The sequence below is a fragment of the Manacus candei genome, unplaced genomic scaffold (genome assembly GCF_025592945.1).
Source record: "Manacus candei isolate 608988 ecotype Guabito, Panama unplaced genomic scaffold, ASM2559294v1 h1tg000019l, whole genome shotgun sequence".
In the NCBI taxonomy this organism is placed as follows: domain Eukaryota; kingdom Metazoa; phylum Chordata; class Aves; order Passeriformes; family Pipridae; genus Manacus; species Manacus candei.
In genome coordinates, this window is record NW_026138067.1 from 2,503,013 (window position 1) to 2,647,191 (window position 144,179).

A 144,179-nucleotide genomic window follows, 5' to 3' on the forward strand; every position below is an offset into this window, starting at 1 on the left:
ATGCTATTCATCACAGAACGCAGTGGCAACCTAGGTGGGATTAACAGGGAGCTTCTTGGTCCACAGGATGAATGTGGCAGGAGCAAGGGACCAACAGTGCCACACAAGGTCCCTTCTGCTCCTCTGTCCTGTATGCTGTCAGCCCAGGGATTGACGTGACTCCTTGGCTGTAGAAAAATCTGTGACCTGTTCTCTTGGTTTTGCTGTACTTGTGTAAACCGTGAGGAAAAAGAAAATGGTGTCTGTCTGCTGCTTCCTGTGTGAAGTCATGGGATGGCTGAGGCTGGCAGGACCTCTGGAGGTCATCTGGTCCAATCCCCTGCTCAAGCAGGGCCACCTGGAGCTGGTTGCCCAGGAATATGTCCAGTTGGCTTTTTAATATCCCCAAGGATGGAGACTACATGGTCTTTCTGGGCATCCTATTCCAATGCTTGGTTGCCCCCACAGTGAGTAAGTGTTTCCTGATATCGAGAGGGAACCTCCTGTGTTTCAGTGTGTGCCCATTGCCTCTGGTCCTGTCACTGGGCACCACTGGAAAGAGCCTGGCTCCCTTCTCTTTGTACCCTCCCTCAGGTATGTACACACAGTGATGAGGTGCCCCTTGAGCCTACACTTCTCCAGTCTGGATGTTTCCAGCTCTCTCAGCCTTTATTTGTAGGAGAGATGCTCCAGACCCTTAATGATCCTTGTGGCCCTTCACTGGATTCTCTTCAGTATGTTCATGTCTCTTTTGTACTGGGGAGCCCAGAACTGGACTCAGTATTGGATCCAGTTGTGGCCTCACTTGTGCCAAGCAGAGGGCCTCACTCCTCTTGCTGGCAATTTTTTCCCTCATGCAGCTGAAGGTGGCTTGCTGCCTTTGCTGCAAGGGCATATTTCTCCTCATGTAAGTTGGGTCATAAAGTGCCGGGCACATCTATACTTTTGATAACTTGATTCTTTAGTTCAGTTTTGTTGGTCCACTCTGTGTCCCCCCTTCCTCCTCTCCTCCCCTCCCCAGTTAAATTTTTATGGGTTTTGAAAGAGGAAGGAAGAGATTTTAAAAGTTGCTGGTATTTTATTTGTACTCAGGTTTTTCATACAAGGATGTTTCCCTAGTGTTGTCATCCCTTTGCTCTGCCATGCATTCCCACCCATACCGTGTTTCTTTCTAGGTGGGGGAACTATTATCCAACCTCTTAAATACTTCTCTAGCAGGAGTGCTGACACTGTTTTGATTTGGCCTTGCCAGCACAGTGCGATGATTTGATTTGCTCCAGTGAGTTCACATGCCAGACATCTTGGTGTAGCCTGCTGCGTTTGGGATGGTTGTGTCCCAGATGACGTGTGGCCCCTGGCGCATCTTGCCCCAGCTGTGGGTCCACCTGTGACTAAAATAGCACATCTGTGGGTGTTGGTCTCATGACAGCCAATGGAAGTGGGAAGAGGATTTCCCTCACCTCAATGTGTTTGTCCTTACTGCCCAAAGCAACCTAGTGCAGACAGAGTTGCCATAGCTGCCACATTTTCAACCATCCAGAAGCTGGGGAGAGGACGTGGTGCTCAGAGCGTGAAACCACCAAGCAGACTGGGATGGATGTTTGCCTTGGCATTAAACACTCATCTCTGCCCTGGAGAAGAAGCGTCTCCCAGTGCAGGCATCACCCAGCTTGTGGGCAGGGAGGCTGGGAGCAGGGAGTGCTGCTTCTCCCGTGGGGCTGTAATGCCTCTGTGAGGCAACATCCTGGCTGCTACAGAAATGGCCCTGCAACCTTGCTGAGATAAGGGTTTCCTTGTTGCTGTACTTTGTAAGAATGCCTAGACCTGCTTTCTCTTAACAAGTTTGGAATAAAAAAGGGCAGATAAAGGAGAAAAGTGAGATGAGTCACAGAGAAAGAACTGGTTCAGGGCAATGCAAGAGAAGCCCAGGGCAGAGTTTGGTGTGCTGTTTTCCTCCCGGCTCTCCTTCCCTGCCGTGTGCAGTTTCTTCCTCTCTTGGCAATCAAGCCTGACCTCCGATTTCTCACAGAAGCAGCACCTTCAGCTATCTCGGGGGAGGGAGGACAGTGCTGGGGATCTGGGTGGAAATCCACCCCACCTGTATCATGCTTAGCACTGGAAGCAACCTCAGCACTGCTGTGGTTCCAGGAAGGTTGTACCAGGCTCCTCCTTGCCTCAATCCTCCACTGTACCTGGTGCATGACGCATAGCGCCTGGTGCTATCTGGACGTTAAGAGCCGCATTTTGTGGTTATTTGGATGTGGGGAGAGGGTAGTGTGTGTAGAATTTAAAGGGAATGCCTGTTAGTGGCCAAGCAACCAGGGCTGTCTTTATGCATGGAGAAGTCAATGCAGAATTACAGGCATGTTTTGCATGTAATGGCATGGCAGGAGCTGAACCAAAGTTAAATAATGAAGTAATGCTGCAGATGGGATTTTCCTCTTGTAATTTGCGTGACTGCTTGTGCTGGGAGTTGCAGAGGCCTGGAGGGGGAAAGAGAGGGTTTCCCAGGCTGTGCCTGCCCTTGCTGCACTGGCTGCTAGCGGCTGCCAGGGCTTTTTTAGCAGGTGGATGTAAGGGTGCAGCTTATGCTCTGCAAAGCTCTAGATGTTCTAAATCCCCGCTGCGTCAGAGCCCGCCTGTCCCCAGACGGCATCTGCCCAGCTCAGCCGCCTGCCCGGCAGTGCCGTGTCGTGGGGTCGAGCACAGGCCATTCCCAGCAGCGTGGCTGGGATTCAGTGGAGCCTAGTTCACAGTCCATCGTGCGATGCAACCTTCAAGGGACCTATTCAGTGCCTTCAGAAAGCCTCTCCGAAATCTTTAAGTCCCTCGCTCTGCTTGGATTCCTCATCTATCAAAGATGCCATTGATCTCCCTTTCCCTTTGCACGTGCTGTGATCCCCTGCGCCTTGGCTTGGCGCTGTCAGTAACTGGAGCTGTGCTTAATAGATTTCCAATGCAGCTTGTCTTAAGAGCATGGTGGGCTGCAGGAGCTGCTCTGGTCAGCCCCTGTAAGTGGGGAGCTCTCTGGTGGCTGAGCTAGGGCTGTTTTCTGCCCTCTCTCTGTGCCGAGGTGAGGGCTGTGCAATGCTGCTGCTTCGATGTGCTCCACTGATACCAAGGCATGAAACTCCTTGTAACTGTGAAGGAGGGCAGCTCTTCAACCTGGGGAGCAACACAGGTAAGGGAACACTTGCATCTGGTGTGAAAATGGAGGCTCCTTCCCAAGGGGTTCATGGAGGAGCACCTGTGAAAGAACATTGGCTGCCCTTTCCCTTCTCCCTAGCATGCAGCAGTGGAAAGCAGGAAAGGTATGGAGTGGGACAGGAAAGGCAGCCAGTTTCTGCTGTTTGCCTGTAAACTGAAGGTAAAGAGGAAAACTTCAGGTTTTAGGTGCTGCCAGTTGATTTGCAACACAATTGTTACTGCAAGTAACAATGAAAACCCTTTTAGGGAGCCCTTATCCATGTGGGTCCAACAGTAAGATAGCAGTGCAACTAGTGTGAATACAGATGCACAATTCACTTGAAAGTTTAGCAATCTTTTCCAACCTTAATGATTCTATGAAATTTTATGATATGAGCTCCTGCCTGATAAAACATTTGGGGTGAGTGATGGTCGCTTGATACTTGTCCCATGTGGAAGTTTTTCGGTGACCTGGTGTTACCAGAGGAGATGCCAAGCTGCTGGTGAGACCCAGCTGTGGGCTGTGTTACTCCACTCGAGTACAGTCACCACACTCACTCACACTCGGTGGGCAGCCAAACCTGCACTTAAGCAGCATGTGGTTAATTTTTGTTTTTTTTCTCTCTCTCAAGTTTGAACTCTTCACAGATGAGAAGCTTTAAGACTTTGTTCCTGTTTTGGATTTGCTACTTGTGACAAAGCACTGCTCCAAATAGAGCAGCACTGCTTAGCACCAAACATCTGCCATTCGTGGATCTGGGTTGCTCACTCTTACAAATAGAAGTTTCCTCATCTGGGGAAAGGTAAAGTAACCTTCCAGCACTCCCAAAGCACTTTGCAGAGTGTGCTAGGTATCATTTTGCTCAGGGTGGGGACACCAGTGAAGTTATGATTTCTTTGCTGTTCTGCATGCAGATGTTTTACACCAGGGACTGTGTCCCTCCTTAGGTGAAATGACTCCAGCAGTTGGGGAAGGAGAGTTTACCCCTTCTTACCAAAAGCCACTGCCTTAGCCCAGCAGAAGGGGCTTCCAACAAACCCTAGTGGTTTGCAGAAACAGGTAGACATTGGCTTCTGGCTGGTCTTCCCAGGGACACAGGAGATGGAACCCACCTCCTCTCCTTGTCAGAGACAGCTTGGGCAGCCCATGCTGGCACACCAGTGCACCAATGTGGAGAACAGAGCATGTGCAGAAGAGAAGCCAGACTTTAACAGGCATCTGGCTCTTTCCCATCACATTACCATGATATGCAGTGTAGCAGCTGCCTCGCCTAGTCTTTTGCCAGGTACAAACCTGGGAGCTGCTTATTTATCTGATGATCTGAAGGAAGTGCTAAGTGAGCAATCTTTTCTGCTGCAGGCTGCATGTGTGGATTTTTGCTTTTAAAAGGGAAAGAAGAAAGATTTAAAGATAATTTGATCTGCAATCTAGCTCAGAGTTGGTTGAATATTTACTTTGTTGTATATGCAGTTAGTTATTGAAAGCCTTATCATGGAAGGAAATCAGAGAGAAGGCTCATGATTCAAATACTCAGAGGGCACCTAGACATTGAGAACATCTTGGGGAGACCATACTGCATGCAGAGAAACCTGCTCATTGCCATAACCTCACTTACATTGTCCTTTCTGTAGCACAGAGGCCCTGTTTATCAACCTGTTCTGCCATAAGGTTGATAGCAAGGTCTTTATTTGCTGTTTCTGTCTTCACAAGACTTCTGCAGGCTTCAAGGCTTTTACTTTACTTTTTTTTTTCTTATCAAATTATGTTAAAATATGGTGAGCAGATTCAAAAGCTGTTTAGGTACGTGCATGTGTGGTGTAAGAGAGAAGGGTTGCTTTGCTCAGAAGACCCGATTAGAGCCATACTTCTGAATGTTGCAACACAAACTGGATGAGAAACCAAGAATGAGAAGAGCCCTTGGAGAAGGAAAGAGTTTGGCTGGAGACCATGCAGGGAGGGAGCCCCAGCAGTACCATGCATTTATTTCTGGGTACCAATACAGTGCTGTTTTCCTGATGCAGAGCAAGGCTGGGTGCCTGTCTGCAGGCTGGCAGGATGATGCTGTATCATTACCCAGTGTGAGGCCAGTGTGCTACTTTAGTGACTCCTCCCAAAAAGCAGTTGGAAACAAGTGATGTTGCCTTCCCAACTAGATTCTGCCCCTCTCACATTTTGCTGTCATTTCTTTTGGGTTGGCAACACGACACAGCTTTCCCCTTCAGCAGAGAAGTCAGGAGGGTTAAGCTGATCCTGCAGCCCACAGCAGAGGAACCTGTTTGCTGGCTGTTAGCATGGCAGCCAGCTGCAGAGGGCCATGAAAACAGTACTGCTGGCTCTTGATGTATTAGGTGTTTTTCTAAAGCTCCACCTCCCTGGGGTAACATGAAGTACATCAAAATGTCAGGTTTCATTATGCAGTAAGTAGTTTGGGAGGTAAAGTGAAACAGAACCCTAAAGGCTCCCAGTGTGAAGGAGAAATAAAAAGCCCGAGCGTATTATATGTAAATTCTTGCTTTTTAAGCATGGAATTCTGACCACTCAGATGTGACTCCTTGTACCCTACATCACCCCAGTGGGAACTCCCTTGTCTAAGGTAAGACATGTATTTTAGCTCTTCGTCATGTATGATTTTGGAGTGTGTGCCAGTGTCTGTCCAGCCTTGGGCCAGGAGCTGCTGCTTGCAACCAGCCCTTTGCTGGTTGAGGTGATGGGGAGTGGAGGTAGCTGGGGATGTGGCTGCTGTGGGCATGGAGTTACTGATTGGCACAGCCCAGCCCAAGGGGAAGGAAGGTGTTGGAGAAGGGAGCAAGCACTGCCTGCCCCTTGGAGAGGCACAGGATTGCCTTCCTACCCTTGCCTGTGGGATAAAGTGCTGATGAGTCATATGGCCAAGCAAGTTATCTGCTGTGATTACTTGGCTCACAGAAGAGGTTGCAGGGGGAGGTGTCTCCAGAGTTAACAGCAGAAAATCAGGATAACGTGGTAGAAAATGCTTCAAGCTTTTGGTTTCTGTAGCCTTTCAGACTATAAAATGTCCCTTTCACCCCTCAGCATAGTGCCAGCCCTGGTCTTGTGTTGCCAACAGAGAAAACAGGGGTTTAGATGAGACCTGCATCTGGGAAATTGGGGAGATGCCCAAGTATAATGAATGTGAAATTAGCTGCATCTTAGAGAAAGAATCTGAGTCTGCATTAATATGTGATAAACCACCCCCACCCACTTTAAAACTACCAGTTGTGTTTGTGATTTGCTTTTGAGTTTTTTTAAAACATGAAGACATGGTTGCTGCTGGTGTAGCAAAGTATATAGGGAATCAAAATGCAGTTTCTAACATCTAGGCCTGACTTAGCCTCCTTCTTAGGGGACTGATCACTGATGAAAGGCAAGCTGGTACATGGCTAAATGCCAAATAGCCTTGCATCACCCCTCAGTGTCTACAGCCTGCTTTGCACTGCTGCTTGCCCAGGTTGAGTAGGGAGATACCAAGCAAAATAACTGCTTAAGGCCATGGAGCAACTGTCCTTTTACGAGGCAAAGCTAGATGTGTGTTGTCATGCCCCAGCAATCCCTTACCTGGTTGGAATCTTCCTAAAGGAGTATTGAGTGAGTAAAATCAGCCCAGATCCAAAAATCACCTTCTTTCATGACGCATCTTCTGAAATGCTGGAGAGCAAAGCACTGCTGCAAATATCAGCTCCTCAGGGACAATCCCCACATGCTGCCCGTGCGTGGTGGTGGCTCCTCATCAGACTGCACATGGGGAGAGTTGGGCTCACTGCTGTGGCCATGCAGCTGTGAGGCGTTTTTTAACTTGGAGTCAACACCCACAAGATTTGCCATCACTACACAGGTGGTACATCATCATCAGTGAGCAAAAGCACATGGACCAGGACTTGCTTCTCACTTAGACAGCCAGAAGCCCTTGACACTGATGAGAAAGACTGTCTGTGCGTGGAAGGAGAGCCAGACCTGAGGCTCTGAGCCAAACCTGAGGACCCTGTGATGCCTCCTGCTCCTGGCTGGACTGGTTTGCCCCCATCCTGGCAGCTTGATGTCACGGGATGAAGCACAGTTGGCTGCTGCAAGTGGAAGAGTAGGACAGGGATGCTCCAGCACCTAGCGGGGTAGGGGCAGTGCTGCCATGCAGTGACACTACTAGCAACTCCAGGATATTGCTGGCTTGGGGGCCACCATGGATCAGGTCTTGATATGGCCTTGACCAGGACACCCAAACCCAATTCTCTTTCCTTCCCTTTTAGCTGTGAGCTATTACTATGTGATGGGTTTAACAGAAGCTTAGCATCTTTAGCCATAAGGAGGCACTTGGCAAACCCTCCTGCATCTTCTAGGGGTATGTGCCCTCTGTCCTTGCCCTCACTGGGATAAACACTTTCAGCTTACAGGGGCTCACTGACAAATGAATTCCCTCCCTGTTCCTGTCATCAATTCCCACTCGGTCACTAGATGAGTGCAGTCCCTTACAGCATTTGGATGTGCTGGCAAGAGTGGGATGGAAATCTCAGCCCTGGCTTCCATTCCCAGCCTTGCTATTTCTCTGGCTAACAAGATGAGCCCCCTCATCTGACATTCCAGTGTGAGTCAGCAGAGCTCACACAGCCTTCAAAAGCCAGCTTTTAACTTAATCCCTGACTTGCTGAGGTGGGGAAAGTGCAGAGCTCAACTGTCAGTGTTCCCTGACCCCAGGGATCCTGCTAACCTGTTGCAGCCCTTTTTCCTCAGCTTCCCATTTTGGAATCAGCTCCTGGGCGTGGGTTGGAGTCCACAGTGCTGCCGGGCCAGTCCCTGCTGCAAGTCCATCCTCACTGGGAACCCCAGGAGCATCAGGCACCTGCATAACTTGAAACAGCTGTAAGCATGATGCATAAGCAAGATCATGGTATAATTTGGTTTCCTTAGCCTCCACTGCATTTTAAGGCAAGGCCTATGAACTCACCCCTAGGCTCCAGGTGTGTGTAATGCACCTGAGCTGCGCGGCGTCCAGTAGATGTTTGCTCCATCCGGTTTCCCCTTGGTGAAACAAAAGGACTGTTTGTGGTTAGAGCTGAGTCATAATCAACCTGGCCTATTTGTAAAGTATCATGTCTCTAACCAGAAGCACGTGCCAAGAGAAGCAGATGCTCATGGCTGCTGTGCTGGGAAGGTGGGTGGAGCTCCAGGACACCTGGTAGGGCAGCAGTAAACCACCATTTATTAGCTGCTAGGAAAACAGGTTCTCCCATCTGAATCCTGGCCAAATTACAAGCAGCATGATGAATTAGTACCAGTTAATATACTCATCATAACTACTTCAAGAAAAATTATTAGGGATCACTAATGCACTATTCATTTAAATATTATTAATTTATTTCAACTTGCTGCAAGTGGGCAGACGGGGAGGGATGCAGGGAGTAAACAGTGATCAGTACTAATTGGCACGGTGCACACTTCATGGAGCTCACATTCAGATGAACCTACAAATGCAAGGGATACTGCTGGATGTCAGGGAAGATCCTGTGGTGTCAGCATGAAGGAAGTGGTAATTTTAAATATCATGGCCATCAAGCCAGGCATGTGTGACACGGGAACTGGCTGAGAGCTTGAGCTGTCCAGGCAGTTTTGTGGTGCCACAGGGCCAGCCCACGTCACTCTTCTCTATGCACTTTGGGGTGAGGAGCTGCATGACACCAGTGCCAGCTCCCTGTCCCCATCCCATCCCCTCAGGGCAGAGGGATGGTGCTGAGCCCCAGGTGGGCACTGCCTGGATGCACTGCTGTGAGCCATGGGCAGGAGAACCAGGCTAGGGTGCATTTTGACCCCCCGAGCTTGAAATACCCATGCAGCTGTGCAGCAAGTGCATATCTCCCATGTTTAGTCTTTCAAAGCACTTACAGAAAAAAAGATTATTAAACTCATGGCAGGGGGAGCAGTGTCTGGCTGCAGCCTCCTGGCCCTCACTGGCATCTCCTGCCCCCTCCCAAATGAGTTTTTCTAGTGAGGGAAAGAAGGTCCCCCATCTTGGTCTGTATGGGTGCTTGGGCCTCTCTGGGCCAAACTCACTTTGGACATATGTGAGAGGCTCATCTGATTTTACAGTTGTCTCCAAACACACAGAATTTCCTCCCCAGTTGTGCTGATTTCAGCTGAGGTAGAGTTAATTTTCTTCCCAAGGGCTAGTATAGACCTGTCTTTTGGATGCCTGTGTTGCCCCCTCCAAGTCATAATAGCACAAGAAAAATCAAGTCTGCTGATCTTTAAGGGCAGCCCACCCATGGCAGCTGTGTTCTACACATGCTTTGCAGAACTTCCTGGCAGGCCAGAGTGGCTCTTTTAATATTTACACTGGTGATGCCCCACACTAGTAAAGGCACGAGATTTAGCAAAGCTTTGAGGCAGGGCAGGGCATGGGTTGAGTGGCTCACTGATGGGGATGAAGGGAAGGTCCTGTAAGGTCAGAGGAATGTTCCTTGTTCACCATGTCTACTTACCCAAAAAAACAGAATCTAAATACAGCACCTCATGTTCTGCTTGCACAGACCAGTGAACACCACCCCGTGGTACCTGTGATGCATGCAAGCCACTGTGGAAACTGGGACTGTAAGATATTTTAGAAGGGCTAGAGGCTGAAGCCACAGAAATTCTGCTTTTTAAAAGTCTTCCTGAGAAGGGAAGAAAACCAAAGAAATGCTGTTTTTTTTCTTTTGCTACAGCCACTTCCCTGATGAATAAAAGCAGTGCTTGTGTCTCTGTGCAGAGCAGTCAAAACATCAAAGACCAGCACAGTCAGGCTAAACCTGCTTCAAAACCACTCTAAAGCACGTAGATTTGGTTGAAGATTGGGTCCTTCTTCTGCAGTGTGCACAGGGGGAAGCTGCCAAGCCGGAGGCATCCGCAGAGGCACAGGAGTGACATCTGGAAACCTGGGACATGCAAATAGGCTGGGAATGTGGCAATGTTTGCTCAGGTGTTCTGTGCTAAACTTGCTGTTCTGAAAGAGGCACTGATGAGCATCTCTGGCAGAATTGGAGCCTAATCCAGCTCAGCAGGTGATTTTCCCCAATTTCATGGCACCTCATCTGGGGTTGATTTTGGTCTGGCAGGCAGGCAGTGTCCACCAGAGAAGGGCACTTCAGGCTCCACAGTGCCATTTTACACCCACCTGCCTGGTCATGAATACTCTGTGGGACTAGAGGGTGTGTTTCAGCAGGCTGATGTTTCAGAAAAGAGCTTAGGTTTTGAATAAATGAAAAAAAAAAAAGGAAAGAAAACAGTGTTGTACAGGCAAGTATTTGGCAGTGCTGTGGCATTCCTGTCAGAAGAAAAATGAGATGAAGGATAGTAAAAAGCTCAAAGCCTGCTCCTACAAATGGACAGTCCTGCCCAGGATGAGAGGAGGGAACTGTTGGCCAAGGGCTGAGGGACCTCATTGTGGTGAGGAGTACTGTGGAACAGCCAGCCCGAGCCCTCACAGAGTCCTTCAGCATTTCACACACCTTTCCCAAGATGCCACTGTGGGCATGAAGCACCTCCTCCTCTGGCCCATGCTGTTGGCATGGTGGTCCTCTCCAAGGGCACTAATGTCACCCTTTGCTGTGCTGCATCTGTCACTGTCCTTTGTGGTTTCCTTTGCACAAATATCTCTCCATCCCTCCCTGTGTTTCCTCTGAAAAGATGAATGGGTCCTGCACTTCCCAAACCCACTTCAGCTTTTCTGCTATGTGCTGCCTCCTCAAGCTTCTTCATCATTTATATTCAATCTCCTGTCACCTACACAGCTGCTAGTCATGCCCTGCCCTCCTCAGCGTCACCTTTCCTCATTGCAGCATCTCTTGTTTTCCCTCACCAAGTGCCTGAGGTTGAAACGGGAGTGGCAGTGACAGCACAGTCCTGATAGATTATTTCTGTGTCAAATAAGCAATTTCTCACCTGCCTTAATGCCCATCTGCTCTGATAGCAAGAGAAAAGTTTGTGAGCTTCAGGCTCCTTCACTGACCAGGGGAAATATCTGCAGGTTGACATCTGCTATTGTATAAAGATGATCCTCTTCCATTTTAAGTGCACGATGCTTTAAATGAATGTAAAAGAACTGCAGGAATAGGTGAGCTCCTTGCTCCAGAGTCTATATTTTATGAAATATCTCAACACTGTTTTGAACATATACATATACAGCATCCCAAAGTTTCTCTAACTTGATAGATTTTTCTCTCTATATTTCCCATATTCCTTAGCTACATTTAAGCACATCAATTGGTTCAGCTACAACTGATGCATCTAGGAGTCATGGTTGTTAAACATGTTGTACTTGATTCTTTATGCTACTTTATTACTTCTGCAAAAACAGTTCCTAAAAAAAAAGCCAAACTGAAAAAGTGGTGAGTGTACAGTGAGTGAATGGACATTTCAGTGGGCAGAAGTTATCTATAATTACAGAAGTTATCTACAAGTAATCTATTTATTTTTAAAGGTTTAAGAGTTCAAGGCAAACAGCTCTGTTGGGAATGGTTCTGCCAGTCTGGAAAATGATCAGATACTGTGATTACTATAATTTGAAAATAGGATTTAAAGAATGAAAAGGGGTGAAACCTCCATGAGCCTTTCTCTGTCCCACCTTGTGTCACTACCCCAGAATTTTTCTCAGAGGGGATCTAAGTGTACACTTTCATACAGTAATAATTCTATAAAATAATCAATGCATTTTAGCATGGCTGCAGACTTAAAACCCTTCAGCCTTAATGTTTTGTATTTTAGGTGTGACTGAACTGGAAACAACACAGGCAAAACCTCTCCTGAAGAGCCAACTCAGTTCAACTCACCACCTGCCAGCAAAGCTGAGGGCTCTCTGTAATGGCAAACCACTGCTGTGTGGGGACATCCCTGCACTCCTACATGTAAAACCACATCTGTTGACAGGGGACAGTGGGAAGGGCAGTGCCATGGAGTGCCTTGTGTGTACAGGGGGTTGGTGACCCAGGTTTGCAACTGGACAGCGATACTCTGGAAATCACAGCAGACCTGAGCACTGGGCTTGGCAGAGGTGAGGTGATGAGAGGCTGTGATTTTTTTATTTTTGAAGTACCCAGCAGGGGGAAAATAAGTGACAGAGTGGGATTCCACTTTGCAGCTACACCACTGAGTACCCTGCTGTAGCATTTGTGCTCCATGCTGTAAAATGTAGACAGACAGATCACTCCTGAGGCATCATTATCTGAGGAAGCAGTGGATTTCATCCCCAGGCTTTGGCCATATACACATTTGGCTAACCAAAAAAGCCATTTTTTTTTTATCTTTTAAAATTTGTCGTTTGCCCAGATACTTTCCAGTGCTTACCCAAGAGGAATTCAAACCTGCTGCCAAACTGCTTTTCTCAGCTGCTTTTTGTGACCTGTATGAAGGTGGTGGAAGCACACGCTGAAAACCACTGGAGCAAACAATGGTGGGGGCAGGTGTGAAGACACCTGGTTAAAATGCAAGTGGGAGTATGTGCACAGCGTTTTGCAAAGGCTTCAGTTAGTTTGTTTCTGCTGAATTAGTGCAATCCTACATTTAGATTAGCTTGTGAGGTATGACTCTTAAACTAGTTTTCTCAAAGTCTGGCTGACTGTTCCTAGTTTTGGCTTTATAACTATAACAGACAGAACTAAAAGGAATGATGCAAAATTATCCTAGCTGGTTTGATGTAACCACCAAGGTCAAAACCAAGCAAAGGCACTGTCACTTCTTCATCAGCACACGTTAAACTGGTCTTAGCAGGGAGCTGTTTCAGAGTCAGCTTGCCTTGCCTAGTTATAGCATGTTTTAGTGCTCAGGTGCTAAAGCTCAGTTTAGGGGAACACAACAGCCAAACATCTTCATGGTGGCAAGGAAGTGGCAAGGAAGACTTTTGCTGGTGTCATCATCATCATCATGGCTAGGCTTTCAAACGAAGATTTGGGAAGGTCTCTACCCACGTTTGTTACAGGTGCACTGGTGGCTAAAAAGGCCAATACGAGATAGGCATGACCAGTTGCAAAAGGCACAGCAGAAAGACTCCTTAGGTGGTATATTCTGCAAGACACGATTCTTTCTGCGTTGCCTTTTCTCCTCAAGAGTGATCCTGCGTGCGTTCTCAAAGGAAGCAGCAGTGTTATAGATGGAGGCCAGAGTAGACCAGTTATGTTGATCAATATGGCCAAGGCTGAGATGTTGTTTCAGGGAGTCCTTGTATCTTCTCTTCGGGGCTCCTCTCATGTGGCAGCCGGTGGCAAGTTCACCATAAAGCAGGATCTTAGGGAGGCGGTGGTCCTTCATCCTGGAGACGTGCCCTGCCCAGTGCAGCTGTGTTCTGAGTCAGCTTGCCTTGCCTAGTTATAGCATGTTTTAGTGCTCAGGTGCTAAAGCTCAGTTTAGGGGAACACAACAGCCAAACATCTTCATGGTGGCAAGGAAGACTTTTGCTGGTGTGCAATTATCTGTTAACACCGTTTGACTCAGATCATATTCTGTTGCAATGCTGGGAGCTGGTTTTGAGAGAAGAAGCCCCCAGAAGTGAGCAGTGGTGATGGTTGAGGGGATATGTGTGTGCTCATCCCATCAAGATGTTTTAAGCATGAAAGTCACTGCAACAAAACCATGGAGCTGCTTTAACATCAGCAGTAGGGGAGAGCTGGCAGTGCAGTAAGGAAAAAGAGTGAGCTAACACTTGGGAGCCTCAAAAGCCTCATCTAGTGGGCAAGACCTTTGACTGCCCTTCTTAACTCCAGATATAATGCACTTACATAGGGACCAGGCTAATACTAGCCCAATGGGCTTCCCCTGCAGTAAGCCTATCTAGTGTGTTATCATAGAGATGAAAGGTTTAAGATTGTCCTGTGTGCCACATATAAGGTAGGTCTGCAAGGGCACAGTGTGTTACAGGCCCTATGCAGGCAACAGCATCTTAAAACCCATTCCAAAGTTGCAGTGCACATGGAGAGGTTTGTTCCTTCAAGGTATCTTGCAAACTGGAGCAAAGCTGGTGGATTTAACTCAAGAAAATGGCATTTATCTATGTGCTGTTGCCTAAACTCAGATTTTAGATTCCCAAGAATATTCTGGAATAATTCAATCGAAGGGCTCAGGATTTAAAGCAGAGCCTCCTGTTGGTGTGTGTGGCCTTGCTTCTGCTCTCACAGGAAGGAATGCCTCCAGTGGGAAGGACCAGCTGTGGCAGGCATTGCCCTGGTTTACACGGCCTGACCCCAGCTGAAGATCAGGCTCTATGTGACTTTGGAGCACATCACGTTTTTTCCATGGCACGGCAGCAACTGCTGTATGCTGTACTCTGAAGAGCGAGTTGAGAGGATTACTGACGAGCAGCACTGTGATGCAGAGGGATTTAGGTTTGTAACTACCTACGCAGCTGCACAGTAGACACAATAAACTGGTTTTGCATCAGTCCCTAATACTTCATCCATCTGCCTTCTGTGTTTTGTGTTCTGTGGAGAGTCATTGCAACCTGAGGGGTGAGCAGGGCCAGACTGGAGCTGTGCCCTCCAAGCACTGGGTGCAGATGTGGAGTGTGGATGCTGGACCCCTCCTCGAATCCCTTCCTCCCCAGCTGCAGTTACCTGAGAGCCAGTCTTGTCCTGCAGAGACCAGAAATCCCTTTTAAGAAAACTGTTGTACTCCTCAGTGGGAGTTTCCATATTTAAATGACCATCTTGTAGTTTTTCTAATCCTTCTATCAAGGCTTCAGCAGTGACCAGGAGTGTCGCTTGATCCCTGCCCAGTCGCCCAGTCCTTTCATCCTTTAATTCAGCTTAATGCTCCAAAGAAGTACTGTACTTATCCCTATTACACAACCACAGTTAGGAGGCATTTTGGGGCTGGCATACCTTATTTTAGCATCAACTCCTCTCAGAACTATTAAGTTCCTGATGCTGTTTGCATCACGTTGATTTATTTTATGAATCAAAGGAAGATAATTTCTCGAGGCTGTAAGATGTAAAAATCTCTAGGTCAGGACCACATTTTATTTACACTGATTTAAGGCTTTGGTTGTAGCTTATTCTCACTCTTACATTCTTTATTTTTTTTTTTTTTTACTTTTCTCATTAAGAGATGTGATTTTTAATTTTCTTTTTTTAACAGCTAGCAGTTTATGGAGACATTTTAAAAGGCAAGCAATGCCTGTGAATACTCACTGTCTGAACTCCACAAACTTCTGAAAAAGGGAAGCCTGCCTCCTCTCTTTCATCTTCCCCTGTTCTCTGGCTGCTGACATCTGCCTTCCCGAGGCACAGCACACTTGTGCCTTGACAGACTCCTTTTTCTTACATGGTAGAGCCCCAAAACCCTGCTACCAGTGTGGGATTTAGAGGAGGAGGAGGAGGTGTGGAAGGGCCTTCATCTCACAGGCAGCATCCTCCATCTCCTTCCCCCGTCAAACCCACTGCTACTCTTTTGGCAGCAACCACTGGAGCTCCTGTTGGGAGCCCCTTTCTTTGCATTTAAGGTGCTTGAAAGAAAAATGAAGTTCGTAGTTGGCAGGATGGGTTAGTGCCATATGATAGAATTTCCTAGAGTATAATTAGCAGAGTGAGGGCAGCAACTCACGTTTGTACACAAGTATGTTAGTGGTCTATAGTTTACATACTGGTGCTGAATCAGAATATATCAGAGTGAAAAGGTTTTCCTGAAAGCATCTTTGCATTTCAGGAAGAATTTGCCTCTGTATTTTGAAAAACACAGCTGCTGCTGCCCCACTTGTGGCCTTTATCTCAGACTTTTCTTTCAATCTGCAAACTTGCACTTTTTTTTCTCCCAGCAGTACAGTCTCCAGCACAGAAAATTTAAGGCTGCTGACAACAGAATTGCTCTTCTTAGTTACCCTTCTTAGGCCTCTTAGATGTGGCCTGTGACCTCCTGGGGCCCAAGGCTACATTAAGACCCACACCACTAGACTGCACACCCCAGAGAAGAGCTCTTTCTCCATCAAAAGTATGGAAGGTTGGTTGTCAAAAACAACAGTTGAATTGGCTAGACTCTGAGAAACTAAATTTACTTCCTCAAAGTTTGCATTGCAAGCATGCCCTGAGCTTTTCCCAGGCCACCCAGACAGAGATAAGATTTTTTCTGAAGGATGAATAAGCATAGTTTGAAGTCTGTAAAGAAAACAACAGCCAACAGGAAAGAAAAGAAGTGTGGGAAGCAATGTTTTATTTTTAAATGGTTGAAGTGTGAATGTGCTTAGTTGAAGTACAACTGTCAAAAATACCACCAAGTGCCTAAACCTCACTGTTGTTAGCTTATTGCAATTCTCCTGTGTTCTCTCACGTAATTCTGTTCTTGGCTAAAATACAGCCATTAACCCACCAGGCTGCAGGGAGAGAGAGGTGTTCCTTCTGTTCCTCCTGGGACACACTGGACAGCTGGCATGGAAACATGTGATCTCTCTTTCTTTGATGTGTACTCTATCCAGCTCCCCTGCAGACTGAAGGGAGATTTCTGGTGGCAACCTACACCTGGTTTTAGCCTAAGCTTCTCATAGGGGTAGTCCTGTCTCAGGGCAGAAGGCACTACCTGCTACTCAGAGATGCCTTCCAGTCCTGTGTTAGTGTCGCTCATTTGAGCTTGGCTGTAGAAAGACAGGAAAATATTTCATTTCAGACAAGTTAATGAACTCCCATTTTCAGCCCTTAGTCCTTTAAATAGAAGAACAGGAAATATGAGTAACTTGCAACATCTGACAGAAAAGGAAAGTAGCTGCTTCATTCTTTTATGGCCTGTTACCCTATTGAACAATGACGTGAGAATGTACTGGGACAAACCTGATGAGGTGCTCTCTGCCACGAGGTGCCTATTAGGCTGTTTGTTTTCCCCCTATTTAAAGGTGTCATTTTCCCTACTATGGATCCTGAAAATACCCAAGGTAACCACATGCCCAGCACTGGCTGAGAACCCAGAGTAGCGAATTGTTATTGCAAGGTCTGCCAAACAATTTCACATCTGGAAATTATCCACTTTACAAACATATTCTTTATAAAGAAGTAACGTCCTCCAGGTTTTAGGAGGGATTTCCAATACACAATGGGGGAAAAACTCTTTTGCAAAAACAGAGCGATTAAGAATTTTAGCTTACCCCAGCAACCCTGGAGTGGAGCACCTGGCTGGATACTCTGGGTGCCAAGAGTGCAGACAGCTGTGTCCCTGTGTCCTCCTGTTCCCAGGAGATTGGTGATGTGCGGTACCCACATTCAGGTAGCACAACAGATGGGTTCCAATATCTTTTTGGCTTGAATTGTTTTAGCAATTCATACCCACAATGTTCCCTGTGACCCAGGACAGGTATGTTTTATTGCTATTCAGGACATGGGTGGACCCTTTTATACCACTCTCCTTTTTCATAGTTCAGTTGTTTCCAGCCTTCCTCACTGGAATTGAACTAAATATAAAAGGGAAAGGGAAAGGAAAAGGGAAAAGGAAGGGGAAAGAGAAATGGAAAAGAAAAGGGAAAAGGAAAGGGAAGGGAAGGTTTGGGAAGGGAAGGTAAGGAAAAAGGGAAAGGGAAAGGGAAAGGGAAAGGGAAAGGGAAAGGGAAAGGGAAAGTGAAAGGGAAAGGGAAAGGGAAAGGGAAAGGGAAAGGGAAAGGGAAAGGAAAGGGAAAGGGAAAGGAAGGGAAAGGAAAGGAAAGAGGAAAGGAAAAGGAAAAGGAAAAGGAAAAGGAAAAGGAAAAGGAAAAGGAAAAGGAAAAGGAAAAGGAAAAGGAAAAGGAAAAGGAAAAGAAAAGGAAAAGGAAAAGGAAAAGGAAAAGAAAAGGAAAAGGAAAAGGAAAAGGAAAAGGAAAAGGAAAAGGAAAAGGAAAAGGAAAAGGAAAAGATGTGTTTCAGACATATGTGGGAAGATGGAAGTAAAAGACTGCTTTAAAGTGCTTCCAGGTCTCAATCTTAGCTTGAATAAAGTTTTGATAAAATCTAAAATAATTTCTCAGTATTCTTTGGGCAAGCTATGAGAAATAAGAGTCATTATTCATAGAAAAATCAATGTGGAGGATCGAACAATTGTGTGTCAGCTCTTCACTTCAGCCACAGAGGAGCATGTATTGATGAAATGGTGCCTTGCTGTGCTGTAGGCTCAGGGCAGATGGATTTCCCAAGATATACACAGAAATCAAAAGAAAACTTGGCATCATATGTTAATGAGCAACCAATTACACTGCAAATAATGTGTTGAAGCCACTTATCTGCCACTTGTAAACATGACAGCTCACTGATCCAAAGCACATAAAACAATGCTGCAGCAGCTTTTATCTCTGAAGAGCTGGAACCAGAGCCATGCCGGCAGTGATATAAAACCTGTAATCTAAAATTTAAACCAGATATTGCTGTGCATATTAGGATTCAGGAAAGGCTTATATTTCTTTATGGATAGTAAGACTAATAATAACTCTTACTATGACAAAGTTTTTATTTTTGAAAGACACACCCTCTCCTACTTCAGCATGCAGATTAGTCTCTTCCTGCAAGTGACAATAATCCAGACTGAATGAGACCATAATACACAATGTTAAGCATTATTTTGGATAACTGGCCCTGGGATATAATCTCTTCCTAAACCAATGTGCACGTGTAAGATTGTCCTCTGATTACACTGATGAGAATGGTCTTCCCAGGAAAGGCCAGGCAGCTATCACAGGCTGCTGTAGCAGTTTATGCAGTTTTTCTTATCAGCATCCTGAGCAGCCCGTTCTGCCTAGATAAGGAGTTTGATGCTAAATTCAACCTTCCTGTCTCTGGTAGCTGCTTCCCCCTTCCTGTGAATGCTGTTTACATTGGGGCAGTCAGGACATGGCTTCTGAGCACACTCAGATTGCTGACTATTCCAAAGCTCCTGGCTGAAGGATTTATGCTCACTATCACATCTATTGCAGTGTCTTAGAGCAAGGCCATATTGCTTGCCATCAAATGGGGATTGAAAAATCCTATGGATACTTTACAAATATCCTATCACCATTCAAGAGTGAACATTTTTTTCCCCTCTGTAGACAATCACATTTTTTAAATAGAGGAATTTAAGGCATTAAGGAGCTAGAATATTATGTGCTGGTTTGACTGGTATGAAAATGTCTCCCTTCTCTCTGCCTCCCAGTTCTTTATCAAAAAGTTCTGAGGCTGCAAGGGTTTCAGTTTCACTAAACTCTCATAAAAAACTTCAAGATCTTTTGCTTATATTTGAATAGTTATAAACCACTGTCTAAGAGGGCTTTACAAGCCCTGAATATATTAGTTCTTATATCTAAATATAATATCTGCGTTAGCTCTTGTCTCTAATACCTATTTCCAGGAAACAGGTTTCAAAATACTGCAGGAAACCCTTAAGCAGGGGATGGGAGGACGGATTCACACCTGACTTCTGGGCCAGTCTAGGAATCATAAAAGATTCCTAGAAAGGACACCTGCCATGTGAATTTTTGTCCTTGCTTTTGGCAAATGGTGGGCATTTGAACTTCTCCCTGCAGCATGCTATTTTTTCACTAAGGTGTATCTTTACTTTGAAGCAAACAAAAAGCAATGGCTTACTTCTTGCCTGAAAACATGTTTTCACAAAACTTTCCTATATGAAGCCTTTCACAGATGTACTACTCAGCCTTACTTGATCCTATATGCTTGAGTAAGCTTTTAGTGCAATTGTTTCTCCTATTAAAAAGAAAGTAAGTAAGTAAAGAATGAAGATCACTCACCGATGGTGTAACTAGGCAAAATTTAGATGATATTCCCTATTTTACCGGTAAAATAAGCAAACTCTAGTTTCATGGTTTAGATATGTTTGTGCTTCTAGTTAAAAGCCCCTCATCACTTCTGCAGAAACAGACACAACTTCACCGGTTAGTGGAAATAACATTTACTTCCATCCATTATAAATCTGCTTTGTACATAAAAACCTTCTGGATTCCCAAAGAACCAGAAAAGAGTTTAGAGAGTGAAACTTCACCCAAACCTCAGCTGTGGCTCATGGCCATGAACTGCAGTACGCAGGTGTTAGGACAATTCTCACGCCATGTCACAGATTGCTCTGCACCATCTCTGGTCTACATCACTTTCCTATATAGACAGGATTTTTTTTTTTTTATTTCTAAATCTTAGACTTTTACTGCTTCCTTTTTAAGAGTTAATCATCTTGGGTGATGTGCTAATAAATTTTGCATTCAACATTAGAAGATCCTAACATACACAACCTCTACTTGCCAAAATTATTAAACACATACATTTTCAGGGAAAATTAATTTGGGCAGGGTGAGGCAATTTAGTTTTTCTACTGATATTATCAGAGGATAAACATAGATAGATATACCTACATACACACAACACAGAGTTTTTTATGCTTCTTTAGCTGACAGCTAAAGAAGTTAATCCACTCCAGTATTGGTCAGGGACCACTTGAGGACCATTTCGATGATGTCGTACAAAACTCAAGTGGAGTTGCTACAGACTGGCTACCCCACTTATAATCACACTAGTAGGAGACAAACGCAAGAAGCCTCGGTTCGTTGAATGTAAACCTTCATCAGTGTAGAAAAGCACTCGGCGGTGTTGCTCTGCCCTCTGCAGACTGGACTGTATAATCACATATTACCCTCGACTAGGTACTTAAAAAGCACATCTCACTCAACAGAAAAAAGTTGCCAGTGTGAATGAAACATTCATAAGTGCTACCTTCTACTTGTGCACTGTGACAATGCAAGCTGTAAATAAGTCAGGCATACTCCTGAAGCAGTGGGTGCTTTCTGTGTGTGCTCATGCAGTCCACACTGCCCATTAAGTCAGGGAAGTAATTATTGCCTGAATAGCACCAATGCCTTGAGTCCAAATTCAGGATGAGGTACAGGAAATATTTATGTCTGTCACTAATAACTGCCAGGCAAACACGTATACATGCATTTCTTGATGGTGGAGAAACAAGTTCCAACTCCCATACGCAGAGCAACTCCTCCCAGGTACTAAGAACAGTTTTCTACAGCAAGATCCAGGGCACAGCAAATGCTGTCATTCCTTGACTGATCTCCCTCTTTCCTGTGAGCAGTATGATGCTAGTGATAACCCACTCTGACTGACACACCAAGGTACCAGCACCCCACTCTGCAAGATATGCCACCTTCGACAGCAGCTGGCTCCACCTTTTATCCTAGGTAAACATCTGAGAAATGTGGCAAATGCATCCATCTTTATGACCTCTCTATAATTTAATGTACTCTCCTCATTATCTCCAGATAATGAGGATATTACGGCCAGTTATCTGGTAAAGAATGTTAAAGCTTATTCAATTCTCTGCTATTTGCTGCATCCCCACTGATGTGAGAAAACACACACAACAGGACTTTACTGTTTCTTATGAGCTGGACAATGTTTTTGTACTAAGGGCATATCATAACCCTTCTGACAGAAAATATGGTCCTACATAATTTTGATAAGGCTTCTCTTGGATAAGAACAACACAGTAACATTTACACAAAACACAATTCAGATTTGTTCCAACTTTTCATTTTATTAAGTGCTGACATTTGAAAAGTAGTTCTCTCAAAGCACAGATGTCAAACCCCAGGCATTGGATGCGGCCCTCATAAATGAGCAGCACCTGATGTTCCTTACTCCGCCTCCCACCTGTCTGTGCTTATCGGGTGTCACACAACAGACAAAACTGGTCAGGTCTTGTGCAAAAAGAGCCTGGCAGGAAGAAAAATTTGCCTACACAGTTCCCAACATAGTCCCTCTCCTATTGTGTGACTACCACATGTGCTGGTTACATGACCCAAAGACTCACATGTCAGGAAACAAGAGAAGTGGTAGTCTTTCAGCAAGTGGCAGCATTTGCAGAATACCTTCAGTACAAAACTGAAATAGGTGTTTGAGAAAAAAAAAATCTTTATTCAACACAATACAGTGCAGAGCTTGCAATATGTAATGCTATTATGCTTCTGTAAGTTAAATAAAATGGCAGGTCAAGACCCTCAATAATGACTCTTCTGAGCTATATTTAGCATCTGGCTTGGACACCCTCCATGTTTTGCAGGTAAGACAAGTGAAATGTAGTCAGAACAGCACATTAAAATTTGATGAAGAAAAGCTATAAAATGTACTATGTATATCTGAACGGCATTCCTATCCAGAAATACTGCAGGAACACAGATTTAGAAAAGTTGGTATGAGATTAAACCACTGACTACATTTCCATGTGAATGCTTTTGTATGGATTATCATTTTGTCATCCTTCATGGCTTCTGTTTTGTTGAGATGGAGGGATCTGCTGCAGACTAATGCTGCAGACTAGAAAATTTTCATGCATATCACCCAAGCAAAATAAAAGCCTCAAATTTTCACCTTGTCCATTTCAGAAATGGAAATGTTATTTTTAATTCCAAAGCAAAAAACTGGAGGAAAACAATGGTCACATTTATACTTAGCAAAACTGTGCTCTGGTACTTCCGTTTGACAACAGCTGAATGGCATTCTTAAACAGAATTCTTTCCATATTCTGAAACAGAATTCTCTACATAATCCCTGTTATCTCAGATAACTGACATGGAAATATCACTTAGGGTCCAGGCTACATCTTAAAAACCTTGTGCAATCTGACAATACCTTCATGAAATGAACAAAAGCTCTAATTTTACCTTTTTCCCCTCACTTTCTTTTCATTTGAGGACTTTGAAGTGGTTTGTAACTGAGGAAAACAAAGGAAAGGAAATCAAATCTTAATACTGCTCCTCTTTCCAACACAATAATTATATTGAATGACACAGTAACTATTCCCAAATCTAAAAATATGGTAAATTCTGTAATGAAACCCAATACAATATGCACTATTTATGCACCTGTTTACAACTTCCCTTGGTCAAAGAGATGTCATATCCCACCATTCTACCAAGGCCAGAAACAAGTAACTATACTTGCATCAGTAAACCTGATTATTCTGGGGGAATGCTCAGGGTACAGGAGACATGCTCCTTTTTCAAGTCACGTAAGACTTGGTCTCATGACTGAGATGGGTATTAGGATTTTCCCTGTTTCTTACTCACAGTGCTGGTCCTCTGTAGCTTCTAAAACAAGCACTCAAGGAAGGGGAAGGGAAGCAGGATGCAGAGTACATCATGCCTCTGGTCACTGTCAAGATCTGCTCTTTCAGAGGGCAACGGATTCAAGAGATCACCTCCATAAGAAAGACCATGCGATTGTTTTGGAAAAGCTCAGAAACAGAACAAATGTACAGTTAGAACCATGAGCAGAACTTCGTAGAAAAGGAAATTGCTCTGTATAGCTAGAATTGCTCAAAGTAAATAATCTCAAATTTATTTGTATAGATACACATATTGCATAGCAAAAATATTGACAGACTTCCCATTTTGAGACACTTTTAAATGTAGTAAATGACAGGACTGGTAGTCCTTTCCTTCCTATCTCCTTGCATAAAACTCAAGTCTACCTCCTGTGTTATTTATACATAAAGAAAAGAAAGAGCTCATAAACTATAGTGACAGTGACTGTAAGCAAAACAATTCACCAAGTGACAATGTTACCGGTGGAAGGAAGTGTGTTGAAACAGGACAGTTACACTTTCTCAATACAAAGTATTTTAAGGAGAAGTTGAAGGGAAAGCTACATGAAACTGAAATAAAATCTAAATTCCAACATCAGTGGGGATATATATTTTCTCACTCTTAAAAGCCTGAGCCTTTTTCCCTTGAAAATGTTGACAGAATACTCTTCAGAATATCTTTAAAATTGCACAGAATTTAATAATTACATAATAACTTGTTCACCTCTTGCAGTGAAGGCTGAGGAAAATTTCATTGTGGTAAAAGTGCTTAGTCAGAGGAAAGTGCTCTGAAGAAAGCAGTAGGAACTGGAAGAAAATTTTCAGCACCTGCAGTTTTTGGTTACTGGTGGGTAAAAGAAAGTAAAGTTCTGGGGGTTGCTGAAACCTTTGAGGTGAGAGCTGATCCCACAGTAATTTTTTAAGAGAGCAACCAACCACTTGCTCATTACCAGCAACGAGCAAAGCAGAAGAGTGGGATTAATTTCTGTGTTGAAATTCATATGCTTGTGTGTCATGGCTGTGTCCCAGCTCACCATTTTGAATCCAAGATTCTGCAGACATGGGAAATAAGGCTCTCTGCTAGATATGAGGAACAGTATCAAAGTGTTTTGCCCATGCCCAGGTCTGTTATTTCCTCTTCTCCTTTAACACTACTCAGCATGAGCTTTTTAACCTCATTTAGCTTCCAGAAAGCCTCATGTCATGTCATGTCAAACCACCACACCTCAAAATTTATTACAAGAATAATTCAACTCTCCACATTGCTTGCAAGACAGTTAAATTGAAAAAACAGGTTTTCAGGTTGAATTCTGGGTATTATAATCTATTTCTAGATATAAGTATTCAGGTTTCCACCTGTTCTCAGAAAACTGGGAAACAAATTGAGTTTATGACCTGTGTCCACACAAGCAGGTATCACACACAAGAAGACTTCATTCTCCATGTTTACCACAAACCCACCGAAGCTGCTGCTCTGTCTGGAGGTCAGTTAATTCATCAATGGATCTCCAGCTGCACTGACAAGCATATGCTCGTGCTCCTTTCTTCTTTATCATCTTTGCTCTTAGTTTACTGAGCTCAGGCATGTTATTCCTGCAAACAAGTGAATTCAGTTTAGGATCACGCTTTTTTTTTTTTTTTTTTTTTTTTTTTTCAGAAAAAAGATTCATGAGGCTATTTCAAATCAGAAGAGCTTTTAAGGGCACTTCTGAGTACCACAGTCATGAATAAATTTAGGGATATATTTAAATTCTCTTTTTAACACAATCCTTTCCCGAGATCATTCTCGGTCCATAGTTGCTGTGTTCTCAGATCAACTAGAGATTGATGTTTTTGTAAGCAATGTTCTCTGTTGGGTTTAGAGACCTTGTGTCAGCCTCCAGAGAAAGAGCTGGGAAGAAGACCAGGTAGAATTAATTCTCATGTGAGGAAATTATCCAAAAATTTATTTATTTTATCAAACTTACTGTAAAAATCACTATGGAGAATGGGAACAACTATAAACTTTTCATCAGGAACTGTTACTCGGGATGATTGTTAAAGTGACTGAAATGAAATGGTCATAAGAGGGAAGAATGTACATGAAACCACAAGTAATTCCAGTGCAAGCATCAACAACAACAAATGAAAAATCAGCATGGCTATGACAAAAACAAGTTGTTTCCAAAAAAACAAGTCAAAATGTAACATTTTAGCTATCTCTACCCTCAAGACCTCCTCCTCAATTACTGGACACTGAATTGCTCAAAACCAACGTGAAATAGCCCAGCTAAATAAAGAAAACCCAAAACAAGTTGGAAAAGGGAAGAATTTTTAGAAAAAGAACCCAGACAATTATTGATGGAAGGTAAATATTTAATCTTAAAGTTTGCTTCCTAAAATTCATGTTTGTCAAAAAAAATAGCTACAGATCTTGCTAAAGATTACAGATGATGTTACATGTATTTGACATTAACGCCTCCTTTTTTTGTTGTTTTTGTTTGATTTAATAATTTTAAGATCAGAGAAGCAGAATAATTTAGACTTTGGGAAAATAAAAGAATCGTACTTTTGTTTATCCTTTCCTGCTACCAAACTCATCTTAGGAGATTAGTGCAGCACTATCTTTTTAATGCTGCTTAAGTAATGGGAAAAATACGGGCATTCAAAGAGAAATACAAATTTTGAGACTGGGTGGAAAATACAGGAATAACCAAAGATATAATACTGGGAAAATAATGGAAAAGGAGCTGATATCTCCATTATTGTTCTACTCCATCTGTCATACCCCTTGCTGTCCAAGCACATACTCTGAACTCACTCACCTGTTCCATCAGTTAATAGGCACATGCAGAGAGTGTACTAAAATAAATAGGAATCCAAATTTTATGTCTGTATTAGGAGCATGCCAACTACACTACCCTTCACAAAGTGTTGGCATTGGATGTAGTTTTAGACAAACTGAAAATAAGAACTCCTTAATTTTAAGTCTTCAAAAATATTTAAAGAATTAAAATCAAAGACATCACAATGTCAGAAGAAAACAAAAATACCACCCCTCCATTTAATCAAACCTTGCTTCAAGAAAGAAATCTGTTGAGAAATAAAGCTATTTGATTTTCACCAAACATAACAGCATAATACTTGATACTGGAAAAAAGAAAATATGACTTGAAACAATCACAGTCTGTATGACTGAAGGTGTAGTGAGAAGCACATGCTGAACAGTCTACATTTATTTTGTAGGCACCCTGCAATGGCATAGCAGAGGGCAACCCATCACCATGGATTATCTGCTTATTTCAGCAATAAAGTTGCCTTTGTCCATGAAACTTAAATTCTTTTTAAAAGCAGAGAGGGAGTGATGGAAGAAGAAATGGAAATGGATAAAAACAGATTATTGCTTCCCTCTCCCCACAGACTTTTCCACCTGATCTCAAACAGGTCACACACATGTTCCTTTTTAGGTAACACAGCAGGGCTCAGGACTTTTCATCCTTCCTGTTCTTATTATGCCCCAAAGCACAGTAACACAATACTACCAAACCCATCTCAGACATACCTGAAAAAAAGATAATCACAGGACTGATCCCAGATGTAGTCATTGAAAAGTGATACACGGAAGTCACAAGCAGTACAACGTAGTTGATCACATGTTCTGGTCAGAAAAGAACAAAAAGGTCCAAGAGGTTATTACAATCAGAGAAGTACCAAGATCATAATTGTTTTAAAGTGCAGCGCTCAGTGAGAAATACTAGAAGCAACATTACCTGATCTTAATGTTTGTACATCTCTGGCACGTTCACTGTGGTATGTGATTTAACTGTACGATCAGGTATTAATTTTACAGGTTCCTAACCTCACTGAACACAAAAAATAAACTCATATTCTCTTGATATATTCTTTGGTCTTCCTCACTGGTAGAGCACCAGCATCCAAATATGCATCAAGTACATAATTACTTACTACAAAAAATCCCACAAGGAAATGCAATAATGTTCTATAGGATGTTGTGGATAAATCTTCTCCTACTAAATTCAGCTGCAGTTGCAAAGCACTCTGGCTATTTTCAGTTCAGGCTCTGGGATGATTTAAACCAGCCCACTGATTTAAGTCACATACTTGGCATCACCAGAAAGATGAAGAGAGGCAGGGAAAAATAACAATGCAGCAGCAACTTCCTTAACTACTTGTTACTGATTTTGGGAGTTTCGTATCTCATTTGCACACATTTTTCAACACTTCAAACAAACAAAAGATCTAGTGATCGACAACAGAGGACTGGAAGGGACCAGCTGACTTTAACTGCAGTTACAGGCAGCCCCTTCTTTAGATGACTATAAGGCCATGCTGTCCAGTTCAAATGCAGAACTCTGTACGACCATAGAAACACAGCCATGAATAAAAACAACGATAAAGGAAGTAGCACTTTTTTTTTTTCAGGTTTCCTACCTTTTTGAAATATTTGTTCCTATGCCAGATGGTGAAGCGCTTCCACCCAGGTACACTGGACAGCATCTACATGGATTGATTAAAAAATACTAACTTATGGCAAAACAGGTTAGAGAAGGTAGTACAATGCTTCTCCTAGCTTAAAAGCATGGTATTTATACAATAATATTTATTAAATACAGGCAAAGAATCCCAATGCTTGCAAACTACAGAATTTTAAAATTTCCATTACCAAGGTGTTCAAAGAAAAACTCTGCCAAATCACTATACCAAATATATATGGGTCTATATATTGCAGCATTTGATAAATGTGTATGTCCATAAGGCAAAGGGAGAAGTTGTTAAAAAACTTAAATAATTAATAAATTTATGATAAATAATTTTGATCACATGAAAACACATGAGCAATGCTTCAAAATTATCTCTTTATCTTTGTTTTTCTTTAAAAAGAATGTTTCTGTACTCAATGTCTTTCTTAGTTAATGTCAACACAGATTAAACAGCAGCAATATTATTAAACTGACAAGAAGTTATAATCAAGCTATGTCCAACAAGCTAAAACATTTTTCACTTACTTTTTCCCACGTGCCTGTATAACAGCACTATTTCTTTCAGGTGTGAGACTTGTGAAGTTAGACTTCAATTTCTGTTTAAAAAGGAATCAAAGAATAAAATGTGGCACTAGAACAAGGTAACAATATTCTGTTTTATTTAATAAGCAGGAGCCAGAAAATCTCAGCCATAGAAGAAGAAGATTAAGGATTTGGGAATTTTCTTGGTCAGACTTGTAAGGCCCTTTGAGACAAAAGATGCTGAAGTAACAGATAAGTGAGAACAAGGCTTCTCTTCCTGTACTGAATTTTCAGCTCTGCCTGAAGGAATTCAACGCCACATGATCACTTTGACTTTACAATCAAGACTTAGTATTTCATGTCCTCCTTTTAATAATTTTGCTTTTAAAAACAGTTTTAATTTAGGAGCCCTCTCCGTCAGTGTTTTTCAGCTTTTGTTTCATTAAAACACATCAAGAACTTATATTATTCAAAAAGATAAAGTGTCTTCGAAAAGTTTCTTATTTGCTGCACACAAAACAGTTTATTTGAATTGCAGAATATTAGAATTCTAGATCCAAAATGGGAATTCTAGGGATATAAAATGATAAAATTATACAAATTTACTGACATAATTCTCTCTCCCTCAGATATATGTATTGTGGTATACAAGTGGTTTTTGTTGGCTCAGATTTAGCCACTCTGTAAAAAATCAAGTAAAAACAAACCAAAAACAATAGCCCTAATGAAAATATGAGAATCTGCACAAGGGGTTATGAAGTATAAATACTGCTGATACTGAAATGAATATCTGTTTTCTATGTCTTCTATCATTCTGAGTATCTTAACAATGTAAATTTGTGGCTTCATCTCCATCTCCTGCTGTGAAAGAAGACAAGTCATTTGCAAAGGATACAAAATGGGGAGCAGTCCTTGCTGTGTCAGATGACTGTGCTGCCATTAAGACGGACCTCAAATGACTGCAGAAATGGGCTGAGAGGAATCTCTTCAAGTTCATCTAAGGGGAACTGCAAACTCCTGCCCCTGGGGAGGAATAACCCTTATGCACCAGAACACAGTGAGGGCCGAGCAGCCAGAAAGCAGCTTTGCAGAGAAGGCTGTGGGAGATTCAGTTGATAACAGGTCGACCGTGAGCCAGCAGTGTGCCCTTGCAGCACAGAAGGCCAACAGCACCCTGGGCTACATTAGGAGGGATGTTGCTAATACATCCAGGGAGATGATCCTTCCTCTCTACTCAGCACTGGTGAGACAAAATCACAGAATCATTTCAGCTGGAAGGGACCTTCCTCTGCTCCAAGGAGGGTCAGCTTCAGCAGCTTGCCAAGGACTGTGTCCAGCTGCGTTTTGAAGATCTCCACAGACTGAGACTCCATAACCTCTCTGTGAAGATTGTCCCCCCATGTTTGACCACACTAGCAGTAAAAAAAGTGTTTTCTTGTGCACAGGTGGAATTTCATGTGTTTCAGTGTGTGCCCATTGCCTGTTGTCCTGTCACTGGGCACTACAGAGAAGAGTCTGTCCCCTTCTTTACTACACCTATCAGGTATTTACACACACTGATAAGATTGCCCTGGAGCCCTCTCTTCTCCAGACTGAACAGTCCCAGCTTTCTCAGCCTCTCCTCATGTGAGAGATACTCCATGGGCCTTTGCTGGAGGTTCTCCAGTAGCTCCATCTTTCTCTTGTATTTGAGAGACCAGAACTGGACACAGTACTCCAGATACGACCTCATAAACATGTATGGAGCACTATGTCGAGAACAAAGGAGACGCGAACATAATGGAGTGGGCCCAGGAAAGGACCATGGAGGTGATTAAGGATCTAGACTATCTGACATATAGGTAGAGGATAAGAGAGCTCGAATTATTTAGCCTGGAGAAGATAATGGTCAAGAGAACCTTATCGAGGTATAAAAATAAGGAAGACGTAGCCAAACTCTTCTCAGTGGGGCTGACTGACAGGAGAGGCAATGGGCGCAAATTGAAGTACAAGAATTTACAGTTAAACACATGAAAAAACTTCTTGTGAGGGTGGTCAAACACTGGAAACAGGTTACTTAGAGAGGCTGCAGTCTCTATCCTTGGAGATATTCGAAAGCCATTTGGACACAGACCTGGGCAAGTGGCTCTAAGCAGCTCTGCTTAAGCAGGTGGTTGGACCAGATGTTCTCCACAGGTCCCTCTTCCAACTGCAAACCTTCTGTGATTCTGTGATATTTGACATTATGCTCTATCTTGAACTAGCATTTCCTTTAATTGCCTGTTACTGCCTAGGTAAGAATATCTCTTTATATCCCTCCTGTTCCTCACTAAAGGATTGTTGCATTTTCCTTTCTGCTTTATTTTCCAAATTTATTCTACAGTTTGTTTTAGTTAATTTTTTGCTTAAAAATTTTAGCTTATGGTGCTTTCCTTTCCTTTCTGTTGTTGTACCTGATCCATTCTGCATGTCTCCAAACTCTACTCACCAGAGGTGTTTTGGTAAAGCTGCTGTCCTTACAGATTTCATCAATAATGTCATCTAGATCTTCTTTGCTGCTGCCAGCACTCATTACCAATTTAGCTGATCTGAGAAACAAACAAATCAACCTTAATTTTTGCAGCAAAATGAACTACAGCAGTTCTAAGAATTACAAGTTAAAAACAGTTACAGCCTTTTTCCTGTAATATTTTTGTAGCATCTAAGGTAGGCCATCCAAGTCATGACTGAACAGATGTAAACTGCAGAGTGACACCTTTCAGTCCGTGTTGAATTGTCCCATCATAGGTTTTATTTTTGCTTCTTCTTTTACTTCCAACCACTTTCAACCCTATGGTAAAACTATGCTGCACTTACTGGGCAATATATTGGACAGCCCTGATTTTTCACGTTAACCTTCAGCAGCAGTAACATGAAAATGTCAAAGGGAGTTGTCTCCTCATGCTACACAACTGGAATTCCTGCCAAACTGGATGCATTTAGAAAGGTCACCTGCACTTTGCTTTCACTCAAGTGACACTCAAGTCTGCTGTTTTCTAGCTCTTTGTCAAAGAAAGAGAGGCCTGCATCAACAAATCAAGAAAAAATTAGTCCTGAGAAAGAAGAAAACTGTCCAATTTTTTAAAAGTTTGTAATTAGATTGACTAAAATTGAGTGCTCATCTAATCATTATGCAAATAACAGGGAAGTCCAGTAATGTGGCCAAATGCAGTGGACTTTCTGCACTTGCATTATTCATTGGGCTCTTCAAGATCCTGGCCTGGGTCTCTGAAATGTCTGTTGGGCAAGTGCTCAGCAGCCCACCTGTGGAGAAATCTGGGCAAGCCCCTCTGGTCCACAGACCTTCCAAAGGGAGTCTGAGATGTCTGTGAGGGTGGGGATGTAAACCTGAGTGTCAGGATGGAAACCCAAGGGTGGGTAAAGATGCCTGTGAGGGCCCGGATAGAAACCTGAGGGCAAGAAAAGACAGCTGTGAGGGCCTGGATGGAAGCCTGAGGGCAGGCAGTGGCAGGAGTGTGGCAGACTGAATGCTTGGCAGTACTGTCAGCAATGACCTTGTCAGGACCAAACCTGATGGTATTTGTAACATCACATTGAAAATTGTGGAATTTGAGGCAGACACCTGAAAGTGTAGAGTCTAAGTTAAGTGCTTATTGTAGCAGATACAGTTAATAAATATCAACAGAAGACAGAGACATGAGGGAATGGTCTGAAGCTGTGTCAGGGGAGGTTTAGGTTGGATATTAGGAAAAGGTTCTTCACCCAGAGGGTGGTTGGGAACTGGAACTGGCTCCCAAGGGAGGCAGTCACAGCACCAATCCTGCCAGAGCTCAAGAATTCTTGAACAACGCTCTAAGGCACATGGTGTAATTCCTGGGGTGTCCTGCACAGCGCCAGGAGTCGGGCTCTGGTGATCCTTGTGGGCCCCTTCCAACTCAGAATATTTTGAGATTCTGTGAAATGACTGAAGTATCAAGAGAATAAAATTTTTGATAATACTATTACTAAAGCTCTTCCTGTGCTAAATTGCGAGATTTATAGATATTTGATATGTAACATGAGGTGAGTTATAGAGCCAAGTAATCCCCAACCCTGACTTAGAAGCAAATTAGTGCAGCTTTTAACGCCATATTTAATCCGATGTTGTGGTGCTTCAAAGAGACAAAGACTGTCTGAAGTAACTCAACTCGCTGGCGCACGCCTTAGATGATTAAAAAGCAACGGCTACAGGGGACACTCGCTGACCGCCGGCCAACGTTTCGGCTCCTGACCCCGCGTGTTCTGGGTTCCTGAGGGGTCTGGCCGGACGGGGCGGGGCGGAGACTGGCTGCGCGCCACCCAGGCGGCCCCTCGCTCGGCCGGGAGGTGCGTGAGGGCGGTGGGACCGCGGCGGGGCGGCTGACCTGTCCTCCTTGGCCGCCGCAAGCTTCTCCTCGCCGCCGCCGTGCCGGCGGGACAGCCGCCTCTCCACCTCATCCAGCAGCCGGTCCAAGTCGTCCGCCATCTTGCCGCCCCCGCGGTTGCCAAGGCGTCCCCGCACCGCCCCGAGCCGGCAAGGGCGGGGCCTCCGCGCCCGGACGGTGCGGGTGCGGCTGTGGGGCTGCTGTGGAGCTCGGCCGTGGCGGGGCTCCCGCCCGGTCACTCCCACGATTTGGCAGTGAACAATGGGAGAAGAAAAGAAAAAGGCAAGCCACTCGACTCCGGCCGTAGTCGGCAGGATTCGAACCTGCGCGGGGAGACCCCAATGGATTTCTAGTCCATCGCCTTAACCACTCGGCCACGACTACGCATGCTGAAAGGAGCTTCCCCACCCTCCCATGAATACTCGCCTGAGGAGGCCCATGGGTTGGTATTTAGGGCACGTCTCTGCACGGGCGCGCGGTGAAAGGCATAGAATGGAGTTTATGCCTAACGCATCTGTCATACAGTTCACTGCGCTGCGTGTTGGTCTGTTCACAGCACAACGCAGCGGTTACGCTTTGCCAAGTCCCGCGGGAGAAGCCTGGTTCCCCCCCCCTCCTCCGTAGATTAGAAATACTTGTGGAGAGAGCGGCCCCAGACCCCTTAAAACCAGGTACGTTGCCCCGCTGAGAACCCCCATAACTCCCTGGGAAGTCGGGGCAGGCATTTTTGAGGAAAGTCCCATATAGCTGGTTCTCGCCTAGCACTGTGTTAATAAATGCATAGGTGTCAGTCACTGGTCTTCAAGGCGAGCTCTGGCCTCTTCCCTGGTCAGAGACACACCGGAGGTCAAATCTCCCGAGGTGGGCACACGGCCCATGATGTCAGTGAATGTTGTATATTATTATATTTAATTTGAAACCCAAGGAAGTGGTTTAGAGAGAGAGGTCCTGTGAAGCTAAACAGAACATTGCCATCTCCTCAGGTCAGCTGAGACAGAATGCTCAGTGATCGCACCCCCCCATTGCAAAGATGGCTCAAAATTTGTCAGCCTGTGATGAAGTGGGGTCTGCAGTCCTTGAGAGCTCCAAGCAAAGCCTCTCGGTTACAAGGTGTTTCACAATTCCTCTGGTATTTCAAGTAATGAGTTGTGAGCCCTCTCTGAATTCCCTTGTACTTAAGCTTGTATTTCATCGTTCCATTTTCCTCCCCACATATCTCAGGTCTGTTAATACCCCAGCCCGTATCGTGGCAGTGCTGCTGGGGGAGATGTGCTGGGTTGAACAGTTGTGAGCCTTCCCTGAGCTGATGTGATGGAAGAAACTAAATAGTGTTGATGCTGCTCCAGCTCTTTTAAGTGGTCCCTTGATCAGGACTCTGTGTCGTGTAGGTAAATTCAATCCAGAAGAAGTGGATTTTTGGGTGGAATTTTTACATTCATCTCTTGCAGCTGTGGAGAGTTTAAACTAATCACAATTCTCCCCGGTATGCTATCATCTTTTTAATTTGAAAAAGGATCAGGAGCCCACGGGCTTGGAAAATCTTGAAGAAACTCATGTCCTGAAATACATCATCACATGTGGAAAAGACCAGTTGCTTCATCATCTTAAAGAAGCTTAAGAATGCCGAAATCCAGTATCATTCTGGCATTCTTTCAAATGGCCTTAGAAATCTGAGTACATTCTCTTTTGACTGCAAAGCAGCTTTTTTCCCTTTCCATCAATCCTGTGGCTGTCAGTGTGTCTGTTGCAAGGTGCCAAAAATGTATGGAGTGTCTATGGCATAACAATGCCAAAGTCAGGGGTGCCTCAAGGCCTTGTCCCATGAACTAGTTGCAGCATTTGCTCAGTTGGAAAGCACTTGAAACCGAAAAGAAGAAAAAAAAGAGCACAGATCTTTAAAAATCCTTAAACTGAAAAGATTGGGTTTGTGCAGATTGCTGCCTGCTGTTTAGGTCCTTGTTGTTCAAAACTTCTGAAAGGTCTGATGCAATCAAAGAGACTTACTGGGTCAAATTGATTCCAGACTAGTCCCTGGAATCATACTGAGGTGAATCTGACATACTGGGCCTTCAGCTAAGCTGTGGCCAGGAGAAAGGAGTTAATGTTCTGCCCTGAATTTTGTCCTCTCTTAGGAAATGATTGAATTGGCTTGTGCAGATCCTGTCTCCCACTGACTGCTTGGGGCTTATATTGGTGCAAATGTAAAGGTCACTGATTGCTGAGGGCTGGAAAAGTGCAGAGAGACTATTTTTTTCTGAGGATATCTTTTTTTTTTTAATATGTACTATCTCAATATGTCCTTAGGAGGAGAGGACAGAAAGCTGAAAGGCTGTCCTAGGTGGAAGCCATCATATTCTCTCATCCTCAAGCTACTGCAAACTTTCTCAGCAGTGCTGATAAAACTGGATTTTGCCACAGCAGTGATGAGGACAAAAAAACTTCCTAGGGCAGGATGTTAATTTGCTGCTTCTGTTTTCTCTGGGAACCAAAGAGAACCTTAATTGAGGTTGACCAGAGCTTTTCTCAGCCCTCTTCTCTGAATGATGAACTCTCCAAAGCTCAGGCAATGATAGGGCTCAGCAGAGCCAGGGAATACCAAAGCTCTCATTTCCAAGTGCTACCCATTGCCAACCAGAAGGGAAATGATTGCAGGGAGGCACTCTTCTTTTGACAGGACAACAGCATGTTGCAGTCCTTTCTGCCTTCCCATCTCTTGCCCCAGAAGATGTCACACAGTGACTGCCTCTCACCAAGGTTTTCTGCTGTCTCCAGCAAATGTAGAACAGTTCAACTCCTTGCTCCCAGTCACATGATATTGCTCTAATCCCATTCCTGGTCACACTCCAGTATAATATAATTTTGAGTGACACCACACTTATTTCCTAGTAGTGGTACAATGCATCAACATGAGCAAATTGAGGCCAAATGGAGATTCTTGGCCATAATTTTAATCACTAGCAAGCATTTCTATGAATGAAATTATTCTGTGTAAAGATACCAGATTAGGAGACAACTTCTTGAAAGACTGCTTGGCATCAAAACTAGCAGTGTGTGCAAGATTCCTCATATAACACTAGTTTGTGATGTTGAGAGATAGCGTCAGATCAGAGGACAGTTTAAGCTGGAGGCTAATTTAGTCTTGGACTTCACTGCCGATCCTTCCATCAAGGGTGCCAGCTTAGAGGGTGGATTTTCAGTTTCATTTTTCTGGCCTCATCCATGAGGGGCATGAGGACCAGAGCAACATTCAGTTACTTCCAGCCTTTCCTCAAATTAATAATTTCAAGGTTATGGCATGTGAGCACCTACCACCTGTTGTCTGGGCTACGCAGTTCTATTGCAAAGGAATATATTCCTGAGAAGAGTAGGTAAGTGTCCAGAGGGACAATCTGAGCCTTTGCTGTGAGAAGTAAACATACTTTTGAATGTTTGTAGACATACTTGCTCATTTTCAAATGAGTGTGACATTGTGGTGCTTACCAAGGGAAGCAGAAGGTTTTCAGGACAGTATACAAAGCAAAAAAGTACTTGACTGGGGGCCTTTTAATGAACCTGGCATAGTCCTCAAAGCTGCTTATAGCTGTGACATTTCCATCTCCATGAGGGCATAACAAACATTGGAAAGTTGTTTCTGGAAAAAAACTGTCAGCTTGTAAGGCGGTGTACCAAGGAGATCACACTTCCAAATCAATGATAATTATGTGTAACTTAGAATAAAAATGGTGTTGCCAGGCGCTGCACAGCTTTACTGCACCTGCATTCTCTGGCACTGAGGGTGTCAGTCCCTGTAAAATTGGGCAGAAGGAGGCACACGGTGATAAAGCAGATCAGGGCAGAGGAAATAGCACAAGGTAAAAATGTTTCCATTTAAAACATAGAAAAAATAATTAGTAGTAAATATAAAATAATTAGTAGTAAATATAAAACAATTGGCCTGCCAGGAAGGATGTAGGCTGTCAGAACATGAGTAGGAAGGAGGAAGTGTCCAGCAGGGAGGACTGGGGGCTATTGTGGAAAAATCCTTCCTACTTGCTGTCTGTTGCACAGCTGTGGTGAGAGACAAACACCATGTAAAACCATCCTAGCTGAGGGAGCTGAAACCAAAGCAGCAAGTGTTCCATCACCCTTGCCAAGGCTGGAAAATATTTTTCAAGGATGATTCTCCAGAAAACTTGTGTGCTGGGAATAACTAGCCCATAAGACACAGGGTCATGGCGCGAGTATGCATGTGGGGGTGAAAACTGCTGTTTGTGAACTCCATGCTAATATCCCTCTCCTTGGCAGGGCTGATTCAGATTTTTCTTCCTCAGGCCCCAAAATGCTGCATCTCAGAGGGAGACAGAAGTGGCTGCTAGTGGGGTTGGTGTTCTCACACATCAGGTTCTAGATAAACTCCTTTGTTTTGCTGCATAGCGTTTGCCTGCCTTCCTCTTCTGAATACGAGAATCCCATTCAGTGAAAATATATGTTAGGTAGAATCACACCTGTGTAACATGAATGCTATTTGCATGTATGATTTTACAGTCTTTTACAGTTAAAAAGACTTAGAAGAATAGCAAGATGAACAATATCTTTTGCAGCTGAAAGCTTCTTTATAAAACGTGTCTGTAGAAGCTCAGACGCTAAAAAGAGATCTTCATGTCTATAAGTCAGTAATAAGGTTTTCGTTTGGACTTGAAATAAACAGGTTTTTTTCCACTGTAGTGAATAATAGTGCAGTTTTCAAAAGGAGGAATGATTAAGCACAAAGTGAAAATTAAAAGCTAGAACCCCATTGATTTCAGCAGGGTCAGGATTTCTTATAGAAGGTAAAAATCCAGTCCGTCTCATTGCAAGTATCTGTTTTCTTGCTGGAGGACGGGAACTGGTAGCTCTCCTTCCTGCTCCTGTCTCCCAGCAGAGGGCATTGCAGGGTGACATTACTGTTTTCAGGGATCTGGCAGAAAGTAAACTGAACTTCAAGGCGTTGTTTGGCTCCTCTAAAATTTATTTTCATGACCTCCACTGAGAGAGTAGACTGTCAGTCGTTTAAAATCAGAAGATGCTGCTAGAAAACTCTGTAGCTGGAAGATAAAAGGAATTTTTCCTTGCACTCTGAAAAACCCTGATGCCTGAAAGAGAAAACAAATACCAGAAAGCATTTGTTCTTCAGAGTCTCTATCACATTTTATTTCCCTATTTTAAATGACACTGTAGGCTGAATCACAAAGGCTTGTTTCAGGCTGATATCCTCTTGAACTTCTGTGAAAAATAATAAAATGTTTCCTATAAAAATGAAATGCAAAATTAAAAATGATGTGAGCAATAAGAAGAAGAGAGAAACATCATCAATATTTGCAGTAGATGTGAATAAAAAGCAAAATTTCAAAAAGTGTATATAAGAGAGGGGATTTTTCAAAAGATTGGGGTGTGCTGTGTGTCAAACCAAGAAGCCACGGGGTACCTGGGTACCTGTGGTCAGTGCATAGCCTTCAGTGCAGGTTTCTGTCTTTGCTGCCATCTCTGCCCCGAGCCCTGCAGTCCCCCACATTACACATCAGGAGCACATTCAGGGGACAGACAGGGGGTGCCTATCATGCAGACAGGTCTTCTGATGCTGTCCCCACATCATGGCTGGTCCTGTCCCATAACAGCAGTGCCAATCCACTTTCTGGAGGCAGAGGATTTAATGTATGTGATCAGGCTGATTCCGTAACACAGGCGTCCTGTTAGGTCTCTGTCTGCAGGCAGCATTTAGCTTACTGTGTCACCACACAGCAAACTGAGCGGGCACATGCCTTGGCAGAGGACAGTGAGGGATTGAGGGGAGGAGAGGCTGACAGGTGTCTGGAACAACAGTATGTTCTCTTGTTTCACATTGGTGCTTTGGCAGGTCAGAAGGGGATTCGGTGTGTTTGGAAGTCAGTACTGTCATTACAGCTTTACAGGTGGATAAACTTAAGCACCCAGCTGGTTGTATCCTGCCTGGGCTCATCAAGTGAAATCAGGACAAAAGTACTAAGAGCACTCCCATCTTTCCTGTTGATAAAGTCTCAGCTTAGGATGTTGTACTCTCACTGAGCTGTACTATATTTATGTGCTGCAGTGAGAAACACTTGCAAACTTAAAGAAGTGCAAGTGGGCAGGAGTTAAAAAGCAAATTCTCCCACCTTGATTCTTGATAGCATTGTCACTCAGGTTAGTTTACAGTGTTAAAACCAAAGGGACTTGAACAGAGCAAAGGTCCTGAATTTGAATTTCAATGAATGATATTGAGGGAGTGGTTGGGGTATTTTATAAATACCCTAAAAATGCCTAGTAAGCATTCAGTTCTGGAGGACTTGAAAGGACTGTAACCTTTCCTACATTTTAACAACACGTTTCTCCATAAAACTAACTTAAGAGAAATTCCCTGAATTCCCACACTGAACACTTAGCAGTCTTTTCAAACTTATGGTATAGCAGTAAATATAGCTTATAACCATAAAATTAAGGTTATGTGGACTTGTAACTTTTTATTTTATGCTAGCTCTGTGGGCCACTAGCAATTTCTACAGAGGTTACTGTCCTGAAGTCTGTAGCGAATTACATGAGTAAAGTAAGAAGAAACAAAACTCAAACCAGAAATCAACCCTCACTCTTTAAACAGACACGTTGTGTGTTTAAGGGGAGAAGGGCAAACAAAAGGAGGGGGAATCCACCATGAAATGGACAACTTCTCATACTCTACAATTTCAATTTCTTCTAAGATAGGTCTATACAGGGAACGTGCTAGCTTACATAGCTGTCGCTGCACTCCCAGGGTGTTAAATGGCTACAGAACAACTCAAGAAAATGTGATAGATCTCATACATAACAAGTAGCATTTGCTTAGAATGCTACCGATGAGATTTTGGTAACCTGTGTCAGGTGAAGCTCAAATGTTGTGCAAACTTTAAATGATTTTTACCGCGGTGTGCTAAAAAAAATTGTTTCCATTTAGCTGCATCCTTGTAATTTGTATTATGATAGAGCCCCTGGTTTCTACAGAAAATGGGCTCTACTTTTATTATGTGGTTTTACAGTGCCTAGAAAACCTTTGGTTTCCAGTAATCTAACTGTAAACTAAAATCTAATGAAGATAGTTTGCTTTTTTTTCCAGTAGGGACTGTAGATTGACTATAAAGTCAAGGTATCTCAGATTTTGAGTTCCTGAACAGAAACTCTTTAAAGTCCTCTGCTTTTAAGAAAATATGTGATCAGAATTTTGTGGAAATCAGCTCTCTCTAGGGTAAATTTTTTACCTCCCACTACTTCTTTTGTCTTGAAAACTTTGAAGGCCAAGAGCCACCTAATGAACAGCCTTGTTTATCATGAAAGCTCAGTTTACTGTAAATCTGTGATTACAAGCATTTGGATAGCATGGAAATTGGATGCATCTTTACTGACTCAGGCCCTTAGCTAAAAGAAATACAGCCACAGCAGGAGGGTGCTAAGGAAAGGAGCAATTAATTTAGTTTTCCAATAGCATTGCAACAACATGGGCGTCATAATTTAAAAGCCTTTGGAACAATCTCCTTAATTTCCTCCTATCCCACTCCCTCAATTTTTTGTCTTGGTCTGGCTTTTGTTCACTTTGTGGAGCCTGCCAGACCAACCCGAGCTTGCCTGAACCCAACCAGTTGGTCCCTGACGTAATCCTGAAAGGTGACCTGTAAGGCCAGCCTCAAGAATTGCCAGGCGGAAAAGGAGCCACTTGGTTTTAAAGTGCTGGCTCTGTTTTGCAAAGAGCTGGTAAAGTATGTTTTTCTTTTTACTTTTATAGCTTGTTCCAAAGTCCATGGAGGATACACAGCTGGCTGGCAATACCTCAGCTAATTCCATGGCTGCAGAGTCTTAAAAGCCTTTGGTGGTGATGCTCAGAAGCAATGCACAGGAGTAGTGTGCACTATGTAATATGTATGCTGCCTACAGAACTTCTTGCTCTCCATAAATGCACAACATTAGTGAGGTGTTTCATTAATCTGAGACGGAAGTAAAGCAGATGTTTCTCTAGATAGCAAGTTCTAAGTGCTCTTGATCTATGTCAATTCTGCTTTTACCTCACTGCTTCTTGCTCTCTGTGTCTAATGCCACTGAAAGTGAATGACACCTTCCAAACCTGTTTTACATTTTGAAAATTGCTTGTGTCTGGGAGAGAGCAAGACGTTATTTTGAAACTCTTTAAATGAATATTCAGGTTCCAAAGGAATTAATATTTTTCTCTTGTTTGGTTGTTTATTGATGACGATTCTGTTTTCTGTAAAGTATCTGTTTTTATGGGCTTCCATTTTTCTTCCTGACTTCTGTGGCTTTGCAAGTAGTCTGAAAAAGTCTACAAGGCAAAAAGAACACAGATTAACTGAAATTTCATCTAAATCATAACTCAGAAAAGGAGCAGGAAGAAAAATAAACAGTAATATGGAACTAATCTCATCTCTCCCTTCTGATTAAGGAGAATTGCAAACATAATACATGTCTCTGTAGTAGCAATCCCAATGATAATTCTATGAAACATGGCAACTAGACAGGTCTCCCAAACACTTGCTGGTAGCTAGGATGAGGTAGTATGTATTTTCCTGTTGTTGGGTAAAGTTACCCACCCAGTCTTTACACAATGGCTGCCTGTGAGCACTGACATGAATTATCTTACTGGGAGCATTACATAGCTCATCACCTTCGTTTAACTAAATGTCAGCATTTCTTAATAACATAAACAAATCAAGATGTCTGCAGCTGAGGGTCACGCTCCAGTTAGATTTATGTCTCCAAATGGGAAAGATCTTCTAGATGTTCTTAGAGCCCAGCTCTCAGGGCAACATCACTAAATCCTGAAAGGAATGCAGCAGAGCCTTCTTTCTTTCACAGGCTGTGATTGTATCTTCTTTTATGACCCCTATTCCCAAAACTTAGAGATTAATGCCCTTTCTGAAGGTGTGAAAAATCCAGGTTCAGTTCCATCCCCCGCTCAAAAAAAATAAAATAAAAAATCCAGAACTATTTTCCCCACCCATTTCAGGAAAAGGATTTAGTCTCTCTTGTTTGGAGACATGGTCTAAGTTCCTTCTGTAGTGCAGAAAAGAAACCAAGACTCAATGGGTACCATTTAATGCTTTTTAGTTGTTACAGTAATGGAATTATCCTTGATGTGCTCATAGGGACTTCTCCAGTGCATCTCTAGAATATTTAGAGTGATTTTGTTCTTTCACATTGAAGAATTAATGGATAGGAAAACATCTCTGTAGGCCTTGGAGCACAGATGGGAACATGAGTCCCACTTTTTTCAGGTGAGTGTCCCAGCAGGACATGCAGCCATGTTTGCTTGATTTTCATCTGAGAGTCTGGAGAGGTGTCTTGTGGTTAGGGCAGGAATCTTGAACCTTTCAGGCAGAGGAAAGAACTGCTGAAGTGCTCTATCCAGTAGGCTTCTGCATAAAACAGATGGTAGGATCACTGTACACCAGCTTTTCAACATCATAATGATCTGTAGCTAATTCCTGAAAGAAGGGCTTCAGGAGTGACTCTGGAGCTGTTGACCACCAGCAGAAGTGTGCTCTGCAGAACAAGGAAAGGAGCTTCAGCTGTGGGGTGAAAGGAGGCTGCTGACACCCTACTGCTGCCTGTGTTTCATGTTAGCTAGCTCTAGAAGGTCAGTGATCTTTCATTTGGTGTTTTGGCAAAAGGACGAGGGGCAGAGAAGAGGGAGGAGAAGCTGCTGTACTTGCAGGCAAGGACATGGAAGGAACAAGGGTGGCTGAGGTGGGCAGATATCTTGTTAAGGGAAACACTTTCACTAAGAAGTGGGGAAGGAGTGAGGCTTGACTAGTGCTCAGTGACTCTACCACGGGTTATATTTATCCAAAAACGAAGGAGGAAGGTGAGAGGGGAGTTTCCTCCAGTAGAAAACCTGAAATTATTTACTTTTTGTTGGAGACCAATGTGTGAGCAGTTGTCTATGCCTGCCACCCAAGCACCAAGCTGATTATGACTATGAAGACAGGTTATTAATGTAGTTTCAAATTTGCTTCTATTATTTATTTTTATGAATGTCCATGCTATATCCGTAGACTAGCTGATACTAGCCAATGAAAGCTGAACTGCAAAAGAAAAGTTTACCTACCTATGAATGTAAAATGTTGTTTTATAAAATCAGACATTTTACAATAATTATGATGAAATGTGATTGGTTTCCAGACAAAAAGAATTACAGTATTTGCAAAACTGTACCTGCAACAAGGCTGTATTTTCAGTATAGTTGTGATGAAAAATGTGAATAATGCATTATTAAAGGTTTTTTTGGTTTGGTTTAGTTTGATTTGTGGTTTTTTGGAGAGTGTTTTTATTTGTTTGGTTGGTTGATTTGGTTTTGGTTTTTTTTTTAAATCATGAGCTTTCCATTATTTGTTACAATTCCTTTAGGACAACACTGAAGTCTTGAGTGTTAAATGTGTTCATATGCTCTGGAGTACCTGCATGCAGTTTACATTCATTTTATGGAAAAGAAGATAAGTGTTTGAGAAGACTGGACTCTACAGCCACTGGAAATGGGAGGGAGAGAAATTTTTACAGCTAGATGTCACAGTTAAATCTTAATCACAATCACACTGGTATGAATCCAGAGTAACTCTACAGGGAGTGTAATAGGGTCCTGACCACATTGCTGTTGAATTAAACACAGCTTGTCCCTAGCATAATGCAAGCCACCCTTTGGTGGAAATATTCTTTGGTGGATGTATGCAGGTCCAGACAAATTCACAGACAGGATACCAGTTGTCTTTTATAGTACTATTTTCTGGTGCCCTGCTGGAGTTCCTGGTAACTAGAAAGTCTTATGCAAAGCCATAGTACAGCTCTAGAAAACATAGATCTAAGAGAAAAATGTCACTAATGAAAATATTACAGAAATGTGATACTAAGATTAACAAATGTCATTAGTCAGGTTGCCAGCTCTGTCTAAATAGTGCTGTAATAATCCTCAGAAAAAAATTAATAGAGTATTTCTGAAGACATTGCAGGAACTAGTCAATATAACATTTCATAGGTTATGTTTTCTCCTTTGTGTGCATATAGTCAGGGAAGAATATACCACATAGGAAAATTAGTGTGCCTAACACATTTCACATCACGGCTATCCCTGGCATGCTTTCCATAGTTAGTTTAAAATTGTGTTCCATGGACTTACAGTACTTTCTTTGATTTGCTGCCAATATTTACTTAAGCAAATTGAAGAGCTCATACTATACTAGGGTAGAAAGAGTGATAAATTGCAAAAATGCGGTAAATGTTAAATAAAGCTTCCTTTTTTTTCAGCAGAAATCTGAAGAAATTGCTCTCATGGCTGATAACTTTAACAGATTGAAAGGAAAGCACATGATCACATAACACAGTAAGTGAAAGCTTCTGATAGAGGAGACAGGTTCAAATATTTACTGCATCTGAAGGGATTTTGAAGAAGTATTTTACTGGGTTCATTGAATCACAGTTCATTAGTGTTCAAAACAAAAGCTTTGATTCATAGAAAATGTTGACCAAAAATTGTGTTCAAATGTGAGAACCGAGAGGCTAAAATCTCCCTACAAAAAAGTGCCTGCAGCTCTAGGAATCTGGCCCATTGTAGTTCTTTTAGCCTATTTTCTTGTTGACAAATTTGTGTTGCTTTTTTTTGTTTCTACATGTGTAGAAGTAATCATTGCATAAACTGTATTTTCAGAACCATAAGGCCCATAATACAGACTAGAACTGAATCCTGAACTGGTACATTCTAATTTTGCTGCACCTAAAAACTAGGTTTCGATAAAAATTTTGCAGTTTATTGGAATCTATTTAAAGGAAAAATGAGATGCAAAATCAGTTATTATAGGCTGGATGTATTATTTTATGAAGAATAAAAATCAAAATAATTTTAAATAGATTTATCGAGATGTATTCTCTCTGTGGATTTATACTTACAGAAACATACTGTGTATTTCTGCAGTTCAACTGGATAATCTGAACATATGTATGCTACTTAGATCACATTGAAGTCAGGTGAATATTGTACAAAAATATTTAGAAATGCTCATTTCAACAAAAGAAGGAGCTTAGCGAGGTACAGAACAAATGAAGTCTGGTATTCCATTGCCTTGTTACTTCTAGGTGGAATCCTGGGTATTTGACTGAAGCTGTCAGTTCAGTTAGATGGTATTCTCAGACCTTTTAATGATTTCCATTAATATGGAGATACCTGATTACTTTTACTGAAAGGCTGTTAATGGAAAATAGGCCTCCTCACAGATACTTATTATATATTTGTATAAAATTTTGCAAGAAATATGTATTGTGAACAGACCACAGTAGGAAAAGAGGGCAATATGCAATCTCTTTGATTTTGCTCCTCTCCATAAACTTTCCAGTGATGTAAGGATCAGTTAATATTGTCACCATGTGGGGTAGGTAAAACCAAATACAGCCCTTGAATAGTAAATAGCACATAACAAATAGCAAAAGAAAGAACTGAAGTGAATAATTTGAGAACAATCTAAACAGCTGAAATATGTTCACTGACACAGTTATTTGAACAATTGTGAATAACAACCAGATGAATTAAAGTCGAAGTTTCTCCATAATAATTCAGAAAGAGAACAAAAGGCTTAATCCACTAAATAAAACATTTGCCATGAAAAGCTTACCCAGCTCTAGTTCATATATTGTAAAAGGATGTCAGCTTAAGAGATGCTTTATTACCAAACTCAGATAAGGATACAGGGAAATGCTGCCTGAGGACTTCATTAAAGGAGCTATGGACTAGGAGATCTAAGAGTGGTCAATAGGTGAAACGAAGGTATTTTCATAATTTTATGACTTTAGAGCAATAAGAAGAGGATGTAACCAGTGGAACTCGGGGGAGGAGGTATTCGGAGAAAAGTCAACATAAGACAGAGTGCAAAAGATAAAACATCTTTTGGCAAGCTTATTTTGACTTTTTAAACTGGGAGAGTGAACTACTATGGACGTTCCCTCCCTTCTACCATTATGCAATGACTTCCACCTTATTTTCTCTTGGTAGCCCTCTGTGTCAGTGGACACAGATCAGCTCTGGGTATAAATTGGCTCTGACACATTGTGAGATCTCACCTGATTCAGGTCTGTGAGCTTCCTCAAAGCAAACCCCTGCTTTTGCAATGTTCTGGGCTATTCCTCCTGCTGTAGACAAATATATGTGGCTTTACTGTGATAACTTCTTCAAGGTTATGTTGACCTTAACTAGTGAGTCAAGTGGATAATATCCTTGTGGGGAAGGAGGACTATCTGAGACTGGATAATGTAAATCCTCTCTCCGGTTCCCTGGGAGACCACAAAGAAGAATGCTCTCACACACAAAAAAGTAAGAATGTGTGTTTGGAAGGAGTGTTCATCACCAGTTTGTTAATTTCTGATGGAAGACTTGCAGGGCATTGAAGTCAATGTAGCTTGCATCCAAGTCCAAGTCAATGAATTACTGTGCATTCTCTGCTAAGCAGGACTAAATGCTTTTCAGTTCTTTCACGTGCAGCAGTTTTATGGATCTCAAGATACAACTGGGAAGGGATCATTGGTTTGTCCCGAAAATTGCAGTCCTTTGAAAAGCAAGGTTTATTAATTTGTAGTCATATACATATCATACACCTTTGCAAATCTTAGACATCTTCTGTGGAGCAGTCTGCGGACATTGCAAAAAGTCCCATGTGCTTAGGGAGGTTACTAATCACACCTACAGGAAGGCAGTTGCTCACTTGTAACAGCTGGCAGAAGTCACTCTTGAGAGAGGTACCTCTTGTGAATGGGAGCCCTCATAAGAAGAAGAAGGGTCTCCACTAAACAAGAATCTTTGAGGATTTATTTTATAAATTTCTCCCCAGTTCTCTTTCACTTTCTTGGTATTTCAGGGGCTCCTGAGTTTCCTTCAGTGCTGGGTGGTGAGTTTAACACACAGGGTTTCATGCATAGCAGGATACTTGAAGGACCGTAGTTAGTGGAGAAAGTTTTTTTGTTAAAGAGAGATTTATATCTTTATTTTCACTTGATTTTTGTGACTAACTTGAGCATTGACTTCTCCAGTTCCTCTTTATACTGTCCAAATTATCCATGCTTACTTATTGTACTTCTGCAACTTCCACACTGCTTTCGGCCTTTGAAGGCTGAAAAGGACGTCCATGAGCACAGGTTCATAGTATGATGTGTTCTCTCTGGTTTCAGATTCCAGATTACCATTCCTCCCTGACCCTACATCCAAGACACTCACAGAAACTGCCTTAATGGTTCTGAGGACCAGAAAAATTTGGGGAGGAGACAGGTTGGTCACATGAAAAAAAAAAACCTAAAACATGCTGAAACCCAAAACAGTCCTCCCAAAAATCCAAAGCAAAGCACAAATTCAATTACACTGTAACTGCTCTGTGACCTTTCACAGGTGGGAGTTGAGGAATTAAGGAAACCTTAGAAAACTGAGGTCATGTCTGCTCAGCCTAGACATTAAAGATCCCATGGTGCTTTACATACTAGGGGAGGATTTACCTTCATGTCCTGACTAAAATGTAGCCTTTTCACCAGAGCAAAGGAGCATCCATACTCTGATTAGAGTCTCTTCTCCATCCTGTAAGTGTCTGCATTTTGATGATGCAGCTTGTGCTTTTGTGTAAACACAAGAGTATACAGAAGGACTTGGGTATTGAGGGGGGCTTTGCACACAAAAGCAAGATTCCCAGGGTTGTACAGAGTGTGAAATAGCTTATGGCAATGCCTTGGGAAGGCATGTTCCCTTGGGAATTGCAGTATTTTAGGATCCTTTTTTAGATAATTTTCATTATTTATTATTAATTTACAGGGATGGCCAGCAGTGCAAGCAACAACATGTTACAGCTGTTGGGCTTGATTGAGCAAACACTCATTTTACACATGGGGACAGTTCTTTTGACTTCATCAGAACTGTTAGCAGTACTGGTGATATTTACCAAAGTTAAATTCAAGTTGGGAAAATAATTTAGGTGAGAAAAATAAATTGCAAGTATACAGTTAAACTTGGGAGAATATTTGCAGAGCGTAGCTTTGATTTATCATTAGTGTTTGCCAAGTTCTGTGCTAATGGGTCAGAATTTTTCTCCTATTTCCTAATTTAAAAAAATCCCAACACAATTTTATTTCATATTTTAAAGCACTTTGACTCTAGGGATCAAAATAGCTTGGACTTCTACATAAGGTTATACCAGGGAATAATTTGTGTTGCACTGTAGCATAGACTTTGAATCGTTGCTGCTTTAATACAAAAATAAAAACCATTCACTTAATGTGTAATTAATAGTTTGGCATTTCCCTAAGGCTTTACCCAGGACCCTTTCTGTTTCTGTTTTGTATTACTGAACTCCCTTGCTAAATATTTCCAGATCATATAGATTTAGATAAGACATGTTCCAGAACTTATAACATTTTTTATTTTGACTTTTACAGTATTTATTAGTGTAATGAAAATAATACTTTGACAAGTCCCCAAATAAATGGTAGTATTCACCCCTGGATAGCTAAGTGAAATGTTCAGTGCCTGCAGTCCACGGCTTATTTAACTGCGCTTGCATTGGAGACCTAAAAAGTATGACAAAAATTTTAGTGCAGATCCATTAAAAGCTTGTGACCCTCTCCTTTGACCAAGATGCTGGTCCTGTAGTTTGAGGAAGACTGGAGGACATTGACAGACTGAGAAATGCTGCTGAAATCCATGGAGCTCTCCTGGGGGTACAAGGAGACTACAGGATTGAGACCTGACCTGGTAATGTGATCCTTATAAGTGCCTTTGTGGCATTCTCCAGGACTACTCTTACCTGCTTTTATGCATAATAAAAAGGTGTATGAAGAACAATTTGGTGAAATAGCTGAAATGGAATGGCTGGGAAAATATCAGAAATTCACAGATATCAAAAAATCAATTATGATAAATTGGTATGAACTTCTGCATTATTGGAGATAAAGAATTTTACCCACATTCACCAATAGGTATAATGATATTGAAGCCACTTTTATACATAATACTATATAATTGAAAACTACTTCTGACAAGCATAGAAAGGCCCATTTCTGTGTAGCAAATTGTGTGCTTAAGGCCTGTAAAACCTAAAGGTAACATTTGTCATCTTTGTTAAGCTTTTAACACACTTTTGAGACTATTTAAAAATGAAGGAGCCTTTGGAATCCAGGCTGGAGCTTGGGTTGTGTGTGCATACAAATAGAAGGGCTTTGTAGAGCTCTTTGGCCAAAATGAGCAAATTTTTTCCTTTAGGGGGCAGAACTCAACTTATGGCTCCTTGACTGTATCTTTTCCTGGTGAATGAGTCAAGTGGTCTTCACCTCCACACCATTTTGTCACCCACACAGACTTACAAGTTAATTTTTAATAAGAGAAACACCAATTCAAAACCAAGGCTTGATGAGTCTTTGTTAGAGAATATTCAAAAATGAGGTTTCAACATTTCCCAAAACAAGTATTGCTTTTGCTAAATGAAAGCTTCAACATAAAAAAGAATTCTTCATTTTTTAATCCCAGCCAAAAAAAACCTTTCCCAATTAAAACTCCAAAGTTAATGCTCTTTCCAAAGTTCAGTTGTTCGGTACCTTTATTGCTTGTCTAAAAATTGTCTGAGCTGCACCAGGTTTGCTACATGATGCCTTCACCTCAGCAAGGCTGAGAGGCACAAGGGTGTTTTCCTGACAAAACTACTTGAAATATTTTAAGTAACTTAAAAGTATTTTTCTCCTCTTGGTCCTTTCAGAATAGACCATGTTGAATGTACATTCAAATTTTCATATGTTTAGAGCATACCTACTTTTTTATTAACACATCCACAGATTTGGTTGTGATTTGTTTAATGTGAAACTTCATAATTAGAAGAAATCCCTTCCTGCCAATCTTTTCCCAATATATGCTTCAGTGTGTCCAGAAAGAGTATGTATCTGACTGCACAAACACATGGAGAAATTTGAGATTAATTTGATATTCATTCTGCACACACCTTATGTTTTTTTTTCCCCCCAATATATGGAAGAGCAATCAGTTCCTTGTTTGGTATCACTGGTGCCATCTGGGAATGATCATAGCATCTATGATTGGAAATCCCATGTTTTTACTCTTTCCTAAACAAGTGTGAAACTTCATGTGCTGGTCCACACATTACCTCAACCCTTTGCAAATAAATTATTTTTTATAACATCTCCAGAGAGCTCTGCCTCTTTGCAAAAGCCACGCACCTTGCAAACTAATTGGATCTGAATGTAATGAATCTGAAAAGAAATTAGCTAACTTTCAAGTACTGTTCACTAGTGTGTATGCAAAGCACATCAAATTTTTCATCTCTTTCTTTCCTCTGGTTATTTTTTCACCACAGCTACCATTATGTGATGGATCAGTGGTGACACATGAAATACATTTCTTGATGATTAAGAAGCTACGTAGTAGTAGGTCATACTTATATATTTATGTGTATGAAAAATATCAATATTTTTAATTGCTGAATGTCTCCTTTGGAACTAAAAGATTAAATCTCTCTGATTTAGTGTGATTAAAATAATAAATGTAAAATTAAAGTATGATTAAAAACTTGATGCATAGCCCACCAGTAGAGTTAATGCATTACCAAGTCTCCTCCCAAACACAGTTTCAACATTCCTGTTGACATGTAAACTGCTATTAGCATCTCTGTGCAAGTTATACTTCCCTTGTTTTGTTCTTGTATCTGAATTCCTCTGTGATTTATGGGGGGAATTTGGGAGTCTCCTGTGGGTAAGTGCAACAGTAAAATGACTGGCAAGGAGGTAGAAAGGTAAAAGAAGGGCAAACTAAGAGCAGGAAGAGAGGACTGGAAGGGAAAAAATAGCAGGTATTGAATCCCTATTGAGCAGGTAAGGGAAATTACTTTCCAAGCAATCAAGCTACCATTCTATGTTATTTTCCAAAACTCTTATTTTAACTACTGTTACCTCTAGCCTGTCGAAATGGATGAGATAAATCCCATGACTTCAGTGAGAACATGATGAATTGGGCCCTAAGTACAGCTGGAAATCCCACTTGTTGCATGTTTTGAAGGTTACATATTCAGTTTACACTGGCCATGTGTACAAAGTTGAAGTACACTATTTTATATTTAAAAAGTAGAGAAAAATTATCAAAAAAAATCAATGCAATTATGTGGTAGTTTAGTCCAGGCCTTCCTTGGTGACCAGTTTGTAACCAAGGAAGTGCCCAGATTTACCCAGTATTCCCTATGATTTTTATGTAAGCCAGGCTATAAGAAGAAAGGAAGAAAGGTTTTTGCCCTCTTTCCTTACGGCGGCTTTGGAGCTGTGGGTTTCCTCGCTGTTGAGTCTGCCGTGTTGGGGAGCGAGGCCTGGTTGGGCCTTGCCGACCTTGGGAGATGGAGGTCGCCAGCGATCGTTCCAGAGCGACTCTCCGTTGTCCCAAGGAGAGTAGTAAGATATTCTTTTGCTAATTCTTTTAGTTGCTAGATCTTGGACTATTGATCGTGTATATTTTATTTTGGTTTTGTTCCTTTTTTCCCTTCCCTCTTCCCTTTCCCTTTTCCTTTTGAAATTGTATATATATAACAGTAATATAAGTGTAAATATATTTATATATATTGCTTTAGCTGTCTCTCTCTTGTTTTAGTTGTCTTGGTTTTTTTTTCTCTTCTCCCTTGGTTTTGGGGGGGGGACTTCTTGTGGTGAGGTTTGGAGACTTGGCAGGGAGCCAGCTTCAGACCATATCAAATTGATAGTTTTAAATTTTCAAGACCCTTATCTGAGTTTCTAGGTCATACATATACTTGTATCTGAACTAGGGCCTATGGTATGCTGCAGCTTCTGCTTCCCTAAAGTATTATGACTTCAGGATAAGCAGCAATTGAATGTGTGGGAAACTTGCCCCAGCTGGGCTGGTGGCAAGTGGGTTCTGCTTGTTTAGGTTTATCTATGTAGAAACCTCCAGATGCAGCATGCTGTTGATAGAAGAAGGACTGGGAAATTTTTCATAACTTGCCAGAGTTACACTGAAAGAAGGTCTTGATTGTTTGTTTTGGTGAAGAGGAGGAAGATCATAGACAACCAAAACAAATGGCTTCTTATCCATAAAGCAAGTAGCTCATTCAGCTGAGCTCTTTGAATAGAACAAAGAGAAAGGCAGGATGGAACAACAAGTCCACATTTACTTAGATGTGGTAACAACACAACTTGAGGTAACCATTGTCTAAGGCTAATGGAGGAATACGATCCAGGGTTAATCCAATTGCAGATTGTGGGGTCTAGAGTCCTGTCTTCAACAGCCTTTTCACAAGTGTTGTCCTAAGTCCATTAACTCTTTCCTTTGGAGAATGGCTGAGGGTAGGGGAGCATAAAGCCGTTTTAGGAGTCGAGAAATCAGAATCCTTTTTGTTTTGAATCATAGAATCATTTAGGTTGCAAAGACCTCTGAGGTCATCGAGTCAAACCATTAACCCAGCACTGATTGCTGTGTTCACCACTAAACCATGTGCCCAAGCATTTCTGCCTCTTGCATTTATTCATATTGCAGGTGTATTCAAGGGAATGGCAATACTTTATGGTACACACTAAAGATGCATTGAAAAGGGTCTTTTTAAAGAGGGTGTCCATGCAGTGTTCAAACAACAGCCAATTAGACATGCTCTACAGAACTAATTCAGCAGAGAGGTTAAAACATATCTGGAGGCATCCATAACTTAAGAACATGTGTAGTATAATACAGATGAGCGAGTAGTCAGCATATTTGCCTCCTTTCCAGGTTCTCCAGGCTTGCTTTAGGTATGCTGGCACTGCTAGGTTTTTTTGGCAAACCATCACTTTTGCAAGTGGGCTTGAGAGAGAAAACACTTGAACAACCACATGCATGGTTTACTGTCATGATCTTTTTCCTGAAATCATAAAGCTTGACTGAAATCTCCAAGTGAAAAAAAAAGGAAGTCTGAACATGGAAAAAGTCAGCAATGTGTCACAGAATCACGTGAGAGGCTTTAGGGGAGAAAACAGAGCCTTTGCTGAGTGGTTAACCACCGTTTCCCGAGCAAAAATACAATGGCTTCTATGCTGATCACAATTATACTGTTATAAATCTACTGATTTCTTCTGTGTTAACCTTGGATTTACAGCACTGTAACCAGCCTTACAGTCTTTTTAGATCTGCTGCTGCCAAGGAATTGTATTTTCTTACCAAGGAATTGTATTTTCTCACTCAGGAGACTTCTCTCTATGTTGTCACATAACATGATCTATCTTTAGAAGATAATAAACCATGTTCAATTCCTGCTTCTTTTAATGAATATTCTGTACTTAGTCAGGGTTAGGAACAAAAATTTAGTTCTAACTGCGTCTGATTGTGATCTGATTTGCAACCTTCTGTTTTGATTTTGAAGTTTTGATTTGACAGAGAAACCTGCTGGCTTCAGTGTGAGGCTGATTTGTATCAAAGCTCAGTCATAAAGTGTCCCACCTCCCATACCACAGCAGGATTTCATGATAGCCACATATGTCTAGTTTCTTCTTAAAGATCTGCACTGTCTTCCCCAATAGGTTGAAGCTCTGGTCCACTGCTCACTCTGACGTCACAGACTGATAATTCTTTCCCTCTTTCCCTTCATTGTTCTGAAATCTTCTTTACTGCAAATTAATTTTTCATTCTTTCTTCTGTGTTGTGGCCACAGAGAATAGTTCATCATCTCTGTCTCCAATAGGCTTTTTCATACTGGAAGACTGTTATCATGTGCCCCTTCAGTCTCCTCTTTTCTAGACTAAACAAACCCAGTTCCTTCAGCTTTTTCCGCATAGGTCATGTTTTCTAAACCTCTTAACATTCTTAGTTGGTTTTCCCCCCCCCCCCCCTTTTTTTTTTCTGTGTAGAAGAGTAGACAGTTGTTCTGGGAAAGTGATTTCCCAATCATTTGGCCGTAGTGGGTTCTTGCTGGAGAGAGTGTTACCCACCTTTGAGTTAATGGCAGCCTGAAGGTCTCATGTTATCTATTGTCAATCTCTGTGATCACTGTGTGGTGTGGAAAATGAAAGTAGAATGGTGAGGAAGTATTAGCGAGTAGGGGTAATGTGTGCTAATGTGTGCCAAGTTGTGCAGATTTAGCATACAGATGGCTGATTGAGAAGTCACACATTTCATAATTTCCAAGAAGCCATCTCCAGGAAAATTTCCCTTAAGAGAGAAGTTAGGGGGTACTCTTCTTGGAAGATTCTGCAGGGTGGATGGGATGGAGTCATGGAGCATTGGCACTGATGATTTGAACTAAGAATTGATGTTTGCATTGCTAGAGGGAAAGCTTTCTCTATAGTGGAGCAGAAATGTAGTTTCTCCTTCTGACTTTTCTCCCTCATACCTCATGACAGTGGTAATTTTGGAGGAAGAACTGGTCAGGCTTCACTCAAGAATTCAGAGTTAACTTGATTATTTTCTAACCTAGGAGTTCTATGTTCTGATTTTTTTACCTGAAGCTTGAACTACTCTTTCCTCTGTTACTCATTTTAATTAAGTGCACTGTAAAATGCAAGGATGATAAAAAGCCGCTTGAAGTTCAGGATTTATTTTGTTATAAACCATAAGATCCCAGCCCTAGATCCCTTAGCCTCATGACTAGTCAAAATAATGTGTGAGGTTATATTAGATATTTCACATTTCCTTTCCATGGGGTGGAAGACCAAAAATTGTCTTCAAATATCTCCAAATCCATTATCATGTTTATTCAGCATCATCATCACTTATTGCCCTTAATTTGATACATCAAATTTGCCATAATTTCTGAGTCTGGCACTGCTTAGTAACTGCAGGCTATTGATTCTGGCCTGCAGTATGTCTGTGACAATCATGCAGCAATTACTCTAATGAATAACATTTGCCACAGTCTTAAATGCTGGTGGGAAATACAAATCCTAATGGATTCATCCTGCAAACTGAGAGTTGTCTCTTAATTAGTCCAACTAATTTCTGCTGAGTTTAAGCCCTGCTTACACTGGCCTTGACAACTTCATCTCTGCTAGAGGACAAAAATAAGCCTACTTCCAGCTGAGATGGCTTATGAAATGTTTTCACAAACCTGTGTGGATAGCACCAAACTGTTTCAGAATCTCATTTACAAAGTGCACTCTCCTTCAGGAACTGGAGACCCCATTCAAAAAAGGCTGAAAGAGCCACTTGTGTCATAGTTTACACTGTCAGAGCACAAAGCAAACACTGGCCAGTGGGATGCAGCTACAAACCAGTCAAAGCTTGTCGGATGCTGTGTTAGCTGGGAATAAGGAAAGCAGAAGCACTGCCTCTGCCCTTCCTGTGAGCCCCAGTGGAAGGATTTGCCAAGAGGAGAGGGCTGTGGGGCCAACCAGGAGGAGCTGTGAAGGAGCCAGTAGAGAGGCACAATCATTTTTGCAAAAGGTAGTCTAGTAATGGACGTCCTTGACCTTGATGGTATGATGCATCTCATTGCCTTCCGTATACTAATGCAGGAGGGAATTTACTCGAGGCTCTGGAGATATTCCAGAAAGCCACCAAAGAGAAGACCTTGTGAAACCTTCTTCAATCCAGTACCTCCTGGACACATCCGCAGATTGACTGCCTGGGTCTCCACCAATGTGGAATTGTTGTTGATCCATTTTGCAGCCTGGAAGAAAGTCACAGGATTTCTGGAACAGGTTATACCTTCAGAGTAATTTTGTATCTTCTTTTTTCTGTGTTTGAATGACAAATACAGTCATACCCATGTACTATTATTGACAGGGCTTCCTGCAAAGATCCTTCTAACCTTCTGCCATTACGTGATTATTTTAATCAACTTCCTGGACATTCAGAGGGTGTTTACTTTCCCATTTTATATTTTTGCAGAGTGGAGATACTTGTCCTTGGACTGCAGTCTGATACATGTAATTAAATAACACAGTTCACGTTTACATACAAGAGTGACGAATTCAGGAGCTGCTAGCTGAAATACCATGTCCTTAATTTCATTACATTAAAGTGCAACTTGATAAAAAATACTCATTTTTCCATCACTGGTAGGATTAGAACTTTCCTGGTGCCTAGTTTGGCAACAGGAAGAATGGCTTTATGAGTGGATGTGTAAAATAAAAACCGGTTGCTGACAATAGGAAGGCAGTTCAGCTTTCTGCCATGAAGAATGGCTTACAGAATCAAGAAAAATGTGAAGCCTATGTTCTGTGTTTTTTACTGACCACTGGTGCAGGATGCTATGGTCTATCAGTTGTTAGCACAGACCTTCAACAAATCACATAACTCTTTCAACCTTTCTACTTTAACTGTGCAAATGAAAAAGTAACTGTAAATCTTGTTGACAATTACTTCTATATCTATTGGCAAGCAGTCAACTTTGGCCTGAACAACATGGGAACAATATGGGCTGCACAGCCAATGCCCATTAATTGTCTCTTTATTTTCTCCTGCAACGTGTAGAACACATTTCTCCCAGGTGATCTGCTTCTTTAAACATTAGCAGAAGCTTGTCTGGCACAGAATGCCAATAATTTATGAGTCAGATTCTGCTTTTCAGAAATATTTACAGTGTGCTCTGATGTAGAGCACGTTAGATACTCTTAAGTACAGATGAAAATGTAGGAAGTGATTTTTTTTTTGTTACCTTCAAGAAGCAATTAAAAATTACTCTCATTTTTCTATGAACTGTTTCATCAGCTGACACAGACCCAAAGCCTGCTTTTTTTCCTCAGTCCACATATGTATGCTCATTAGTGAATGGCACAAGGATACAGTAGAAGCAGCATCCAGATACTTTCCTCTCTCTGTGGCACAGCACTGCTCTCTGGATTGCCTTGCCATCCTGACTCCTTGATGTACTGCTGTCCTGATTAATCACTGTTATTTTAGTTTCTGTAACTTCTCCAAGACCTCTCCCCCGTTTCTGGAAAGGGCACTGTGACAGTAGGCAATAATAACTACTTGGCTGCAATGGATACTTTTCTAGTGGGAACAGTTGACCTTCGACTTTCTACTTCTGAACTAGTCTGTCAGTGCTGAATGCTTTATAACAGTTATTTAATGAGCAATCTCTTCTCAGCTCTCCCAAAGACTTAATAGCAGAAGCTGTAGCGAGATCTCCTATCATCATCTTTTTTTTATTCCAGAGGCACAGCTGAACATGCACCAGCGTTTTATGTGGTGTTGTTACAGGTAAATCCAAGTAACACACAAAAGCAAATGAGGAGGAACAAATACAGCCTGAGTTCTACCTCTTTAACACTTTTCATTCAATTTTATTGTACAGTTTAGTCACTGGATACCCAATGAGGCTTGGAAAATGTTAGGCTATTCTAGTTAAATATTAAATAAAGGTTCAAACTATCATTTAGGCATGAAGTAGAGTTGAATCAAGTATCGTTTAAAATTTTAAGGATCACCTGCAATCTCAGGCTCTTGGGTCTGGGGTTTGGAATCAGACTTGACTGTTGTCTTTCAGCAGAGTAACAAGAAACAAATCTCATTTTACTATGGGGGGAAGAAACTCTATTTGAGGTGCCTGCAGTGTATAATTTCCCTTGGCAAGGAATCTTCTCTTCATCAGCAATGCCCTTCCTAGCCCTTTAGCTGTGTTCTTTACTCATCACTAGCACAGGTTGCAATGGTCTATCAGTTTCTGCTACTTTGTTAGCAGGTCTGTCTTTTCTAGAAGACTCAGGAATGTTTTCACTCTTCCGCTCTGTGTAGCTGCTTGATTTTTGAAAGGAAGGCATGGTAATCTTCCTACGGATCATCACAGAGACTCAAGCAAGAGAAAAGGAGATTTCAAGGAAAATGGATGGCCAACCTTTACCTAGCTCTACTTTCATGCTAGTATGGCAGTAACTGTCACTCTTGTATTCCTGGTGTTTGTGGTGGAAGGGAGTGTTGTCCACAAAGCAAATTAAAAACTCCCTGTCCTGGAGCATGCTGTCTCTCTGCTTTGCATCCCATTAAGAAAAGGCAGGGAGAAACTTGTCCATGGTCACAATCAAAAATTTCAGTATGAAACTATTCTGCTCAAATTGGCACCTAAAAAAGATGGCTTTTCCAAAAGTGCTGAATTTTTACAGCTCCACAAACTCTCTTGGAGAATTCTTTGTGCTGAGAATCCTAGGGTGTCAAAACTGAAAGATGGGAAGTCTGAGTGAAGCTCTGAATGCCTGTTTACTCCTGACATTCACGTCTATAATAGAGTTTATTTCTGGTGGTGGTGGGTATTAACCCCATTCCCATCTCCAAAACAGATAAATACATTGTGAAATCAAATTTTCAGTGCTGACATTGGCTTAGAGGAAGATCAGAGCCAGTAAAAACAGTTATTGCAGCCTTCAGATGAAATATCTGATATGCAGTAGCTTTCCCAGATGTACAGGCACAAGGAGGATGGCTGGGTTCACATATTTTCTCACACATATCTGCTAATGGACAAGTCCCATGTCCCACTGTAAATGTAAATATCCAGTAATGTTATATAAAGTTATGGCTTTCCCTAGAGAATTTTTGCTTCATAAATTTTTGGCAGCTCAGGATGAATGCAATCTTGCTCCTCCTATGTGTTAAGTGGAAACAGGGCCTATTGCTGTCAGACTGCTACACTGAAGCCTTGAGCAATAAGGGATATCTTATTAATGGGCACAGAAATGCACTTGCCATGTATTCTGAGACTTAGAATTTAAAATGTGTCTGAGTATCACCTTTGAATAAGGTACTTCCTCCTGCCTGATTGCATAACACAAGACAGGGTTATTGCTTCACCAGAAAACATGAGAGTAGTTGCTGCGGTGGTGGCCTGTGAGGTTTGCATATCACAGGCTTGTTTTGGCCTTAGGTGTCTCATTTAAGTGATGTGTGTGATACTTTTTCCCGTGATCTGAAATGTAATGAACGTCTCTTATTGTCTCTAATCTGGCTGGGGTTTGCCACAGAGGACATTTATTTGTCACTGGACATAAAAGCATCAAAGGATCTTGTGTTGATGATATATTTAGTCTTTTTATGTTGTTAGAAGTCTTCTCATTTAAACCTCTGGGCACTTATCTTTTGTTAAATTACTTTCCTAAACAAATATTTCATATGAGCTTTATGTGATTTTAGACAATATTTTATGTGGCTCTATCTTAAAGGCTGACTAATGAATCCTTTGTTGCCTGTGTTGAGACATCTGTTGTCTGAAAGATGACATTCTCAAATTGCGTAAGGACCCCTGGATGTGTAAGTCTCATTGCCTAGGCTGGAGTTGGCACCTGTCTTTTGGACATCTTGGTACCCTTTCCAGTGGGGACATCCAAGTCTGGAATCTTTCCAAATGGGAAAACCCATCACGAGTTAGATCAGCAACTGAGATCCATGGAGCTAGCATGGAGGAACTGGATGTGGTTACTAGGCTGATTCCAGGTATAGGATCTTCAGAAACCTGGATGAGCTATCTACATGTGAGTGTCTGTTGGCAGTAGGATTTTGTCCAGAAGTTTGAACTTCCCTCATCCAGATTCAGCATGCTCTGAACTGACTCTGTGATGTTTGCTCAGCAGAACAGAGAGGGGTTGGAGTGTCAATGGGCAGAGTGATCCTTCTGTGCCTCTATCAAGTATATCTGACAGGGATTGTTGCCACTAATAAAAATACCCTGTAGAGATGACAAACACCACACGTGCACTTCACAGGTTAAAAGTATGTGTCTGTAATAGTGTCATTCTGTGGTGCTTATAAACATTCTGGAGAACCTGGCTAAAATTTATGATACGTGAAACACAGTGTTAAGGCATCATTGAGCCACCACTGTTTTAAAAATCTGGCATCCCCTTTAGTTGTGAGACTAAACTGTTTTAAATGTATTTACACCCCATCGTGTTCTTTAGGGACCTGTTTTCTCTAAACTAATAAGGCATTGGTGCAACAGTTCTGCTGTTATTCCTGGCAAAGACTGTTCTGACTCAGAGGCATACTTCACTATTTTTATTTTTTCTTCAGTAGCCCAGTGCAAATAATAAACAGGAGGAAATACATAATTTTTTTAAAATATGGGAGACAAGCTGCAGGACTGTGAAAGGTTAAACAAAGCAGTTACAAGTTGAAATCCATCCCATTGCACTTGTTCCCAGGATTTTTCATGTCTTACTCTTCTCACCTATTTCAAAATTGCACATATATTTTTTTGAAGTCCAGATTGATGCATCAGCAACCACCGAGCACATAAGCCCGGAAAAGAGAAATAATTAGATTGATATTCCTCATTGTGTCCAAAGGGCTCATATCTCATTCCTCCTCCCTTGGTTAACAGTGTGCCACACAATGGATCTTTTGCTTAACATTTGAGATATTAGAAGATACTCTCTGCTGCTGAGGCATACAGGACATTCTAAGTAAGTGATAAGCTTAAGGTCAACTTTTACAAGTAAAAAGCCAAAGGCTTCAATGGGTTTTCTATGTGATGAGTGAAGGTTCTGTAAAGGGATGGGGTACTGTATACATCCACATACAAAACTACATCCAATTTGCAAACTAATGGATATCAGTTTATGCAAAAAAAGTGTACTATAGAAATCAAAACCTTTTCTTACATAATGGTTTAAATATGCACTTCGATTATTCACATCTTTGCAGTAGGACCCACAAATATGTAAACCTGTTTTATCTGTGAGGGAAAAATGGTTATTATTGGAGTGATTCCAATTGATTGCTAGAATATTGAGTATTTTTCATTAGCTTATTTATCTGAAAAATGTAAAAATAAGTGTCTGTGATTAATCTCAAGGTAAAAACTTCTTCTCAATTACATGTGAAAACATGTTGCTCTGGCTGTGGACATGGGAGGACAGGCACACTGTCCTCCTTGGGCTTCTAAAGGAAGCTGTCTAGGTAAGGGTCTGCAGTTTCTCTGTGGTCACAGAGGACAGAGAGGTGAGGGCAATAAGGGGCTCTGAAGATGGGTTCCCGTTCCCTGTTTCTTTGTAAGACTTTTTTTGTTTCTTTGTGTGCTGGTTTAAAGGTAAACCGGCAGGAGAAATGAACCCAACTCAAAAGAGATTATAAATTAGAATAACAATTTAATAAAAATAATACAATAAATACAATTACACAGACAAACAATTGGTTTTAACCCACAAACCCCAAATGTATAACCCAGCACCCTGGGGCATGAACAGAGTGGTGTTCATTGGGCCCCCCTCCCCATGCTGAGCCCCACGTGGTCCCCCTGAGTCCAAAAAGTAAAAGGAGAGGGAAAACCTGTTTGTGAGAGTGCTGGTTGCAGTCTGGTCGAGGGTGGTGATTGCAGTCTGGTTGGGAGTGCTGGTGCAGTCTGGTTGAGAGTGGTAGTCGCAGTCCAGTCCAAGTTCTGATCCTTCTCTGGATCCCATGAGTGGTACTGAAGTCCCAAGACCCCAAGATTATATATCCTCAGGTTCAGGCAGGAATGCCCAGTACCTCCCTCAGGGCGGGGAGTTCCACAGTGGGTGTGAGGACAGAAGCACCCTCCTATCTCACAGGCCTCTGAACATCCAGATTATAGCCTGAGGGGTCAGGTATGCTCTGGGCAGCTGCTGTAAATGGTCTGTTGTTAACAGCTTCTGGGAAATGGCATGGAAGGGTATAGAATACACAGCTCTGGGTTACATCCACACAGTGATGAGCTGGTCCCAGCTGTTCTAACCAGGACACTTTGTAACTGACTGGCTGCAGGGCACCTGGGCTGATCACCTGGGGTGAGGAGGTGAATACTCATGCTGACTGCCAAGGTTGTTGACCTGTTTGACATTTGTGAAAATCACAGTAGGTAGGAAGAATGTTGTGGTTTAACCCCAGCCATCAACCTAGCCCCAAACAGCTGCTAACTCACTTTCACCACTTCCCATGGGCAGGCAGTTGTCTTCATCCATCTCCAGGAGAGCAGGGTCCCATCACTTGTAATAGTTACCTGGGAAGACAAATGCCATTGCTCCAAATGTCGCCCCTTCCTCCTTCTTAACCCCACTTCATATACTGATCATGAGACCATATAGTCTGGAATATCTCTTTGGTCATTGAGGTCAGCTGTCTCAGCTGTGTCTCCTCCCAATTTCCCTTGCACCCCCAGTCTGGTGAATCTCCACCAGTGTGGCAGTATGAAAAGCAGAAAAGGCCTTGACGCTGTGCAAGCATTGCTCAGCAGTAACAAAATCATCCCAGATTTATCAGCACTGTTTTCAGCACAAATCCAAAATATAGCCCTATACGAGCCACCATGAAGAAAATTTACTCTACCCCAGCCAAAACCACCACAGACATAATTTCCCCAAAGCCAAAAAACAAATGTGCCAAAGCTGAAACTAGAAGCTGAGTGTCTTGATTTGCTTGTCGTGTACTTTAACTAAAAGGCCACCCTTCTTCCTTTAGAGAACAAGTCATTATTGAACACAGGAGAGATAATGCAGAGACATAGTGATGAAACTAAAGTTATAAACCAGGACTTGATTATTTTCGCTTTTCCCTCATTCATCCCAGTTTTAATCTACAGTCCTTTATATGTAATCCCTCATAAATGTAGAGCAACCAAATCAGACAGAGGTGGAGGTTTCAAGCATGGGATGTCCCTGTAAGTTTCACAAGCAGAGGTGACCAAGAGGAAGAAATCCACGAGGCCAAATTGTCAATGGATGTACTTTCTACATGAATACTTTTTTCTCTGGCCTTTCTTTTGCTCACCGTGTCACTAAACTGGTTGCTGTTACATGAGGGTATGCTGATACTTCTATGTTAATAGCTTCTCATTTACATTTAACTTAAGGAATCCACCTTAGAGATGAGACAAACATTAAGGCAAATGCTAAAAGTTCTAAATAATTAAATTAAAAAATAACTGATGATGCTAGAGGTTCAAAAGTATTAATCAGTATGTGTAGAAGTGGATTAGGTGATTACATTTTGAATTGTATGATTTATATATTGTTTCTCTAAAATGCGAATCTTGCAGTAAATTAGTGGAAGTCTGTTCACACTGAGAATAACCATTGCACCTTGAATATTGTGTGCGGTTTTGGTCACTGCAATATAGGAAAGATATTAAGCTGTTAGAAAGCATCCAAAGGAGGACAACAGAGATGGTGAAGGGCCTTGAGGGGAAGCCGTATGAGGAGCAGCTGAGGTCACTTGGTCTGTTCAGCCCAGAGAAAAGAAAACTGAGAGGAGACCTCATTGCAGTTACAACTTCCTTGGGAGGGGAGGGGAAAGAGGGTCAGGCACTGATCGCTTCTCCCTGTGGTGACCAGTGACAGGACTGAAGGAAATGGCCTGAAGTTCTGTCAGGAGGTTTAGGTTGAATATCAGACAAAGGTTCTTCACCCAGAGAGAGGCTGGGCACTGGAACAGGCCCTCCAGGGAAGTGGCCACAGCACCAAGGCTGACAGAGTTCAAGAAGCGCATGGATGATACTCTTGGGCACATGGTGTGACTCTTGGGGATAGTCCTGTGCAGGGATAAGAGTTGAACTTGATGACCCTTGTGGAACCCTTCCAACTCAGAGTATTCTGGGATTCTGTGAATGCACTGTGATTCTGTGATTCTGAATTGCACTTGAAAGAGTACTACGATAACTTAGTTGAATTAAAGCACATTAGTGCTTTAACAGCACAAGAGTGCTGTTAAAAAAAAGAGTTCAATTTTCTGATATGTGTCACTAGATCTTCTAATCCAGCCTGGTAGCCCAAGTTTAAATTTTCCATGTGAACCTTTTCTTTCTTAAATCTTAGAAGGTGATGAGGTCTTACGCTTGTAGAGCAGTTCAGACTTTCCATTTCTTTATTATGTGCTTATGATGTAAAGCGCTTTTATGTACAAAATAAATAATGGCTTTTAGATATGAGCAGTCAGATTTGTAAATTTAACTATTACTATATATTTATAACTGCAACCAGATGATTTGATAATGCCCATGTCTGTCTACTCTCACAGAACGCGTGAATGTTTTCGTTTCATTTTATGATGTTGTATTGCACGAAAGCGTGTAAGCACTTGAAAATATTCTCACAGATGTATAGGCATGGTGTAGGCCATGCTCAGTCCTTAGAGTAAGGGACAGACTCTTGACTTGAGCATACTTCTGGCAAAATTTATTGCTGATTAGGAACAGATATGAGTTTTTACACTAAACATGCTCAACATGTCAGGTAGTGCATTGGCCTCCAACCACAGGCATCTATCCTGGCAGCCAGGCACCAAGATGCCCAGCATGGTGCTTTAGGACGGCCCTGAGCTCCTGCAGCCTGGCAGAGGTCAGGCAGGGGCTGCAGGTGAGAATGTGGGTGGGTAGAAGAAGTGGCAAAAGTCACAGCAAGCTCCATTCCCACCACTGCTGCCTCATCTTTGGTGCACACTGCCTCTGGTAAGCACAGTATAGGATTTCCCTCTTCTCTTTGGTTCGGGCTCAGTCTGCACAAGGAAAAAGGGAAGAGAGCTTCCTCTTGGGTCTTTTTCCTGAGTGGAGCCAGAGGAAATCCAAGATTTGGTCAGTTTTGGACATAGCTTCCATCTCAGTGTTCTAATAGCTTTGCTTGTGGTGGGAAAACACCATGGAGAGCTGCATCTTCTGGAAAGCATGTACTTGTGCACATATGCACACACACACTCCCCGGGTGCCCTTCTTGCAGCCAAGTATTTCATTGCAGACACCAGGGTGAGATGAGGATGGGGCAGGAGGGGAGAACAGAACCACCATTTTAGCCTGCAGCCTCCAGGACAGAAACAGTAAATGCCTGCTAAAGCAGGCAAATATACCAGCAGAGTGAATGAGATGATTTTGGAGTTATTCAGGAAAAAAACATGTATTTCCTAGACTTAGCCAGGCCTTACCCCAACTTGTCACTCACTGTGATCCTACATACCCCTTGATGTGCTTGTTTTTGTTTTTTAACCGTCATCCATTCTGACTGACAGAAGCATGGACAGAAAACAGGAGTCTGGTTTCTTGTACCCCTTCCTGCAACCTCAGCCTCATTCTGCTCAGTGTGAAGTGTGGTAACCAGCACAGTGGGACTACCATGAGTAGGGGATTAAGGGTGTCTGGCTGTACTGTGGGACTAAAAGCCACCTTGCAGGGACACTGAGGTGGGGCTGCACCAAGGGGCAGAGAGCACCAAGATTTACTCCCCTTCGTAGACCCTCATAATTTTTTTTCTTTAGCATTGCAGAAAAGCGATTCAATAAATCACCAAAAAGTGCCTCATATGCTCACAAGGAAAAACCATTACCTGCAGGTTTTGTGCATGCATACAGCATCATATCTACATTACAAATGTCACAAACATATCTTAAAGTCAGTCTCTTTCATTTTTTCCAGATGGCAAAAAACCAGCTTTCTATAGCTGTTCCTTAAAACATATTTTTACTTAAATAATGGTGTTCTGCTGAACAATGGTACTCATAAACAAGTAATAATGCTTGAGACTCACTTGGCACTGTTTTAACTGACTACCCAAGACACAGAGAAGTGATGAATTTTGCTTACAAGCTCTGACTTTCTTTGCTTTTTGGTGTAATTGATGCTCACAAAAATTGTGTAGCACAGGTTATCAGATGGGGCAGCATTTTTTCCTCCCCGAGTAAAGGCTTTGAATTTAATTTGGTTACATTTTTAAATAAAGTAGCACTGAGCTGGAGAATCAGAATTCTGAACATCAAAACTCCTGAGACATTTTATTTTGATAATTTCAACACTTTATAAAATGCTCTTGAAAATGTTGAAAAATGGTCTCTGAATGCAAATTTTCCTATATAATACTTCACTTCTGGTAAATTAGAATTTTCTGAGAAAAAAAATACTGTCATTAGATGTTTCAACTCCACTTGATATGAGAAGGGTCTTTTAAACCTTTGAAAATACTGTGTATTTCTTTGCAAAAATTCTGGGATTTAATCAGGGAATTTATGAGGAATAACAGTCAGATGAAAGTAAAGAGATGCAAGTAAAGAGAATCATAGGCCTGTCTTTAACAGTTTGGGAATGTCCATCTTTGTATTTTTGAAGGAAATAAGTCCCCAAAACTTTCACCTCCGGCCTCCATCTTCCGTCCTTCCATCTTCCAGGTCCCTGAAATAATGGCTATAGAAATCATGGCTATAGAAATCGTTACTATGTGAGTAGTAAGATAATAAAACAACCCCTTGTGAAAAAGAAACAAAATAATGTTTTAAAAATTTCCTTCTAGGCCCGTCTTCCTGTACTGGGACAAATAATTTTTATTATTTTTTCTTCTTTGTGTTCCATTTGCTTGTCTGTACAATGGAGTGTGTGATCCTGGCACTTGTGTGAAATGGTTTAGCATCTCCTCGTGTAACTTCAACATTTCTTGCACAAAAAATGTGCCAGATCCTCAACGTGTGCAACACAGAGCAGGTCAGACAACAAGGCTGGGTTTTGCATGGAAATAGCCATTTGCTGAAATCCAGATTTCTGACCAGATGCTCAAACTATTTTCAACCAGAATGAAATTTCTGGTTAAAAGCAGCAAGAAAGAAGACACCCTCACTCACCTGCTGTGGAGATTTTTATTACAGAGACAAAAACACAGCAGAAAATTTGGAGGAAATGAAACATGGCACAGCATTTGCAGAAAATAAGGCACCTGTAGGAAGCCTCCTTCCCAGGAATCTCTGCTGAAAAGTAATTTTGCTTAAGAAGATAAATTCTACTGTTATTTCAAACCATAGTATAACCTCCCATCAGAAAAGACTAAAAATGCCACATATGCTCATTCTTTCCTCAGTAATAGCATGTTATGCCCAAGAAACATAAGCCAGTTGAAAGTGGCTCAGAGATGGGGATACAGTGTAGCATTGCCATGAAGAAAGTGAAGGGCACATTTGGCACTAATTTTCCCTGTTTTCAACCCCAACCCCCCAGGATTTGCCACAACAACCCTACACCATATGTTCACGGAGCACTACAGCTATCTGCAGCATGCTAAGAAAACAAACACATACCAAGACATGTATGTCATGTGGACTTGTATTAATTTTACAACGTTTTGAAGGAAAAACGTGCAGGACACCGCTATTCCTTCCTCCCCTTTCTAAACTTTATTGGTCAACTGGGAGGTTGTCCCTGTGCTGTATTTTTCTGGGACCTGTTCATCTCCTTCCTGCAGCTGGGTGGGGGATGTTGGAAGAGGGCACTGCACCCAAGGGATGAGTTTTGAATCAGCCTGAGACATCTGTGCTCCTGGTGCTTGTTCTTGCAGCTCTTCCTCCTCTACAGGTTTCCTCTGCAAAACCTATAGTCACAGTCATTTTTATAGACAATGCAAAGTCTAATTTGGGTTTTTGATACAGCATGAATTTAGTCTATTCACTACACCCACAAGAAGATGCTCCAGGTCTTTACTGCAGCACTTTTGTTTGCAGTACACACTCAAACTTGACTTTCTGGAAAGGGTTCTCCAGTTGTTGACAACCTGCTCAAAAATACTGCCACACTCCCAAGATCAGTGACATTGTATTTTTTAAGTAATTATCTCTTTGTTTACCTAAATCTAGGTCACATGAGGTTTCATTTGCATATTTTCAAGACAGTTGTGGTGGTCATCTGAAAAAAGACCTGGTGAGTTGGTATAATGTTCTCTGGAGTGAAGGAAAGCTGTGTTGTGCAAATTGATTAAGAAAATTCAACTTCAGCAATGCAATTTGTTAATTTATTTTCAGATGATTGTTGGCAGAACTGTACTAATGCAGTAGATATTTTAAAAATTCACTTCTATTACAGTTTTGTTGGGTGCAATTCTATCTTAGGTAAGGCCTTAAGACCAGAGGGAACTTCTGTGATCAGGCATATGCAGAAGACATAGGATACTTGTTTTTAAGCCCAGAGTCAGGTTTTCTTGTGCACTGCTGCATTTGCAGCCCCAAGCAATTCCCATTAGCTTTAGCAAAGCTAAAGGGTTGAGTGCCACAGTTAGGCCACATTAATCTCACCTTTTCCCATGTGGGCTTTAAAAAATGGAAATGAAAACAGTTGAGAGAAAATACTGACCTTCTGGGAAAAGGACAGGTTCTGCCTGTTGGTCCCAGAGGGAATATATAACACCAGGATTAGAGTTACTAAGGAGTGGCTTAATGAAGCTGTCTGGCTCTAAGCTGGTCATGGTTGTACATATGGGAATAGTATCTGCATGCCAATAGAACACAGCAGGCAGTGGTCTTTACCTTAAGAACCAATCAAATAAAATTAAAATGGTGTCTTCATACATTAAAACCATTTTTTTTTACTTAAAGACAGATTTATTGGTCTTATATATAGATGCAGGGAATAATAAATAGCTTAAGTCCATTAGAAGGTGAATCAGATAGATGTTGCTTGCTCATCTCCTGATCCAGCATCCTGCCTGTAACTGACCTGTAAGAAAAGGATGTCTCTGCAAAGCATTTGACTGTAAGCTTCATTGGCTGAGAGGCTTTGGGTAGTCTTGCTCAGGTACACCACTGCATATATCCTGGCATTTAAACAGTGCCATTCCTGGGCCTGCAGCCTCGGATAATGCAGCAGCTCTTCTGGACCCAGTCACATCAGACAATCACTTTCTCAAACTGAATCAGCTTAATTTTAAAGCAGTTTGTACTCTCTAGAAGTGCATGCCAGAATCTCACTACCATCTGACACTTAAAGCCTTTTAATTACCTTTATCCCTACATTCATGGCTAATTTTATATAAATTCATTCTTGCGTTAGTGTTATCTTTTAATCATCTTAACTGTGCCACAGCATTTACTGTCTCTAAATATAAAGCCATATTGATATATCTTTTATCTGCCTTCCCCTTGCTTCCCCCCCCTTTTTTTTTTCTCTCTATCAAACCCTTGGACCTCTGCCTTCCTTTGGCGTGCACTGGCCTTGTCTGTGCCTGATTGCTGGCTGTATCCAAGGAAATGGTGCTGCCCTGCAAAAGTGCTCAGTTGTTTGACAGTGATCACCTACAGCATTGTGTGCATCCATGCACACTTTTAACCCTTCACCGAGACAGCTCTTAGACTTGGTCAGGAGTGCTGTTCCAGTTGGTCCACCAGGCTACGTATCAAAACCTAGGTGTGCTTAAATTACAAGTATAGCTACAGTCCCATAATACCTTCCTGCCCTACCTGCACTGGTATTTCTCAGGTATACATTACCTGCAATGGGTAGAGGTGAGCTCTGCACCTCTGTGGTGGGAGTTACTGCCACAGCAGTGCTACAGATTTTGGGAATGGCAACATTTGCTGGATGGAAAGGGAAAGAGAAGGAGGGAAATGGGGAGTCTGAAAGAGGAATAAATTAGTACAGGTTGTTATAAATTATCAACTATACAGAGGAAAAAGAAAGGTTGTATTCAACAAATGTATAATTTTTTTTGAAACCCCCATCTATTTACATTCCATTTTTTTCGTAGCTAAATCCTAAATCCTGAGGTTTGCTGTTACCTGGGCTGGCATATGTGTTGCTATCCTCAAAAGCTAGCCAAAACTATAGTCTGCAGTTTATCTATCTGGCAAACCCTTCAAATGTCTGTTGATAGCAGAGAGAGTTTGTGTCCGGCCTCTCTGCTCTCGCAGTGAGCCAAATGGTACAGTGAGGAAATGCCACAACACAGCAAAAAGCTATTTGGACAGAAAGGAGAACACAGGACTTTCTGCATCTGTTTTGGTAACATATTCTCAGTTAAGATTTATTATAGAATATGCCTACTAATTTTCTCGGACAAAATCAGAGTAGTTGTTCCTGTAATAACCATTTCATTTTATTGTATAGTTAAGAACAAACAAGCAAACAAACAAAAAAAGATTTTATGATTCATGAAAAGTACAGATTGACAATGCTGGAGATGGAAATCTGATGTTCAAGGGACAGAAAAATTACCTCAGTGCTAATATGGCTCAGATTTACTACAGAAAGCCATCTACAGAAGTAAAATGACAGTTGAATCCCTCAATTTCATTGTTATATTTTTTTTTCTGAGGTTTTTCTCACCACCCAGATCTGTTAACTTGCAAAACAGTGGCATTAACATTTCTTGACTGTCTCATTAACACTATACTCAGATATGTACCTCCTGGAAAACACCCAAGCAATCCCAGTTTGTCTAGCATCACTGCATACTGCCTTCTTACCTGTGGCCAAAGGATGTGTGAAAGTCCCTGGATCTCCACAGAAGGTACCTTCAAGTGGGGGTGAATTCCCACATAAGAAGAGTAGCAGAGGATTGTTTGGAGAAGATGTATCTGGGTTTGGAGACTGTTCAATAATAATTATTTAAATACAAAAAATATTGCAGATTCTAAGGCCATTTGTTAATTTTTGAGAAGTCCCAAATTAAAAAAGAAAAAAAACCCTTATACAACTACTAAAATCAATTTCTTGTAATCCAAACAGTGACAAATTTACCCCTTAGTGAATCAAACCAAAGTTTGAAATGATCTCAAATGTCTGCTTTTTATATGTACAGGTTGCTTGCTTGCAAAAAGCCAACAAGGCTTGGTTTTTTTCAAAATTATGCCTTTCACAGAATCATGGAATTGTTAGGGTAGGAAGAGTCCAACCCCCCTGCCAAGGCGGGGCCCCTTAGAGCAGGTTACACAGGAATGTGTCCAGGTGGGTTTTGAATGTCTGCAGAGAGGGAGACTCCATGACACCCCTGGGCAGCCTGTCCCAGTGCTCTTGCCACCCTCAACATAAAAAAGTTCTTCCTCATGCTGAGGTGGAACTTCTTGTGTTTTAGTTTATGGCCATTGCTCCTCATCCTGTTGCTGGGCACTACCAAAAAGAGTCTGGCACCATCCTCTTGGCACCTGCCTTTGAGATACTTTTATGTACTGATGAGATCCCCTCTGTCTTCTCTTCTCTAGACTAAACAGGTCCAGCTCCTGCAGTCTCTCCTCACAAGAGAGATGCTCCAGACCCTTCATCATCTTTGTGGTGCTCTGCTGGACCCTTTCCAGTAGCTCTTTGTCTTTCTTGAACTGAGGAGCTCAGAACTAGACAAAGTACTCCAGATGTGACCTCACTAGGGCCAAGCAGAGGGGCAGGATCACCTCCCTCAACCTGCTGGCCGCACTCTTCCCATGCACCCCAGGATACCATGGACCGTCCTGGCCGCAGGGGCACTGCCAGCTCATGGTCAACCTGTCATCCACCAAGACTCCCAGGTCGTTCTCTGCAGAGCTGCTCTCTCATAGGTCAGCCTGTACTGGTACATGTCTCTATGTTCATGTGTTCACATAGCCTAGTACACCTGAATAGAGGAGACTTAAAGCTCTGGACAATCCATCCACCCACAGTTACTGAGTAGCAGCTCAATAGTCTATGTTCTGTACTACAGAGTATTGAGAAATTACAGTCACTCTGCTGTCTAAAGGTCCCCGAGACTTGCCTTCACTGTAATGACTCTGCTTACAGGTCAAGCATTTGTGTGCTTGGAAATACTCCACAACTCCCCTCTTTGGTCCTTGGTCTACCTCTCCCCCAAACCTATTCTCTTCTCCTGACGTCTTCCCTTACATGGAGAAAAGTGTTATGGAAGATCTAAAGGACTTTTAGTCACTGCCCCAAGCCGTCATCAATGTCTGACAGTCCTTTGGTCACAGATAGCATCATCTCTTCCCTCCCCCATTCATTCCTCTCAGGCTGTTTGATCCTGTTGTGGTTCAGAGGAGCCATCCCAGCAAACCAGGGATCTCTAACATCCTGGCTTCTGCTCCAGCCATCCCAATTTGTTATACTCAGTGAAAGCTGACTACAGTTAAGCAGAGGGGGCATGTTTTTATCTCTTTGATAAATAAAAGTCGAGACCATTTACATGAATAAAAGTAAGTCCCTTGAGGTTTTTAAACCTTCCAAACATAGCCCTCAAAATTCAGCCAAAGTGAATGCAGCCACAATTTCCGTGGAAAGCACCATCAGATGGAGGAGGCTATGCCAGCCAGCACATATACAATGGCTGTTCAGTCCCCTCCACTCTGCTCACCTTGGCAGATTTTGTAGGGAGATGGGGGGAAGGTAGTGGTTGACTCTGACATGATGTCTGCTCAGGAGAAGATCACCAAAGCTTTCAAAAAGTGTCTTACAAAATCTCTCACAGGAGGCTATTAAAGAAACTAAGCAGTCACAGAACAAGAAGAAAAGTAGTGTCAACAATTAGAAATGGACCAACAGAGAAAAGCATAAGAAAAAGGAAAAATGACTGGGCTTAGACAGGTTGAAAGAGAAACAGGTACAACCCATGCTGTAGAATATCATTACTGAGGATCCTGCAGAAAGAGGTGAACAGTGAGGCGAGCTCTTGGATGTGAGCACGGACCACCAGGTGCCATGCATGGCAACTCTTGGGAAGGGTACATGAACCACTTACAGGAGCTATGGTGCATTTAAAATGAACTTTGATAATTAATAAATGAGATCCCAGCAGAAATGTCTATGAAGTCCTTTAGTAAACTAGCAGTGTCCAAAACTAACCAAGCAAAAAATCCTACTGTTGCAAAAGCAAATACTTTGATACCATGGCAATGATTGGCAGAAATAAGGAAAGGAAAACATATCTTCATCTGGTATGAAATGATGCATCTCAGCTGGAATTGGTGAGCAGTGCTCTCTTAGATAACCAGCAAGGATCTGACCTTGTTTATTGACATAAATACTGAAAATGGAGAGCAGGAAGAATAAGGACATAAGCCAATGGCTAAAAAGAAGGTGGCATCTTAGAAAGAGATCATTCCATAATTTGATTACCACTGGCATTTTCAGGGATTTCCTTTGAAACGTCTTGGCAAAATATTAGACTAAGCAGGTTGTGGCTTGATGGAGTGTAACAATTCTTAAACCAATGGAAGGTCTTCAGTAAAGACTGACATGGTACAGACTATTGTTAAAGCTAGAACATACAGCATGAATAAATAAATGTTTTTAAAAGGAAAACAAATTCCCCCCCCCAAGCTGTCAGGTATCCACTCCTTTCAGGTTAGTAAGATATAGCTGAAAGATCAGGTTAATAGAAAGGAAAGCTCTACAATTTTTCCAGATTTTTCTCCTGTACGTGCGTATGTTTCTATATGATCGTGCACACATGATCATACTCAATAACTCTTTGCAAAGACTAATGTGACAGACTCAGCATCTATGCATTTCCCAAATTATGACATCTGAAAAAAAACCCAAAAAAGAGGTTGGTTGAGTCCCTCTGTCCATCCCTGGCATCAGGCTTGTACAAAGCTGTGTTTCACACAGCTCAGACCATACAGAAGCATCATTTAAGCCAGTCATGAGTAGGATGAAGTGTGGGGGACACAGAGGGAATGTTTTACAGAAATAAGGGCTTCAGGGGAAGGACTAGAAATGGAAAAACAGCCATGATGGACTGCATTTCTCTAGCTGTCAGGTGCAGCTTGGAAGTCAACCAGGGTGTCTAGAAAAAGCAGTTTTTTCATATTCTGGTGACTAAGTTCTTATTTTTTTTTCCCCCTCTGATGTTTTTAAAGTCTTTTACACTTCACTTATACAAAAAAAGATAGAGTTATGTGAAAAACGCTTTTTTTTTAATACGCAAAGTTTTGTGTCCTACTAACCAGGGCAAATGTAGAAGTGGTATGAGCACCAAGGGAGTTGCATATGCAGAGAAAATAAAAAGCTGACCAGAGTACCTCTGGAAATCCATTTGTTTTTCAAATTCTGGTTTCTAAGATTATGACTGTTATTATTTTCTGTTATTACAGGCCCTAGGCAACAGTGGAATAGTGCTGGGCATGGGACTAGCAATGGCAATTTCATGAACAGACTAAATAGGCGAGGCGGGCGAATAGGAAAAAGGTTGCAACATGCAAGGCAGAGATGGGCAATGCTGAGAGCTGAACACACCTCTTGGATCCCACGGCGTTAACCACAACCTCAGCTTCTCTTACGTGCATCTCGCACATCTAAATGTATCACCAGACCCATCACAAACCCACACCCAGGTTGCAGCTACCCACAGACCTAAGGCACCAGCTATTTTCTGCTGCCAGGAACGAGATGTCTGGCACAGTGCCCTACTGGGCACCAGACCCTTGTCTAGGTGACTGCACTGTTTTCCCTCCTTGTCCACCCTTCTTCTATCTGGAAGTTGGTTTTCACTTTATTACTGATAAACCCACTCACGAGTCCCTTGCTCTAGCAACTCCTGGGTTGCTGTACCTGTTGGAGTACATTCTCAGAATGTCCCTGCACTCTCAGCCAGGAATATAAAGATTGGAGCCACCTCAACATCTTTCTAGCTTCTTCTCATCAGCACTGAGAGTTCAGATCTCCAGAGACCTCTTGGAGTTTGTTATATATTGTCTTTCTCACCAAGCTGTTGTGAAAATACTCAGTACTTTGTGTACTTTGATAATTTTCTCTCATTTTATTTTTTTTCTTTACAAAAACTTTTGTTTTTTCCCAGTGTGGCTTTCTAGGAATGGATGACCTGTAGGGTGCCAGCTTTCTGTGTGACCTTGTCGTTTATGGAATGAGGTGGTTAGGGTTCAATAACCTAGCTCAGAAAAAAGTGCTTCTTCATCAGAAGCAATGTTGTGATTTTCAGGTTTTCTGTACAACCTCTGTTCTGAGAGGGCTCTCTAGTGAGAAGTTAACTGACCATCGTAACGGGATCCAAAGATGGAGGCAGTCTAATAGTGCCCACATCAGCCTAAAGCTTGCCAAGAACACATGAGGAGAGGACAATCAACACAGCAAAGGGTTCCAGCACTTCTCTTTGGGCTCTTGGTGCTTTTTGGCACCACAAGTCAGGCAACAGTGCTCCCTCCTTTTCATGGAAGAAAAGCTGATTCCTATTGCAAGGAATTCCTCTTATTGCAGTGTTCAGCAGTTTGATCATCACTTATGAGGTTGCTAAAAACTTTAGAACAAAAAGACAAACTGATTCTGTGAAAAATAATTGAAATCTCATCTCTTTCCAAATGATTTTTAACTTCCAATCTATGCAAATGATCGTTGGGATTTTGTAGGATGCTGAGCTGGTTTGAATTCATGCATACATTTAGTACTGAAGAGGCTGAAGTAAAATAAGAAGGTACTACACTAGGCAGGAGGACCAAGAGTTTGTCTCTGGCAGGATACAAAATGAGAATCATGGGGAACCAAGTGAAAAGAACCAGGAAGATTTTTTTCTACTTCTAATTTGATTACTGCAAGTAAACTGTTTAAAAATTTTAACTTCTTAACACATTAGTGGGTATGTTTTAATTTTTACTCCTCCCATTTGACAATTACCTGAATGAGATCTTGGAATAATAGAATTGGGTTAGAAGGTACTATAAAGATCATGTAGTTCCACCCCCCTGCCACAAGCAAGGATACCTTCCATGAGACCAGGTTGCTCAAAATCCCATCCAACCTGGCTTTAAACACTTCCAGGTGTGGGTTTTAAGCATCTGCATAGGCAGTGTGTAGCTTACGTTGTACCTGCCCTACCATATAGAAATTAATGAAGTTGTTACACAGTATGCAGCTTGGTATGATTGTAGAATACCTGTAACAAGGGCTCTTCAAACCCTCTCTTCCTAGGGAACAGTCTGCAAACACCTTTTGAAAGTCTCTTTGTAATGTTTGCTTTGTCCATTGGACTGCAGGTAATGATCTTGGATGATCTTTGTACACGACACTTTTCTTCCTCAAAAGATGTCAGATGCTAATAAGAGGGAATTTAACCTGTTGGCTGATATGAATTCTTTCTGTTTTCTTTCCTGGTGAAAATATAAATAATCATATATTTATGTAGACATACATATGTATATGTATATATACACCAATACAAATACATGAAATATACAAATTTCTATTTATTGCATGAAATGACAGAGGTAGTGCAGTGACAATTAAACAATACTTGATCTTACAGGATTGTGGAGTTAATAGTGTTGTTTTCCCCACTGCTCAGGTAGGGGAACAGACTGAAAAGACAGATAAACAGCTACTGCCTTGTCATGGGACTGGCAAGTAACACAAGCTTTCAAAGGAGCTTGTACTTGAGAATCCAGTCCTGGACATCAGCACAGATTGGATAAACACTTTTTTGTACCTATAACCCATAGAAATCATCATGATCCATGTGGGCATGCTTTCCAATAGACTCACCTGGATAAGAAGTTGATAAATAGTTTGTATAATATGTTTGCCCTGTAGAGATGGTTTACTCTGGAATCTACAGAAGTGTGGCAGTGGATCTGGCTCAACGCTTGGAAATGTTAAGCCATCTTGGTGTCAGAAAACCACATTGTTTTTATTGAGTCAGACACGCTAAGCAAAGCTCTTTACATTGCTTTCCTGCAGCTGCAGTCAGCCTGTATGCTTGTGCCATGAGTGCACTGTCGTCATCCATCAGCGTAGGTGGCAAAGAATAGGAGCAGGCCAGACAAGCAGCCGGCTTCCACATCCCTTCTGGGTCTGTCTCATATATAAAAATATACAATATTATTGGCCATTGGACAATTCAGATCTGTGCTCAATGGACCTTTTCATTGTTCACAGTGTAGTCAGAGGGCTGTGGTCTGTGTGCAGCAGGAGTCCACAAGAGACTGCTCACTCTTTTCTCCTTTGAAAATTCTTGACCAAATACAGTGCCTTTCTCCATGCTGTCCTAATGAAGTTGAACATATCCTGTTCTGGTCCATCATCGAAGACATCAATAAGTTGTAGATAATCCAGGATCCAACAGCCCAAGTCCTGGGCTATCCATGATCTTCATAATTTCTAACACATTTGCAGCACCAATCTAGCAAAACTTTGGGATTCCTCAGAGTAATATTTTTTATAATTTTACAACAGTGATAGGGATAAGATTTGCACACCATCATTTATTTCTAAAGAACAAAAAGGTTTTGTAAAGACCATGTCAAATTTCATTCAAATGGAACAAATAACTTGCCCAATAAAAGCCAATTCTCTGCACAGAAAGTGGTATTCATCCAAGTTTGTTTCAGTCCTGTTGTGTTGATGCAGTAGATAAGTCTTTTTTACATACTTCAGAAGTCTTTTAGAGTACAGTAACATCATCCAGATGGCAATGGACAGCAGGCTAGTTACTGAAAGTCATGGACATATTTTTCAGAAAGTTTTATGTGGTGGCTGATATGAATGCTTTAGAGGTCTCTGCTGCCTGCCAGCAGTGTTACATTGTGAGACACGCTCTGTACAGAAAAACTATAAAACATCTTTGTCCATCGGAATAAATACTTGTTCAATGGTCACAGAGTTACTGGGTATGTCTGTCACCATGTCTTCCTCTGGCGTCCTTAAGGTCATGCAGTATGAAAACAGTATGAAAATGCATGAAAAGATTTGATCCTATGATTATTTGTGAAATCCATTTCTAAACTGAATCTAGTTATTTTAGTACCACTGCTCAAGGCTCATTTTCTTAAGCTGTTGCACTAACAAGAGTTTCTGATCACATGGCAACATAATTTCTGTCATCCTTCTGTCATACTGAGTCAAATAGTTATTCTCTGCACAAGGTCTTTTTTTTAGGAAAGTGTTACTGATGTGCTGGTTTCTTATGGGAGTGTTACAATACACTTTGATGGCACTGAATTTGTGTCTCTTTCAATTATTTACATGTTTTAATACCTGAAGCTGGTCTTTGCATTGGATAGTGTATCAGCATATGGAGTATAAATTTTGTCAGGTATAAAATCTAAATAAAAATTTCAAATTTATTCATAAGTAGACAAGCACAGGAACTTGGTTCTACAGGCAGCTCAGGAATGTGGTTCTCTATGTGGCTCCAGACATTGCAAATAAAATGACTGGGACAGAATAAACACTGTAGATAGTGGTCCAGCTTCTTTTCTGTAGCCTATGACTGCCCTCCTGATGTAAGAGAAGCATCAACAATGCTGTGATGCCACACATCATGCGTTAGCCACTGCATCTACACTTATTCACAACACATCCCCTTGGCTCAGTAACTTTTGATACCTGTTGTGGAGGTAAAGACGTCTGCTGAAATTTAGCCATATGCCTCTCTCTTCCGTAATGGTTTGCACTGAGCTTTCTTCACTGGAGCAGCCAGGTCATTTGCACTGTGCCATGTGGATTTGTGAGGGCTGCATTTTTTCCCTTGTTAGCTAGTAATTCACAGATCTTATGGATGTATGTTAGTGTTACAGTAATTATCCATTAATCCTTATTACACACAATAGAATTGCTGACTTACTGTACTCTGGGTTGTCATTTACATGCTTATTATGCCCAACTTAGTCTCATCAGTGATGGTTAAAAGCTCCTGCCAGATTAGGATCAAGTGGGAATACACTCAAATCCTTCCCATTTGCATGCACTGACTGACATGTAATGATCTTCTATTTTAAAGGAGTAGCACGATTTTTGTTGGCTCACCTGGCTATTTTCCATGCTGCTGAAATTTATACTGTTCATCTCCCATATTTATTTTTGATCAAAATCAATCCTTTAAAACTAAGAATGTGCTGGTTTGTTTTTTCTCTGGCAAGGAAGAATGCCTTAGGATGCAGACCTGCCTGCAAATCCAGTGTGGTGTTTATATACTGCCATCACCCATCTCACCCACACCAGCCACTCTTGCAGGTTTACTGGCTGATTTCATTTTGGATTATTCTTTTGCCTTTCCAGGACATAACCTAACACACAATATCTGACTGCCAACCTCAGTTCTGTTGCTCAGCACTGGTTCATGGGTTTTTCTATACTGACAGAAGTGTGGATGTAATCATGCTGGCCAGTAGCCACATGACATTCCTTGAGAGCAGAAAGTCTAACACAGTAAGCTCTGGTTTGCTGATCCCTGTATCAGCAAATATATGTATTTTGTAGAGGAACACAAACAGAGCTTGTCCTGGCTATAGGGCAGCCAGGGAGATACAGCTGAACTTGCGAGACAGTTGGCCTTCTTGGTAGACACCTGGGCTAGCAGCCAGAGGATTTAGGTTTAATTTACAATTAAGTCATCTATGTTTATTTCTCAGAAAATACATATTTTAAAAATTCTGAAATTAAAACATGGCTAAAACTCTCTACAGTAAACAGAGGTCTTTAGAGGAAAGAATGGCTGGCAGCTTTGCTTTTTGTTCAAGCTGTAACAGATTTGAAGTTTATTTTATACCCAAGGCTTAAAAGATGCTTGAGAGAGTTCTTCAAAAGGAACTGCACATCTGTGGAAGCACTCACCGAATACTTCAGATAATGCTTAATCTGGGCTGGATGCCCCAGAGATCAAGTCAAAGAGAGAAGTGATTGTTTTGCTTTTGATATCTACACCCAACCACCTTTAAATTGGGTGACATTTCAGCTGCAGGCACATTATCAGTAGCCCGAGATCAGAATAGCTGTCAAGTACTTTCAATTTGGAATAAAAAACAAACAAGCAATAGAGGTCATGAGTTAAAAAATGTAGGACATGCTTTTAAGCTTCTCAAGCTTCGTTGTTCTCCCACAGAAAGGAAGCTGTAATATCTCTCCATGTAACTTCCATATAAAGGTGGTGAAGGAAGCCCTAACAGAGACCAAACAGTATTCCAGAAAATGCTCCTGCTGTATAATTATTTGAAAAATTAAACTCTATAGGACAGAGAGGTTAACAGGACAAATTAATTTTTCTCAGGGTTCTCATATCTGTATCTTCAGCAGAGGCTGTGTGAAACTGGTCTGTCCCCACTCTCACAAGATGGGAACAAAACGACTTCATGCTGACTCTGTTGAGTCTCCCACATCATGCAGTCTGGGACATCCTGGCACAGAGGGGCAAATTACATTTTGAAGTGCAGGGGTCTAGTTTTTCTTTCAAAACTCCAGAGTTATTCTGTGATAAAGCGTCTAAAATTTTACTGATTTTTGTCTTCATGATAATTTCCTCACAAAGACATTTTTGTTAGGAATGACAGAGGGTTGGTTTAGTGTTAAAAAGAGAGGAAGCCCCTCCACCAGACTTTGGTTGAATGATGAGACCATGAAGTCTTCTACTTGTCCTAATTCTCCTGTGTTGTTCTATAGATGAGTGCTGAGAATTTATAATTCTAAAGCATGCCTGGTGTCTCCAACAGTACCTTCTGACCTAACAAATCTCAGTCATCACTCTCCAAACTCCTTTCTTTTGAGGGCCCTGGAAAGCCCAAGATGTTCATATCCCATCCTGCTGCCTTCGGAACACTCAGAATCACTTCATTTTTATTTTTATTTTTTTTAACCCAGTTAGGAATTTACTGTTAGGAATCCAGGGAAATGGTAATCTATTCCAAACAGCCTTTGCAGGTGCCATCTTCAATGTGAGAAATCCCTTCCCTGCATATCAGTGAAAAAACTTCACCCTGTCAAGAAGGATTCCAGGTCTTTCTTTTGCATAATTCCCTGTTCTGGCACCAAAGGAAGACTTAGCAGATCTTCATGGAAATAATTTCCTTCTGTTCACAAGCTATGAATGAAGATACTTCTTAAGACCCCCATAGACCTTCACAAGCTTTACACCTTTTCATCACAGTATTTGAAGGTGTATCAGACAAGTAATAGCAAGTACTACTAGCAATGTGAAAAATTGCCATAGCCTGCCAAAAGTGTGCTGATTGTCCAAATGTCCTAAACACAGTCCACACAGGTGGACTTCACTGAGTTTCCTGATTCTGCAAGATCCTGAAGGGAGCTGAGGGCTAGTCAGCACACTCTACTCTGCTGTAAAGCCTAGAAGAACTTTGGTGACCTAAAATTTAATGGAGATCACTGAGCTCAGTTCCAGAGTTTACTGCATGTTCTTTCCATATTCTTTCCCTGGCTCGCAGGAAAAATGGAGGGATGGTTGGGCTTTTCTTAAGCCTTTCATTCCACCAGTCCTCTGTGCATATGCAATAGCTGGTTTGAGGAGGCCTCCTAGCTAGGGTAAGTGAGCAGTAACAGTCTCTTGCCTGAGATGGAGAGTGTGTAGGGAGCTCCCTCTATTGATTTTCCAACTCTTAGGAGAAAGTTTGAGTTCTCCATGTCCTTCACTGGGGGTAAGCATGAAGCCTTCAGTGAAATCCATGCTAACAATAGCCACTCAGTGTGATGGCTTCTTAGGCATTGGGATACACTCATACCACCTAATTATTGACATCTTGAAGTCAGATGTCTAATTTAGTTGCTTGGCCTCGGTGGAGAAAAATGGTTGTCTCCAGGCTGGTTCATTCAGCTATCATGGGCATTTGTTTTAGGAAAAGTTGCCCTTGGAAGGTGACCATCACTCTATTTGTTGTAGGTTGGATGTTGAGTTTTTAGGCAATCTGAGAAGTTGGATCCCACACTAGATAACTTTTTCTGACTGACCTCTTAAGAAAGAGTATTTCTTGACTTTTTTTTTTCTCTAACATGAAAGAGAATCTGTTTGCAGTAATACACTGCAATACTTTAAGGACTATGCAGTCAATATATTAAAATATTTGTTTAGAAACTGTGGTCTAAAAATTTTACACTGAGCAGCAATTTAGTTGTTGGCCTTGCTCTTCAAACTACAGTAGGTTTAATTTCTCTTAGTTTTCCTGTATTTTTACTAGAAACTATTTAAGAGTTTTAGAATTTTGCTTATCATGTCTGTTTGCTGGGTCTATCATGCATTTGGAAATGTAGGAACTATACCGTTACCCCACAACTTCGATGTCAGCTCTGAGTCATATGGGTTTTTTTCTGGATACAGATTAGGGAGAAAGATATTAATTTGCAAGAATAAAAAAAGAAGGTGCTCAGAGACTATGGGAATTGGGAACCAGGGAGAAAGAAATGAAACAACTTTTGCAATTACAAGGGAGCAACTGCTGTTGTACTGTAATAGTAAAACAAGTAATTACTATTCCATTAAAGGATGAGCTATTATTGCTGAAAGACATACCACAAAAAAAAAGAAGCAGCCTTGCTGCAGAAAATTAAGTCGTGCCTTATGCTGCAAGACACAACATCTCACAGGCAACAGAAAATACTCGCTATAGTAGGGAATATTAGGGAGAAAGCATTACCTTGCATGGAGTTGGAGGCCACATCTCAGTGGGGATGAGTGGGGAGAGATGGGAGATTCCTTGAGTGTGCTTTCCGCTCCTGCTCATTGCAGTCCTGCCGAAGGATTCCATCACACTTTCCTGACGTGTGCTCTCCAAAGCCTTCCCTGTTTGTTAGGGATGCTGAGAAGGACACAGGCTTTGTCTGATTCACTAGTGGGCAACCCTATGTTTAAGGTGGGAGTCTTGGCTTAAACGGAGTGCAGGCAGCCACCTGTGGAAGTCACTGCGGTTTTGAGAGACATTCTTCCGCATTAGCTAAACAGAGCATTAAAGCAGCAGCTGTGGTTCAGAGGATGCATAGGCAGGTTACATCAGGGCTCTTGTGCTGGGGCTCCGAGGGCACCCACCGCAGCAGCCCCCGGCCCCGCTAGGTGTCCCCCGCCGTGTGCGCCAGATCAGCAGCTGCGGGAGCGGCGGCCGGACGGGCCGCGGGTGTCAGAGCAGCTCGACACGTGTGTGGCAGCACCGCGGCCCGGGCTCAAGCATTCACCAGGAGGTTTTTGCTCCCTTTCTTTCCAGCCCTAGGTCAAACTCGAGAGCAGCTCCAGTTTTACTTCGCTTAAACCTGTGGTGTGGCTGAAGCCTGCAGGGAACTAGGGAATTCGCTGGCTTTTTGATAACCATAATTATTTTAAGCTATCGAAGTGGATTATACAGCGGTATGACAACTCAAGTAGTAAAAAGAACAGTCAAATATTCAAAAGCAAAATTAGACGTTTTGGAACTTTAGTAGTGAAGATAATTTTCCACTGAAAGCAGTTTCTTACAGGTGTTGATGGAACCTCCACCCTTGACATTCTTGATAATGTTTCTGTTAAGACTGGGTATTCTTCTAAAAGCCAAGCTTCTGTTTCACTCAACATGAAAAAGGAATCAATTCCTGAAAACTTTATGCTTGGAAAGAAGTCAGAGGGCAAACTCTTCTGCTCCTGAAGTCCATAAGTCTGACAATGCTTCTCCGTGTGATGTCTGGTATAAGCAAGAAAGATGATATAGCAAGAAGAATAATAAGGCTGGACTGGGGCAATAACTCAAACAGAAATGAGCGGGAAAGTATATGTCTTTGGCTGAGGTTGTCATTAAAAACCACAATAACTGTACTCCAAGCACCAGTAAGTACCAAGCTCTTCAACATTCAAAAAAAGGGCATTGTCACCTAGGATATAGCTTTAGCAGAGTGTAGACACCCATTATGGACACACTGATGCAAAAAGTCCCCCTTTCTAAATGGGCTGAAACACATCAGCCACATTAACACCCCACAGAAGCAGGGTAGGGGAACAGATCCCAGCATGCATAGCAACCTAAAGATTAAAGTCCTTATCCTGCATTTAATGCAGCAAAATAAATATAAGGATGGGAGAGAAAGTGAAAGAGAGAGGTACAAGGGGCAAATATGATGCTATGCTGGCATAATCAGAGTTGTAAGAAAGCTCTTCTAGCTCTCAGAGGTGGCAGATGAAAGAGGAGGATGTTTGGATTCATTCTAGCTTTTGTTTCTTAATCTTCGACAAAAACCTCCTTTTCCTTCTTATGAGGACTTTCCCATAAGACCTTGTGGCTGAATACAGACACAGGTATACCCATCCACAGGTATTTAACACAGAAACACAGCTCTTGAAGACCATTCGAGAGCACCATCCGAGAGAATTAGAATGTCTGTTGGGAATTACTGTGTTTCTACTTTCTGCTAAACTAATATCTGTGAAGCTTTCTGTGAAAAGACATCCCCATCCCTGTGTTTTATAGAGTGGGAGTTCACTGTTGTAACATGGGCTTGGGAAATCTGTGTATGACCAGAACCTGAGATATTTTTCTGTTTTTATAGCTTGTCAGAGCACAATACAGCAAAATTTGTAAAAGTCCTCCTTGGACCACAAATGGGGGCTTATATTTTAAACTATCTCTGTTCAGCAAAGTTGAGCATTCCGGGTAAAGCACTCAGCAGGTGTTTTTCCCTGGTTGGTGGTTGCTCCTTGACTGCATTTGCAGAAATCATCTGGCAGAATATTCATCAGACTAATCCTGTGATAACAAAGTGAGGTATTTCTGCTGCTACATTGCATCATGTATTGTGTCACTACCATGTTTATCTTATACCATTCTGGTGCCTGGAGGCCCCACTGAGAAGGGAAATGTCACTGTGCCTGGCATGTACTGTCCTTGAAAAGCAGAGGAAGAAAGGTGGTGGTGTGAGGGAAGCAGGAAAAGCAAATTCAGATGTCTGCATGGAACTTTTAAACCAGTAGGAATAAGTAACTGGAGTAAAGATTTTTCACAGGAAGAGACTGTCTTGTGGAGAAGCTGAAAAGAAGGTGCTAGGACACAGCTGACCTCAGAGACATTCATAACTGCACCCCTCTCTGAGTATTCCAGGGATCAGGAGGTTCATTGCTACCTTAAAAGTGAGAAGACCAAAAAGTGCAAGCAGAGAGGTTCAAAACAGAAAGAGCAAACCTCCTGCTATGCTGAGCAGCTGGAGTTTGAGTGGCTCTATTGCTCTGCCTGCACAGAGAAGAGCAAGTGAACGAAGCTGCTAATGGAGTGCCTGGTTTTGGCTAGGCTACAAAACCCATTAAAATGGCAGAGCCAAGACAGTGACAATATTTTGGCATGACTTTTGGTCAAAGTGACCCTATATATCATTTTATGTATTTATTTTTCTATATGTATACAGTCACCTCAATGACTTGGCATGCTTTCTAGTCATGCCAGCCAAAACAGACCTTTTCTATTTGGCTCTACCTTCAAACTTTCTGGCATGTCAACTTCTACAAGGAAAGATGGCTAGCAGAGGAGTTTTTGGTCTCAGCTGGGTTGTAGTGCCTTTTTTTTTTTCTGCAGTCATCAGGGCACAGAAGGAAGAATCTGTGTTTATTTTTACATAAGAGATAAAGATAGCAAAGACAATAAGAAAAAGAGCTAAACAGGACACAACAGAGTAGGTGTTACTTTTTAAACCAAGTAGTATGTGAAGTTTTAAAACATAACAGCACAAAAACGCATATAGTTTAAAACTGTCTAATGTAACCACTTAGTAGAACAGTCTCATCTGAAAATAACTGGAAGTATAAGAATCAGGAATTGTTAGAAGAGGTCCACTTTCAGCTTCACGAACAACTAACACTACATGATGGGTGTAATACTTAATGCTTATGGTTTGCCTGTGTACTCACTATCTGATGGCACAGCAGTCACAAGATGTACAGTGTTTTAGTGAAGCATCATCTTAGACTCTGCATAAAAACCAGAAACAGACATGGTCCACAGATATCCACAGTGAGGCTATGCTTTTGGAGAACTGGAAAGCAGAAATGTCAGAGGAGCTTAGAAGTTCCTATCTCATTGACAAAGACACCTTTCATGACCAAGAGAACATGTTTGAAAGAACTACAGAAGAGGAGGGGGAGTGGAAAATGTTATGTCAGGAACTCATGCTTCATCTTTAATGACATTTTACTCTGACATGGAAACTTGATTTCCTGAAGCAAGCAGCAATGAGATCCTGTGATGGTTAACTGGATAGAAAAAAATTAGAATATGCATCTCCTTCTCAGTAGAAGGCTGGGATCCTGAACATGTTACTTACAGATCTATATGGTACCCTTCTGAATCTGTTGCTTACAGACAAGGTCCCATGCACAGTTCTTATAGGAATAATTCTTTGAGTGAGCTGCCCATTATTACCATTGGTATAAATTGCCATATTATTAGCACACTAGAATGAGCTGACTGCAGCCAGGACTACTGTCCTGTGGTGGAGGGCTGTTGTCACATAATTCATGGTCTGGAAAGACAACACTTTAAAACCATGTTTAATATAGAGTATATAACAACAACAATAGCAAAAAAGAGGTAATAAGAAATTCACAGGTCTAAGACCTTTTAAAATTAAGGCAAATAGAGGTATGGGCATCTTTATTCAATCAAAACATTTGATTTGGGAAGAATAGGATATACTGTACTACTCTGCTAAATCTTCTGAATCAATAATGTTTTAATATCCATAATAACATATTTTATATGAGTAATTTAATATCTGTGATATCAAAGATAGCCTTCAGATGGCTCTGAAGGATTTTTATAATTGTCAGAAATGGCCGTGTGTTTGCACTGACTTTAAGAAAATGTTTTGTCCATTTATAAGCAACACTAAACAGATACATAAAGAAATTAATCAGGAGACACACAACCTGAAGCCAAACCAGGGTTATCTGTTGTTCATTTCTGAAGATTCAATGCAGCACCTGAGTCACAGAATCACAGAAGTGTTTTCTGGAAGGGACCTCTGGCAGTCATCTAGGTCAACTTTGCTTTGGAGTTGGACTATTGTTTACATCAGGTCAGATTGGAGAGAACTGCCTTCCATTGTGAACTGAAAGACCAAAATGCTGATATAACATTCTGGTGCTGTCAACTTATTCAAAGGCCGATTATTAGTTTTACACTAATCTTGTGAGATGAAGGTATATGATTATTACATATGATGTAAATGAAAGTGTAGGTCTGATTGCAGTACAGAAAAGATACAGGCTTTGCTCCACCTCTAGGCTGTGAAAACATGTCCTAACATATTCTTTAACCCTTTTTAGGTGTTGTGTTGGGCTTTCTAAAAAAATAGGGATAGTAATTTTTTGTCATGTTCATAATTCTCTGATTGTACCCTGTTCAATGTGGCATAAGATTTGGACACCATCCTGGTAAGGAGCAGAGATAATGTCACTTGGCTGAGGTCTGCTGTCCCTGTGCAAACTTACAGTCTGAGCAAACAAAAGGGAATAATGTCAGCTTAAACTTCAGCAGGTATTTTAGCTCAGGAGATGCTAAAATTTCTTAACGCTTGAAAGATGTGGGGTGATAAAGCTGGCAATTACTACCTAGTAAACCTTGGCATTGTGTTTATCACATGTATAAGCTGAACAGTGAATAGCAGGCTGTGAGGACAATTTCTTCATTCCTTTAATCCGGGCTTTAACTGCAACATCTGTGCTGCCATCAGTATTTTAATGAGGAGAGAGACAGAGCAAAGCATAGTTCTGTGTCAAACATCCTGCCCCTTACACAGCACTGAAGTAGTGAACCAATCTCCTATTCCCCTTTGCTGCTGGGTCTTTCTTACACCACGTCATAGCTTTGAGAACTGGCATGGCATGAGCCTCACAGATGGAGCTGACTCATGCGCATACAAATGTCACAGATGTGTTTGAGTTCATATTTACTGGGAAGATGGCCATAAGGCAGGTATTTGGGAAGAGTGTCCACCACTGGGTTACATAAAAAGAGACTAAGTGTACTCATTCAGGTCATGAATGCAATTTACATTCTTGATCCTTCAGTATACTCTGCTATCTATCACAAGGATCCAATTGGAGCCAAAATATTTCCTTTCACCTCTTCATTGCTTGATTTGCAGTAAATATTGAAGCTCTTTCTTTCCTCCATACCTGCCTGGCAGATTAGGTAGGGAGCAATGATGCAGGCAGCAGATGTCCAAGTACCTGCTGCAAGGTGTTGACTCTCAGCGTGGCACTACAAGAACTGGTAGCTTGCAAGTGAGAGAGTATGTACTCAGAGGACACCACCCAGTGCTATCTTCTCTTCCTGGGCTGTAACAGCCTCTCTGAGCTCCTCTGGCTGCTAGGCAGGGGTGAGATGATGAACACTGGACTCAACCTTAGAGTATCAAACAGGTAAGGAGCTGTAACATCTTTGAATGACCTCCACTGGCTGCAAACCTGAGGGCTCTTCAACATGGTCAAGCAAGGAATATGGCCAACCATGTATTTTAATATAGAAAAATAAATGAACTAGTTATCTAACACCCTACCTGCAGCACGCTTTTGACATTACAACAAAACAAACTGCATCTGCTTAAACCACCTATGGATCTAGCCCATACTTTTCAGCATCACAGCAAACCACTCTGAAGATGGTTCAGATATAGTGTCAAACAGAATTTGGCCCAGTGACTGTAACCAAAGTCAGACTGTTTATTACCAGTCAATTTGTACACATGCCTGTGGCTCTTATTCTTGGAAACAATCTCCCTGAGTGACTGTGACAAGCAGCTATTTCTGTTGCAGAAAGTACATTTTTCTTGTGGTAGACCAACTCATCTTGGAAGCTGCTCAGCTGATGTAGCTGTTTGTCGAATGTTCTTTATTCGTGTGTAGGAACTTCTGGCATAACGTGATAGATAATGTAGTTGTATGGCACCTGCATCCACTTTATTATTGTAGCTGTAGAACAAGGGATTGAATTCAGTCAGTGCGAGCAAAGAAAATTCTGCTGCTATAGGGAAATGTCCCTGTCATATACAGGTCTTGTTCTTCTCCCACAGAATGAAGATGAGGAACTGAATCTGTGATATTATTTTAAACCATCAAGAAGAAGTAAATAACTGGTCTGCAATTTCCGGACACATTCTACTGGGAGCTTTTAAGGCTATTTGAGCATTTTGAACTACATTGTTTCCCCCTGAGCCGAAAAATTCTTCCCTGCCATTCTGCACCTTCTATTGATCATGGTTCAAGGATCAAAGTAAAGTGCATTTTGTGAGAAGCAAAGGTTAAAGTAATTCACAAAGTTACTTGACTACTGGGAGTTAAGGGCAAGCATTTGGGCAGCAAATACAGTCTAGAGCCCTTGTGTTCTGCTGTCTATCCATCCACTGATATCTATCCCGAAAACCTGTTTGCTTTTGCAAGAACTGCATCATGCATTGAAAAAACAGCACAGGCTTTCAAAAACATCAAAAAAAGTCACTGGTGTGAATTCCGTAGACCTATTTATCAATATGGCATTTTTCCTGCATTCACAAATAAAACAGTTATCCCTCTTCCCTGTTTAGTGTTAGTGGCAGGATGATTTTGTCCCTCAACTTTAACTAAGCACCAAAAGTCGTCTTTATTTATTGATAAGCCTTTCCAGGGTGCCTGTCACTGTAGTATCTGAGGCCACTCAAGCCGTGACCCTGCCACATTCCTTGGGAGGCAGGGAAAGGTCTCAGGGGTTTATCGCTGCCCCCTGGGAGCTCACCCATCACTAACTGAAATAGTGCTAAGTGTGCAACCTGCTGATACCCAAGTCACCACTGGCGGTGAAGGTGGAGTGATTATAACAGTATTTGACTTGCTGTGACATGAGACACGGTATTTAAACAATGGTCAGAGGGAGATTGGATGGAAAAGACAATAAAGCAGAAGCTGTTAATCCCTTTAACGCGTATATGGTAATTGGTATAGAAGCTTATGTACCTACCTGAATGTACCAGAGAGAAGGAATCACTCACAGAATGACAGAATGGGTCAGGTTGGAAGGGACCACAGTGGATCATCTGGTCAAACCTCCCATCCTATGTGGCACAGGATTGCATCCACGTGGTTCCTGAATGTTTCCAGTGAGGGAGACTCCACAGCCTCTCTGGGCAATCTCTTCCAGTGCATGGTTCCCTGCATAGTAAAGAAGTTCTTCCTCATGTTCAGGTGGAACTTCCTGTACATCAGTTTCTGCCCATTGCCTCTTGTCCTACTGCTTGGCACCACTGAGAAAAGCCTGGCTCCATCCTCTTTACACCTTCCCTTCAGATACTTACAGACATTAATGAGGTCCCCTCTTCTCAAGGCTGAACAGGCCCAACTCTCCCAACCTTTCCTCATAAGAGAGATGCTCTAGTCCCTTAATCATTTTTCTTGCTGGACTCATTCCAGGACCTTCATGTCTCTCTTGTACTGGGGAGCCCAGAAATGGACACTGCTCCAGATGTGGCCTTACCAGGGTTGAGTAGAGGGGCAGGATCACCTCCCTCCATCTGCTGCCAATGCTCTTCCTAATATATCCCAGGATAACTTTGGCCTTTTTGTTGTGCACCAGGGCCTCCAGCTCCTTCTCCACAGACCTGCTTTCTAGTAGGTCCTCTCCCAGCCTGTATTCGTGCCTGAGTTTATTCCTCCCCAACTGCAAGACTCTGCACTTGCCTTTATTGAATTTCAGATGGTTCCACTCTGCCCATCTCTCCAACCTGTCAAGGTCCTTCTGAAGGGCTCCACAGCACTCTGGGGTGTTGGGCACTCCTCCCAGCTTTGTGTCGTCAGTGAACTTGTGAGGGGGTGTCTGCCCTTCATCCAAGTCATTGATGAATAAGTTAACAACACTGGGCCCAGTACTGAACCTCAGGAGACACCACTAGAGACAGGCCTCCAGCCAAACCCTGTGCCACTGATCACAACCCTCTGGGATCTACCATTCATCCAGTTCTCAATCCAACTCAATGTCCACTCACCCATTCCACACTTCTGAGTTTGCCTGTGAGGATGTTGTGAGAAAGTGTCAAAGGTCTTGCTAAAGAGGTAGACAATACCCACATCATAGAAGGCAATTAGGTTGGTCAAGCACAATTTCCCTTTAGTGAATCTGTGTTGATTACTCCTGATCACCTTCTTGTCATCCATGTGGATAGAGATGACCTCCAGAATGAGGTGCTCCATTATCTTCCCAGGGATTGAGGTGAGGCTGATGGGCTGGTACTTCTCTGTGCCCTCCTTCTTGCCCTTTTTTGAAGATTGGGGTGACATTTGCTTTTTTCCAGTCTTCAGACCCCTCTCCTGATCTCCATGACCTTTCAAAGAGTGAGCTGCCTCACTGTGGTGTCCACCAGCTCCCTGAGCACTCAGGGATGCATCCCCTTAGGGCCCATGGACTTGTAGATGTCAGTTTTTCCTAGGTGTTCTCTAACCCAAACCTCCTTGACCAAGGGAAAGTCTTTCTTCCAACACTCCTTTACTCTGGTCTCCTGGGTCAGAGATTCCTGAGGGCAGGTCTTGCCAGTGCAGACCGATGCAAAGAAGGCTTTCAGTAGCTCTTCCTTTTCTGTGTCCTCTGTTACCAGGTTCCCTCCTCCATTTATAATGGACCCACATTATCCTTTGTTTTCCTTTTGTTATGGATGTATTTGAAGAAGTCTTTCTTGGCCTCCTTGACATCCTTGACCAGATTTAATTCCAGATGGGTGCTAGCCTTCCAGTGCTACTTTTTTTCCAGACCACTATTGGTGTTTTGAAAGATTGTAATAAAAGAAAGGTCCTAAACTAAAACTAATTCAAAACTTGCATATTTTCTGGGCTTTTCCACTTCTGACAACAGCAAAAAATTTGCAGCTTAGAAAAACTCCCAGGAGAGGAAATATTATTTATAGCTCAACCTTTTTTTCCTCACAATACCATGTTGCTGGTAAGCACATAGTTAGAAATTAATTGAAAAATAATAATAACAAAAAATTATGAGAACTTTTCACCTCTGTGAGTAACTTTTTCTTTTCTGTTACCAGTCTTGAATATGGAACAGGGAAACAGGTGTCATAAATCCACAAAATAATTATTCCCCGTTTGCTGTATTACATTTTATTTATATTCCCTAGCTGTTATTTTATGTTAAATCTGCAAGTTCTCTTGTTAGATTTTAGTTTTCACCCCAGCGAATGAGGACATAACACATAACCACTGTTGCCGCAGAGATTTCTTTTCCAAAGCTTAATTACTCTCTGGTTATGTTCATAGAAGTTTTAAATATTTCCGAGAGGCCATGGTAACTGTGAACTTTTGCCACAAACTTGCTTTTTGATTGGAAATAACTGATCTATCAGGAACAAATTCTTCAGATGTTTTGACATTAAAGGTTAAATTGACTTTCGTATAGAACTTAGTAAGGTTTTGGCTTTTAAGGTCCAGGTTATCTGTCCTTCTCTGTTATGTCCTTGGGGAAAAAGATACTTCAGACTTTCATGATGTTTGCCTTGGACTGGAAAGTTTAAAATAAATGAAATTTTGAACCATGACAGAACCTGTTGCTTTCAGTAGTGAGGACCTGTTTTCACCAGTGTCCCGTATACCTACTGCACATAAAGAGGGAGATGTTAACTGCCATAAGGAGCATTTAGTCAAGCAGTGATGGAAGAGGTCAAAGGGAATAAAAGCAGCTAGAACAGATGTACAGACCTGAAGGCAACTTCACAAAATGTGCCAGAGATAGTTCTGCAGAATAGATCTTTGCAGACAAGCTCAGAGAAGCCCAACCATGGATTTCTGTTTTCTCTCCTACATTTTATATGGCAGTATGGCACTCCATTTGTTATGTTTTTATACCATCAGACCCGGTACTGCTTCCTTCAGATAAGCTCTCTCAGCCAGGGTGAGAGGCTGCAGACTTCAATGGGACACTGGCTGTCCAGCCTTGCTGAGCAAAGGAGAGCTGAGCAGAGGCATCCAAGGGCCCATCAGCACATATATGTGCAGTAATCTTAAGTGTGGGCCTGAAAATAATATTGCTGTTAGCCTGCCTCCAAACCTCTGCTGAAGAGGATTGCCTTTGAACATGCTATTCTGCCTCCATCTCGGAACTAACATTTTTCCCATTTACTTGATGTCTCTGAGCCATGCTCCACTGAGTGGAGTAGTCAGAGTAAAATTTCCCTCCTTTCCAAGAGTACCACTTTTCAGAACAGCAGTGGAGGAACACATGTGTGCATAGCCTCCAGGACAGCTGACTATGGAGAATAAATAATCTGAGTTTAAGTCAGGTGGAACTACTGTTTCTTTGTCCCACCATGAGCACAATCAGCATATGTAAGAACTTTTCTCCAGTAAACCTTGGTTTTCAGTTTCAGAATTTTTTCTTCATAGTCATAATTGTGTCGTTTCTAGTTCTTTGCAATTGTCTTCATATAAAGCTTGAAGTAGATGGGTAAAGTTCATACTCTTTGTTGATCCCAAAGACTTCCGTTGAGCAGTAATATGAGACAGACTTGTATTTAGAAGGCTGATACAATTAAAGTTTGAGGAGCTTAATGATGGTTCAAGATATGCACCATGTAGTAGGAGAGCTGGAGGGAGAGCATAAATTACACTCCCAGTGGAAGCAGGGTATTTAGCACAGCATGGAGGTGTATTCCACCAGGTGATTCAAAAGCATCTACGCTGCTAATGGCTGCTGCCCCAGCTCTTATTACATCTGAATGGGGAGCAGACCAGGGTATTTCTCCACCAGAGGTGACCGAGGTCTGCCTAGCACAGATGCAGGGTGGGGTGTGACCAGGTTAGCAAGATGGGGAGCAGCACTGCGCTGGCTTGGAGACGGACTGATTCAACGTTTCCAGCAGGTGATTTTTGCCAGTGCAGCTCCTCAGTCCATTGTTGGAGGTGAAAATGGCTTTGCCTACAGGCACATTCTCCAAGGAGAGCAGCTGTTTTCATAGAAATGATTAAAATCTGTACCAATGAGACATTTTATCAGAGTTCTGGCCAGAATCCCCCCTGCTTAGCTACCCCTGTGAATCTACTTGCAGGTGTTTCAAGAGGGAAGGCTGAGAGAAGGAAAAAAGCAAGGCTTAGCCAAAAGTAAGCATGACTAACAGTTTAGTCATAATTAAGGTTTGTTAATTGCATAGAACCCAATTAAACCTTTCCACATCTAAAATGGAATAACTTATGCTCACAGCAGAGCTGCTTAGCTGTTAGACATTTCTGGTGACACTTGTCTGTTGATTTGATTTTAGATAACTTCTTGGCTTCAGGCCAGCCAGGACTGAGCTAAGAGGCTTTTTGTACATGTGTTTGCAGCACATTTTCACAAAGGGTTGCCAGAGTTTTGCCCATGATGACTAGTGAGTGGATTTATTACATTATTATTTTAGATTGTTATATTATTATTATGCATGACTGACGTTGTGAAATTCTTACGTTGCAAAACTATGTAGAGTTAATATAAACCAGTAAACCAGAGAGGCATTTTTGTAAAATTCCAACTTAAAGTGCAAATTTTATGTAATTGAAAAGTCATGACTTTATTCAGCATCTACCAGAATGAGAATATCTCCCCAAATATGTTTCCTCAAAGTGGAACTAGAAAAAAACCTTTCTTGTGATTCCCAAAAAATGCAGATGACCAAAAATACACCATTTCCAAGTGTGTGTGCCTCTTCCCTTCTTAGTTCCAGCTGGGACCACAAGTGGAAATACCAAAATACCACAGAAATGTAGTTCTTGTGGTACTTCCAGCACCAGCAGAAGCAGGAAGTATTAGAAATCTTCCAATAAATTATGTTTTCATGAGATTTCTAGGCCAGTGTTGCAAACTCAAAAAGTTTGAATAATAAACCCAACTCTGCTTGTCCACCTCACCCTCTGGAGATTTACCTTTATATTCAAGGACTGTTCTGTCTGAGATGCTGCTGATATTCCTTCTAAGTCATAACACATCTTCAGTTTCACATTAAATCCAGCAATAAATTGGATTAAGTCTTCTTATGAAAGACAGATTTAACTTTAGCCTTCCATTTCTACTAGCTGCCGGATAATTGTTTGCTTTTGTTTTTTTTCCAGGACAAAGGCAATCTCAAGACTCAGCAGTTTGAATGCCCATGGCAGAAGAGCTGCAGCCAGCTCTTTGGGTGCATACATTTGTCTGGACAGGTAAGAAACAGTATCATAATATGAAGAAGAAAAAGTGAACCTGAACTGGCCATGGCAGAGGAGAGGACTTCCAGGATGAGTTGGTGAGTAAAATAACTTGAACTTCCATAAGAAGAGCTGTGTCTGTGGTGCACCCTGACCTGCCCCTGGTAAACAGCTCTTTCTTGTTGTACAGAACTCACTGAACTCAGCACCAGCTTTTTCTCTTAAGTGGCACAAACTGTAAGACACTGTTTTTTGTGGATGGCTGAGCAGTTGAGGAGGGCTCACCAGATCAGCCTATGTCTGTGATGGTGGCACTATAGGGCATGTTTTTCTGTCCTTTCAGAATGGAGCTTTGCTGAAACCTCTGTAAGAAATCAGGTCACTGTGATCGCACTGGAGAGAATTTCATTGTATGAAGGTTGAAATTTCACCACAGACAGATCACAAGATTTTCATGACCTCGTGATCTCTTTTGTGAGTGGTGGTTGTGTAACAGATCCCCTGGTAAGATAAGACAACATGAGGGTTTACACAAAGTGGGAAAGTTTACTAGAGATATGGCTTGCCACTCTTGTCCTTTATAGAGATAGCAACTACATTTCAGGCTCAGAAAAAAAAATAAAGCGAAAAAAATAAAGCAAAAAAAAGCTCAAGATTTTATTCTCTTTTGAGATTGAGTGTCATGTCAGATCTGCAGTTTTCAACTCTTAAGGCCTCTCTCTGTGCTAGGAAGACCAGTGGTTGAAAGCAGTAATTATTGGCAAACATTTCTTTGCTCCCCAGGAGTTGATTTTGAGTGCACTGTAAGTGGGATATGACCATGGTGACCGTTTTTATGGCAAGAGCTTAATTCCACATTCCCTTCACACTGCTATTGAACAAGTACCTTTGCATAGCTAACCTCCCAGGTTACTGGTTAACCAGGAAAAAAAGGAAAGCACAGTTCAGCTGCTAGTATTTTGACTAGGCATTTTGAGTAAACATTTCAGTGTCTGTGTTGGGGGATGTAGCTGCACATATCCCCTTCACCTCCTCATATACGGTTTTGCTGGGCAGGTGTCATCTCTGCTTTCTACAGGCTGCACTTTTAGCATTTCCCAACCCTGTCGTGCCTGCAGACCCAGGCTGTTATTTTGTTCGGTGCAGACTGTCCCAGAGGGAAACGTGCTCATGCAGAAACACTACTTTTGTTCTTGTGCTTTTGTTCCCCTTAGTTAAAATGTGAATGTATCTGCTTGCTTTTTTTGTATGGAAACCACTCCTAACTATTTCCTGAGTTAAAAGTCTGAAGAGACACAGACCTTTGAAACATTTTCTTGGTGTGTGGGCAAAAACTAACAATAACTTTGTTATAAGGTATACGACCGATTCTTGCTGGTACTCAGATTGCAAACTGTTTTGGCTGCTTGCACTCACAAATGGTTTGTCCATTTCTGGTTTCTTTTGCATCTAGTGTAAGATCTTGTGAACATTTATATTCATTTAAAAATAAAACACAAAGATTTTTTGCTGACCATATGAAATTCTTCAAGAGCACATGCACACATGCATGCACACACACACACACACACACACACACACATATATATAACTTAGGAAAGAAATATTTTTTTTTAATAGCATGGTCTCCATGGATAATAAAACGCCCACTAAATATAGTTAATATTATAAGTTCCCGTAATACATCTTAGGTTTCAGAAACTTAGAACCTGGCTGCAAACAGTGACTTTCAATACCACTGAGAATATAATTTTTCCATAAAAATAGAAGAGTGTGTATTGAACTGACCACTGCTTTTCCCTCCAACAGGAAGCCTTTCCATAAATGTTGGGTACAATGATGTGTTTATTAGTTTTGATTTGCTATTCTGGTTAATAACTCTCTCCCTCCCTTTCTTTTGAGCACAGAGATGTGTTCTGGGATGTGTTGCACATTCTTCCTCTTAAAAATGACATCAGAAAGCAACAGACTTGGCAATAAAATAGGGAAGAGATGATGTTTGTTTGGAAATAATGATTTGGGTTTAGGTTCCTGTTCCAAAATCTTGTGATGAGGAGAATGTTGAGTGATGACCAGTATGCCCTTCATAAATAGACTGAAGGCATATTAACATGCTAAGACATACTGGCTTCAGAGGTGAACAGGATGGCTGAGGTAAGAAAGGTATGACAGTGCATGCTGTGATGGTGAGAGCTGGAGACAGCTGGGAAGTAGGCACTGAGTGCCATGCCTGGGGCAGGCGTGTGGGGCCTGATGCACAGCTAAAACCTAAATCACATAGGATGAAGAGATGAGCCAGCAGTGCCGGAAAATGGTTACCATCCAGCAAGGCCTGGGTGGCATGTGGCACAGTGGTTTAATGCTGTTCAGCTCGGGGTGTCTGCTTGTTCCTCTTTAGAGATACTTGGGAAATTTGTCTAAAAGATGTGTGAGTGCCACTTATAAGATACTTATTGCAGTTTATGCTTTTGGATCTTGAGCTCTCATCTGATGCTATATCACTCAGCATGGAGGAATATGATCACAAAACTATGGAGAAAATTTTCAGATCTGTCCAATTTTCTGTGATAAATGTGAGAGGTCGGTTTAAAAAGAAGCTGACTATTTATCAATAAGAGGTGAAAGACAGCTTTGTTTCTTAAGGGTTAGTGTCTCTAAAAGTGTGGAGTATATTGTGAAAAACCTCTTGGTGTCACCAGTGATGGTGGGAGAGTAGGAAACCTTCAGAAGGAAAGTTTAGGAAATGAGTTCTGGTCACAGGGATCTCAACAGAAGGCTAAGAAGGCGGAAATATCTAAGCCATGGTGATTCAGGAAGCTATATAGGGGAAGATAGAAAGTCAGGAGAGAGACATTTATCAGGAAAAAGGCACATGCCTAAAAGTGGATGAGGTTACTGCAAGAAAAGGCACAGGAGACAACCTTTGTTAGCACTTAGTGTGTTAGCTGAGTGGTGAGGAGCTGGATTTACCAAGACAGACATGCATGGATTGGTTAGTTGGGTAGCGGAAGAATTAGAAGAAGGGATAGTCACGAAGCCTGAAGGAGGAGGACAGTGCATGGTGGACTGGGTCACAGAAGATGAGATCAGAACAGTCTTGAGAAGAGGAAATAAAGAACCATTACAGAATCCACAGGTAAAGCCACCTGAAACAGGTCTGTTTGAAAGTCCCACCCACAGTGGTGACAGCTTCTGCTGCTTTGAGGAACTTGTGTTCCATGGAAAGAAAATTGAAACACACAAACAATTTTTTGCACACAAACAAGTTTTTATGTTCTCTCAACTAAAGTAACACATAGTGCAGAGAATTCATTCCATGTCTTCAGTCATCCCTCCAGAAATTGTCTTCTGCCAATTAAATCCACTCAATGCCATTTATATACCACTGTAATTGGCATGATGGAAGTGCTGAGATGGGTGGAGAAGGTCTTTGTAAAATGAGAGGTAAGATTTGGTATGTTACCTGTACCACAAGTAAGCATCTCAATTGTGTGCTGTTGTTCCTGTGGTCTGCCTGGTGCTCTCGAGAATGTTACAGTGGCTTTTAGTGCAAAAAGGAACAAATATATCCGGACTTGTAGCTGTGTAATAAACCCTTACAGAGTTTTCCTGTCAGTATTTTGATGGTGTATTTAGAAAGTCTTTCAAATATGACCTTTTAACTACTGATGCCATCCTGTAACTTTCACAAAAGTGACCGTGTCAACTGCATCACATGGCTGAAGCTAGACTGATTTTCAACCATGTGATGCTATTTTATCACCCTCAGGACAAAGGTTAAGTCCTCCTTTTCTTTTCTCTGTTAGGCACCACTTTTTTTGGTCCTCTTACTTTGTTATTGCTAAAATTCCTGATGACCACAGAGTTCAGAGTTTTTATAATCCATCGTGTGCTTCTCTGATGAAGAACCCTGCTGTTGTGCTGCATGTAAGAGAAATACCTTCACACAATGAAGCAATCATTCTTCCCCGGCAGGGTCTGAATGTCTTGATTCTCATCCTGCAGCAGGTTTGGCAGGCAACAAATCCCCCAGCTTGCACAGGGCAGTGGCCAGCATAATCTTTCTGCATTTTTAAACATTCTTGAATGCTAGTCTCTTTGCATTCAAATGGTAACTTTAGCTGACATGGAGTTTTGTAGAATATTTGAATTGCAGCCTATTGAAACTCTACCATGCTGCATTTGTGAATATCTTTATTACAGTATAAATGTGTTATTTTTCCTTTTATTTATTATCATATGAACATGTTTTTAATACCTGTTCTGGGTCTTATTTGGAGGATACAGTTTCATTTTTGTGTAGAAGGAGTATGTGCATTATTAGAAGCTTGAATATAAAGTGGGCAACATCGAGATAAAAGTTCGTAGTTTTTAAATTAAAATAATCCAACCTGTGGACTAAATGGACAGAAGAAAATAAGTGCAGTACTGTACTGGATATTATATGATGGTTTAACTAAATAAATGAACATGGTGCATTTAATAACACCAAGATTGTGGGTTAAATCCCTGTATGGGCAAATCATTTAAGAGTTGGACTTGATTATCCTTGTGGGTCCCTTCCAACTCAGAATATTCTGTGAATATTCTGTGATATATAAACGGACAAGTGTTGGATGAACAGTTCACTAAAGTGAATTTACTGAAGTTGAGGACATTTAATGCATATTTTTTCATGTGGATTTCATGATTGCACATGCATAAATTCAGTCTCTTCCTAAGTGAAATCCAACATAAAATTAATTACACCTTATAATAGAAAAGGTATGAAGTAGGTCAGGTTTAAAATCTGAGTTTTAAATATTTCCTTTCCCGACAGTTCTGGAAAGAAAACAAGAAAAACCAGGAGCAAAACCCAACACTAACAGCAACCATCCAAAACCTGGGCAGATGCTATGTAAAAATGTAATACAAAAAAAGAAATTATGGCAACTCAACTTGCTATTCTCAGTGTTCATTAACCATGCTGGATGCCCACTGGGCATGTAGGGCATGATGTTCAGCTGAGCAGTGGCATGTCCCCACCACCCGTGGTGATGCTGCGCTCCTCTGCTAACACTGGTGGAGACCAGCTTTGAAGGGACCTGTTGAGACTGCTGGAGCACAGGATGGTCTCTGGGCACCCAGATGGGGCTTGCCAAAGGGAAAGGTAGCTGTGCTTCTCCATGCACCATCTATGCCCTTGTTCCCCCATCACTTAAGACCCCCAGCACTGCCCAGCCCGTAACCTCTTGCAATGGGCATACTCCTTCCTGGCCTTGTGCCCAAGTGCTGGATAATTGTGTTTTATTGATAGTGAGGCAGGGATTGGGACAGAGAGGAGAATGTGGGTGAGGGGATCCCTTTGGTGGCCCACAAGAATTGGCATCGGAGGAGACCTGGTGGCCAGATCTGTCTTAATAGTCTCAGGATCTGGCTTAATAGCTTCTCCCAATTCACAGCTGTGTAACTCGTGCGGGAGTCAGGTTCATAATATCTCAGACATGTGATTCACATGAGTGTAAAGGCCACTGGATACAATTACACATTTATTTTTACCTACCACTAAGGGACTTTCCATTCAGTACGACATGAGCTGGTTGCCCTTGCTCTGTACTCTTTCACTTGTATTTTTCCTGACAATTCCTGTCTAAGAAACACAAGACAGAGAGAGACTTAATGTTATGTGAAAGGATTTTCCTAGGGCAACTGTATTCAGTCTTTGCTCAAACTGAACTAATAACTTTGATCTGTCAACTGTGAAAAGTAAACTGGGTGCGACCTTCCGTCATCGGCTAATTGTCTCACTTAATGACATCTGTTAACTTTGTTCTGATATTAGATCATGGTCTTTCTTTGTACTGTCAAGATTTTTCATCCAAGGTCTAATTATTTCACTTTATGTGTATACGGATATCTTGGGAGTCAGTTGCACCTAGTACGAAGATCATTTTTTCTATTTTGAATTTCCAAAACTGATTGCAGTGGTCAGATCGACGTGGCCTTTTAATGGATAAAATGCATAAGTTTTAAGCCCAGCATTGTGTCTCGGTCCCTTTCTTCCCCTCAGTTTCTTTTAGACCCCGAATTTACTTTTATTCTTAATGTGAGAGGGAAGGAGGAGAAGGGAGACTTGTTTCTGTCCTAGTAAAGTTTGATATTTCAAACCGGTGGATTGATGTGACTCGTTACACACATCTGAGCTGTCCCACAGTAAGGAATAAGAAAATACTGGTTTTCAGTCTGTCCCTTTCCCTTTCAGATTATTTTTGTACCTTTTAATAGTGACAAAAGTGTGGGTAGATGGCATTTTTGGGGATTAGTGACCATTTGGGGTTAATGCCCTAAGGCCCTCTGTCCCTCAGCTCTTTCCAAACAGTGATTAATCTCCAGGGGAATGTATGTGCCCTGATCACTACTCCTGATAATGCTCATCCTTATAGTATAGATCAAACCACGTAGACTTATTGTAGTAATGGCCATGTCCTCACCTCCCATGCTTTATTTAGTTCAGTCAACCACAGCTTAAGCCTCTCGTATCTGGTCACATTCAGTTCAACAGGCGTTTTCTCCCTTTGGACCCAATCCTGCAATGGGCCCAGTGCTGCTCACCAGTGTTTTCAGAACACTGTCTTCTCTTCTAGTAACACTAGGGAAAAATCCTGATGGAATGTTGTGGCACTCAATCCCCTCTCCCCATCCTGTGCAGTAGCACTGGGGGGTGTGGGACCACTGAAGCATGCAAAGGCAAGGAGTGGGAAATGGCTTTTGGAGTAAGGGACTGTGGCAGGTGGCCAGATTGATGGCAGGAGGAGCATTGTACAACCCTGAGCTCTTGAGTCTGTTTGCTTTCTCTGTAATGTTGACTGTCACTGACTCTTCCTTTGTTACTATGATGCACACACACTTCTCTGCCATGTTCAGGTGAAAGAAAAATGGTCAGTTAAGTGAATTGCATCATCAGTAGAAGACTAGTGCCTCTCAGTAGGTCAGCCCATACTGACCAGGTGAGTAGTCTAATGTTTTTCAGGTGCTTTCCTGGAGATAATAAGGCATTACAAGTTGAAGAATACCACATTAGCTCTTAAAGATAAGGCCAAGTGCTGTCTCTGTATTAGAGGTTTGTTTTCTTGGTTATATTTCTCAGTACCTTGTCTGGTCTACTTTTTAGTTTCTGAAGCAATTTATTCTGCATCACCTCCTTTGGGAGGTCATTCCATAGTCTAGTAGTCCTCACTGGCATCCAACCTCATTTCAATTAGCATTTCATGCATTTGGAGTTGGAGTATCTAGTTCAATATATGGTTATAAGTAATACTAACAGGTAAGGAAAAATGTATGGAAGGTATCAAGATTGCTACATTTGAAGAGTTTAAATTCTATGAGAGTCTGAAATGAAAGTTTCAGTACATTCCTGACTCTTTAAAAACATATTACATGCTGAGAAGTAATAGAATAAAAAATAAAACCTCAATGGCCATGTTTGCTACTTCTATCCCTGTGTTTGAGTCAGTGCAATGTTTTTATGTGGTATCTAATCTCTTTGCGAGCAGCTCCCTGAGCTGTCCTCAGGGTTTTCAGCATGCATTCTTTCCACATTAGGAAAAGGATTGTGTCTGGTGGTTCTCTTATTCCTCTAGAAGCTCTTATAAGTGACTTTGGCCACCATTAGATCTTTATGGGCAGTTAAAAGCATATGAATGAGTGCAAGAATTTGATTTTAATTTCAGGGAACACGTTTTTTTAGTTTATAGCTATTGCAAATATTATCTTTTTAGCTTATTTTTGGTCTTGATAGAACTTTTAAATACAACCGTTACTAAATAATACCACTTGCAACTGATATTCTCTGTTACATTTACATGGCATTTTATTATACGTACATACAGCTTTTCACAGCTTTCCAAGTGCTTTTTTATTTATTCAATCTTTTGATAATTATGATGGGCTACCATAGAATTAACAAAGTGATGATCACTGATCACTTCAGAGCATATTCCCAAATCTAGTTTGAAATCATGGAGGCTATTCACATAACTCTTAATGAATTCCAGCCACTCCTGATGACAATAAAAGAAAATGCAAAGCCATTAGCAACTTACCAGAACGGTGGAGTAATAGCCAGACAGGGCTATTGGAATCTATGGGGCTATTTGGAAACAAATAGTTATTTCACCAGCAGCAAAGTAAAACAAGGCCTACTTTACCTTCCCCCCCCTCTTCCCTTAAGCTTTCCCTCTTTCCTGCTGACCATATTTGTCAAAGAAAGTCTAGAAATTGAGCATATGTCCGAGTGAGAGACTCTCATTGTGGCATTAGTAGCTAAGTCTTCTCTCTTGTCCCATTTCCAAGTGCACCTTTGCTTGCTCAGTTTATAAAAATATTCACTATTCTTGGAGAAAAGAAAACCAGCATTAAACAAGCATTCTAAATTACCATGAGTCCTGACTTTCCTGGGGGAATACATTTAAAAAGAAGAGGTAACTTCTAGCCTTATTTTGCTTTTAAACATTTTACCTGTTTATTACATGTTTATTTTAACCATCTCATGTATTGTGTAAGAATCTATGAATTTGTTCATTATTCTGTATTTGGCAGCTGCCTGACCATTCAGGTTGTGGGGGTTTCTTTTGCTCTATTCTTTATTTAAAAAACCCTCAAAATACTGCAGACCTGATCTTGGCCAACCTGAGAAGCCCATAAGACACTCAAGCACGGACATTAAGGGGTCTGCCAAGAAACTCTCCCCAACAGGTCCAGTTTTAAACAGCCAGACAGGCTGCGTCTTTGATGCAAGTTACAGGAGTTAATAAAGGAGATAAACTCAAGTGGAGAGTTTTAATCTGTTTGATGGGATCCCTTTCAGTGACTGAAAGCCACTTCAGGGCTGTCCTTTTTCTTTCAATGTCCTGTTTAAAATTATGGGAATACCACTGAAAGGGGTGTTGGTGGGAACTGCATGGTGAAAACAGGACTGTTGCCACCACTAGATAACCTTGTCTACCATTGCTGAGTAGCTGGTATCTTGCTGCATGTCCCTCTTGCAGTGAATAAAATGTGACTGCATTTTTTTAAGGTCTTGTTCTGGCTAATCCTGTTGGCTCGTACAAATCCAGGCCAGTGAGAGTCAAGCTGACCCTTTCTAGCAGGCAGAAACAGCACAAAGGCACAGACTGGGAACATTTGGAAAGCTGCCACATCCATTCCCAGAAGAATATTTGGTATGAGGAGGCAGGAATATAAGAGCAGTTATGCTGGGCTGGACCACAAGTAGATGCTTTGGGGAGAGTATAAAAAGAGAGTGTACATATAGTGGCTGGGGTTAGAAAAAGAATTCAGATGTTTCCCTTTCTACAAGACAGGAAGAAAATCAACACCAGTATCACAAACAGAAACACTTCAGACTGCCTCCCTGTTGTATGCACATACATGTGTTGCAAATGAAATCCCATGGAGAGAAGTTTTGGAAAAGAAGAAAAAGGGGAGTAAAGGCATCATAGTTCCCAATATTATTATCAGAACATCCCCTCCCAACCCAACCCTCCAGAGCACTCTGCAAAGTCTGTTCAATGAGTTAGTCAATGAGATATCCTCTGAGTGAGGTGACTCATCTTGAACCTTTCAGCTGTGGACACAGAAGTGAGTAGATTCCCACGGGATAGCTTGAGAGTTGCTGGGGAGTTTCCCTAATGTATTCGTGAGTTAGTTGGTAGGAAAAGACAATGTTTGCTACCGAGGAACAGAGATCCTGATGTGGACATATGCAATTGTCGTAGGTTTATGTGGTTTTCCCCCCCCTGGAGCTGATGATGGATGGCTCCAGGGCAGACTTCCTGGTGCGGACCAAGGAGGAGAGCCAATTAGAAGTTTTAGTAACACCTCTGTGATAACATATTTAAGAAAAAACTTGTTGCGCAGAAGAAATTCCAACCAGGGAAGAGCGGAGAACATGGGAATAACAACGTAGACACCAAGGTCAGTGCAGAGGGAAGGGGAAGAGGTGCTCCAGGTGCCAGAGCTGTGGCCTCTGAAGCCCGTGGTGCAGACCGTGGTGGAGCAGCTGTGCCCCTGCAGCCCATGGAGGACCATCGGGGTGCAGAGACCCACCTGCAGCCCATGGAGAAGCCCATGCTGGAGCAGGTGGATGCATGAAGGAGGCTGTGACCCCATGGGAGGCCCAGGATGCAGCAGGGTCCTGCTGGAGACCTGCGGCCCATGGAGAGGGAAGCCCACACTGGAGCAGGTTTTTCCCGGGTAGGACTTGCAGCCCCTGTGGGGGACCCATGTTGGTACAGCTCATTCATGAAGGACTGCACCCCATGGAGGAGTGACCCACGGGACAGCAGTTTGGGAAGAGCTGCTGCCCGAGGGATTGACTCACACTGGAGAGGTCCATCAAGGACTGTCTCCTGTGGGAGGGACCCCACGGGAGCAGGGGAAGGACTCCTCTCCCTGAGCAGCAGCAGAAAGAACAACTGACTGCAACCCCCATTCCTGTCCCCCTGCACTGCTGGGAGTGAGGAGGAGAACATGGAAGGAAGGAGGGGTGGGCGAAGGTGTTTTTTAAGACTGTTTTATTTCTCACTCTTTGGCTCTTATTCTGTTAGTAATAAATATAAGTACTATCCCCACTTTGAGTCTGTTTTGCCTGTGAAGATAATTGATCACTGACCTCTTCCAGCTGTTATCTCCGCTCAGGAATTCTTAGCTGATTTTTGATCTCTCCTCTGTCCAGTTGCAGAGGGGACAGTGAGAGAGCAGCTTTAGTGGGTACCTGGTATGTGGCCAGAGTCAACCCACTACAGCAATTTAAGGCGAAAAAAAATGTAAAACTATTTTACATACTTCCCTGATAGCAAAGTGGGTAAAACTCGATGCAAGGCAGGGGGAATGAGTCAAAGCCCAGTCTTATCTCAACAGAAAGTGCTGGAAGAGGGGACAGCCATGAGGGTCCAAAACTGCCTGGATGTCCTGTGAGAGGTGATGATCATATGGAACTTAAAGATGGAGAAGAGGTTAGGAACTTCATGGGGGAGAGGGAGGAACCAGACCCTTGAAGACACTCTCTTTGCAGTTGGATGAGGTAATATAAACAAACTTTCTGTGAGAAGACATTATGTAGAAATAGCAATCATTTGCACCTTAATGAAACTGAGAATCAGGTGGGCATGAGAGACACAGTATTGGTTGAGTGCCAAGAGGCAAACCTAGTCTGATAGTTGCGATGAGAGGATTTCCTGCTGCTAAATAGTATGCTCATGACCAGGGGAAGTAAAAGTTTGCTTTGATTCCAAGAGGTGCCAAACATGCAAATCATAAGATTCAGGATAATTATGCTCACATGGAGTAGTTGACTTAAACTGACTGCATTTTCTCTTCCAAATTTCCAGTAAATATGGATAATCCTCTACACCATCCTTCCTGTTTAATATTTACAGATCTCTGTTTTTCTGATGTGTCTTTTGCTTCTGTTTCTTTTATTCTTCCCATGCTGCTGTCTCTACTTCCTTTAATTTCTTTCTCTTTGTTGTTACACTTTTCTACAGATAGCTTGGAAAATTTCTCTGAGCTCTCTTATTACTTTCTGGGGAGTTGGACTGATTTCCTGAGCTTATTCATTAAGACTTGCTCTTCTTTCCCACCTCGTCCCCTCTCCCTTGGTGTAATATCATCTTTTTCTGTTGTTTAATGTTATTGATTCCTAGTGTAACCTGTGTGGATTGTTTTTGGCCACATCTTCTTTTCTGTCTTCTGGCTTTTATCTGTTCTTTCTGTGGAATTCAGTAGGATCATGTGCTTCAAATAAACAGTATAGGCCAAGTTCTGCCTATATTTTCTACTTCTAGTGCCTGATCTCAGGACTCTCTCACACCATGAGTTCTTTAGATTACTGGTATCTGAACAGGTTTCTTTATCTGCTTCATTTGTAAGGACATTTTAAATTATTCTCCAGTGTTAAACAAAATTAGAGTTGGACAACTTCAGTCTTCAAAACTCTTTTTTTCTTTTAATGAGTGAACTTCATCAAAATACAACTCATAACATGTCATCATTGCAAAAAGGCTGGTTTTCAAACTTTGGCTTTATGGCATTAAATGTCATACTACTTCAAAAAATGCTTAAGATGTGTTGCAATTGTTTTAGTAACTTAACTACCCTTTACATTGCTGGATTTCAGAAGAGTGGAGGCTTTTTAACTTTTTGACTCTGTAAGTATAGAGTCTGTATAGAGATTATCTAAAGTGCAGGTATGAGCTTGGATGAGAGACTCTTTTGTCATTCATGTTTCCCTTTGATTTCAAAGTAATCCTAAGCTGCCCATAGCCTTAGAAGCGTGAGTTCTTGTGCTGTATTTCTGTTACATCCTGGATGACAATTAATTACTCTCACAGGGCTAAGTGCAGCTGAGTCCCTCTCATTTGAGTGTAACTGCTCTCACCCCAGAAGCTGTCTAGAGTGAGTGTGAACAGCTCCCTTGTTCTGTCTGGTTTTTTCTGCGATGGATGATAACCTGGAGAAGAGGAGGCTCAGAGAAACCTCATCACTCTCTCCAACTACCTGAAAGGAGGTGTTAGCTGGGTGGGGGTTGGTCTCTTCTCCCAGGCAGCTATCAGCAAGACAAGAGGGCACGGTCTTAAACTCTGCCAGGGGAGGTTCAGGTTAGATATTTGGAAGAAATTCTTTACAGAGAGGGTAATCAGGCATTGCAATGGGCTGCCCAGGGAAGGGGTGGATTCTCCATCCCTGGAGGTTTTTAAGATTGGACTGGATGTGGCACTTAGTGCCATGGTCTAGTAACCACAGTAGTAGTGGATCAGGGGTTGGACTTGATGATCTCAGAGGTCCCTTCCAACCTGTCTGATTCTATGATTCTATGATAGGAACCATTTAGCAATTAGCAATAAAAAAAAAAGGTCATGTTGAAATAATATTATGAAACAGAAGAGAGGATTTCCAAAGAGTCAGTTATGCTGTGCCATCAGGTTGCTTTTCTCTCCCAAAGATATCTTAATTTTAATGGGGCAAAGCCTGGATAGGTAAGTAGTGGACGTGCTCTGAAGCAAACTTGGCTGAAACCATTGATTTACATCTCACTATCACAACCAGTAACCTTGGCCTAATGCTTGACTTGAAAGAAAGACCTCCATGCAATGAAGCAGAATATGGCCAAACAGCTCATGACTGGTCTTGTGTGAGTTGCAAGGGGACTGATCTCTTATTGCTACAGTTTCTTTTATGCTAAGCCAGTGTTGAAAAGAACCATTATCTTTCCTGAAAAAATGATGGAATTTTGCTGTGCTCTGAGAAGGTGCATCAACCCTTGAGTAGCTGATCCTTACCCTTTCATGCCACCTGAGTGCTTCAGAAACTATGTACTTTGGTTGCAGATGTCCATCAGGTAAAGACTTCCCAAGTGAGTGGAAATTGTCAACTCACAGAGAAGTCATGGAGCCTCCTCCAGCCTCACACAGGCAGGACACATGGTGGAGCCTGCCTGGACATCCCAGCCCTCCTAGGCTACCAGAGTCTCTGCTCCACAGGAAAACGCACAGTTCATGCACAGTCAGATTCACTGTCTCAGAATGCCTCCCGTGGGCTTTTTCATACAGAGAGAATCCCCAATCAGAGAAGTTTTACTTCTCCACTCACACTGTCATTGATCTTACTGTTGGAGAGGAAACATTTTGAGGCAAGAATTCCTGCTTCTTTGAATCATACAGCCCTAAGGACTGATGTTACTTCTGTAAAATTAACTTTTCCCCCCTTCTTTATATTTTCTATATACATTGTCTCTCTAGTCTATATTCCTGTGTCCCTACATAGTTTCAATTAGGGCAGTTACTCCATAAATAGTTTAAGACTAGCGGTGTCCATGTGCAAAACTAAAAGCTGAACTCCCACTTCTGTCTTTGGAAATAATCTGGAAGACCTGTGTAAGTCATCATTTGAAGAGGAGTCACTTTCCATTGTAATAGTGATTACTTTTGGAAGGTAATCCACTGCTGCTTACCTGGTCATCTCACAAAATGTTTTGGCTTCTCAATGTATTTGAAAGAAAGTCTCATTGTGGAGGAAAGCATAAGCTGAGCTCCTGTGGTGAGCTCCTGTGGTGAGCTCCTGTGGTCAGCATGTGCAGAGGGGCTGCCATGTTTGCTGTATCCGGTGCTACCAGCTCTTCTTCTCCAGTCTGTCATGTCATGTCTCCTCTCCATGTTGGTGAGGACCTGTAGGGATTGGGAGGGAGGGAACCTTGCTGCTTGCTGAGGGTGAGCTTGCTGCTTGTGGGCAAGTTGCTCAGGGATGGGGGTGGAAAAGCTCCTTCTCAGTTAGACTATCAGCAAAATGCGTTCTTCCTCTGGACCTGTACTCCCTGAGATGATCAGGATGTTGTAAAAGACGTCATAGAGACACAAACTGTCTCTATTATATGTGACAAAAACCCCCAAACTAATTCCTACTGAAGTCACCCTTTTCTGCCAAAGTGACGTGTTCCTCGCCCCCTCATGTAGAAGGTGAAACCAATTTGTTGTGTTTTATGCAGGGCTAGAATATTTGATTGTTCTGCAACTTCTCTGCATTCTTCTCTTTCACCTACTCTTCAGAGGAGTGTGAGAATACAGATAGGTTTAAAGCTGACACCTGCTACTGTCCTCAAATCTTGCTGTGTATCCTTGCTCTGATTCTGAATATCAGTGCTGGCTTGGCTAAGGCTGAAGTGCTGATCCTAGTATTTCTTTGGACTCTACTTAGAGGTTTCCTATAGCATGTTGCTGATTTTCATGGTTTTTTGGATCTGAGTATGTAGCAAGTGAAAAGAGGAAAGCTATCCTCATGGTAGTAGGCTGGTAGCACCCTCATGGTGCCATGTGTGAGCATGGGGTATGCAGAGGGATCTCATGCTAGATCTTGTAGGACAAGAATGGGTGGGAGTGAATTTCACTCCAGGTCCTCAAAAGGGACCTCTTTATGGCACCAGAAAACTGTCATAGCTGTGAATTCAGTTTTACACCCAAGCACATGGTTCAGCATCAAAGACAGAAAAGTAGATAGAACTGGCTTTACAAAATTCAGTGCTGTTGGTATATAAAGTAATTTGTGAACTCTAAGTTGAAGAGTTTGTGATTGAAGAGGTGCTGTAGGCAGGGTTCAGTTGTGTAAACATAGGTACTTGCTGCTGCTTTCCAGGGTCTGTAGTATCCTGCTTAGCCTCTGACCGTGAGTCTTATCTGCCAGCTGTGATTTCAAATCTTGGGCACTTGAGGACACCTCAGAGAGTGCCAGGCATGTATGTTCAGGTGAGGCAAGGTGTGAACACTAACACCCTGGAACAAAAGGACAAAAAGGTGAGGAGGTTTAGTGCTCTTCTGGGTACCATCACAGCCACTTGAAGTAGATGAATTATCTTGGCATAACCTGCAGCTTCTGGAGACATCATACTGCCTGGAACCTCCTACTGTTACCACTAGGGTCTTGCATTCAAACAACAGATAAATGCAAAGCCTCACTCCAAGAAATCCCTCTTTCTTCTTGGGAAGAAATCCCTCCTTCTCCTTTCTCCACCCCCAATCCCACCCCGCTGTGCAGCACTGGCTGTGCACTAAGTCCAAGCAATAAGTGACTTGGTCAAAGGCACAGTATTTACAGGCTCTCAGGAGGCTCATAGAAAAAAATCTGTGTATTAATTAATGTATAGACAGCACAATATCTTCAAGGATTTCTTGCAGCCTTCTCCTAGTGCTTGGGTTTAATATTTCTCCATACAGCAGTCTCCATATATCCTCTGTAGCATGGTGGAATCAGTGCCTTGGAGAATTTTTTTTCATTCTAGCTGCCAGACAGCTATAGACCAATTAATCTACAAGTATGCACATTTGGGGATGATATTCTCCAGTGACTCAGCAATGTAACAGATGGCAAAATATTTCATATTTATTTCCATTCCATTTCTATATTGGAAATGAACCCAGACATTTTATTTTTTTGACAGTCAGACAACATCTGTTGAGAACACTGTCAGCTGAATTACAACCTCGCTGGCAGGTAGTTGGGTAGACAGCATGAATTACTTTCAGCTATTCTGTAAGTGTCTTTCTCTACTACATTATTTTCATTATAATTGCTGGATTTATGGATGCTGACTGGCTTTACATTGTATCTCTGAGAATTTAAGTTTAGTCATATAAAGATTTGATGCATTAAGATGCTGTGCATTAAGTTGCGATATCAGTGGATTTATTCATACTCATTCCTTAGCCAAGACCAATTAAAGGAAGGGATATTTTGAAGGGAACCGGCCAAGGGCTTGGAGGAGATGCACTTCACTGCCATGGAAGGAACTCAAGTGTGGGAGTGACTTGGAGGATTTAGTCCCAGGAGCTGGTGTAATCCAGACATATCACAGTCTGAGATATCTGAGCTGAGCAAGAAGCTGCCAAGTGCTCTCTCTCATGGTGCAAGCAGCATACTAGACTTCTGGCAGTTCCCAAACAAACCTTTCCCTGGGGAAACAGGTGTGGAAGCTGTGGCCTTCCATGTTGAGAGGATGAGGAGCCTGAACACTGGAGGAAGCCTGTTCTGGGAGAAGGGATTCGGTATTTTTCTGCTAAGATAGAAGCTCCCTGAGTATCAGAATTAGCAGTTTCATCTAGGTTTGTTGCCTAGGTTTGTTAGCTCAGTGCAGTAAGCTCTATTCCTGCCCGCTGCCAGTCTACCCTACAACAGCACAGTCAGTTCTGCCTCTGGTCCTATTCTCTCTTCACAGTACTCTAAGCTTTCTTACGGTTTTTTCTTTTGCTGCTAAGCAAGACACTGTGTGTGATGATCAGAGACACATATGTATTAATTTTCTAGAGAACACATGGCTGTGGACTGGCCAGCTGCTGCCAAACAGATTGAACAACAGCTGAGTTCTCCTTGCGTTTCCATCACGCATTTCAGATTTTCAGCAAATATGTGTGAGTGTCCTCTAAGAAGTCTACTGTCTGCCAAATGCAATTAGGGTAAACTGATGGACAGATAGAACAGACAGGGGAAGCACAGTTGTGGAAAACTAGGTTAAGAATCACAGTAAACAAGTGAGTAATGAGGGAAATATTTGCAAAACGTTAGTTTAATTGCTTGGGTTCTGTGCTATCCTTTAACTGACTTTATTCAATTTCTTTTCTTTAGGACAGGAATTAGATGTTCTCTGTTTATTTGGTACTTAACATACTTTGATCACAGCATATGTATGAAGTCATACCCATGACATCCACTCAACCATACGTAAATGTGCATGTATTTATACATAGGTGCACAAAGGTATCCAAACCCAAGGGTGATCACTGCTGTTAGTTATTAAAAACTTTTTACAGTTTTTTAAAAGTTTAAAGTTTTTTAAACAGGATTGCTCTATCAAACTCAATAAAAGTAGAGCGTACAACTAGATAAAGTAGAAAACACAGGTTTAGGCAAAGAAATATGTCTGTGGGTACCAGTCTGGATGCCTGGCAGGTGACAGATTGTATGTGACAATGGCATGATGAGTTGCTGAGCCTCAGGTGAGGCTTGGTGAGTGCCCCTGTCTGTTCATGTACCATGGGACAAGCAAAAGATAACATGGCATACTGGTGGTTTATTTTGTGGCATGAAACTAAGCCACTTGCATTTGTCAGGAGTTGAGCTTGCTAATGGAGATGACTTGTAGGTCTCCTCCCCTCCCCTCTTCTCCCCTCCCACTCCTTCTCTTTTGTTTTTTTTTTTTTTGATGTCAAAGGATGGCTTGAGTTTTATTACTGTCTTATGAATCACATTGAAGTCTGATGTCGACAATATGGCAGATTTCTTCTTTTAATGAATCTGTCTTGAGCTTTAATAACTAGCATGGTGTTATTTATGTTGAAAGCATTTCAGAAACAAGGGATAATTTTTGGTCTTAAATTTTATTCTAATTGAGCTATAGTTACAGTTCTTCACAAGTACTTCTTTTTGCTGTTGTTTATTAGGTTATGAAGGTTTTAAGACAAATGATGATTTTCCTTTTAACCAGGAAACATAGCACTGTTTAAATTTTGCAAAACAGGGAAGACTGATCAAGTTCAGAAATTTGCATCACCACCTAACACCTGCTGAAATGATCTGTGGGTGAATCACTTGTTGATCCAAAATCACCTGGGGCAAAATTTTCCTTCAAAGTTAATCCACATATCTTAGGGTGCAGAACCACATCATGTCTTTAATAAATTAACAATTTCTTGTCTGAAAGTTTTGGAGAACTACCTCCAAGATAATGGAAGCATAAAAAATAGCCTTCGTGACACCTTTGTCAGCCCCATTACAGTGGGCAGGCATGGAGTCCCAGACCTGGTACAGGGACTATGAGGTGGCTGCTAAATGGACTCAGTTCCATATACACTGTGTCTACAGGTGCAAATTGAAGTAGGAATGTTACATTTTCCATCTCTAGTAAAAAAGATGGAAAATAAAATAATTCAATATAAAAAACCAGTTAAAAGGCTGTTCTGCTTCCTCTGGAAATAGGGAGGGGAAAACTATTAGGAACCAGAGTATTTGGTAGCTGGAAAGAATGGTGGTGCAGTTAATGAAACAACCCTACAAGGCTGAAAGAGAAAAACATGCACGGAAAAGCTGCAGAGCATGAAATCCAAACTCCATCAGTCATGTAGTCTGTTTAAACCAATGTCTTGTCTTCCACAGGAAATCAGTAGAGCTGGAGGACTTAGTGCTACCTAGATAGTGTCAACAAAAGTAGCAATGAAAAATAGTGTGGATCAAGGGGTGACACGTATAGATCTTGTAGCTAGGGTTTAGGGAGTTGCTGCAAAAAAGTATGTCCTTTTAATTACCCTTCTCACATCCCTTAGATAAAAACAACACGGAAGAGTAATCTCAAGAGGAATATAGTTGTCTCAAAATGTGAAAGATATTAAACAATTCTTCTTCCCATTGAGACTGTAAAAGGTCTTCTCACTGTAAAGTTTCTGTACCATCTCCTGTTTCTGTACTTTTGTGAAGAAAGCAAAGGCAAACAGAAGTCTGGGAATCATATGGAAAAGGGCTTCTTTTGTCTGTGAATCTTTCTGACCAAGGGAAGCTTTCTGAGCCAGGAAGAATGTCAAATATTCCCTTGTTTGAGCTTGACCTTCATTGTGCCTTTCCCTGACCACTTGTAGGAAGACACTGATTTTGTCATATAAGAACATGGCTGGAATACAGTGATTTTACCAGAAGGTAACCAAAATAAAAACACTCTGAGGATGATGTGTCTGCACTCTATAGATAATTACCTTATCTTTTTCTTTATTTTCTTTCCCGTATTGCTACAGAGAGAGAGAAATTCAGTCTGTGAGTGAGTGTACCACACACAAGTTAGGTGTGAGGCAATGCAAAGCAAAGGCTTTGCAGGCATCACCAGCGTGGGATTTCTCAGATAAGAAGCCAAAATGTAAACAGAAACAGTTTCACTTACATTCTTCCAAAACCACTTTAACATAGTACATTGTATGCAATGTAAATTAGTAATGTTGTGATTTGGAGCAAAACCCCAGTAAGAAGAGTGGCTGAGCATGGATAAGGTGGAAGCTGATGAAGCACTGAGGAAGCTTAAAAAGTTTCTTTTGTCTTGTTGCTGGAAGTCTGGGGAGTCACATTTGTCATCTGTACTTCAGGTTTTTTATATTGTTATTCTGTTTTATTTGATCTTACAACAAATTAATGCATCCTGTTGAGTGGAGCAGTCTGGGATCTTGTCTCTTACTGCCTGACCAGTTCAAATTACCACTGACCTGTCTGATACTCCTTCTGTAAGCAATTACAGCAGTACAAAGCAGATGCAAAGCTCTGAATCTCCGCACCTTCCTGCATGAGAATGAGGTGAACTCAAGGTTTTTAAGAAAGGTCCCCTCCGCTTCGGCTTCCCCCACAGGCTTCAGCTGACTTTGCGCTTCGGTTGGAGGAAGAAATAGGATATGTGCTGCCTGACTGACAGCGTGGAAACAACCCTGACCTTGCCAACACTTGTACCTGAGCCAGCCTGTGTACATGTGAGCCATCCTTTGGAAATTGCTGAAATCTTTTATTTGTTCAGAGCAGATACATGTTTGAAGGTCTGAGCCAAAACAGCAACCTAAGGTGTTGGTCACATAGCGCAGTACAAGATGTATCATGGGAAGATGAAGCTATCGTTTTTGGTGGCATGCTCAATGAGAAGCACACCTCAAAAGACGGAACTGAGGGCTTCTGGAGCAATTTTTAATAGAGAGCCTGATCCTGCATGCTTGCCTTGCCCAGCTCCCTGTGTCATGGAGATAAGGCAAGTGGAGAGCAAGAGAAACAAAGTGAGAACAAACTTCTGAACTGACCCACAGCTGAGTGGGGCTTCATGCAGTCCTGCCATCCTGGTTGCTGCAGTTATCTGCCCCCAGAAATTTAAGAGGCAAGGCTGTGGTTCTGTTTTCTTGCTTCGTCTGGGAGAGAATGGTAGGCATGTGAAAAGGCAGCAGCTGATCCAGAAGATCCTCTGAAAGCTGTCTGATGCTGTTCTCCCATGGGACTGGTGACCACACCGTGCTCAACACACACGATATGGCTGGTGTGGATCTGTGAGAGTCAAGGTCTGTAGGGGATGTGGTCTCTGAGGTCCCTTATTTACCTCTTGCTCACCTCCAGTGTGATGATATCTCTGTAACACAGGCAGACAGAACTACCTGAAGTGTGGGGACACAAATTAGTCTGAGGTAACAACTTACACAAATTGAGCTCCTTGCATTAAGCAAAGAAGCTTTAAATTGCACAGAACTCACATTAGAGGATGTTGTCTGCCTCAAGTTTCAGAAAGACATACCTATTGAAGTGGTTTTTAACACTTTACATATTGAAATAATCACCATATGTCCTTCAAAATCCTGTTTCTGTGCCTGAGCTAATATTTCTAAGCTATTTGGGATTAAGGCTGCTGCTAATGTTTGAAGGTCAGTATGTGTAGATTAGAATTCGAAATGTATGAAAGATGGAGATGCTTAGAATTTCCCTTTCTTTTCCACCTCAAATGTTCAGATATTGTTTAACTGTAATTATTTTTCCTCAATTATTTATTGCACCTAACCACAGAGAATCAAGTTGCAGACAAAGTTAGTTTTCTTTTAAAGACTGCATTTGCATTTATTCTGTGAGTTTTTTTCACCACAGCTTGAGATATCCTTCTCTTACAAGGTGATGTAAGACTCCTTTCATGATGTTTTGGTGTATTTTTGTGAAAGAAATTATCATGTTGCAAATTCAATAACCTGCCTTCAGGATCAGTTAGCAAGAAATCATAGATCATAAAGGAGCAAAACCTTGTTAGACTTAATATTCTCAATAACAAAGCAGGAAGGATAAGAAGAGTTCTAAAAATTTCAGAGATTATGTTTTTAATCAGCCTTTAAAATTTTGATCTAATTGAAACATGAATTTCAGATGATTATCCTGCTTTCTGTAACACAGAAAGTTTGTTCATAAGGTGAAAATCCACTGCGTGCCAAGATTCAGGTTAGAAAATGTTTTTATGGCTATCTAATAAACTCTGAAAAGAGAGGTTTATAATGGAAATGCTGACTGACTCCTTACTCTAACAAGACTGGCGGATGCTGCTGTAATGTACTGTGTAATTTATAGGAGTCACCTGCTAAGCCATCTGGGACAGAAAGTTTCCCAACTTCTGAAATGCTGGTAACTTGATTAGCCTTATGAACTTCATTTTACAATGATACCAAATGCAGCCTATGCCAGCCCATTGTATTCTTGGGCTGTCGTTTCATACTTATCCAAGAAAGTTGAAAAGAGCCTTTTTAATTACCCCAATATGAGTAGTGGTGGTGGTTAGAAGGGTGATGCTGGTGCTTTGATTTATTGTTTATAGGTGTCATATGGAATGAGTCCTGGGGTAAAATAAAAGTTTCTGGTGTTACTATTCAGCTAGGGAAAGTGTTGGGTTTTTTAAAAGGGACTTGGGGCTTTTAAAAATTGGCTGCGCTATATTAGTGCACTGGGCCTTCCACAGACTGGAAGAGTCAACAGAAAGATAGGTTAATGGAGAAAGAAGGATGATGGACAATAGTGGGAGGTCATTTATAGGCATCAGTTAGAAAAGCTCTACCTGTCAGTTTATGGGAATAGCAATGTCTTTTGCAATAGTAAACACTTTGACTTTCCTTAGAAGCCAGTGAGCAGTGAGAAGCAACTTTAGTTCATAGCTGGTTTATAATTTTTTTCTCCAACTGTTTTTTCTCATCTATGATAATTTTCCTGGGTTCTTTATTCAGTTTCATAGTACTTTAAGTGAAGAGTACTTAAAGTGAAAAGTTTGTCAGCAATACTTTTGACTCAGCATTTGGGGTTCTTCATGTGATTTAGCATGGAGAATTGCATCTGCTTTGCTAAAAGAGACATCCATTTTTGCAGATGTGACGAAACTAAAACAGTGAACTTCAGGTGATCATTAAAGATATTTTGCATGGAAATTAGAGCAATATTAGCCTTTTCTGCACATTGCAATTGTAGTACTTAACATTTTGCACTCCTGTTGAAGTGTCTATGAATGTAACTTGGCATTTTCACCCCAATTGTTGCAAGGTGTTGCTCAATACTCTTAAACAGATGCTAAAATCCAGTGAACATTCAACTAGCAGTAGTCTTCAGACAGCCTGACAGACAAGCTCTGGCCTTGTAGTAGAGCCAGATGTTTCTGGGCAGCCAGTTGGATACTGTGGAGCCGACTCCTACGGGAATGATGAGCATCCTAAACCCCAGTGCTTTCCACACCATATGTAAGAGGCGTGTTGCCCAGCTTTGTCCTCCCTGAATACATGTAGGGGGGATGAAACATTTATGAAAAATAAATCTGAATGATAATTCCAGGGAAAGGAAAACACTCTAGTCCACAGTCAGTTCTCTAGCCTCAGGAAGCAGGTGAAGAACCAACTAAAACATCCAAACCAAATAGCAATCCCATTGCTTAATGTGCTACTGGCAAGTGCTCAAAAATTATGGTTATAGGGGTGCAATGAGATTATACATATATTGGCAGAAGCTCATATTCCCTGGTACCTGCTTTTCATTTTAATATTTAGGTTTTTATATATCTTTCAGAACTCTAGACATTCTATCAAGGTAATAGCAGCATTACTTTGACTGCTGCTTGAAAGTATTTGAGAATTTGGGAGTCATAGTGGACACCCAGCTGAGGATTAGCTTTCAGTGCAATGTTATCAAAAAGGAAGTTGGTGCTTATCAGTATAGGGAGATGATTTCCTCTCTCCATATGTTATTTATCGGGCTGAGAAATTGCACTCTTGTGCTGAAATGCAAAGTGGAGAGATGAGCCATTAATATGTGAAGATGTAAAAAGCTTAACCTAAATACTTTTCTGACTATTTAATAACTTAGGTCTTTCATTCAGTGAAAATGCATAGCATTAAGGATTTTAACCTCAAGAACAAAGGCAGAACAAAACCCTGGATGCAGTTTAGCATTGAACAGATAGAGCAGAGAAATGAAACAAATATTTAAGTGATGCTAGAAAAATAACTGAGCTACCAAGGAAACCACTACCAAGGGAAACACTACATCTCCTGAAAACTTCATATGAAGACTCGTCAGAGAATGCATAGTAAGCCAAGAAATTGTGGGACTCCCTACAAAGGTAGGTGAGTGGAATTATATGGTCAGTGTTGTACTTTTGGTCTTTAGGATTAGGAGCTGAAAAGAAGATGAGTTTGAAAGGGAGCTGCAGGGCAGGCTTAAAAGAAGGCAGGGCACAGGCAGCAACTGATGGTGATCCTAGCTCTTTTTTTCCTATTTCTGTCTCTGTCCTTTCGGTGACTGCATTCAAGGATGGCAAAAGACTACGTACCATTACGTAACCACATGAGTGAAAAGAATTTTCCTCAAAAGCACTTAGGACACTAAGCAGATGGCAGCAACCTAATCCAATCCAAAGAAGGAAGAAATGAAATCATTCAGGCAGTTACATTCACTGGGGAAACACTCTGATTCCCTCAGATCTAATGGAAAAAGAAAATAAAACTTTACTGAAACTGCCACGTATGTGTAATTTTGTTACAGCAGAGCAGTCAGTCGTTTCTTGTTTTCTTAAATTGCTATTATTGAAAAATTTGCTTTATTTTTTGTTTTTGATCACCTTTTAAAGCTTTCTTAGCAGTTTCTTGTCATTGTTCATATTAATTGAACTGATACTGAACACAGAAATGCTGTATTTTTAGCTGTTAGGTCAAATAAATTGCAAACTCTGTCTACTTGCTTTGCTGATGTGTTTTTCCACAAGAGTCAATAGAAACTATGGTTGAGCACTTGCATCTGCCCACAAAGAAGGACTAGGAAATGCACTTCACCCAAGCTTCCTCAACATAATATCAGGGAAAATAGTTGGAAGGAGGAAAGCAGTGGGGAAGGGCTAATTCAATCCACAACTGCATGACAGTCAGGTCCTTCACAGTCTTTTGGCCTGGTTTGGACCTGCAGTAAGTCTATGATAGTAGGTGACCACCTTTGGAAACATCTCTTTCCCTTTCCTTCCTTCTAAAGTATGACCTCCCTCATATTGTCTCAGAAGATGCATTTTTTCATCCCAGCCAAAGAAGCTTCCACAATATCTCTAACAGTTTTAAATGTACCCAAAATGCCCACCTTTAAGCTCCTAGGGAAATTATGTACAAACGTATTTGCTGAGCTGTGTTACACACCTGTTATCCTCACTACTGTCCACAGTGACAGGTGCTCCCACTGATGAGATATCTGGAGATACAAAGCAAAATACGCAATAAGAGTGTGATTACTGCTAATAGTTTGCTCTCTGAAAATAATTTTCCCCTTAAAATTAATACTGTTTTAATTAACCATTCAGTTAATGGTAAGGCACAATTTTAAACTCAATTAACTTTCCAGGGCACACGTACTTACTGTCAGGGCACAGGTATGGCAGGGCAGGATGCCATAGCCAGGCCTCATCCTGCCACCCCCATCTAGGAGCAGGGCAGCCCCAGGCATTGGGGGAAAGAGCATGTGGGGAGGTCCCAGGAGAATTGAGTGTTCTTTTTATTTTGTAAATTAATTAAAAGAAAGGAGGTACAGCTAGGAACAATTACTGAACAGTTTTTGCAAAAAATGTGTTTTTCACAATGCAGTACTTTTCTTCCTGTTCCTCACTGAGGAGAACTGGGATTTATTTATTGTGCTGGATAAAAATATTGAACTAATAGTAGGCAATTTTGTATGACTTCATATTATCGTAAATGAATTCATTTTCAAATCAGATTCAATCAAACCTCAGTTTATAATAATAAAATCCAGATTTGCATGTCACTAGAGATATGTTCTACCAAAAATCACAGACTTCAGGAGGTAATTAAAGTATATTCTGTGTACAGTATGTGATTTTAAAATTTTCCTTCTGTACCATATAATCAATGCTCAGAGAAGGCATGGGGTTTGAGTGGAACTGGTTGAATAATATTATTTAAAAAAAAAAGACTGCATTGTAGGTTTTGGCTCAGTCCTCAGAAGGGTTGTTTTATAAACTACATGGCATCCCAGGAGTAACCCTGGGAACATGGCACTCAAGAATACCTCAGAAAAATGTGACTCAGTGTACTTCTATGCTGCACAGCTGTTTGATCGTCACCTGCTGTGACCTTTCTCAAATGTACTAGAGCACACATGCATTCTGTGCTTACAGGGGCATGTCCTATGGTCCATGCTGCTTACACACTTCAAATTGCTTCACAGCCTAGCAAATGATGTGTCTTCGCTGTGCCATGGTCTCCACTTCCCATTGGCATCTTGGGTGCAATGTGTACCTTTAAATCCACTTTTACTGTTGTGTGCCTTTGGGAAACAGGGCATGCCTTACGTTTTATTCCCTTGGGAAGGTAGTGGAGATGCCACAGTCACCCTGGAGATCCCCTGCACAGGGGATGAGGCAGGCAGAGCCCAGATGGTGAGCAAAGGGGTGGGAATGGGATGGCTAGAGATTGGCTTTGCATCCCAGCAGTGAGGGGAGGGGTGGAACTGCCCATGAGAGAGCTGCCTTGAGGTGGTTTCTTCGCTTAGGGTTCATTTAGCCTTGGTTCTCTAACCTGATACATCTAGAAAGTGTTTTGTTCCCTCCTAAAATACATATCTAATGCCAGTGAGATGAATTTCCATCTCGTGATGGTCTCCTCCTTCCACTCCAAGCCCAGAAAAATAGGTGGAACCAAGCAACCAACTCACTGACTTAAAATCGGAGGAGGTGGAGTCCCATTTGCTGAAACTGATGTAGAGCCTCAGACAGGGCAGCGTGCCCAGGGACAGAGGTATCCTTGCTGTTAAAAACCTGTGGTTTATTTAGTCTCCAGTTTTCTTCTTTTGTCTTGCATGCATTAGGTTTTCCTATATTGCTGCCAAATTAAAGTCTTCAAGAATTTTTTTTCTAGATGGGCTCTGCAGTGCTGTCAAGGCTGAAATTCTTGAGTGTCCTTATCCTCCAAGTGCTGTCACGGGCTTCCTGAGAGGCTTTACCTGCAATTCCCACGGGATGGCCCAGGGCAGCCCAACCTATCCCTGATCCCCTTCTGATCACTGAAGGTCTCCCAAAAAGAGGATCCCTTTGCAAAAGGAGCTTGTACCTTGAGATGTGCCTGCACAGAGCCAACCCAAGCCCAGCAGCGCCTAGATGTCCCCTGGCACCTTGGGATAACCTTGTGCTCATCTTCTGCCACTTTTCAATTACTTTAAAGTAGGACTGTCTTTAGGTGTTTCAACCAATGTGTAAATTACCAGTTAGTTCTGTCCTAGAGATTAGAAAATGCTGCCAGCAACTAGGTTTTCCTATCAATCTACAGACCATCTACAGATTACCACCATAAAATACGATTTTCAAGAATTGTTCTCCTGTAATTTGGAAGTGTTTATCAAACATTTCAACATTTTCTGTGTCACTTTTTCACATTTTTTAATTAAGAAAAGAATCCACAGGACAAGATGTAGAATTTCCTGTTAAGAAAATTGGAATAAAATATTTGTTTTCGGGTCTCAGTAATCTCTACAGTTTCAGTGTCTCTGGGGATCTGTGGTTTCATCCTCCCCAGCAGTCCACACTCCCAAACTCACTGTATCTCCTGTAAAGAGCAGAGGTCAGTCTATGTCTTGGCTGTCTTATTCTGCACTCTACTATTAGCAGAGATGCTGCTTGCTGATTTTCTGTTGACATTCTGAGTTTGTCCTGTCAATTTGCTTGGCTTTGCAATGAACATTTTAACATTTTAGCAAATTAAATCCTCATTGCCTGAACTTATTTATTTTCTATTTGTTGCTTTCTTGCCTTTCCTATCTGCTGTTTTTCATAGTTGAATAAGTATAAATAATTACCACATTAAAAAAATCAGATATCTCCTATTGAATGTTTTTGAGGCTGAAAGGAGACTGCATCAATCAAATTGGTTTTTGCAACTGTTTTCTCAGTTCTGTTCTGTGAAACTTTCTAACAGACTTGAGAAGCATGGATAAGACTAGCCACAGCTTTTTTTTTTTTGGAAAAAGAAGTATCTCCCCATCTCCCTCAGATTTTTCCCTGAGGTTTTATCTATTTAGTGCTGAGCTTTGTCAGACCATTTGATGCTTCTAACACACAATAGCAGTTACATTATATTAAATGATTCAGAGATACATTTTGAAGTAATTAAATGCAGAGCAGTAACGCAGAAAATTAGTGAAATTTAGTGTAAAATTATGATAACCACCATGCTGAGTCTTGAGTGCAGCACAAGATGCAATGGTAGTGGAAAAAAAGGAAAGATTATGTATTAAGTCACAGTCTTGAAAGTCAAAAGACCAGTGTTCAGTCCTAGCATGACCTTGAGCCACTCAACTTCTGTTCCTCCTCTTGCAAACAGGGAGGACTGTCTGCTACAAAGAAGGAAATGTACCAATTATTATAAATTACTTCTAGATGCTGTGATATAAAATGCACTGACACCAGATTCAGCAGGATTTTCTTTCCTAGAAAACTCTAGGAAAAATGAGTATTTACATAGTTCATTTAGTTTGGAAAACATCCTTGAGGATGTTTTCAATGGTAAAGTCAGATGCTCCTTAGCTTTTGGCAGAACTTCACAATCCTTGACTCTGTCCACATCCTGAGCAATTCTGTTTATTCTGTGTTTCATATGAAGAACTGTTCCTCCTACGTTCTCTCCATACCCCTTGCTATGACTGGGGGTAATGATGAGCAGGATGGAGGACAAAGCTTTTGTTGTGAACCAAGGCATAAAGCACAGCCTTGGCTGAGGGTGCTGATGGAGCAGGACTATAAGGCAATGCCCTCTGTGAATTGTCCTCTTGGTCGTGCGCCACAACCTGCCTGCTCCCCCTTAACACCACTGGCCTCAATGAAGTAGATGGGGTTGGGAGATCTCCTTGCAGGGATGCAACAGAGAAAAGGGATTGAAATTGTGTTGTGTCAAAACTGTGTTTTCAGTGTGCACGATGGTGTGCATCCAGTGCAGGCATATGCTCAGGGCCAGAACTTTGAATACAGTCAGGAGTCAGCTCTGGGCTGGTCTTCAGAGGAGCCCCAGGAGAGCAGTATTGATAACCATATATACAGGTCCACAGCCATTGTCTGCAAGGCTGGGCATTCCCTGGGCTTTTCCTGCTGTCTCTTATCTGGTGAATTTGCCATGAGCTCCTTGGAGGAAGGAGTACTGCTTAGTTCTGTGTTTGTGTAACGCCTGCTGCACTGAGGTTCTGGCCCTTGTTGGTTTTTATATCATTATTGTAATGCAGGTGAAAATTACACACATCACTTCAATGTTGTTTCCACCAAGGCTTTTGAGCCCTCAGGTTACTCCAGAGGGTTTATGTATGTGTAATTCCTAGAGCAGGAGGCTTTGAATGATGTAGGTTTAAAGACAATCTGTTGATGCCTGATGGAAAAGACAGGCTAAATCATATTTCATTTGCATGCTCTTACCAAGCATAAATATTTCAATAATTTTCATTGACCTTTTTTTAGGTTCCTAGATTAAAAAAATAGATTTGGGGGGGTTAGTGACAAAACAGTTATATTAGGTGTGTCCTGGGTAAAAGGCAAATTCCAGTCTTGTATGCCCAGGCTAGACTCTGGACACAGCAGAAAGAGGATAGCAAACAAGTCTGCAAAGAAGCTAATGTTATAGATGACTTGGGACAAAATTTTGGGAAGTTCTTGTTTCTTCCAGACCTAAGAAGCAGAATCTTCTGAGATGTGGTAGGGGCCAAGAACAACAGAAAAAACTCTGATAGCCTGGCTTGGCTGTAGGAGTTGCAGAGGAGCCAGGTTAGGTATTTGCTGCAGCATCTTCAGGGTAAGTCAGTTACTGGAACAAGAGTCACACTGGAAAGTAGGGGAAAGAGGGAAAGGTTGTGGTGAGGAGAACAAGGTGTTGGTGATGCATCACCTGCAGATGACCAATTTTTGTATAGTCCAGGCCAAACCAAGATGATTCCTGGTTTGAGCAAGACGTTTGTAAGAAAGTGGCGGTGAATAGGTAGAAAGGAATCCTTATTGAGATGGCCTGGTCATCTTGATTTGTCCTTTCACCATCAGTAACATTTTCTGTTCTAGTCTAATGAAGAGTGTTTGGGAAATGCATGAGGTATCCAGGAACCAGTTAATTTTGGTTTGTTTCCTGGAGCAGAAGTATCACTAAGCTATGTAGTCACTGTTGTCATGGGAGAACCTCAACCTTGCCAAGGCCACCTGACCATGAGATTGAGTGCAATTTTGGGCCTTTGTGTCCAACAAATCCCTCCTCTTCCATCCAAAGAGCCCCCCACGTGCAGGGTACATGCTATAGCCTTACAGATGGCTCCATACTGGCACCGATGGCCCTACTTGGCCACTAACAGCAAAACAGAGCTAGAGAGAGGGCAGACAAGAAGACAAAGAGCCAGTGAAAGAGAAGTGCAATGGGCTGGAAGGACAATGACAATGGGAATGGGAGAAGAGACTGCAAATGCTCAAAAAGATGCAGAATTACAGTAAACAGTTTAAATATCATAAAGCTATTCTGGCAGAAGTGGGAAGAAAAACTTTAAAGTAAGTAAAGGAAGGTTAGAAAGAAAGATCATGAGTCATAAGAAAGCAGAAGAAAGGCCAGTTAGGTTAAAGCCAGAGACTGAGGAAAGAAGGCATGTTGGGTGTGAGAAGGAAGAAACTCTTGAATGGCTGGCAGTGGGTCGAGGAGGAGAAGCACACAGAAAGCCCATGAATGACCAGAGCAGGGTGGTGATATGGGCTGCTGATGGGAAGGGCAAGAAGGTGCGGCTGTGAGAGCTCTGCACCAGAGTTGTCTATTGCAGGCCCCTTCCCCTGGCAAGATTCAATGGGAGCCTGATATCATTGGTCAGTGAGGGCACTTGGGATTTAGCTCTTTAAGTCATAACATGCCGATGTAACACAGCTGTCAAATTGTGTAATTTACATTTATATAACCCCTGTTATTCCAATCTGGACTAAGAAAAGATTGCACTGTGCTAAAATCTTTCCTAGTTGAAACATGATGAAATATTACCTCACTAACACTGCATGTACTGATTAAAGTACACTAATTAAGTATCTGAGAGCCCAAAGATTAAGCATGCATGAATTACCCACTGTAATCTGGGGGGAGGGCAGTAGGCATGCATACAAAATATTCAATCTAGAGTTCCCAATGGGAACATTTCCTTCTCCCTCTTTCAAGTTTCTCCTCACCACTTTGAAGCTGCATTAAGATATGTCTACCCAATTACAAATTTAACACAAATGCCACATATGCTCTGTAAAATCCTGTCTAGAAATCACCATATCATTTTTGCTTGGATGTTTTTTGTTTGGGACTGTTTCCTGATTTGTTCCCTAAGCAAGAGCACATGGGAAAATAATGCAGCATTAGATTACAAACTGTCGTGGTGCAGGGGCAGCTGGAGTTTTGGGCAGCCTTTGAGTGTCTGCAGCTTTGGGTCTACAACATCCTCAGCACAGGAAGGCACAAGAGCTCAGTGATGCACAATGTTAAGTGACGTGGTCATGGCTGTACAGCCCTTTCCAGGACTGTATTTACCTTACTATTATCTGCATGTAATTTTCTGTTTGTCTTGTTCCAGTGTATAGAGACCCCATTAAAGAATTTGGGGTTCCTTGTTGCTGCATGCAGTACCAACTTCTAGAGGAAACACAGTCTCTAAAGCATCTGCTGCAGAAGGCTTACAATTTGTATGATTTATGTGGCAGAGAGGAGTAATTTATTTACTCCTTTCTGGTTCTTTGCTCCCTGCTACCCACTTGTGAAATGTTTATGTGAGCTTCTCTCTGCTAGCTAGTACTTCTCTAGTTGAATTATTTGAACGTTGAAAACAAATCCTTTCTTTCACTGGTTGATTTCCAGTAGTGTTTCTCACATGTCTTTCCTTAATTATTTCTCTTCATAAGAGAGACTGAGACATTCCCACTGGGAAATCTTTATGAATTTGTTGGAAGACAATGTTCTGGCCCCTATTCACCTAAAATCGCCATGATTTGATCATGACATGGGGGGGCCTGGAAGCTTTACGCCACGATTCCCACCTCCCAGCAACAGCCCAGCTGGAGGGTTTTTCAGGGGAAAGTTGGGCCATAAGCTAGCAGAGGTAATTGAACCTGACTGCCACATAGTAGGTGGAACTTAGTCTGCCAAGTGCCAAATAGAAGGGAAGAGGGTGCTTCTCATACCTTATTACCTGCCTTTTGTGAGTGATTCACCGTGTTGCGTATACCCTCATTTATGTAAATTATTTCTAGTTGCTGAGTGCTTCTGTCTTTCCCTTATGTGCAAAATGCCAACATACAGAATAATGTCATGTATTAACAAAGTCACCAGCACAAGCAGAACCAAGGCCCTTCATTTCACTCTGGTTTTTTTTGTACTTGAAATGCTCTTTCCTCTGTACATAATATATGTAAATGCCTTGAGCAGGTTATGTGGCCAATCTGTTTCTCTTAGCTCTGGTTTGCATTATTTCCACCTCTGTGACCAACTCAGACAGTTCTCAAGGGTCAAAGACCATATCTCAAGTGCCACCTGGAAAGTGCTGAAGTTACCTGCTCTTGAGAAGAGGATGACTCCATCATAGTATACTGTCATGTTTCCCATGAAACCCCAGCTCGATGCCATGATGCTTCCCTGAAGGCTGATGTCTCACCCCCAGGCAAGTCATGCACAGATAGAAGTAAGTACTTGTGATGAAACAGCTTGCTAAATGGGATGGGGAAACTCATGTGGATGGAAATGGACTTTCGCTTTCTCTAATAGGAAGTCCAGCACAGTGGAGGTCACTGTATGTGTGATTAATTTTGTTCTTTTGTATTATGATGGAGTGTGTTTTCTTTGCTCCACTTTTGGTCTGTTTGATTTCCCATTCATTTTGAAGTCCCCATTGTAAGCTTGAAGTAAATTGTGCCCTTCAGTGTTTGCTGAATTGGGGACCTTTCAGGTCTGAGCCTTATTACGAAGCTGAAACAGATGCTAAATGGTAAAATGCAGATATTGTCTCAGTCCCTCTGAGTTTTGCATTATCATGATGTGAAAATGATATTATTATAATATCATTATTATTATAGTAGCATAAAACAGCCTTATGCAAAGGGATGAATTTGTTATTGTACTTATCCTCTGCTTCTCAACATAGGAAATTGTTTTTCAGAAGGAAACTTCCCACAGAAGATTGCATTTGATGGATTTACTCCAGAAATTTGGCCAAGATAAATTTTGAAAGTGAAGTCATAATTTACACATGAAATTTCAGGTACAAGATCTTTTTTCAAGCTCCATTGCTGTTTAAAAGTTAAGTAAAGGTTTCTGCTTGATTAATTTAACTTTGATGATTGACTTTTGGGCTGAACACTGAGGAAAATGAGGGAGAATGTCTTACTGTGACATATATGTTTATTTAAAAAAAAAAACCAAAAAATACCATCAAAATTTAGGGCTAAACCCAAAACCAACAAGACACCTCAGATAAGTTTGGAGAAAGATTTTGATTCCATTATCCTGTTGGAGTGCATCATTCCATGTATGGGATAAGCTGGTTGAACAGCCTGCATATCTTGCAGGTTTCCTGAGAAATCAAGGAAAAATATATACAGAGCAATTTGCTGCTAGGAGGAATGGCACCAGAGAGCCCTTAGTATCAGGTCTTTATTTGTGAGAGGAAATCCAGATAAAGGGGATGAAGTTCTGGTGCAGCAGCATGTGGGGTCTGCTTGGATGACCTTGGTACAACTCCCTGCTGTCCTCCAGACCCCTTCCACAAGGCAGGGTGAAGGAGGTCAGTGGAAGGCAAATGATGGTGCATCCCTTGATGTCTGCAGCTCTCACGCTACCAGCCCACCTCAGAAGCAAGGCATCAAGAGCAGTGTTGCCTCTGCATTACCACCAGTTTTCCACTGTACAGTGTAGTGGTCTCCCTGCTCAGCACATTGGCTACTGTCAATCCCTTTCCAAAGGACTCAACTCCTTTATAATATTTTTGAGATCTGTAGACCCTCAGGTCAAACTCCAAATGGATGGAAGAGTTGCAGCACCTAGAAGGACTCCAGGATACAATCCTCAGCCAAGTGAGGAGTCTTTTCCTTCTTGCTGTTGCGCTTTGGCCTCTTTCTAGGGAAATGCCTATATTCCAAGAATAAGTGGGCTGGTACATAACAGTCATGAATTATTAAGAGCAAATATGGCTGTGTCGATTAGAAAAACTTCTCTAGTGAGTGTCTGTTAAGATGGGGAGGTGAGCTGTATGCCTGACTCCCAGTTTCCTTATGCTGCTTCAGGTAAGCCCGTGTACATGGGAGGTGGGACTGCTGAGCTACAAGTGCATGAACTCACTTCGCCCTGGGGATGGGCTGCAGTCCCCACCAGTCTGTCCTCCTGCTCTTTAGGGCAAGGAACAAGTGAAGTGCATGTTGCCTGATTTCAGCTTCACTTCTTCCACCTATTTGAGCTAATCTTTGAAAGTGCTTAGTTTTCCTGGTGTCACACCTTCTGAGTACTGATTGGCTAAAGAGAAAAATGACAGGCAAATATGCTCCACATAATTTATGGGAAAGTAATACAGAAGTAACAAAAGCCACTTTTTTTCCTGTGGTTTTTGTTACCATAAAATGGGACTGGATGGGAATCCAGTACACTTAATAAAGAGTACACTTTAGTAATTCCCAGATACTAATGAGAAACAATCCAGCAGCTTGTGGTACTTAAGATTTCAGGAAAAGCAACAAATGACTTTAACTTCTTCTCATCCACATCAACAAGACCACAAACCACTGATCTCCTAAAAATGGTGCATCCAGAAAACCTACTAGATGGTTTTATGAAGGACTCATTGTTTTTCAAAACAAAATGAATGTGGAAAGGACAATTTTTGGCAAATAATTACATCTGTAATGGAAAACATACTGGCTCATTAAACTACACTCTTAATCTTCCTCACTTATTTATCAGCTTTTGATGGAGTAGAGTCTGGGATTTATATTCTGTCCAGTGTCTCACAGAACTCTTGTCCAGTAAAAAAGGTCATCTGTAAATCTCACATAGGCAAGCGTAACATTTTCCTACCATAACATCATCTTTTAAAAAAGGAAAAAAAAGGACACAGCATTAAAAGTTAAAAGCTGCTGTAAAGCTAAGAAAATACATTTGTTCAGCTGAGCCCACATTAAGCTTGATTTGCTTCATTTGGAAACAGCTGAAACTGGGTAATCTTGAGCTTGTAGTGAGAAATATCAATTTAACATGTAGTTGGTGTGCTAAGGGCTGCCCTGTTCTAATTAAAAATCCACTGTGTTTTTATGGTGGTATTCTGGAGGATGTCTTGATTTGCTGATGAATGCTGACAGGACTATTAAAGCTGTGAAACAACATCACTTGAACATGGCACAAAATGAAAGAAAAAGCACTGCCATGCTGCTCTTGGGTGTTATTATTCTGATTAAAATTGGAGCCAAAGTGAAAATCATCCCTTGGCAATGCATTTATTTATTTATTTATTTATTTATTTATTTATTTATTTATTTATTTATTTATCTATCTATCCTTTTAAATGGCTTCATGGTATTGGTAGCTGGATGTTTCCTGACAGGAACCCATAGGGCAATGTGGTTTAGTGAAGGAACATTTCTTATTAATCCCTCTTGCTTGCATCTAGAAGCACAGATGAAGAATAAGTGAAGGTGCTGTGTGACAGTATGAATATGCAATACCAGGAGTTGGACAGGACCCTGACTGTTAATGTTTCCTGACACTCTTGTTTATCGAAAATCCTTTTCTCAGCACAGTTTTGAGAGGCGTGTCAGCAGGCCTTTGAAATTCAATGGGAAAAGAGTCACCCATATAGAACATAGCCTTTCATTTATTCCCTTAAATTGCCTGTGACAAGCTGAAAATACCTATTTTACCTTTTTTTGTCATGTATTCAAAAGTCTAGGAGTCATTCAAATGCTGACTTGATCTACAAGCTAGGCAGCCAAGCCAGAGCCTTACCAGCTTGAGGTTTTGGGGGCAAATCAAGCATCTCTTAGGTCCTTCTGTATGAGATGTGGGAACAGGCAGATTAGAAATAAAGTAAACTTCCTTGCATAAGGTCCAAACAATGCTTTTATTTTTTATGCATGATTATAGGGTGATTTTAATTAACCTTTCTCCTGTCCTCAACCAGCACATGAACAGAATGCATCACAGGGTTGAGCATGGCCAGAGAACTGGGCATGCCTGGGGAGCTGGAGGCAAAGAAGGATGCTGGCTGGAGATGGGGCTGGCACCACGAGTGGATGGTGCCTTCAGCCCTGAGGGGAGGAGGCCTCCTCCAAGCCTTGTAAGGAATGGGTCAACTAGGTTCACCTGATGACCAGTGTAGAAGTGGGAACAAATAAGCACTCATTTTCCATCCAATCAAGATATCAATAAAATTAACTGAGGCACAAAGGGATGGGAGGAAAAAGACTATTTATTGGTCTATACACCAGCACCCCTAACCTCATAATAAATGTTTACATTGCTGTCACTGGATGCTACCCATAGAACGAACTCACATACCTGGAACGCAAAGGGCCCCGAATGTAACGTATTTAGGAATAGTCAAGAGGGGAGAGGGAATGGCAGGCCACATAAAATGTGCTGTTATCTTTCTTTGAGTCACAGGGCATCCTCTCCCTCCCCCTCTTCTCCTCTCCTGTTTCCCCTCCCCCCTGCCCCCCTACCAAGTTTGCACTCTGTTTTTAGAGGAGTTGTGGTTGGAGAATGTGATGGCAGGAGAAAACAGCTGCTTTGGTCCCAGCAACTGAAGAGTTTCCCTGGAGTGTGCAAGCCTGTGGTGGTACAGCATGGAATGACCCTCTGTCAGGTGCTGGCACCAGACAGAAGGTTGCCCCTGTAGACAGGAACTCCTGTCTGGCATAACTGCTTGGGACTGGGTTCAGTGTTTCAGCGCAGTGGAGAAGGTATGGACAGGCATTGGCTTTATCCATAATGTCTCCTGATACTTTGAGAAAAGAATTTGTGTGTGTTGCTTGTTATTGTAGATTCCTGTGTAGAAGGGTGTAGAAGACGGGCATACAGCATCCATCATGCATACTCATCTCTTTGAAGGAGCTGCTGAAGCCTGGAGATGACATAGAATCTGGCTCTGCGAGGTATTATGTCAAGTAGCTGCACATGGGAAAGGGTCTGGTAACATCTCTTGCATTTCTTTGTTCCTGCATGGTTCACATGAGGTCATGAAAATTACAGCAAATGCTTTTCTGTGAAAAAACGAGATGCTTGTAATTAGCATTCAACAGAATTCATAAAATCACTGTAGTAGGGTTTTCTAATGCCTCCCTATACTGTGTGCTGGAATGAAAAAACCCCTAGATGCTGGAAGTTTCAATTTGAATGACATGCTGGGTCTCCCATTCTGTCAACAGTAAAATATTCTAGACTTTTCCAGACACTGAATTTTAAACAATTTAGCAGAACCGAGCTGTATAACAGATTTAATCATAGTGGATAGAGAGGAAATAACCACAGAACTATATGCCAAAATTAGACCACAAGAAGGTTATAACCAGATTACTATATGGAGATAGAATAAACTCTAGAACACGTAAGAAATAAGAAGTCCAAAAGCCTGATAATAGAAATAAAAAAAAAAAAAATCAGTAATTGGAGTTGAGGAATAAATTGAGCCAAAACCAGTAGGAAAGATACTTGGAAGCTTAGGGAAAAAATAGTATTGGCCACTGAGATGAGAAATGGAAGAAGTGTCAGTTATAATGGAGAAAAACAGAAGTGATAGGCAAATATAGCAACCACCCTTGTAGCAAAAAGAGGCTTAAGAGAGAGTATCTTGAGAAAGCACAAACAACCAAAGACATTAGTACGAGACAGAACTATGGGGTGTCCCTGTGCACCCCCACTGGGACATTGACACAATCAAATACTTCCATAAAGTGTCTGTACACTAATGCACACAGTAGGGGGAACAAACAGGAGCAACTAGAGATCTGTGTGCAATCACAGGGCTTTGACCTCACTGCAATTATGGAGACATGGTGGGACAGCTCCCATGACTGGAATGTTGTCATGATGGGCTACATGCTTTTCAGGGAAGACAGACCTGGAAGGTGTCCTGGTGGAGTGGCCCTCTGTGTGAGACAACATTTTTATTGAGCTCTGTCTTAGAGTGGATGATGAGCAAGTAGAGAGCTTATGGGTTAGGATTAAAGGGCAGACTAAGTAAGGGTGACGCTGTGGGTATTTCCTACAGGCTACCTGATCAGGAGGAGGAACAGGATGAGGCCTTCTGTAGGGAGCTTGAACTAGTCTCAGGAACTGGTTCGTGTGGGGGACTTTAACTACCCTGACATCTGTGGGAGAAGCAACACAGTGAAGCACAAACAGTCCAAGAGATTCCTCAAAAGCATTGATGACAATATCCTGTCACAGGTGATGGAGGATTCCACAAGGAATGGTGTGCTCCTTGATCTCATACTAACAAACAGGGAAGGTGTTGTTGGAGATGTGAAGGTTGGGTGCAGCCTTGGCTGCGGTGACTATGGGATTGTGAAGTTCAGTATTGAGCAAGGAGGAAGCAGGGCAGAAAGCAAGCTTACAGCCATGGACTTCAGGAGAGCTCACTTTAGTGTCTTCAGGGACCCTGAAAAAATCCTCTGGAATCAGGCCCTGAAGGGAAGAGGGGTCAAGACAGTTGGTTGATATTTAAGGATCACTTCCTCCAGGTTCAAGAACAATGTATCCTGATGAGCAAGAAATTGGGCAAAGGGGGAAAGAGACCTGTGTGGATGAATAAAGAACCCTGCCATTATTCAAGCATAAGCGGGAAATACACAGGAGATGGAAGCAGGATCAGGGAACTTGGAATGGATATAGAGGGGTTGTCAGAGTTAGAAATGAGACAAGGAAGTTCAAGGCCCATCTGGAATTAAATGTGGTTAAGGATGTCAAGGGAACCAACACAGGCTTTTCCAAATATATCAGTAACAACAGGAAAAAAAAGGATAATGCGAGCCCATCACTAAATGGAGGGGGTACCCTCTGTTACCATCCCTGGTAACAAAGGACACAGAGAAGGCAGAGTTACTGAAAGCCTTCTTTGCATTGGTCTGCACTGGCAAGGCCAGCCCCCAGAAATTTCTGACCCGGGAGACCAGGGTAAAGGAACGTTGGAAGACTTTCCTTTGGTCAAGGAGGATTGGGTTAAAGAACAACTAGGAAAACTTGACACTCAGAAGTCCATTTGTCCTGAGGGGATGCATCCATGAGTGCTCAGAGAGCTGGTGGATACCACAGTGAGGCAGCTCACGATCATCTTTGAAAGGTAATGGAGATAGGAGAGAGGCCTGAGGACTGGAAAAAAGCAGATGTCACCCCAGCATTCAAACATGGGCAAGAAGAAGGTCCCAGAGAACTACTGGCCCATCAGCCTCACCTCAGTCCCTGGAAAGGTGATGGAGCACTTCATTCTGGTGGTCATCTCTATCCACATGGATGACAGGAAAGTGATCAAGAGTAGTCAGCATGGAAGGGAAATCGTGCTTGACCAACCTGATTGCCTTCTATGATGAAACAGCTACCTGGAAGGATGAAGGGAGAGCAGGGATATTGTCTACCTCTTCAGCAAGGCCTTTGACATTATCTCTCAAAACATCCTCACAGGCAAACTAAGGAAGTGTGAACTGGGTGAGTGGACAATGAGGTGGACAGTGAGGTGGATTGAGAACTGGCTGAAGAGCAGATTGCAGAGAATCATTGTCGGTGGCACAGGGTCTAGTTGGAGACCTGTCATTAGTGGTGTCCCCTGAGGTTCAATACTGGGCCCAGTATTGTTGAACTTATTAATCAATGACTTGGATGACAGGGCAGATGCCTCCTCAGCAAGTTCACTGACAACACAAAGCTGGGAGGAGTGGTCAGTACCCCAGAGGGCTGTGCAGCCCCTCAGAAGGACCTCAACACATTGGAGAGATGGACACTCACTGGAGGCATTCAAGAACTGCCTGGACACAATCCTGTGTCATGTGCTCTAGGAAGACTCTGAGGTTGAGCAGGGAGGTTGGACCAGATGCCTCACTGTGGTCCCTTCTAGTCTTACCGATTCTGTGAAATACTTTTGTTATGTATTTGGGGAAAAACCATGGGAATTAGTCATATTACATACTGATCCTGATACTGAAACACTTTCCATTCCAACATTTCTCAAAAGATTTAAACAGCAGGTGCTAAAGCTAGACATTTTAAAATTGGGACATCTAGATAATTTGCATCTGAGAGTTTTATAAGAGCTTGCCGAAGAGGTCTTTGGATGATTAATGGCACTTTTCAATAAATCTTGGAACAGTGCTAAGTTTTAGAGGACACAGCAAAAATTAATGACATGCCATAATAAAAGGGGTAAAATTGCAGCCCTTTACCTTTTAAGCCTTTTAACTTTATAATGATCATGTAAAAAAACCCCATAATTGTGGATGAAATTCTCACTAAATAAAGAATGGAGCAAGTTAATATAATTAATTTCAAACCCAGAGTTTTCAGGGAAAATCTCTTGAAACTAACCTGTCGTTCAGCATGTTTTTTCTTATACTGAAAATTTGTTTGAAAAGCAAGTCTTGTAAAATGTTTGATAATGTACTCTGTAGCATTTTAATCAAGAGCAATGTAATTTACTGCCTGAAGTGTAGTAAATTGGTTAGATGTCGTAATATTATAATAAATTGATTGCCACTTCTGAATATTTTTAGTTGCATCTTGTCATTCTAGGTCCTATCTTCTCAATTTTTTGAACTGAAGATCTGAAAGGAAATCATTGCAGAAAAGGTTTGCAACCAATGTGGAGACTGGGGAGGGGTAAGTAACAGAGACAGGCAGCTAATAAAAAAAGAGATAGGACTTCTGAATCAAGCACATCAGTAAAGGTAATGCCATACTTCCAGGAAAACAGAAAATGAGCCTTTCTTGTGAGATAGGCAGCTCTGACTTGTTAAAAGTAACTCTCCACAGGATTCTGTCAGGCAAAGTAATCTACATAAGCTGATCAGATCCTTCAGTGTACAAAGAGGGAATCACAGGTAGGTACAGGGAGATCAGAAGTGGTGAAAGATTAGATCTTCTGGTGAAAGACTCATGGGGTTCAATCTTATTATTTTAATAAAAAGGAAAGTTAGAATTTAAGGTATAGTTTTGAGGTACTCTCACTACATAGAATTGATAATTATGTTGCATTAAAGCCCTAGTTAACCAATGCTAAGAGTTAGAACTTTGGTACCGTATGAGACAAAACAACCTTAAGCTGCAGGCTGACAGTTTTGGAGTAGAAATAAGATTCAAATATTTTTAGAGTGGTTTTAACTGTTTGAGCTATATTAAATTAATATGGCACATTTTCTTCGGTGGACACATTAAAATCAGAATTTTTAAAAGAAGATACAGTATCATTCAAACAATTATTTTAGGGAAATTTTATGTGTTATCTTTATAGAGAAGATCAAAGCAGAAGAACATATCAAACTGCACTGGTGTAATAAATATATTAATCTACTGGATGAATAGCTGAGTTTGTAATGCTGTCTGGAAGGCTGAAACTGGTATGGAAGAATGTGGAGAAAGGAAAGAAAAACTAAGGAATCTGGAGAGGCAAAGAGAATATATCTGTTCTGAGTAGGACACTGGATGAAAGGTTTTGGATCAACTGAGGGTATGCTGCATGCCAGTGACCACCAGAGTATGCTGTGAAGCTTTGAATGGACATGTGCTTCCCACATGTTGCTGGTCTTCCTTGTCTAGAGAAAATCTGCAAGTTGTTCTAGGCCTTTGCATGTCTGATCCCGTCTTGGTCCAGTTCTGTTGGAATGGGTACATATTGTTCTTGCACTGGGGCCTTCTTCCCTCATGTCCCTCATGTCACAAGGCAGAGCATTGATTTTGAAGCCTTCGTTTCTACAAACACTAGCTAATGGGGCTACTAATACCAAGTTACTTACCTTTTTCTCTCTCTGTTAAAAGCCCAAGCTAGCAAACAGTCAATCAACCTTTCCCCAACCTTAATCACTCACATAAATTTTCTTGAAAGAACTGCACTTAAAGCTGAAAAAACAGTTCCTCAAAAACTTGGAAGTACAGAGAATAATTTGTCTCCCTTGAATATGTGTGAAATGAGGCAATCTATAGTCATCCTTTCCCATGGATCTTCACATTCTTCTCCAATTGAGAGGCCAAGAACACCACACAGTGCTCAAGGTGAGGCTACACGGATAGCTCTGTTGACCAGCTGGTGATGCTGAGTTTGATGCACTCCAGGAGCTGTTTGCCCTCTGGGATGCCTGGGCATGCTGCTGACTCCTACTGAGTCTGCTGCCGACCAGCACCTCCAGATCCCTTCCTGCAGGGCTGCTCTCCAGCCACCCCATCCCAGGTGCAGAATCTGGCATTCAGACTTGTTAAATTTCATGCCATTAATCATTGCCCAATGCTGCAAGCTATCTAGATCCCTCCACAAGGCATCTTGTCCTTCAAGAGAGTCAATGACACCTCCTAGTTTGGTATCACCAGCAAACTTGCTAATGGTGCATTCAACTCCTACATCCACATCCTTAATAAATATGTTGAACAGAACTGGCTCTGGGATTGATCTCTCAGGAACACTGCTGGGACAGTTCACCAGGCAGATGTAGCCCCATTCACTACAACCCTTTAAGCTCTGCCCTTCTGCCTAGCTTACCCCAGCTCTGCCCACTCATCCCACAGGTGGACAATTTGTCCTGAAGGATGCTGTGAGTTATCTGATCCTGAGATTAGCTCAGAGCATGGTGCTAATAACACCAAAGTTGTGGGTTCAATCCCTGTATGGGCCTTTTGTTTGAGAGGTGGACTTGATGCTCCTTATGGGTCCCTTCCAATTCAGAGTATTCTGTGATTCTGTGACTATCAAAAGCCTTGCTATAATTCAGAAAAACGTATCCATAGCCTTCCCCTCATCCACTGGGTGGGTGACCTTATCATAGAAGGATAATCAAATTAGTTAAAAGAGTCTTTCCTTTTGTGAGCCCATGTTGACTGTGCCTGATGATTGAGTTATTCTTTAAATACCTTTCAAAGAGCACTTCAGATTACCCTTATGCAACTCTTGCTGTCCATGGGAAACCGTCTGTGCTGCCTACAACACTTTGAATATGCAGTTGTGCTGGTCTTGGCTGGGATAGAGTTAATTTCCTTCACAGGAGCTGGTATGGGACTGTGTTTTGGACTTGTGCTGAAAGCAGTGTTGATAACTCTGGGATGTTTTCGTTATTGCTGACCAGTGCTTACACAGCATCAAGGCCTTTTCTGCTTCTCATGTCACCCCCAAATGAGTAGGCTGGGGGTGCACAAGTCCTTGGGAGGGGACACAACTGGGACAGCTTATTCCAACTGACTAAAGGGATATCCCAGATCATATGGTGTCATGTTCAGTGTATAAAGCTGGGAGAAGAAGAAGGAAAGGGAGGATGTTCAGAGTGATGGCATTTGTCTTCCTAAGTTGCTGTTACACATGATGGGGCCCTGCCCTCCTGGAGATGGCTGAACACCTGGCTGCCCATGGGAAAAAATGAATTAATTCCTTGCTTTACTTTGCTTGCCTGCACAGCTTTTGCTTTACCCATTAAATTGTCTTTATTCCTGCCCATGAGTTTTCTCACTTTTACTCTTCCAATTCTCTCCCCTATCCCTCTGTGGGAGAGTGAGCGAGTGACTGCGTGGGGTTGAGCTGCTGGCTGGGATTAAACCATGACAACAGCTCATAAGAAAATTGTAACTATACTGCTAGGGATATATATTTAGATATTAATGAGAAAAATGGAAGCATCAAGCTCTCTTTAAGAATCAAAGTTTTGTTAATTATGTCTATTTTCTTCTTCTGTGATATAGTATCAAAATTATTAATCAAACTATTCTAAATAGATTGATTAAATATTTCTATGCCTTAGCTGTTTTGTGAACAATAATTTTAGAATCTTTTGTTTTTCTCCCATTAAGAGTTGGGTTTTCCTTCCCTATATCTTTGACAGATATTATCAGTGGATCCTATTCCCAGTAAGGATATGACAGTGGATCCTAGGAGTCTTTCTGGAACCCCAGGAGATATGTTACCAAGAAATGCAGCCACAGATGAAAGTGGATACAGGAAATTATTTACTCACAGCTACCATGAGAATCAACAGCTCAAAGTGGGTTTTTTTTTAATACATATTTTTTATTTTATATGCTTATTTTTTTTGTTTGTTTTGATGGAGTGTCCACTTGCCCAAACTCTTTTTCTAATGCTTTCTTTTATGATTAAAGTGCCCCTTTTCTGCAATGGTTGATTTAGTCACAACTCCTGGACTTTCCATTGAAATTATTTTCCTATTGGCAAAAGGAAAGGTAACACTTAAACACTTCTCTGCAAAACAAGCTCTGTGTTACAAAGCTACAAGCCCAATATATTAACTTCAAAATGTTTTCCCTGGAATTTTCAGGCAAACCAACACTTCTTAGGAACAGGGAAACGCTCCCAAAGTGCCACAGGACCAAGGTACTGAAGTCTGATGCCAGGGATAAAGAGGTGCTGGGACAATACAGCAGGAGGTTCCATATACATGCACCTACATCAACATCAATCAGCAAAGTGAAACTGCCTTTGTATTTAGACAAGTCTGTGCTGTGCCTTACAATGCTGAGTTTATAGAAAGTCCCAGCCAGAAAAGCACTCTACACCCAGATATCATAACAAAAGTGACATTCAGGATAGTAAAATAAATATTTAATTTCTTCATCTTCCCATATTCATCTCAGACATCCAGCTAACTCTAATAATACTTTACACTATAATGCTTTACAAATACAGCTATTCCAAATTAATAGAATTGTTTTGATAAATACTTGTGAGTTCATTTTACACTCTTTGCCCACTGATGGCTTTCCAGCTATGGGACAGAGTGTTAGGCTTTTTTTTGCATGCTGTAAATGTATCAAACCTAAAAGCCATAGTAGCTTTTGAAACACTAACAATATCACTCAGTGCTTATATTACCCTTTACATCTTCAGAGCCTTGTATGAACAGACATGAATGAAATATGGTAATAGATTTATTGTATTGCAAACCTGCTTTGCTATTCCTCCAGCTGCTTCAGCAGGTCTCGTGCTGATGCCTGTGAGAACAACACATTGATGCTTCAGATGACTAACCACTGAAACTGGGCTGAGGAGAGTTATTATTTCCCCTGTATCTCCCTCAAAGGCAGGTTAGACATTACACATAAAAATTTTGGAAAGACTCTGCCAGCAGATGTGTACTCAACATGGTCAGGTGCCATGTACTCAAGAGAGTCCTCCTCCCTCTGCTGTCACCTGTTCTTGGACTGTCTTTGGGTGCCAGCCAGCGTCTTTTAGCTTGGCAGAGTGTCCAGAGCAGTCTTGGTGCATGGCTTGGAGCTTGTAGGATTGTGAATACAAGTTACTATAAATTGTCATAAAGGAAGACTTTTCCAGATGCTAATAGTGGGAAAAATCATAGTGCCTTACACAGAGGGGAACACCCACATGGTTTGTACCCCACTTTGGGGCTCAGCAGTTCATGATGGTGCCCTTGGTCTACAGAGGTGTCCCACATTCCCATTGTCCAAACCATGGAGGGGAGAAAAAGGTCAGCTAGAGCAGAAGAGAAGCAAATGGTATGGGAAATACCCAGCAACCTTTCAATGCTCCAAAGGGTTCCTTGCAAAAGGAGAGGCTGAGGTTACTGAGGTCCCTGGGCTGTGTCCTCCTTCCATCTGCAGACTTGTCTACCTGTAAGGGATGGGAACTGATTTTGGCTGCTTCATCTTCCCAAGGTGCCCCCACCTCCTCCAGAGGTGCCCCCAGGATGTCTCCTAGCTGGCATTACTCCTTCATGGCCAAGTGTGCCACTGGCCTGGCAAGGGCTGTGCTACATTACTGGGGGCTGCTCTGCACCACAGGAGGACGATGGTGAGGCTGCCACATTCGCTATGCTGAAAGTAAACTGTATGTCAAATACTTTTCCATCTGGCATCTGTTAAAATAATGTGTGTGTGAGCATATGTGTGTGTGTTTGCGAGTGTGTATGTGTGTGTAAAAAATGTGGACACACTCTCTGATTTCAAATATAGAACAAAATGCATGTTTCATATTATGTTTTGATTTTGGGTTTTCTGTTAACTGGAAAGATCCTTTATTTCAGAGTTTGTGCAAACTATTTTACTTAACATATTGTCTGTAACAAATTGCATAAGCATGACTGTTATCTGCATTAGTCATCACTTTAGACCATGGAATATAACTCATGCAGTCTGGATTTAATGAATGTTTGAATTAACCTATACCTAATTTCTTGTGTTTTAAAACCTAAATCTCATTGAAAGCTGAGCTTTGTTTACTTCCCAAAATTGATCTAAGGGCCATTTGGAACACTTAGTGTATTCTAAAATGTGATCGTATCAACAATACACACTCAAGTTTGTTTTAAAGTGAGTTTTTCTTTCCTAGTTTACATAAATCATTTAAAAAAATCGTTCACTTTTTTGGATCATAATGTACTCACTTGGCTTTTAGACCTACATCGCTCACAGGCCAATTTTTCAAACAGGATTCTAAAGCTATTTGTGGATTACTTTCTGTTTGCTACTTGTAATCTGCATTCCTGAAGCAAGCATGCTAAAATGACTGAGGATTTTCATCGAGCTAAGTGATTATACTAAATAGGGCAATTTTGGGTGCTCTTAGCTTCTGTGTTTAAAAATACAATACAGAAGAAATCAACACCACATTTTCTGTTAAACCACAGAGGGCACTGTTTGTTCTAAATATAAAATGGCCCTGTTACATCGACTCTTGTCAGTCTTCATTAAGCAATTAATTTTAAAGGCTTAAATTTAGCCTTTTTTCTCCTTTTTTTTCCTTCTTTGATTTAAAAATTGACCAGGTGTATCATACTGATGCACACTCTCATGTTTTTTCAATGTTTGGCACCAAATATTAACTTGGAGCATCCCTCCTTTCCTTACTGCTTCACCACACTACTGGAGTCAGAAAGTTTTCTTTCCAGCAATGGGTCTGGAGACTCAGTGCAAGAAACTGCATCGTGATTGTTTGATGGTTAATTAGCACTCAGCATTTTAACTTGCTCTTTTGGCTTAAAGTGTTGAAGAAAAGGAGAGAAAGCAGCACTGGCAACAACTGAAGTGCTAACTCCTAATGTTTTTCTTCTTCTGCTTTTAACCAGGATGCAGTAGAATAAACAAAGCAACAGTGAGGTTGAAAGTCAATTGGCTATGACAGTTTTGCAAATGTTTATTTATATATTACTTGAAATATTCTGAGCAAAACATGATGGTATTTTCAGTTTTCTCAAAAGAAAAAAATCTTCCAAAATACCTGACACAGAAAAAGCAATAGCAAAATTTACAGGTTTTTTTAAAAATAAAGATTTTTTTTCAATTCCATGTTTTTGTTTGTTTGTTTCTGTAAAAGATGCCGAAAAAATATCAGAACTCCATGCAAAACAAATTTGGGACTTGTTTTGTCTTAGAGTATTGTTGATACAAAGTGGTCTTAGATCATTGTGCAGAATCTCACACAGAGACAATATAAACTGTTTATAATATAAAAATCCTCGTAGACTCAGGGAAAGAAATAAAAAGTAGAAATTGAGAAAACTGTCAACCTCAAATTAGTGGAAAGATTCTTGTTCACTTGTGCTCATGTTAACTGTTGTGCAAGTTTGGAACATCTCAGAAGTCTATGAAGTATTACTTAATTTGCTATTTGTTCAATTAAAGGTGTATTTTAGTAGTTCCTCTCTCCCTCTAACAGTGAACCTTATGAACTTTGCTGGTTAATTTAATTTCTTGTTTGTTTGAGGCCTGGATAATTTCTGGGATAATTTTTTTCCATTTCACTTCCCCAATGTGTATATAAAGCTGATGCCAATATTTGTGAGATGCTTTGCAGCTCTTGATGACACACTGCATGGTCTTAGCCAGACATAGCAGGGTTTGCTTTCTCTATTCCTGGCCAAAGACACAGTTAGGACACATATGATTGTTCATGTTGCAAGCACTTGAAAAAGATTGCCAAAGTTGAATATGCTTCTGGAAAACAGAGTTGCCCAGGATCCCCTGATGGGCAACTTGTGATTTCATCACTGGGCAACCTATTACAATGCTAAATTATCTGATGGTGGATTTTTTCTTTATATTCAGGTTGAATCCCTCTCGTTCCAATTTATAGCTGGTGTCTCTAATCTTCCTGACATGTCCTGAGAGAGACCCTTGAGGAACTCCTCACCAGGCACTGCGTAGGGTACTACCCAATAACAGTTACCCTTTGAAATGGGCAATCTGAACAATTTTTCCTCCATCTTGAAGTCCAACCATCAGGACTGTAAAGACTTACCTTGGATATAAGAATGCTGCAGGAGGCCATGTGGAAAGTGTTGTTAAAGGAAGCCTTTCCTCCACTGGGAAATGACTCATGAAAAGGGTGCTGTTCTTGGGGCTTTATTTGAAGGGACAATTTTTAAAAGAGATAATTCAGAGTGTCCAGAGAAATGGAAATTTCTCTGCTGATTTCTAGGTTTTTTTTTCCTTTTAAAATATGAGATAATACATTGAATTTACCTTCTGAGAGTAGTTCAGTCAACTCATCCCTTGATACAAGGTGAAGCATGATAAATTTTTGGAGGTTTCTTCTAAAGCATGCAGTAGTAAAGGGCCAGTCTTTTTAAACCCGAATAGGAGATTGTTTATACCATCAAACGGGCAAACTGTGCTGCACAGCTGGAGTGTTATTTTCTTTGAAGACGAGGAAATTATCTTGCAGGTGAGGTGTGTATGCATTTTAGGATTGGGTCTGCATTACCATGGGATAGTTAAAAAACCACACAGATAGGTCTGCAGAAGAATGCGATTTTTCAAAATGTTCTTCTTTGCCTGTCTGATTTTCAAAAACTGGAAACATAATCTGGGAAATAGGGCCACAAAGTCATTACAAAAGCCTTGCACAGCACAACTCCTGCTGTTTTTGGCTTTTCCATCTCCTCCATATGCCAATTCATTCCTAGCTATGCTTATCAAGGGATCATAAGCATTTTCCATCTCATTTGATTTTTGAACCTGGAATTCAGTATTCTGCTACATAGAATATTGTAACTGTTCTAATTTGCTAAGTTTAAGCATATCCTGAATATCTAAATATTATTAAACATAAGGTTCCTTTGATTTTTTCTTTTAAGTGACATAGAATGAATTTGTAGAAGAGAAATCAGTACTTCAGTTATCCATAATGCATCTGTTTATGTTTCCAACTGGTGCACTTTATCACTAAGTCATTGGTTTATATTACAAAATGATGGCTGTGTAATAAGTAGTTAGCAAAAACCACAAGCACGTCTTTGAAATAACACTAATGGCCATTTTTGATGAAATATATGAGGCTTTGTGAAAATGATTTGATGAAGAAATGTATTTTCTTTACTTCCTGTTAACAGTGAGCATGTTGAAGCCCTTTAATCTCTGCTGCACAACTAAACATTTTTTTTCTTATTTGGGATTAGTTTGAACTAGCAAGAACCATTTAATAAATAAGAGACTTTAAAGCAAGTGAAATTGAGCAGGGAAGCACTAATTAACAATAGCTGCTAAAGCTGGGAATTAGTCATTCTTCCTTTTTCTATACTCATCTAGTTTATGGCATTGAGGATGCTCTTCTGCTAGCTGATTTTGTGTATGTAAGAATCAATAAATAATAGTAAATTATAAAGCATGCTGGATGACCCAAGCATGATGACAGTTTTAAGACTAAGATTTGCTCTAAAGGGATTAAATTTCTGGGTTTTTATAAAAAGTGCAGCCAGTCCTTAGCAATTTACCACACTTCACATTGGATAAGTTTTCTGGCATTTCCCAAGTAAATCTTCCAACCAGTTTCTAAGCTAAAATTAGATGTAAATTGGATCTGTAGTTAAAGATGTGATCCTTGGACAAGTTTAACATTTATGGCTGTTAAATGCTCTTGCTTAAAAAAGGCACTTCCTCTATAGTTCAGCTGAAATGCAGTGTGCAAAATTATATTTTGCACAGGATACATTTGAAGAAATAGTTTATGATTAAATTTTTATGCAGTGTTGTTTTTACCTTCTATTACAAGCAGTTTTGCTGATGCTATGTATTTTCAATCTTGTTCGCAGAAAATTTTGCTAAACTTTGGCTATTTTTTCATAATTTTTTTTCACCCAAGTGAAAATTACTTGCATGCTGCAGGGGAAAGGTTGTTTTGGGAAAGTTCTTCTTGAACTTTTTCAGCTTTAACAAATCAGTCTTTAAATTTTTGTTTCTTCATATTTTTGACATTTTGGAAAAAAGCACCAGTCTTAATTCAGAGTCTGCCAACTGTTGAATACTTCACTATTTTATTTTATTTCTAGCCAAATTAACCAGATTTAGGAGAAATAGCAGCTTCCTACAAGTTACATTGAAGGCATTTCATTTGAGATGAGTGGCC

General features: G+C 41.6%; 1 protein-coding gene, 2 long non-coding RNA genes and 1 other non-coding gene across 6 annotated transcripts; 2 read left to right on the plus strand and 2 right to left on the minus strand.

Moving 5' to 3' along the window:
- Nucleotides 1-23,441: 23,441 nt before the first annotated feature.
- CFAP418 (cilia and flagella associated protein 418) lies at nt 23,442-33,172 on the minus strand. Of its 3 annotated transcripts, none has more exons than XM_051785318.1 (6): nt 33,021-33,172; nt 30,680-30,779; nt 28,216-28,286; nt 27,641-27,706; nt 26,751-26,846; nt 23,442-24,802 (listed from the first exon to the last, which is right to left on the minus strand). In XM_051785318.1, the coding sequence occupies exons 1-6, from the start codon at nt 33,113-33,115 to the stop codon at nt 24,643-24,645; spliced, it is 588 nt and encodes a 195-aa protein (XP_051641278.1). In that variant the 5' UTR covers nt 33,116-33,172; the 3' UTR covers nt 23,442-24,642. The 3 variants fall into 3 exon arrangements, with proteins under 3 accessions (XP_051641278.1, XP_051641277.1, XP_051641279.1); XM_051785317.1 differs by lacking the exon at nt 33,021-33,172 and adding an exon at nt 32,595-32,731; XM_051785319.1 differs by lacking the exons at nt 30,680-30,779; nt 33,021-33,172 and adding an exon at nt 29,108-29,316.
- LOC127470137 (uncharacterized) lies at nt 29,557-94,471 on the plus strand. Its single transcript, XR_007904178.1, has 3 exons — nt 29,557-30,119; nt 43,905-43,977; nt 94,008-94,471. It is a non-coding gene; the product is annotated as an uncharacterized LOC127470137 (long non-coding RNA).
- Nucleotides 32,897-32,978, minus strand: TRNAS-AGA (transfer RNA serine (anticodon AGA)). The gene has a single exon. It is a non-coding gene; the product is annotated as a tRNA-Ser (tRNA).
- A 35,845-nt stretch (nt 94,472-130,316) lies between the features above and the next one.
- LOC127470135 (uncharacterized) lies at nt 130,317-138,519 on the plus strand. The gene is made up of 4 exons (XR_007904175.1): nt 130,317-130,490; nt 130,669-130,779; nt 134,405-134,491; nt 137,689-138,519. It is a non-coding gene; the product is annotated as an uncharacterized LOC127470135 (long non-coding RNA).
- The last annotated feature ends 5,660 nt before the right edge of the window (nt 138,520-144,179 follow it).

Excerpts from the sequence above, each read along its gene's own strand:
- CFAP418 (XM_051785317.1), bottom strand. The coding sequence starts at position 32,695 with ATGGCGGACGACTTGGACCGGCTGCTGGATGAGGTGGAGAGGCGGCTG. Across the intron at positions 28,287-30,679 it reads GCTTTACCAAAACACCTCTG|AAATTGAAGTCTAACTTCAC; the intron begins GTGAGTAGAGTT and ends CTTTTTAAACAG. Across the intron at positions 24,803-26,750 it reads TGTGATTATCTTTTTTTCAG|GAATAACATGCCTGAGCTCA; the intron begins GTATGTCTGAGA and ends ACTTGTTTGCAG.